The 144,179-nt window shown below is 40.6% G+C and overlaps 3 protein-coding genes across 3 annotated transcripts; all 3 read right to left on the bottom strand.

Moving 5' to 3' along the window:
• Window positions 1-8,179: 8,179 nt before the first annotated feature.
• On the bottom strand, window positions 8,180-54,299 carry IPO8 (importin 8; the record flags this gene model as incomplete). The annotated part of the gene is made up of 25 exons (XM_082009686.1): window positions 8,180-8,277; window positions 8,981-9,097; window positions 9,774-10,007; window positions 11,456-11,661; window positions 18,686-18,906; window positions 20,373-20,468; window positions 21,503-21,600; window positions 22,094-22,219; window positions 22,896-22,962; window positions 24,764-24,889; window positions 25,331-25,491; window positions 26,121-26,286; window positions 26,970-27,059; window positions 29,005-29,121; window positions 30,341-30,417; window positions 31,964-32,063; window positions 32,889-33,023; window positions 37,216-37,300; window positions 37,882-37,976; window positions 38,776-38,865; window positions 39,914-40,070; window positions 40,982-41,140; window positions 43,524-43,680; window positions 45,643-45,724; window positions 54,216-54,299. 25 exons carry the CDS (start codon window positions 54,297-54,299, stop codon window positions 8,180-8,182), a joined length of 3,144 nt encoding a protein of 1,047 aa, XP_081865812.1.
• An 8,711-nt stretch (window positions 54,300-63,010) lies between these two features.
• Window positions 63,011-101,698, bottom strand: CAPRIN2 (caprin family member 2; the record flags this gene model as incomplete). Its single annotated transcript, XM_082014010.1, is given in 23 exon segments — window positions 63,011-63,579; window positions 65,044-65,110; window positions 65,871-65,971; window positions 67,163-67,348; window positions 69,579-69,762; window positions 72,704-72,856; window positions 73,486-73,596; window positions 75,329-75,439; window positions 76,073-76,128; window positions 76,852-76,939; window positions 77,141-77,272; window positions 81,104-81,121; window positions 81,123-81,214; window positions 81,217-81,223; window positions 81,544-81,585; window positions 82,480-83,325; window positions 84,700-84,743; window positions 85,252-85,416; window positions 87,372-87,454; window positions 92,733-92,971; window positions 95,143-95,229; window positions 99,474-99,536; window positions 101,513-101,698. Coding segments are annotated over 23 exon segments (3,615 nt in total). The 5' UTR covers window positions 101,684-101,698.
• Window positions 101,699-130,179: 28,481 nt separating this feature from the next.
• SINHCAF (SIN3-HDAC complex associated factor) lies at window positions 130,180-137,668 on the bottom strand. Its single transcript, XM_082014049.1, has 5 exons — window positions 136,872-137,668; window positions 134,700-134,799; window positions 133,592-133,718; window positions 132,036-132,186; window positions 130,180-131,147 (listed from the first exon to the last, which is right to left on the bottom strand). The coding sequence occupies exons 1-5, from the start codon at window positions 136,997-136,999 to the stop codon at window positions 130,985-130,987; spliced, it is 669 nt and encodes a 222-aa protein (XP_081870175.1). The 5' UTR covers window positions 137,000-137,668; the 3' UTR covers window positions 130,180-130,984.
• Window positions 137,669-144,179: the final 6,511 nt, after the last annotated feature.

The raw sequence follows: 144,179 nt of genomic DNA, 5'->3' as shown, positions 1-144,179 counted from the left end.
AGAGCACAGCCACAACGGCTACCGAGGGCCAAGCGTCAGCCCCACAGTGGCGGCCAAATCCCTACACAAAAGCCATTTCCCTTCATTATCGCACTTTATGCAACCACCCGTCGAGGCAGTCAGGTGCAAGGCAAGTTGTCTTGTCTTCTGCTAAAAAGGACAGTATGATTATTTATATCTAATAGAGTAGGGAAACTTTGAAGCTGTTTAAGGCACCCTTATTTGTTGCAGTTGCATACTCTGCTCTACAAGATGCTGAGAGATAGAAGGCCAATATCTTTAATAATAAAGCAAGTATCCATTATTCATATACTGACATGACCTTTCCAGACTCTCTCTTTATATGTTACTCTGAATCTCATTTATATCACTGTGGAGAGTTTTCCTCATGTGCACACAAAGCCATGTAGCTTGAGATCTGCCAGAAAAAACGTAAATTCATTAGGAAACTGCATGGGAGTGGTTGAAGTTCCAGTGATTTCATCAAACAGGTAATTAATAATTTTAATTATTCATTTAACATACCTGATACAAAGAGAAAGCAAACACTGGTCATCTTTCACCCTTGCTGGGGACCAACCAAAACAAATTACCATTCTAAGAGATTTGGAGTTAGAATTCAGCTTAAGAATGTGATCCTAGCTAAAAGAAGAATCAATGCTCTGAGGGCAGAAGGAGGCATAGGAGCCATATATTTACTTTGGTAATAAATACACTCCTCAGAGCCTGTTAAAAGTGACAATCGCAAGCCACAACTTCACAACCCATCCAGGATGTTTGTTAATACCTGCAGAGGCTATAAGGTTCCCAGCACCCTGATACATGGTATAGATACCACAAGTCACCTGGAGTTCTGCTCCTACCTCATCAGGTTCACTTCAAAACCTCAAGAGGAATTAGCAATCAGGATGTCATTCATCACCTAGCAGAGAACCACTTTTCTACAGGAGAGCTTGTCATACCAAGCAACCCACACAAGATACAATTCAACAATGTCACTGCTAGACGGATTAAAATTGCAGCTCAGTAGAGGAACTCACTGTTACTAAGTAATTTCACAAATTAAGTATGTTCTGGCAGAGCTTCCCTGGAAGGTATTAGTAGTGATCCAAACACCAGGACCTAGAAGATTTCTTGAGCAAAATTCTGGTTCCACTAGAGCCAATGGAAAAACTCCCAACCACAGCTACAGAGACAGAATTTTAATTTCTCATGCCAGCTGCTAGGGCTTTGGGCAAACTACACTAACTCAACCTCCTCAGTTATAAAAAAATGGGCCACTAACCGCTGCTCTTGGAGATACCGTGGAGGATTCACAGAAGTGCCCTGTAGAGGAAAGGGCAAGCATTATCAAACAGGGAGGTTTCGCAAACAGGCTACTGCAGCAACTCACCATCAGGGAAATACTCCACTGATACAAATGCCCAGCTTGCATTTTGAGCAGGATTAATCTCGTGTCCTGTGAAGGCTTGGTAAAACTATCTTCTGTATGAATTCCATGCACAGAAGACTGGCCCAAGCTCTGGTGCAATCCCTTCTCTCAGGACTGCAAGATGACTATCTTCACTATTTTGATATTTTGTGAATTGTATTTGTATGATCCGTAATGATCTTATCTACATAAAATGTCACTTATGTTCTTTTGCAGGCAAACCATGCGTGTGAATAGTTGCCTTCACAAGTCTGAGATTAGCAAACACACACTGCTACACAAATGCACATATTAACTCTGGGTAACGCACACATTTGTTTAAAATTAATTCTGGGGTGTTCTTGCAAATAAGTTTTACGGCTGTAGGAAGAGAGGCTATAAAATGAGACTGGGCTCTTTGGTAGGTGGCATGTTACATTTTTTTAAGAAATATTATTCCTCCCATATAAATGCACAACAGATGTAACATTTGACCTAAGCAGTAAGATTTATTACTATTTTTAAAGCAAATTCAGCATAGCTTAAGAGAACACTGTACAGAATTCTTTAAGCTAAGAAGAGGTTCTTCTTGTCATGGATGCATGTTTTGCATTTGTCAATTCTTGCCCTCAAAGCCAACCCACAGTTTAGTATCCCAGGCTTCTTAGAAAGGTGATGAACCTGCAATTCAATTTGCTAATGTAGCCCATAGTGGTCTCCCTCTAGTCACTGCAGGCATGGGCTCATATCTTTCCTTTTAATACCAAAAGAAATCTGCATGGCCTCTTCGGTCTCTTTTTGAGCCCAAAACCATTGCAGGTGATTTATGTTACGTGTACTACCAACAGCACATGCAATCAAAAGCAATTTCCACACACTGTTTGGCAATAAAAAAAAAAATTACAGCTGTGATCAAAGAACAGTCTTGCTTGTATTGTCTTATATTCATTTCTTTACCTCATGCACTTTTGTATAAATATTTATTGTTTTATATTTTCTTCAGAGGCCATAGTTCTTCTGTTTTCTAAAAATAACCTGCTTATGCATAGTCTTCTCTTTTCAAAGCACTGTTCTTCTTCCTTTTGTTAAGTTCATTTCCAAGATCTCTGTGTGTGGAAAGTAGTGAAAGAGGGATATGTGCAAGTTTACTAACAAACGTGTTGAAAACATCTAAAAATGAGGAACAATTCTTGGATTAACACCTTCAATGGTAAACAGTCCCGTGAAAAATCCATAGGCTTCCATGTCATGTAATTTTGTATTTTGCATACGGGCAAGAAACCTGAAAATTAAAACATACCTGAACATAACATTAAAATCTGATTTCAAGAAAATACCCGGTTTTGTTGCTCAACAGCTTCAACTGTCAAGTAATTTTTGAGTTTCACTTCATCTAGTATAATCCTGGATGGTCCAGCAGGCAGCACCTGACCAACACTCTCCATTCGCCTCAGGTGAATCCTGGAGCTGATGCTGTTGCATTCACATTGGAGAAATCAATGCATCTGAAAGTTCATCTCCTACCCCACCATGCACATAGCCAAGCACTTAAAATTGTGAACCTCTATACAGCCTGTGAAGAGAACTGTTGCATTAATATACCACTTTCACCTCCTTTTTCCGATACAGACAGTTACCAGCTTGTAATGAAAATTGCTTTCATTGAGTTGAAAGCATTGCATCAAATTTGGGGCTGCTCAGAAAGTCAAGTACATTCTCTTCCTCGAGAAAGGCATGGGACAAAGTTCTTGGATACTACTCTAGAAGATCCAGGCAAAATCAGGAACACTGCAAATGTGAGATCATATCAAACACATCATCTCAATTTAAACGGATGCTTTCCCAATTCATCACAATTACATATGCCTGCAGATTCTCTTTGAACTGCTGTCCCCAAAACTCCGTAGTTGAGGAGTGGTTCATCAGTTAGCTCCCTAGACATGGTGCACTTTAGGTAGCCCTTTGGTAGGAGGTATGCTGACAATCTTTAAGAAAGGCTGTAATCCCACTGAGCGTCTCTTGGTGATTGCACATCAGCCAGGACAAGAGGCTCCCAGACATTTTAAAGGGATGCATCTGTTCTCTGCCAGAGTAAAATCACACTAAGTCTTTACCTCTCCTTAATTGCTGTCAGATTCAGGGTACCGATATCCACACAGACATTGCATATTCTATTTTAAAAGTATTGGAGTGTATTCGCAGTGAGTATTGGGATTAGATCCACAGGCCAGGGAAGCTTCTATCTGTCTAGTGCACAAGTAGTGCTTTAGTTCTCTTTTGGTTTACACTGGTTTTGTTTGGTTCCTTCTACAAAAGAAATAGTGGAAAGAGGTGTCAAAGCAAGTGACTTGGCCTGTTCATATATCCTCTTTAAGATATGGCTTTACGCTAAGACTGGTATCTGGAATAGTGTCTGGCTTCCTTTAACACATTGGGAACATCCATCTCTACCATATCCCACCTGTTTGGGGTAAGATTTGACATCCAGGAGAAGAGAGTGCTATGTTCACTCACAACGTCAAGAAATTGTTAGCCATACCTTGCTGTATGCTTTGCTGTGATGAGGGAAATACGATTCTCTGTCCACCTGCAAAGACACAAAGTCCCTTGGACTTGAAGAATGCCCTCAACCAAAGGTAGAGATCCTTGAGGAATTGACTACCAAACTGTCAAACATTATCAAAAGATTGACCAGGGCATATCTTAGAATGGGGAGTGGGCACTCCACTACATAGTGCATTTTTTGCCTTTGAGTAAATTTCAGTAAAAGGTGTGCGGATTTCAAAGTACCCTTATTAAGAAGTAAATCACAAAAAGGGTCCTGTCAAACCACAGGCATATGTGATGGATTTTTGTATCATCTGCGTAAATCAAACGAGACTTTGTTTTATTGATACAAATGCAATGGAAGGTCACATTTCTTCAAGAACAACAGGATTTAAAAAATTTTGTTTAATACCTTTTCAGATATTTTTAATATCTGGTATTTCAGATATTTTTAATATCTTGTATTTCAGATATTTTTAATATCTTGTATTTCAGATATTTTTAATATCTCCTGAAATATCTGATAACATAGTAGTTGGCAAAGGGAAGGAAAGGAGGGAAGAAAAAAGGCTGAAAAGTATTCTGGAAACAGAAGACAGTTAATCATTCGTGTTGTCTACAATTCCTTTGGCTCACAAAAGTCTCAAGATAGACTCTTGCTTTACAGTTTAAAAAAAAAAAAAAAATCCTCTACTGTCCTACCTTCCCTCCTCTACAATGTATGATGGAATCCAGAGTCACAAACTGCCCGGACTTCACAGGCAAAAGGCATGTCCTAAAGCAGCTCATTTCATGTCTCCCATGCAGCCTTTCCCCCTAAAGTAAAGAATCTCACAATATCATTTTCTGTAACATTCTCTACATATTTTGACTTACACTCCCAAAGCACATTCATTTCAATCAACTGCGCACATGTGGGTTTTTGGGGGTTTGTTGGGTTTGGGGTTTTTTTTTAGCTTTTTCTTCAGCTTGATATTCTGCATGCTTTCTGAAGTTGGCCATTTTGAGTCAAGATTTTGCTTTATGAAAGCAAACCAAGTATTTCAACTTCGAAAGAGAGCGAGCAAAAAGCAGCACCCAAAACATGGTGATTCTTATTTTCCTTTTAGAGTGACAAAATGGCATATGCAATTCAATACTGAAGATCAGTTAATTTTAGCTGAAAAAGCAGTTTATCATGCAAGTTAACCTTTGCTATGATTGTAACCTATACAACGTTAATTTCCTAGGTAAAGCCCCCATGGTGCTCATCTGAGGCACCTTCACACTTTGGGAACACTGGCATGGGGCAACATAGGTGATGAGTTATCAGCCTTTGTTTTATTTTACAATACATTCATGATTCTCTGTACTTCCAATGACAAATACATCATGCTTGGTTGGCCAATGATGGTATCTGATATTCCATGATTATCTTGGCTTCAAAGTGAGACAGTAATGCACATTTGTGTTACTCTGCCTTTAATGTAGTACAAAGCTGGACACAGCTCAGAAAGAAATCTCTAAAATCCATTACCTATTTATGATCATGTACAAATGGATATTTATCATGTTAAAAGAGAACCATATGTTAAAGTGGAGGCTAGAGCCCAATAAATCTTTTAGGATGAAACTCCTTTTCAAAAAAAGGAATAAAATAATTAACATTTGCTTTTGTCAGTAGAAACATTTGCTCATGAATCTCCCGGGAAGGGAAGGGCATTTAACCTTTTTACATGCCAACCCCTCAGACATCTCTGACCCCACTGCCAAACAGACAACAAAGACTCCTGACTCTGCGCTGCTGATTAAACCCCTTGTAAGAAACATCTGGATGAAGTTTTCTTGGCAGTTGATTTGAAAATTGTACAAGAAGCAGAACTAGGGAGCAGCTATAGTTCAGCTGAGTGACACAAAGATGATGTTATGCAAAAGCAGATTTTTCCTTGAATGCATTAACTCCTAAATATTAGCTTGTGACTGTGCGAGCAACCTCATTAGCAGAAGGAAAATAAATCCCTCTTTACTCTGAATGCCAGTGTAGAGAAGGAAAATGGACTTTGAAAGAAACCCAACTCGACAATCTCATTTTTTTAAAATAAAATAATAAAGGGCTTAAACAGTTTACCTGCCTAAAACTTAATTTAGAGTGTCAGATAAGTGTCGTCTGTGTCCTTAACTTCCAAAAACCGTTTCTAAATTTGTGAAGGTTTTCAAAACTTCTATGGTTTCTGACAAAATCACCAACAAACTGGATGTAATGCCTTCCTACTTTCTCAGTCAATACACATCCAGGCATAAACTAGCAAACGTGACCTATGATTTTCATGGCCTGATGTTCAAAATAAAGGATGTCTTGGCCCTCTGCTGCTTGAACTTCAAGAGACTGTCCAAGGCAGCTCAATGTATTGTTCACTTTCGGGAATACAGACCCTGGAATTCTCACAGTTTTCCATATGTACAACAGACCTAAAAGTACAAAAACCTAAAAGAAATTTTCACTGTTTCTATTAAGTGAGTAGTAGCAGCGAAAAACCTACATGAACCAGGCCAACTTTACTCTGCAGCTGCTGTGGGGGGAAAAAAAAGAGCAGCAAACAGCACCAGACAGAATTTGACACAAAGGTGCAGGAAAAAGCAAAGCAGTGGGAAATCTTCTGCCCCACAGCTGCCAGACTGAGAAAATTCCAGGGGATGGGGCAAGGAACAGGCAGAGACACTCTGACCTTTTCCAGAAGACAAGGCATAGAGCACTTCAGATATATCAGACTGAGTTATAATTACTCTGACATATAAAAAATGAAAGCTTCAGCACAGTGCAGGGCCAGCAATCTGTAATTTGCTACAGTCGTCGAAAATTTGAGGGGGTATGGAAAGAGCTTTGACTTTTCAGCTGGGGTACTGCTCTGAAGAAATACATTATCAGTATGTGCTTATAATTGCTTGATAAATATTTTTATGTCATAAAGAAATTAACACATAGAGACAAAATCTGGTCTAAACATTTTATCTCCAATCCAAACTTCACATTCTAAAGCACCCCTACTTATTTTGGCTACACCACTGTGAACCCAAATAGATCTAAAAGAGGGGCACCTATTCAAATTAGTACTGCTATCAGTTTCTCACTAAATGAAAATATTCACAAACACCTTGTCGTATGTGTCTCAATTTATGAGAAACCAGTCTTTGAAATTTAGGAAAAAATCCAGCAAATAATGACATTTCAGCATGGGACAAGAACAGCCAAATGGAATGCAGACCAGAAATTCAATCACGGAAGTTTAAGAGTAAGAAGAAATAAGTTTGGAGCTGTTTTTCTTCTATCAAGATAAACAAAATATTGTAAATATTTTGTACCATGTTATTCAGTGCTACCACTGGAATGGTAATGAATAAAAACAGAAAAGAGGTTTATAGAATCCCAAGTAAAATCCAATATTCATCAAAAACAGTGGAAATAAAAAGTTGTCACGTAGAACATCTACATGTGAGGGCCACACCACTTGTCCAGGCAGGAGGTAATATCAATGTAGATTTAGGGTAGCCACCTGCCATGTGTGCCACCATAACTCAAGTGAGTTGATTTCATGGCTGAGAGAAATAATTTAAGACTACTATATCAAGGGAAAATCTGCAGTTTTGAGACCTTTTGACATAACCAGTGTATGCTTTGCAATTCCAACAGACACCTCCCTCTACACATTTGGTCTGCACCAAATAGGGAAGATGAGATAATATTCTGAATCCAGCAATGTGTATGCAACCAACAAACAATTAAACCGAGTAGTAAAAATCAGATGACAGGAAAACATGGAACCAAGGCTTACAGTGTATCAAGAAATGTCCTTACACTTAAAAAATTATAATGCACTCCAAAATCCATTTGTTCAGGCAATCCATGTACAACAGAAGGCACTGTTATCCATATGGATCTATCAACTCTGCACAGCAAAAACCTGAGAAGTGCAACTCAACTAGATGCAGCCTGGCCCCTCCCAGTCATTCAGGTTCCGTGAGGACAAATGTTTCCTTTCAGTCCATCAAATTATAAAAACACCACAAGAATTTGTACATTACAGTAGCTGGTTAGAAAGAGCATTCTGGTGGGGGAAGCACACTGCTATTTTCCAGAAAACCTTCAGCAGCATTAAATTACCCTCCCCTATCACTCAGAAGTCATGATGATTTCAAGAAAATGTAATGATGAGACCCTTCCCATTGACCTTTGTAGTTGATCCTTCAGTTGCCACCGGGAGTACTTCCAGCAAAGTTAAATGGTGTGATCAGTCCTTTGTTGTCAAATGTGTAGCCACTTTGCTGTTCTATTGTCTTAGTCTCTAGAATTCAAAGAAGGGAAAGGCTATGAAAAATAGTCTATAGAGAACTCTTTTGCCAGAGACAATGCAGCTCAGCTAAGAATGCAAAGTTGTAGAAAAAACTCTTGGTCGAGTCAAAATTTCATTCCCTAAATGAAGTGACGGTAATAAATTACACTCAGATTTTCTCTAAATGCATAAATGCACACACCTCTACAACAGAGCTGAGAAATTAATCCCCCACAGTATCAGTCTATGTTACACTATTCTACATGCTTTTTGATTAAATCTGAATTTATTTTCCATGATGCAAGCTTTCTAAACATCTAAAACCTTACATTGACTGTGAAGGCAATGTTAGTGGTTAAAAAGTTACATAACTGTTAAGCACATAATAATCCATGGTAATCTTCATCAAATGCCTGGCTGACAGCTAGATATTGCCTTCATTTGCTCTTCATTTCACATGTGAGATTGTGCAAAACTAGTTCGTACCCTATTCAAAGAGCAGCACATGTCAATGAGAAGGAAATTCATTATAAGCAACAGTAATGTCTGTGAATAACATACACTTCCAGGCAAGGGATAATATAAGCACAATATCCTACTCACACTTCTCAGGAAAAGTTAATTAGCACAGATATTTATTCTCTCTGTTGTTACAGATTAGATGCAGTTCCAATATCCCTGCAATAGATAAAATGGCCCCAGAGGAGTGACTCACCTGCAGCATTTCGCCGGTGTTCTGCTAATGTATAAATTTCCTGCAGCTGTTTCTTCTGATCCTCACTCAGTGGTGCTGTCAGCGAGTGGTACCAGGCTGCATCTCGGCTCTGCACCGCTGTCAGAAAAGGAATGAATAAAAAGTGATTATCAGGTTACATTGCAAGTTAATTTCCTAAGAACAAAATAAACCACACAGAATCCCTGGTTGGTTTTAGAACAGCATTTGCACTGCAAAACAGGTTCGGTATTCCTGTCAGTTTTTTTAGCACAGAATCCCCACTGTAGTAGAGGCAATCCATTTTGGAGAACTTAATTACATCCTCTGCTTTCTGAAACAGAAAGTTAACCATGTGGCCATTATTCATGGACAATGATGAAGTGAATCTTTTAATTCGAAACCTGTATCTTCGATAAAGCAACAGGATTAGTCAAACAGCAAAGGGAGCAAATAATTTCTCTGTTATGATTTTAACATCTAGAAAGTGACAAATATTTCTATATATAGGAGTCCCTCTAGTGACCGAGTCCCACTTATTCAAGCTGTGATGGAAAAGTTCTGAAAGAGAACATGAAGAGAATCTCTGGCTGTATTTGGTACCATTTGTTTTTTGCAGTACTTGTAAACAAACAAACAAAAATCTTAGGAATAACACTAGAAAGCAAGATCACATTTTCCAGTTTTAATAATCTAAATTATTACTCAAAGAAAAAGGTTTTTCTCAGTGATGACCATAAGCATCTCTCAACTATTTCATCACCTTCTATCATTCTGCCAACTAGCAAACACATACCTAAAAGTGCTTGTGTAAAAAACTGGTATTCATCAACACCATTTTCAAGGTCAAGAGGTGTGCTGAACCCTTCAAGAGCAGTCTCTTCCAATGCATCTTCATCCCAGTCATCATCATCATCATCTTCATCCTCTTCCTCTCCACCTCCACCACCACCCCCTCCTCCTCCACCAGGGTTCTCTTGCATCACCTGGCTCACTTCATTTGTCTCCTCCTCATCACTCGGTATCTCTTCTGCAAAACCATTGATGCATTTTGTAAAACAAAGTTTAAAAATTATAAGGAAACAATGACATATGAATGAAGAACAATTAATAAATCTAGGTTTTGGCTAGAAAGTGGACCCTCTGTTTATACCCTTCCCCCAAAATCTTAGAACTAGAAAAATGAAGCTGTTAAATGTTTCCTACATTCAAGATCAGTTGTTTCAAAGCAAACCTGGGGAATGTGAAACTGCCATCTTTCTTCTTCTTTCATTTATGCTGTCATTATGTAATTATGGGATCCAAAAATTCTGAGGAAATGTGTCTTTGCCAAAGTGTTCCATCACTGTGCTTTTTAAATTACGAACAAATAGAGACTTACACAGACTTCACAAATTGACACAGAACAAAGAGAAAACCAGATGTAGACCAAATGTTTGCCTGCTATTCTTCACAGTGCTCCTTTATTTGAACAAACTTAAAATAGCATCTTTCGCTTACTTTACCTTCCATTCCACTTATGAAACAACTATTACATCCTGAAGTAAATGCAACTCCAACACGCAATTCTCAATGCTGCTATTTCTTACTTAAGGAAAAACATTCCTGACTTATAATCAAGATTAAAAAAATTCCCCTCCAATTCCAAACCTTCAGCCCTTCCTGTGTTAACAGTTTAGAAGGAATAAAGATGACTATATCTGCAACAAGCAGAGGGATTGAATCACAGAACAGAGATTTGAAAATTACTGTGCTGTTTCCATACTGTATTCCTATGCATTGAAAAGAATTCTGTAATTCTATTACAGAACAAATGTGTGAAATTTGAGTGTATCTGTTTACATCCAATCTAATTTTCAGACCTCAAACCATTTATCTCTTGTTGCAACTCAAATCAGTCACACATATCTTCCTGCAATGCTGTGTAAAATTCACACCCCGCAATTCCCTCCAAAAGGTATTCTTTGATGTTTTTTCTCTTCTGGCAGACACAGCAATAAGAGGTGTCTGCTCCAGGGACCTCAGTTGTCTCAAACCTCACTTTACAAATCACTTTCCATTTGGACACAGACAACTTGCTAGGATTTCCTTCAAAGTTCACCAGAACAGGTGTTTCAAATAGTTGGCTACTAGGAAGAGCTCCTCTCCAGAATCAAGAATATAACCAGTGAAGTCCTGGCAAACTCCTGCTGCCTGTGTGAGAAGATGGGGCACAACACAACCCAGAAGAGTGGACTCGCAAGTTTTATGGTTACTCTTAAACTAACACTGCCCTTTCACAAAGTGTTAGCTGTTATACATTGAAATATTTTGATTATATTTTGGGAGGAAAAATCAATTCCTAAGATGATCTTTCAAGCACCCAGTAAGCCTAGCTATTTTCAGCAGACTAATGAGTCTTAAAAATGAACTGCAATTTCTTACCCCCTTTAAATTAAATCCAGACAAAATCCACAATGTGAAAAGGGGAGATTTTACCATTATCTTCTGCAACGTGTTTTTCATCTTTAGCATGATCCTCATGTTCTGTGAGTTCTCGTGAGGCGCAAACTTGTTTTAAGCCCAGGAAGAGGAGGAGGATTGAAGGAACAATCTGGGCAGCCACAGCATCCACTGCAGGTGGTCGGTTCTGCAATTCCATTAGGATGCTCAGGCCTATTATACACATCTTTCTGTCATGGAGTCTGAAACAACACACACATGTTAAACCAAAAACAGATTTTCACTGCAAGGATATGTAGAGAGCATTCAAGTCCTGGTGCTTGACATGGCAGAAGACAATGTCACAGAGACTATGTTCAAAGCTCCTAAACACATTATTTCCTTTGTTCTGAATGCAAGTTCCCCAGTGGGAATTATTTGTCCAATAACAATTAAATACCTTTCAAGCACTGGTCAAATTCCTGCAACAACTGTTTCTGATTACTAAATGCAAAGTTTGTAATGCTAAATAAATACTGTTTAATAATTATGTAGAATATCTTGTCTTTAATAAAGCATTTGATACAGATTATCATCATTAAATAGGATGGAAAATTAATTTGCCTTGGCTTCAACAGCAATACTGTTGCAGGGATTGAAATCAGCAAGAAGACTTTTAGTGAAGAGTAATGATATGCAGGAATGCACTGAATTGCTGGGTGCATTTATAGAGTGCCACAGGACTAGCCGTATTTAAACATGTATTAAGAGTCCATCAGAGTGGCTGTATTATACATCCAATTTCCGACACCACCTTGAGCCACATTGCTAATTCCAGTGAAAGAAAGGAAATAATTCCACCGTATCAAGAGTAACTGGCAGTATACTCAAACAGGGAACTTGCAAATGAGTAGACCTCCAGTAAACCAAACAAACTATAGATAACTGAAGGGAAAGAAAATAATGAAATTAGTAGGAGAAAGTTTTTTATGTGACCATAGCCCGGAAACTAGGTAAGAGCCTATGCTCTTAAAAATAAGAATTTATTTTCACTTTCAGAAATAGAAGTTATTTGCAAACGAGAAAGGGGAACATTCTTTAACTGCCTCTGCAGATACTCTCTGGTTCTTGTGTACTAGAAACACCAGTAGTATTCAACTCTTCTCTTAACATTGTTATTTTGCTTTTAAGGGCTTGAGAGGAGCTTGTTTTGTTTGAACTATTAAATTTGATGCTGACAGCTTCTGTGCAAGCCTTCTGCAGAACAAGTAGTTCCAGCAAGAAGTTGCAGCAAAACCTAGAGAAACCAAGCAAACCTCCAGAGCTGTCAGAAAATGGCCATCCTCCAAACTATCGGTAGATACTTCCGTTGCTGAATCAGTTTTACTTTGTAATGAAGAGGATAAAAGTTGAGAGAGAAGAAACTAGTAAGATATGCACCACAGACTACAATAAAGCTTACAGAAGAACAGCCAGCTCAATCCACGACTTCAAAAATTGCTATAGAAATACCATTTTTAAAGTGTTTACAATTTCATTACCAAAGACCCATATAACATGCTACTGAACTATAATATTCTTTAAGTAATACAAGTGATCATGTATTACAGCTTTATGAACTTTACATGTGTTTAAACAAGGCTGGGAACCTCGAGGGATTTCATTACACCTCCCACATTGTTAGTCCTGTTAGGGCTCAGCGAAGTGATTCCATTCTCAGAGTAGTTGACAACAACAATAAATTATATATGATCATGCATAACACTATGATCACAGAAGACCTTCCAAAAAAAAGAAAGTCAGCTGGCATATCAAATGACATGCTTCATCATGTTGGGTTTGGCTGCTCCATTACACATGTTGAAAAATGTACCAAAATGCAAGTAGGCGAAGAGCGTCCTTCTATCACCGCTAACTATACTTTCTTTTCAGAAGGAACAGGGCACAGAAGAGGGCATACAGATCAACCAAAGAAACTGAGTCAGAGGAAACAGGGTCAGCTTTCATGGAAAAAAAATTAAACCACTTCTGTCACTTTATCTGTGAGGAAACAGGCTCATCGCCATTTGCTTTCATGCCAACACTATGAAGACCAAAATCCAAGCTAAAGATGATGCTACTTATGAATGAAGCATAGCTTTTCTGGGACACTTGTCCTTATTGCAAGTACAAAAGGAAAGAACTTTCTCTACCTCCTCCCTCTGCCAGCACCTTCATCCAAGTTTGACCAACGCTCTGTAATTTATCCACAAGACTTCTATCCAGCATCTTGACACTGGGAAGCCATGAAATTTCTTCAGGCCCCAAATGTACAACGAAGGAATTTCAGTGTACATGCGTCAGTCGTTAATGACACGTGGCACTACCTTTTGTAACACATCTGAAAAAGCTACTGTTACACAATGCCAACTGCAAAATGCAACACAGTATAATGTAAAAAGATCTTACTAATGAGTGGCTTAACTTCATACTAAATTATCTTTTCTGGACAGCAAACGAAAGTGCAAGAATCAAGCATTACTGTTTAAAAGGGAGTCATCATTAGGAAGCAGCCCAAATGGCCAAAGAAATACAGCATATTTGTCATGCTCCATTTTCAAGCTTCTAAACAGAGAAGCTCTAAGAATGAACACATGTCTTCAGAATATGCATGTTATTAGAAGGGCCAGCAGGACAGCAGAAATGCAGGCATCAAGCCATCTTTAGAGAACCTGAGCCAGGACTCTTGTTTCTTCCACCTGCCAGTAGAGACAAACAGCAGGATAAGCATCTGCCTTACCTGAAGTTCAGCATTCTGCTACGCCCCAGCTGTATCAAGTACACACAGGACTGAACAAGCAAAACAGAGTTTGATGTCATTCACGTATTTTTGTAATGGCAAAGAATGGTTTCAGGACCATTCCTTTGCTATCAAAAGGCTCATTATTTCAGCACCCTTCCATCTGCACAGGGGAGCCTGGATACAATTCTCCTTAGTGCTCTGAGATCCGTACTTACTTGCTCGGCAGCACACAATAGTCCTCCCTAATAATCAGGGTCTCTGCTTGCTCCCTCAGTGGTATATCAAGCCCGGAGTGCTAAACATGCAACACATGACAGTGCAATGCACAACTCCTAGGCAAGTCTGTTTTTAACAAGCTCTCTGTGGTCTTCATAATCTGCAGTACCTTTTCTTGCTAATACACTTCTTTTCAATACAGGACAAAAAGATCTAAGAATCTTTTGTATTTTAAACCAAGCTGAAAGGATTTCAAAGGGAAATCACTAAGCCTTTCCTTTACTGGTTTGCTGTACTCCTTTATGTGAGGACCAAGTTGCTTTCTATTACATCCGTCCAGTTACTGGACGAACTGCAAATAATTAGCCATTGCCTTCCAGTTGCAAAGTTGGAACCAACCCTGTTTTCCTGTATAAGATTGGGATTTTATATACAACTCTGAGAAAACTAGGATTTCTAACTATTTAAACTCCTATCAAATAAATCCCCCTATTCAGCTTCTAAAACTAAAAAATCACTTATTTAGGGCTCTTTTGAGCAAGTTAGATTTTCCTTTCATCCCAGTTTCTACAGAAGAATTTTTAGTATAAGAGTAAGCATTAAGTCACGCAGAAGTCTCACCCAAATTTCAGGCTGTCAGGTACAAAGGTGGAAAGCAGTAAGGAACAAATGTTTTTACAAATGGTTTTTCAATCCCTTTCTCTTATCCAATTTTAAGTTACTGTAGAAAATATTTTGAAATAAATACAATAAACTGTGGTACATGGGCCCACATCCACACACGTGTAACATCCATAATGACATACTGGATTTATGCACAGTTTTACAATGAGTTCTGAGTTCTCCTTGCCTGGATCATTTTTAACATTCCCAATTTCTAATCAGTTCTAAATAGTTTCCATATTTTTAATAACATGGAAGAACAGTTACTTCCCATAGCTGCTCTTCCCCCACCTAAGATGTATTATTCTCATGGATTCCACCTCATGCGTTCACAAGAGCTGCGCAAGAAATACTGCATTCTTTTGGCAAACACCATTGGCTCCAGCCTGAGAGCATGCAGACACGCACAACCCGACTGCTGGCAGAGCAGGATCTATAGGTACTAGACTTCACAGGACCAGAATGACACAGGGGTGTCATTGTGATTATGGGGACAAATAATTGGGACATTGGGATTTATGTGGACAAAGCATCTTGAAGAGCCACTGTTACCAGTAAGTCACAGATTTTCTGCATGATGGACAAAGAAATAGCAGTAAAATTCACCTGGTCTTTCACACCTGGAGGTGAATCTACTTTGATCTTCTCCAGTTTCTCTAGGATCTGTGACTCTTCCAACTGATTTGACTTTAAGCCTAAAACTGCCTCTTGCTGGAAAGCAATCTAACTGTAAAGCACTAAATGATGGCTGGTGAGAAAAAGGACTATACAAATCAGGGTGCCCAGTGCTGTCTTCACTGATGAAGACATGAAGTCTGCAGAGGTGGACCCAAGGAAGTGTTTCAAGAAAGCCAGATTTTGTTTGGATTTCTGTCTTCTCCTGTTCAGTTAGGCCTCTGAATATCTGGCTGCTGTTCAGATTGTGACCCTTACTACCCTTACTAAAACAAATGGTCTTATAAAAGCAGTGCTGTCCGGAGGGAAAAAGAGGAAGTCCCTTACATCACACCACAGTGCCTGACAAGCAGTACTATACCTGGAAGCCATATACTGAGGAGACAGCACAGAAGGAAGAGATTTTTTAGATTTAAGCAATATTACAGATATTTATTTCACTGCTGGTAGCAGCAGATCAAAGAGATACATTTTAATCTCCTGCTACTGCTGTTCAAGTGCAAAGTCTAAGCAGAATCTAGCATGACAATCTCTGTGTTTAATTTTCATAGGCTTTGTCAACTTTTGTCTCAACTCTAAAGAATTTAGTTGAACAGTAGTTGCAGTAGCTGATGTTTTTTGAAAAGCAACACAAAAGAACTGAAAGTTAAGCTGTAGCTTGAGGTTGGAGCCTAGTCACACCTTGCAGCACCTTCCCCTCTGGATCTGACTGGTTTCTCACTGAATGCTCTAGGATGAACTGTTTAAGGCTAGAAATATCTTTCATTTTTTATTTCTTTTAAAATAATTTATTTCTTTTAAAAAAGGAATTACAAGTTTACCACCTATAGGGAATTTCTTCTTTCATACTGTCTCTCTAAGCATTCAGCATTTGATATGCAGTAGAAAAAATGACAGCACAAAGAGCTGAATCCCAAGAACCTTGCTTCAGCCATACAAAAAATCGGTATACGGAAATCCTAAAAAGTCTTGCTCTTTTGTAAAGTTGACAGATATAAAAATAATGCAGTAATTAACAATAATATTACCACAAGATGTGGGAGAGGCAGACTTAAAGATGCCCTTTTTCAGCCACTGGCACTCCAAAAGAAATGAGGAACATTGGGTCCTTTATGCTTTCTTTGTCACCAACTCAAGTAATCCCTCTAATTGAGATGTGTATTTATGTTAAGATACAATACGTACTACAGACATTTTGTATACACAGCAGGTAGAAGTCGTCAGAATGCTTGTGACAATATGAACTGTCCAGTTTTGATATAATGAATAAGAGATTTTTTCCCCCACTTTTTATCTGTTTAATTTAGTACTTCCAATTTTTTTTTTCTTTAAGAAGAGACTGCTGTGGTAATACCTTCAAATACAGACACGAATGGGGAATCAGCACAAAGCCTGTATACACCAAAGCAGGCAATTTCTCTTGTATCTCCATCTGGTTTTCACTCTAGTAAAACAGACAGTATTTATGTGCAGACATGAAATGAGGTAGTTTATGCTGCAGTTCTACAAACTACTGTGCTTTCATCCTCATCCCACTAAATTGTGGGCAAAGGAAAACAATTTTTACGGTGTACGTTTGGTATGTGTTTTAAAAATACTACAAAAGGACATGCTGAGAGCAAAACTCACATACAAGATTTAGTCATTGATTGACTGGGAGTCATTATTTTATTACAGTTATGAAAGGTAACGCAGTGCTATAGTACACCACACAGTTCTGAATTCAAGATGGACACTGAAGCAGTAATGCAGCTACACCAAGATGCCATATAATTCTGTTTCAGAAGTATTAACTTCAATAAGAATTGGTGTGGACAAAAGCTATTTGGATGACTGGGGAGTGGAGAAACCATCTTACAAGAAGTCCCTCTAAAGACCTGTTTAGAATTGGAAAGACAAGACTGCATCAATAGATAACAAGTAGGAAAAGAATGAAAACCTATAACAAGGTATGCATCTATGGGTCAGGAGCTTGCCTGTCTCGGCCCGTGCTCATTCATGGCATGACTCCTAACACGCCGACACTTCACTTAGTCTGTTGGCATAGACTATGCACAGAGAGGACGCGTTCTAAGCCTATCCATACACCGGCTGTCAGCTGTCAGCCTCCAATGACAAAACGTAACTCATAAAAGGAAGGTGAGAGGTAGCTGTTAACTACATCTTGACTGTCCGCTTTGCCCTTAGGCGGATTTGAATCTCACAGTCAGATGCCACATCTCAGCTGAAAGGCAAGCACTAACTGTCGAGCACCGGACTTCACATCCACCCAGCACCAAGTGCATGCTTAGCTGTGTGATGACAGGCTTTGTCCACCTCCGTTTACTTTACAAATGTTCAGCTTCTGCCCAAGTTGCACCCTAGTGCAGTGTACACACATGTTCAAGGGAGGTTGGAACGAAGTTTAAGTTCAGGAGTATGCTCAACAGTTAGTACATCAATGCCATAATGATAAATACACAAAGCTAATCATGAACAACTCACAGTTAAAAAAACTTTATAAAGCAGTTAAAACCACTTTATAAATATAGAATAGAAAATATGTATGCACTGTGTTTCAGGAAAAAAGTTAACATCTCGCTGAAATCCTGCTGGTCAGCTCTGAATATTACTCTCAATGCATGCTGGACCATCTCTTGGAGAAGCAGACAGTTTGTCATTAAAGAACTTAAAAGAATTCTGAAATATGATATGTATCGTACCCTTGCATCCTCACAACACACAAAATTCAGCATGTAACTCAACAGACCTGGAAAAGTTACATGGACATAGGTCACCTTTACTGGCATCACAGCAAGATGTGGTGATTAGACCTGACATGGATTACTGTTATTTAGACTAATCAAGGAATGAGAACTCTTTCCTCAACATGACTAGGGATACAAACAGAAGTGAACAAAAAAAATCAAAACCATGGACTTCTTTTAAAAGAAAAAACCCACAATACTCACCCAAGAAAACAGTCTGTGTCATTCATCCACTGGTTTATGAACTGTGCAGTGATGGGCTCAGGATTGTGTGGAAATCTGATGTTCTCTAAGGTGTGTAGAAGTAGGTCAGGATTGTAGTAGAGTGCAGCTATGGCAACCTGAAGACACATGGTACGAAGCTCGCTTGTTTTAACTCCTCTCGTTAACCGCTCCAGAACAGCCTCCACAAAGAGTGGAATACACTGGGCACATAAAAACAAAGGAGAAAAAAACAAACAACCAACAATCAGGCATTATACATGTTGCAAGATGATACCAAAGTTTAAAGTACTTTTATCAGAATTGATCTCCAGAGTTAACTAAAGTACAGGTATAACCTAGGAAAGCATTCTATTCACGTCCTAGTATAAAACCATTTTAAGCCTCTGATTACATGCTTATAAATCTTCCCCAAAACAGTTATTCTCTGAGCTAAAAATTGCCAATGTTACTCTCAGCACAGAGGAGAATATTTGGGGCCATTTGGTGGAATTTGTTCTAGCATGTCTAAAAGGTTTAGAAAAGAACTCAAAGACATTTTCATCTTTGAATACTCAACAATTTCAAAACCAACAGGCATTAAAAATGAAATTACCTAAATATTCAAGAAAAAGAAAAGCAGTTTTTCCTAATGAATGTAAAGTGATGTTAAATTTCTTATAGAAGTTTGAAATGAGACTTATTCAGATAAAAGCAAGTATGCACACATTTTTACACAATGAAATAAACATCTACATATATTTCAATGTGCAGGTTTATGCTTTATAGTAATTTGGGAAGCACAATGAATGTTTTAGTTCATGAGTATCAGTTCAGTGTGCAACCATTTTAATTCAGAGTTGTGGAGCTCAGCTAAGCCTTCCACCACATACTTCTTTCAGTGCAAATGTATATAATTCACTTTAATCCCTTCCAGATTTCTTTTATAAATAAAATCTTTCACGGAACATTTTTCTCTTCAGTTACTTCAGATTTACATTACTAAACTTATATTGGTTTCAGTAAAATTAACTGAAAATTTATCACTGAAGTCCATGAATGGCACTGTGGCAACATCAAACATGGTATGTTAAAATTATTTAGGCTGAAGCATTATCTAAAACATAAAACCAGAATTTCGCCCTTAATATGAAAAAGGCTACTATCTAAAAGTGTGTTCTAATAAACTTTGGAAATTTGTGATTATATTTTTCCCAGCAATCACAATCCAGCCACGCTAAAAAGTCTTCATTTCCAAATGCACTGAGCAATTCAAAATATTGAAAAGAACCAAGTCTGTATTGCTTGGAGTAACAGCTTCAGTAGTTGGATATGTATAGCTAACCTTTCAGCCACAGTAGTTTTAACAATGTGTGTTTTGCATCAAAAGGGAAATCCTATTAGGAGAAAGCGAAAAAAGACAATCCTGCACATCATATGATATCCTTACTGTTCAGTCTGTATTTATTTTCCAGTCATGCCCCTTAATCTATAAAAAAAAAAACAAACACCAAAAACCAAACCCCCAACCTTAAAAACTCTCCAGAGCTCATTTACTTATTTCTGTACTTCTCCCCATTCCTACACTTCACATTTCCCTGAAATTCTCTAATTCCAACTGCTTTTCTCAGGAATCTTATACATATCATTGGAAACCAGTAGAAGAAAAAGCCTGTTCAACATGTATCACCTGGTCAATACCCCGTCCTTTGCATTGAAGAACAATTACTTCTAGGAGTTTGGCTGCATGGCACTCTGCATCTTCTCCTGCATCTCCTGTTAAAACCTAACAACCAGAATGACAATTCAGTTTATCAGTATTAACGACTGACAACTTTGAAAGCAAGTGCTCCTGTACCTGCATGCATCAAAAACCTCTACATGGCATACACATATCTATTCATGCTGTATTTTGTGAGGATTTAGGACACACAAAAAAATCACCTCTACAGGACATAAACAAGGATAAGTGGCTGAAGATTAATTAAAAAAATTAGAAGAAATTGCTACAGTTCTTTATGAATGTTAGTATTCTTTATATGGCATTGCTTTCCCTTTTTTAAAGGAAAAGTTACTTAAAAGAATAGTTGATGTTTTCCGCATTCTGTTTCCGTTTTTTTACTTCAATTCTAATAGACACTGGCAGATTAACAGCAATGTGAGTCCTATCTCTAGACTAGTTTCCGATTAAAAAGAAGATGTATGCAATCTCTCTGTGTATATGCGCATATATGTGAAACCAACTGCTGCTTCTCAGTACATTTCAACTTTATCGTCAGTGTCAATCAAACCTGACAAAGAAGCAGAATTCTCAAACACATTTAATCTCTGTAAGTTTCTTAACAATAAGCAGGTAGCTAGATGCTTAACACTCTATAATGCCCAAAATCAGAGAAAGGCTGCAGAGTGATCTCATACTTTATTATACATGAGAGAATCAACATAAAAGAGAAACATTATAAATGTAGGAAGAACTTCAAATGAGTTTGTACCTTAGCTGACAACCAGAGAATCCAATTGCAAGATGCACAACCCAAGGAAATCAGGCTTCAGTAATTCCTCTACTTACCAAAATAGCTGTTCATAGAAGAGAGTCAAGATGAACAGCAACTTTCTCCCACACAGATTTGTGCATATAATTTTTAAAAAAGCCTGTCACTTAAAAAGTGTGAAGGTGCTATGTATGCTAGGAACTGAGCTGAGGCCAAATTTCAGTTTGTTCTGAAATGACTAGCCACCACCTGACATGTTCAGGTCACTCCACTAATCTGATTGTTATGTACCAGTGTTAAGCGCAACAGTAAGAATCAGAAGCCTTACCTTTTTACACATAGCATAAATGATTTCTAAATGCTTTGGGTTAGACAGTAAAGTATCAGTGTCAATGGTCACATAATTATGCAAGAGAGGCATCATATCTGCAGAACAGGAACAGCAAAAGAGAAAAAAATTACAAACTAATCCATGCAAGTGCTAACTTGTGAGGCTGCAGTCCTGTAACAGGATTCACTAGCTCAGATTCTTGGATATGGTTTGAAATTCAAACTCTGCAAAAGTCTATTCCAGCAGAATTCTTCATAAAGTGCACCACACAGGGTGCATTCTCAGAAGAGGAAATAGAACAGGACTACATTTTAATTAATTAATTTGTAGTTTCACATTAACTTTGTATATTTCAGCTTTCTTTGAGTTCAGGACCTCTTGCAACAACTGATCACACTGACAGATTTGAACATACTTCTAATTAAATATGCTACTGTTACACTCCCACATTAAACAGACGGTCAGGGCATGACTCAAATACATGATCATTTTAAACCAAGACACTAAATGGAAGCGACCCTTATTAAGGTGGTTTTAGAGATGAATTCCCAAGCAGTGGAAACATCAACAGAATAGATATGATCATACCCGCAAAGTACTCAAAGCAATCCTGCTGGAAAACCTCGTATAGAACACCTAAAAGCTGCCACATCTGAGGTGAAATCATCTGGCATGTCAAGCTGTAGGCCAAGGAGAGAATTTCTTCATAAAACTCTGGAAAGGAGAAACAATTTGAAGTAGAGTGCTTTAAAAAATGAATTTAGCTTTCAAATACCTTGAAATCTGAAACCAAGCCCCAAGTCATGTAACAACTAGAAGACAGCAATTAGTAACTAAATCAGTATGTAGAAAAATAATACAAATTGGAAAAGACTCTTTTAGACAGGCCTTATGTTTGCTATAGTTTTTCATTATAAATACAGACCAGAAAAATGTATTACCAGCACATCAAAGACATTGCTTCTAAATGACTTACTGAAAAATTTTTTTTTTCCTCAACCTTTGTTTTTTCTTAAAGGCCTTATCACAAAACTGTATAGCTCTTTACTGCAAGGTATTGATAAAGCAGTAATTTAATTGCAGACCATGTCCATAAACTACTAATGGAATTGTAGATGCTGTCCTTTAACATAGCTGGTTAGAACTACAATCAGAACCGCATCTTCTGCTTTTCAGTCTGACCTCCAAAACACAATAACCAGCCTGACTAATGTACAAGAGTAGATGAGGAGAAACCGTAACTGAAAATAAACGTCTTTTTTCTTTAAAGAAGCAGACACACACAAAAAGATTAAGTTCCGCTCAGGAAGATAGTATTGTTTGAAATAATTAAAGAATTTTGTATGTAAAATCATGTATTTTTTTTCTAAAAATTATCTCTAAAACATACCTATAACATGTTTCTGCAACACGAGGCCAATGATCTGTAAACAAATGCTCTCGAGCTGTTGAGTTATCTGAAATAAAAACATAAAGCAGGTTTTTTAAAAAAGTTAGAAACAGAGTGATTTAATCAATGTATTTGACTAATTCAGTTTGAGCAGTTCTTCAAAGCAAAAAGGCTTTTATCACTTTTTAAATACTGCATTAAGGATCACAGTATCATGAAATAAGGTCTCAGTGATGTATGTACTCAAATTTTCAGTAAACTGTGTCGCTCTAAAACTTGCCTCTTACAGCAGTTTTCTTTATTAAGAAAAAAATATTATGTTATGGTTATTCTACAGATCCTATTCAAAAACTGTGTTTGTCATCCTGTCTGGACATAAAGTAACACTGTACCCAAAGTGTTTGAGATAAAGCCTCTGTCCAAAATCTTTGAAGTAGAATGGGTTAAAAGGAAGAATGGAAGAGATAGATGCTTTTCCCTGAGGTCTACGGAGAGCTTCCCAAAGTAGCCTCAGCAAGGGGAAAACACACAGAAATTGGGAGCATAGAACTGTGTTGAAGTCAGGATTCAGTCTTGCCATGTTTTACAGACAGACCACATTTATGAATTAAACTAAATTACAAGGAGAACAATATGGCCACATTGTAAGTCCAATTAAAACAAGCAAATACAAACATTTCATGTTATTACCACAGGTCATTCATTACAGACATAATCTTGCAGGATGTCAGGCTTTCTCGGCTTGTTCTAACCAAAGGATTAAGTATGTGACAACAGATTCATCCACTTACCTTCACTTGACTCAGAAATGATCATCCCCTAAACTCTCTCCATACTTAATGGTGAAAAGGAAAGGGATTTCTAAGGAATTTTCAGCCTCATATATCATTTCTGTATCATTTATATCACTTCTAAAATGATTTAAGATCCTGAGATGAAGAGCATTCTGAACAGTATTTTAGTTTGTGCTTCACACAACAAAAAAACAAGCTGCTAAGTTCATACCAAAAATATCCCAACCCCAGAGGTCTTCCTAGGCTAAAACCTGAAGATGCCCTTCAGAGTATTATTCCTGATGCTCAGCTTAGCTACCAGATTTCATTTTAGCTTTCAAAAGATGCAAGGGATTCTTGTAAAGGAATGAAAGATGTCTTAAAATCCAAAGGAACACAATGGTCGTACAAGAAAATAATTACTATTTAATGTAAAATTAAAATTATAAGCTTCATAAAAAGATTTCACACTTGCAATGAAACATTCTCATTGTAAAATAAGGAAGCAAAACAATCTCGGACAAAGCACTTTTATGCCAACTGAGCTTGAAGTTACTGACTGACTTTGCCTCTCTGGTCAGTCACTATACTCCTTCCTACCTCAGTCAGCCCAGGTGGCATGAGCAAAGAATCTCCTTCCCCCCTGAGTATGTGAAATGTAGACTTACATTGCACCACAACTGGGAGACCAATTCCTAGGAATTCTATCCAGTAAATTGCTGGGCAAACAACAAAATATGAGCCACCATTGTAAAAAAATGAGCCTTATGCAAAATATTTCACCCTAAAATCTATTTTAATAGTCTGTAATACAATTATCTGATGAAGTCTTTACCAGAATAAAGGCTAAGGATTTTACACTCAGGATATAAATTCTTCTCGAAGTTGAGAGCTAAACAATTAAGAAATCACAAAAATAAACTGGGCTTTAAATTCAAATTTGTCAGAGAGCAGTTGGTACTGATCACCATCCTACTATAGTAAATGCACATTCATGTCAACTTAAGTGATGTAACATACATAGAAGTGCTTGTTGCCATGAACGAAAGGCACGAGTGAACAGCACGAGAAAAGACGTATAAAAGAAAATCTCACCTCCTTGTGATCTTCCACAACTGTCAGGATAGTGTCAATTGTGTGCAAGATGCCCATGGCCATAACTGTTTTGTCCTCTACTTCCTCATATTCCTCACTCTGAAGTACTTTACCAAATATTTCAGCCTACAAAAATAACCAATCAACTTGACATTCAAGAACAAACTCACATTTCTAATTTGTCATGCAAAACCAAGACAGCTAACGCAAGAGCAGCAATGCCTTCTCTGTAAGAGCTGTCAGCGTTGAAAAATATGTTCCTTTCTTTTGAAAGGGGAATATAGAAAATTAAAAACTCCTCTTTTTTTTGAGAAGTCTGGCTATGTTAAGTCATTTGAAATGTTAAATAGTTAGAGCTTGGCTCATTAAAACCAGTGACAAAATTCAGTATCTTTGAAAACCTGTAGATGTTAAAGATGCCTCATACAGAAAAAAAAGATATTGTGAATACTATAGGAGGACCTTTATAAAGATTACTTTAAAGAGTGTGCACTTCAAAGTTCATTAATGTTTACCAAACTAGGCATGTGCTTCTGACTGGACTGTTATCTTACTCTTGTCTCTTACCAGGTGTTGAGTCATGTCAACGGCGATGGTAGCTACTTCCTGACTGTATTCACAGATCATCTTCTGGATTACATTAGTAAGATCATCATTTTCCGTCTCTCTAACAATGTGCAATAGTTCTTGCATAACTGGCCTTACATAAGGCTTCACATATTCCTTGGCTAAAAAAGCACAATTGACAGTAAGTAAAATCAACTATCCATAAACACAAATACACAGTACCTCACAGCTACTAGGTAGCTGACTACTCTTGAGCAAAATAATTTTTTAAGGTTTAATTTGCTAAAAAAAAAAAACAAACCCAAACAACTAGAACTAAACAAAAAATCTACCAAAGGCACTTTTAGAGTCTATAACTGGTGGACTAACAAAGTAAATAAATTGTACATTTACAGTATTCAATACTGAAACGTCATCTACAACAAAAATCCACTGTTTTGGTGGAATACATGCCCTCACACATAGGCAGCATTCGTTCTTAAACATACACAGTATTTCACTTCACTAAGAAAAACAAAGACAGGTGTTATTTACTTTATTAAAAGAACTATGTTGATTCTAACTTCTTTTATGCAGAGACCTGCCATAAAAACTTTAAAAGTCAGAATTCTGGGATGTATACAGTAACTAATGAGCAAGTGAAGATGTCTAAATATGATGAAATGTTCTGAAATCTATGTCTTTAAATGGTAGAAATGTTTAGATAAATGTGCTCCTCAGCTCTACCAAAAAAAAACCCCAAAACAACAAAACAATCACTGTATAAAACTGATGAACCACTGTAGCATACCTTGCTCTTGGTTGCTTATTAACGTCTGAAGAGCTATGGCTGCTTCTACTTTGACAGGCATTTCCTTATCATCAATCAGGCTCTTCTTTGCTAACTCCACTGCATTCCTTAAGTTTAGCTCATTGTGAAATTTCAAAGCACTGAATGAATGAAGTACCCAACAGGACTGCGTGACAAAAAGAAAAGCAAGTTAGGGACTACTGCAATTTTTAGTATTTTTAACGGATTCAAAACCAATGCTATCTATCTATCTTTTTGCATGCACTGCTTCTTTTTCCACGTAATTAGGGTGTATTCGTACAGTAAATGTAACACAGTTTTTGCACTTAAGCAGTTCTTTATTTTCCTTTCCCAAATTCCAATAAATTCAGTATGCACATAATTGGAATTCATAGTTTTGGTCCTTCTGGGGGAAAAAAATTCAGAACAGAAATTAAAGAAAATTCACTGTTTGTTTATGACCGATATGGGCATTTGGGAATTTTCTTCAAGCTACACTCAAGCTGACATTATCTAGTCTGGAAAGTCTACCTATTCTTCACAGCAGTCCAGCCACTCTAGTTATTGAGATCTGCTAGTGAAAAATGGTCACAACTGGGACACAACCACTGCTCAAATTCTCCAGTCTGGTCAAAGAGGTAAACAATAATACAACATAGACCTTCCATCAATTCATTAACTGACAAATCATTTCTTAAACCAAAATGATGAAAAATTACTGTACAGGGTAGTTACCCGAAATTTTACTACGTACTTGCTTTATTTCTTTCACTGACATTCAGAATGAAGTCAAACTCCAAAGGAAAGAATCACAGCAAATACTGAAGTTGATATAACCGGTGAACTTACTCTAGCTCTGAGGTACCCCAGGTTAGACATGAACAATGGAAACACATGATTCTGTAACATCAGCTCCATTTGATCCTTGAAGACACTCTTCTGTTGGTGTAAATAAAAATTAATTTTGGAGACTATTCATTTTACATACTTCATTCTAGCAAGTAATCCATTTCAACTATCAACCATGGGAAATACAATGATTTGTCTATGTAATAACGGTATCCTCTCACAAAGAGATCTGGTTCTCACACCTTAAACTGGACTAGCCTCATAAGCACAGCAAGTTCAAAGTCAGATAAGTGAAAGAACTATACATATAATATTCAACTCTACATTACTTACTACAATACTGTAAACTGGAATTTTAATTTTCTTTAAGGCAATTGATTCCAGCCAATTTTTCTTAAAAATTAATTAGGATCAATAACCTAGTACCTCCATTCTTGCTACAAAGGAGTACACACATAGCTGAAGAAAATATTAGTATGAAATAGATCTGAGTTTCAAACAATCTTCTGTTACTATAAGCATCAAAACTAATTATTTTAGACACTGCAACAAGAACTCACATCTTTTTTAATGTTTATTAATGGACTAAGATAATACCTTTGTGACAGAAATCTCCTTGGCTGGAGAAGGGTATTCAATGATAATGATCCCTCATTATTCCAACCCTGGCAAATCCCAAGATATTCACAGGAAGCCAGGTGGCTAAGGCAGGGTCATTGTGTCTATGAGCTCCCTATGTCTCAGTCAGTTTGCTAGCCAGAAAGCATTTACAAATTGAGTATTTTATGCAGAAACAGTTAATGGAATTTTTCAATCTGCCAAATCCCAAACACAAGAAATTCAGAGTTCAGAAAAGCCTGCAGTGTTTGGGGAATATTACTCTTTTATAAAGTATATTATAACCTCATGTTCCAAGACTGAAAATTTCAAATAGGGGCAGTACACTGGAATAAATCTTTTTTTTTTTTTTCCCCCTCAGGACAGAGATAAACGGGTTTAGAAGCCCCCAGTCAATGTGAAAGGCTCCTCACAACACAAACAATGTCTTCCTCTTTCACTGTTATACTCCAGCATGAGGGAGGACATTTACAATCCAACATAATCTACAAAAACTCTGCAAAAGTTACAGGTTGTTTCAGGATTTCAGATCAGATCATGGATTGGTATGTTGGAAAAAAAAAATGGTAAATGTAGGTAAGATGTTGCTTGTAACATGAAGACATATCCTGCACAGATAGAGAACTCGCATAAAATAAAGTAAATTACTGTTAAAAGGAAGCCTCCAGCACAAGGCCACCATTCTCATGCTAAAAGTGGTAACTTTTTGGCAGTTACTTTTGCCACGGAGAGAGGGCATACTTTGGACTCCACTGTCTACAAAAGCATAAGGGAAACTGTAACCAGTATTACATTAGAGAGCAACAATGTGGATTAAATGTGTATTCAAATTCCAGAAAAATACCCAAGATTCTGAAGATACTGTCTATAAAAAAATGGAGGAAGGCTAGAAACTCTGTGCTCTTTCCAAAACTCCCAACTGGCTGATGAAATAAGACTTAGAGCCACACATTGCAGGGTAAGAAAGCTGGAAAGCTAGACAAAACATTCCTGCAACATGTTAAGTAAACATTTTTCTGGAACCAGAAGCAGCCCACGACAGTGCAGGCTGTTGGGGGTTTTGCTAAAGAATCATAGGCAATGTTATTGATGGAATACATGTTTGCTATTTTAACACCCTGCCACTTCACTAGTAAAGCAGGAAAGGACCAAGGGACTGCTCTGTAGCAAACAAATAGAGCTTTGGAGAAACTTGAGAAGAAAAATCTGCGTATAAAATGGGAATATAAAAAACAGGAAAGAATGTTAATATTTTTAAAGAAACAAATCCTCAGATTCTTATTGTACAGTGCAATCTCTCACAGACTTTATAAATATGACTAAGGGCTAGCCATACTTTATAAGCTAAGATCTTTTTATTGGAAAAGGCAGTTGATAATAGGAATTACAAACCTTTTTCAGTTCTTTACCCACTTACCTTCAGTAAAATATCTGCTAGGGACCCTATAACATGCAAAGCTCCATCTTTTTTCCTCGGATCAATGTTTGGCTCTGTCAGAATCTGGTAGCAATATGCCATCATTTTTGGTAATACCTATGCAAGACAAAACACACAATCTCCTTTTGTCAAATTATTTATAAAAAATTCAGATGACATTTTAAAGTAGAAGTTCTATCTTGGCCAAAGCAACTGTGAGGTACTATGTGTAGCATCTTTCCATAGCTAATACTTAGAAGGTTCCTTTTTCAACTTTTCAGCCAAACTTGTCAGGATTTAATTTATCTCCTTGAAATTTCACATTAGCAATGGTAAATAAGGTATTTTTCTTGTTGTCTTGAGGCAAATCAAAAAAGGTGATCAAAAGGCAAGAGGCTCAATCAGCACCTCACTCATTTTTTTTCCCCTTAACTTCTCTTCTGACTTGTCTCACACGTATATAGATACATGTGTGTGTGTATGCATATGTATGAACATATCTTCAAAAAGAGCTTGGACTAAAACTTCAAAAACTTATTTTAATCTATTGATTTTGGCAGTAACTTCTGAACTTGACTGGACTTAGAAAGGCTTCTTGGCAAAACTAATTGTTTAATGTCATTTCCTCACCCACTATGTGCTTTTCAGATAATTATGACATTTTGACGGTCTCAGTACTAATTATGAAAATGAGAAGGTCAGTGGGCAAGGACTTTTTTGACAATAAAGAAGTAGAAATGTCATAGGCTATTCCACCTGATGTAAAGACTATGCTCTTCTCTGAAAATTCCTCTGGAAACAGAGCTCCATGTTTACTGGATGTTAAACTGGTACCCAGAAAAAAGTTTGCAGTTTTAGCAAACTGACATATGCTTTCCAGAGCTAGAAAGATCTACAGAAAAGTTATGTCCTCATTTAAAAAGCAGCTGTATGAAATTGGTTTCATTCTTGCTAATTTCATTTCTGTCAACAGGATTTTAAATAGCATCAGTGAAAATTAATAAGGATCAGGTTCACTTTTCCCCCGCTACAGTTTGGGAATCTCAGAACAGCCGTGACAGAGGCTGTTTGTAATCTTAGGAAAATACCAGTACATCTATTCCAACTCAGTTCGTATCCGGCAGGTTAATTTTAAAGCTGCAAGAGGAATCCACTAATTTATTTATTTATACATACACACATATTTTAATTCTTCCAAAATTGATAGCACTCATCCAGGAAAGCTTTTTGACCATGTATTAGCAAGTAGATTTTTCAAGACTAGCTTTCTGTAGCGTCTTCAAATTTAAGGGAAAATGACATTATTAAAGAAACTTCAAATCATTAAAAACCATACCTCTTTTCTCTTCTTTGCAGCAGTATAAAGGAGATTCTGTGCTGCTGTTGTAGTGGATGCATAATCCTCAAATACATCTAACATATTAAGAAAAAAAAAGCAAAAAAGAACTATGTCCTTTTCTGAGTGACATAATATTAACTTTTTCATAAACAACCTTGTTTGTGGGGTATCACAAAATCAGGGTGAATATATAACTTCAAAACTATTGACATGGTTGTCTTCATGGTTAAAGAGTCAGACCCCAGCTTAAGTCACATAGCTTATGAAAACGTTTACTTCTTGCCTTCCAAATCTACTGACCACGCATCATTCCCTTTATTAGCAATGTGTTCTTTATTCATTAATTCTTTTGAGACCATGTATTTAAAGGATGAAAAATCGTGGCTTTTTTTTAATTAAAACCACTATAGGAAGAAAACAATACATTCCAGTACCATCTGTATACCATATGTACAAAATTTTGGCTTGCTTTTATTAAAACCTCATGGGAAACTTTGTCTGTAAAAACTACTTGGATCTGGAGTAGCTTTAAATCTGCTGAAAGTTGAAGCTTTTTAGCTTCATTCATTACAAGTAAACCTCCTTTAATCATATTGAAAATATAATTTATATCTTGGGAAAAAAATCTGTGCTGCCAAACATATTCTAATCCAAACATCCCTAAACCAATTGAATTAAGTGAAAAGATCTAAAAAGGTAATCTTAAAATGTGGGTAAAATTACACATTAACTTTTCCTGAGAACTTTAAGATAAAACATGATTAAGAAATACTACCAGGCTACTGGAATTCTCATTCCAAGCCCAACTGCATCTCACTAAACTTCAATTTAATGTACTTTCATGCTTTTTTTTCCTACCTTCCACAATACAATTTAAATCTGTATTTAAGTGTCTCAGCTACATATAAAAATAGGATTCACTACTTACACAGAAAGAACTGAATTCATATACCAAAAATCAGCAGCATATTTGTAGCCCAGTGAAAAACACTATATTGTGATTAATTTTTTGCAGAGCAACTCTCCAAGTTTTTTAAATTATTCTATTAACATTTAAATTCTGTTTTCACACACGCTAATCACAAATCAACTAGTTAAAAAATTCCCAAATGGTCCTATGTGATATTCCCAAGATTTTACACTGCATTTTTTGAAAGAATACATATATCTAATTATCTTACAATTTAGTAATAATAATTGGCAAAAAAATGCTGAAACTGTTAACAATTTTCAAAAGGGAAAGAACAAGTCAGGCCTCTTCTGGTCAAAGCGAGAGCTGCAAGAACTTGCAGGCAGCTGGCGCATCTGAAGTTCAGGATTCTGAAACTGGCATTAAAAAGTGAGTAAGCCAGATTATTTGGGCTGCATTGAGCACATGTGAAATAGAAAAAAAGTTAAGAGAATCATTTAATTTAAAACTAACAACCAAATGGCCAAAACTCACTTGATCTGCTGCCTTCTTTTAACTACAGATTGGTGAGATTTAAGAAAGAAAAATTTTCTTCTTCCTATTGTTCAGGACACTGGTGAAGACAGAGATGTTGCAGCGGCCATGCTGTTAATTGGGACTATAGGGTACAGTTATGATGAAAGCAGAAAATGCTAAACACAAACATTTACCAAATTTCATGCGGATATATTCATATGGATCTTCTTGCCAGAGCTCTTCATCCTCATCTTTGTAGCACATTAGAGAGAATATCACTTCTTCTGTTATACTCTAATATTAGAGAAGTCAAATACACATAAGTACACATAAAATTAAATTCCAGTACAGCTTCTCTCCACTATGCACTAATTTACTAGACCTACTTTTCTGAAGAGTAAAATTCTTTTAACCAATGCTTTTTTATTTTGGCTAACAGAAACAAACTTACAATATACATACTTTCCTTTTGCAACAGTAACAGACAGCAGTAACTGTATAATAATACAGTACAGTGCACAAAATATACTTCAGGGCATAGTCTATAAACAGCAGAATATCACATTCTGCAGAAGGATCTCACCAATGCAACACAACATGAGAATGGATTTGAGAGTCCTTCCTCTTAACACTCATGGCATTAACTACCTACAAGAGAGGAGCTTATGAAATGAAAAAATAAAAGCATGAAAATCACTTCTCACTTGTTCTGAGTTCATTTATAAAACATGTCCTTAAAACACAGTTCAGCTCCTCACAGTTCATGTTTTCTTTGCCCACCATCTTTGCACTACAATCAATTATGAATTTCCAAATCTATAGACAATTCTGAACACTAGCAACTAGTAAAAGCCAGAACATTACAACTTTACAGCAGACTTCAAAAATAAAAACAAAGAACTTACGGAACTGAATCTTTAATTGGGTTAACAATATCTGCAATAAAAGGCAGTCATAATACTGAAAAAAACCACTACATTAATGTAGAAATGCTGTTGTTTTGCCCAGATCAATTGCTGTGTGAAAGATTCATGAAACTTTCTTTAAAACTGCGAAATTGGTAGGGTTTTTTTGATCACTCTCATGACATGCAGTGTTTACTGGGTTTTATGCACTGACCTGTATGTGTGGCTTCATTTGCTTCCATGTTACAGAGTGAATAACACCTTGGTTCAGATAATTTAACGTTTGCTGAAGAACACGTGGTGCAACATAGTCTTTTTGCCTGTATTGGTCTAAGATTCTTAAGAGAACCTAAAGAAATGACAGATTACTATTTTTAAATGAAGATTGAAAAGTCTCTCTCATGCACAGACATGCAGCGTACTTCTTCAGTGAATGTACATGGACAGATTAATCAGTTTTACAGCAGAGGTTCTAGTGCTAGTAATCACTGTAATGTCTTTGATCCAAAAATCAGAAATAATTTAAATATCAATGATCTAATCCTGCAAGCCTTTATGTACATGTTTACCTTTACTACTAGCCCCACCATGCGACCACTTGTTGTAAACCAAAGATATACTTCAATATTCACAGGCTAACAGTTTACACAGGCCTCAGCAAAATTTGGAATAGATAAGGAAAAGGCACAGTTAGATTTTCAAACTGGTCGGCTTCTAAATCCGTGTTCATTTTTTAAGGACAGACCCCTAAAGAAGACAAATGACTTTAGAAGAACAGTGATAAGAATACTAAGCTAGAAAAGATAAATAGGTTAGCACCTAAATCTGTGAATCGGAAGAGGTGTAAAACCCTTAACTTCTATTACCTACTGTAACCATTAGACAGTATCACAAACTCTATCACACGATGTTTCCTTAAGATAAAGGCTTGCTCTACTAAGAAAAACCTACAGTACAAAGCCAGTAATCTGCACTAATGGCAGATGAACTATTAAGTGTTAATAAGTGTCAAGAATTGGCATGTACATGAATAACAATAAAAATCAAGGGCAATGCACAACAAAATATTGAGTCATATATTTGCAGAAGGACAATCTGCTTCATAATTCTTCACACCACTATAATAAATCTTATTTTGAACATAACTCCTTCCTTAGGAGTACTAAGTCTGATCTTAACTCTTTTATATGATATGCTCCTTGGGCAAGAATTGTCTATATCTCATATAGACTCTAGCACGATGTCAGCACTTAACAACTGATAAATAAGTAATGAAGGCTTAGTGATGTACTATTCACAATAGAATTCTTACTAACTCTGCAAGGCAATGTGACAAATCAGAATTTAAAAGCCAGAAATGGAAGAAATGTGCAGACTGTCCAGTCCATTTATCTTGAAAGCTAAACTGCTCCCTCTGCTACATAGCCCAACTTCTTAACAGACAAACTTTGTAAGTATTTCAAATGACAGTGGCCCATGGGAGTCAATTTTTCCACTCAGAAGTTAACTGTTGCAAGGAGTTCAGAATAAACTGTTTCCCCTTTCTTTAATGCTTACAGCCTTAACACAACCACTCCCCTCTTTAGTTCTTAATATTTACATATTTACACGTCATTTATATGCTGATGGATAAAATCACAGAATCACAGAATCACAGAATTGTTAAGGTTGGAAAAGACCTTTAACATCATCAGGTCCAACCATCAACCCAACACCACCATGCCCACTAAACCCTGAAGTGCTACGTCCACACATTTTTTGAATACTTCCAGGGATGGTGACTCCACCACCATCCTGGGCAGCCTGTTCCAAGGTTTGACCACCCTCCCAGTAAAGAAATGTTTCCTAATATCTGTGTAAACCTCCCCTGGCACAACTTGAGGCCATTTCCTCTTGTTCTATCCCTAGTTACTTGGGAGAAGAGACCAACACCCACCTCATAACCCCCTTTCAGGTAGTTGTAGAGAGTGATAAGGCCTCAGCCTCCTCTTCTCTAGGCTGAACAACCCGTTCCTTCAGCCACTCCTCATAAGACTTGGGGTCTAGACCCCTCACCAGCTTCGCTGCCCTTCTCTGGACATGCTCCAGCAACTCAATGTCCTTCTTGTAGTGAGGGGCCCAAAACTGAACACAGGATTCAAGGTGTGGCCTCACCAGTGCCGAGTACAGGGGCACGATCACTTCCCTACTCCTGCTGGCCACACTATTTCTGATACAGGCCAGGATGCTGTTGGCCTTCTTGGCCACCTGGGCACACTGCCGGCTCATGTTTAGCAGCTGTCAACCAGCATGTACAGGTACTTTTCCACCGGGCAGCTTTCCAGCCACTCTTCCCCAGGTCTGTAGCGTTGCATGGGGTTGTTGTGACCAAAGTGCAGGACCTGGCACTTGGCCTTGTTCAACCTCATACAATTGACCTCTGCCCATCGATCCAGCCTGTCCAGATCCCTCTGCACAACCCTCCTGCCCTTGAGCAGATCAACGCTCCCGCCCAACTTGGTGTCATCTGCAAACTTACTGAGGAGCCACTCGATCCCCTCATCCAGGTCATCAATAAAGATATTGAACAAGACCAGGCCCAAAATTGAGCCCTGGGGAACACCGCATGCAACCGGCCACTAACTGGATTAACTCCATTCCCCACAGCTCTCTGGTCTCAGCTGTTCAGCCAGTTTTTTACCCAGCAAAGGGTACACTTGTCTAAGATACAAGTTGCCAGTTTCTCCAGGAGAATGCTGTGGGAGACACTGTCAAAGGCTTTACTAAAGTCCAGGTAGACAACATGCACAGCCTTTCCCTCATACACTAGGCAGGTCGCCTGGTCATAAAAGGAGATCAGGTTGGTCAAGCAGGACCTGCTTTTCATGAACCCGTGCTGGCTGGGCCTGATCCCTTGGTTGTCCTGCACATGCCCTGTGAGCACCCTCAAGATGAACCTCTCCATAATCTTCCCCAGTACCAAGATCAGGCTGACAGGCCTGTAGTTCCCAGGATCCTCCTTCCGGCCCTTCTTGTAGATGGGTGTCACATTGGCAAGCCTCCAGTCGTCTGTTAACAGGACCTCTCCTGTTAACCAGGACTGCTGATAAATGATGGAGAGTGGCTTGGCAAGCTCCTCCGCCAGCTCTCTCAGTACTCTTGGGTGGATCCCATCAGGCCCCATAGACTTGTGGGTGTCCAGGTGGCTTAGCAGGTTGTTAACTGCTTCCTCCTGGATTATGGGAGGTTTATTCTGCTCTCCATCCCTGTCTTCCAGCTCAGGGAGCTGAATACCCTGAGATTAGCTGGTCTGGGTATCCATGACTAAAAAACTACTTTGTTGTCAAACTGGATAGAGAAAAGTAATTTTGTTTTGCATGCAATCCTGGTATGGAAATCTAGTTTAAATTTGACTTGAAGTGACAACAGCCTGGCACCCTGCATCAAAGACACTGGAAATTTAAACTGTAAGAAGCCTGCAGATGCCATGTCAGGGATATTTCATCTGGCAGTGCGCTGAGAAGCCACATAGCCTGGAAATACACATTGTCCAAATACTTGTCACTTGAAAAACAGTGTTCCCAGATGTTTTTTAAAGTTTACAGGCCAAAGGGAATCAGGAGCCCAGAATCACAAGCAGGACAGCGTACTACATTCACCTGGCTTCTTAGAGGTTTGTTTGGAATATGTAACCCTGGAGACCCAAGAGCTTTAGCTGAGCCAAAAGCCTGGGATCTACTGCTCTCAGTCATCTAGTATATGGCATGCTGAATGACAAATAGGATGAGATGTGCAAAAAACCATCCGAGCCTGGGAGTCAGCACTCTTAGGGCTTCCAGGCACCCAATTGCTATAGCCATTCCACCACACCAGGGAGCTGCTGGAAGCCCACATTCCCAGGGGCCCACAGTTGAGCTAGCAGAAAAACACAGAAAACTCTGATGAGAACTGCCTCTCTTCTATGCAACTTTTTCAGAACTGAACTGTCTCCACAACACCATGTTAATCACAAATAATTAGCATTCCACAACAAAAATAATTTCCTTGCAAACTGTGAATTTATGCTATATTTTCATAAAATATGCTTTCCAGGTATAAAATAACTTTATTGCTGTTCTCCAGATACTTCCTAATCTGCTTGTATCTTCCTGAAATAAAACAGCATTGTTGGATTACTTGGCCTAAGTTGTTTGCAGCAAAAACATTTACTAAAGACTGGCCTGAAAATGCACCCTTCTATGACATGAGGTCTCTGCATAAACAGTTTTTTCTCTCAGCTATATCTAGAATGTTTATACATGGTGATAATACTGTTTTATCAGCACTTGCCTTTTCTGAGAGCGTTCTTGCAGGGTTTTTTTGAACTGCTGAAAATTTGTGTTATTATACCTCAGTTGCATATGGCACCAAGTTCTAGAGAACTTCTCAATCACTAAAAGTAAAACCTGCCTCACTGTTCATTTTTATTTAATGAATGAACTTCAATATGAGCACACTGTTGAAAACCAATACATCTGTTCAGCCAAAATGATCTCATTCAGAAACTAATGCACTGCACTTACCTGTTGTATGCCCACAGCGTAAGTTTTTAAAAAAAACTCTGAGAATTCAAAGTATTCTTTAGTTACATTTCCAGGACTTCCATACCTTTAAAAAGAAGAGAACACAGATATTTACATTGTGAGAAGTTTACTGTGTCAGGAAAACACAGTACTTTCTAAAACACAAAGGACCCTGAGTAGTCTCTATCCCCAAAGGAATCCTTTCCCACAGGTTCCTTCTAAGCCATTATTTGCCATATAATGCCCCACTTCCCTTTCCTTTTCTTAGATTCTTGTAAGATACAATACTATAGTCAAATAAATACAGCCACCTTTTTGTCACAAGCTCTGTAACTTCCATGTTTATGATTTCTTTTCAAATCTTCCCTTGGCTATATATTTGAGAATATAAGCATTTGTAGCTGGATGTAGTAAAAAAATAAAACAAAACAAAAAATGTACTTTCCCTGTGGGGCTACTTTCTTGCCATCTTTGAGAGTCAAATCATTTCACTAAGAGCTCAGACCAGTGGCTGTGCCAGTGCGAGGCAGAGGACAGCAGCAGGAACACCTCTTCAGTGACCACTAGCTGTTAAATCAACTAAACTGTCTTGTCTAATTGCACCTCAAGTAATGCTACAGATTTGTAACCTCAGCTTAGTTTGTAATCAGTTTGTTAGTTTGTTACCGTTCAAAAAGACGAGCTACAATATGCAATGCCCACTTCTTGCATTTCCACCATACCAGCTCTGGTCTATCATCTTCATCAATTTGCAAAGTCTCCTATAAACAAATACATTTATTTTAAATTAGCTGTGTGTATTGTTGAGAGAAATTATGCTTTAAACATTCCTTGCTGAGTAAACAAATACAAATACACAGCATCAACTAAAGCTTTGGTTCTGTTAACAGTTATATAACATTCACGAACTTTACAAAAATCTTTATTAGTCAATATAACTGCATATGTGCAATATCTGCGTAATGTCTGTACTTTAATTTTCAAAATTATGCAAGTTTGAAAAACCAAAACTCATCTATACTTGAATACTTCACAGTGGTGTGCACTTAAAATTAAGCATGGCACTACCTCCTCCAAATAAATGCACCCTAACCATATCCTGATGCAAAAGCCATTAAAATAATGTTAAGGTTGCGAAATAAATTTCTAAAAAAATTTAGGAAATGCGAGTTAATGTTGTACACACACAAACAAGAATTTAATTTCTATTTTTATTTTGTTCTTCAAGAAATATGAAGGACAGATGAAAGAAAAAGAGTAACAGAGACAAATAATGGGTTTTGTGATGAGCTTTTGATTCTCATTTGAGAGAAACTGCCTAAAATACTTGGAAACTTCCAAAATATCCCAGGTTGGAGTTTACATAGTGTCACTACCTCAGACAATGAAATTCTGACAGCTTACATGATCTTCCTGTGTTTCTGTCAGAAACACCACTAATTCCAAGGGTAATAATCTTAAATAGATGACATCTTAAGAACACTTAGAATATCTTCACAGCGACTGTTCCTCAAATGCCAACACACAAGTATCAGAGGTCTTTACAAAACTAAAACTTACAGGAGGTACATTTCTGTCAATGATAGTACGGAAAATCTCCATCCACTGAGTCATAGTCTGGTTATTCACCAGCTGGAGCGGCAATGCATACTGAAACAAGAAAAAACTCCACTGTAATAAAATACTAATTCTCTCTGAAAAAGATAAATGTTTCTACATTAGTTACATTTCCAGGAAGATAAGGTTTTAAGTAAAATTAAAACTAATTAGGTTAGATATCAATACTATTCTAATTGCATCCTTCTTGGTACAATTTACAGAGGAATTTCTGAGCAAACACTATTTGAGGGAAGTTCCTTGGTCTGAGGACTTGCTAATTCTTTTTGTTTTTTCCTCTTCACAATAGCCCAGCTAACTTTCATGGACCACAGCAGTGTCTGTATTACAGGACTTGGGGAAACCAATAGCATTTTAGTAAGCAAGTGAAATGTACTCCTAATTACTACCTAGTTACTATCTAGCAAATCTTCTCTAAAAAATCAAAAGCAAAGTGGGAATATTCAGGCAAGCTATTGAAAAGTAAAATACGATCTCAGGATCTTTTTAATCTTCCCCTCATCTAATAAAAAACTATTTTTCCTTTTTAACTCTCAGTAAGAATTTTCAGACTTATGTAGGATCTTGTTCTGTCTCTCGTTCTCTAAGAGTACTTCCTCAACAAACTCATCCCTGTAAAAGCCAAACTCATCTCTGTTAAATGCATGTGCCTCAATAAGTAATTTCTGCCAAATCTTCAGAAGATAATAAGAAACACCACCTACTGAAGCGCACTATTTGACAGTAATACTACTATCTGCACTACTGCCACTTTCAGAGGCTAAGCAGCACAGTCTAGATACTCATATAGTTTGAATCAGGTTATATGTGACTTTATAAAAATAGGAATATTTCTCCAGCAAGCTTACAGACAGGATGTGCAGAGGTACCTAGGCTCATTAAAAATTTAATCTGGGGGATCATGTGGCCAGTTTTTAAGTTTAAAAAAAAATAAATCATATTTTTATAAAAGTTATTTATTGTGTATGATTTTTCCTATCCAAATCTGTATTTTTATTCAATGACACCCCTGAGTGCACTGAAGGGGGTTGTTGTGCCCACCAAAGTAAAAGTTTTGGGTTTCCTGTACCCAGATGCCAACCTGAACAAGAGCATAGAAGATTTTTAAGATTTGTTTCTGAAGCAGTACAGAGTAATGGGAGTTATCAGGCAGAAGCTGGATCATCTGCTGCTGAATCCGAGGCAAAAATATTTGCATTGCTGCTATGAGAGGATCTCGCTCCTCTGCTTTTTTATATCTGCAAAGGAAACAAAAATGTTGGTCCAGAATCTACACACTGGAGATTCTAATGCCTATTCCCCACCAGCAATTTAATATCCAGCACTCATTCATTCGCCCTCCTCTAGCCCCCATCTCAACAATTTGTGCAAATTCTCTAACCTATAAATAGAGAAGTGAAAAACAGCAAAAGTTACCTTATATAAATGCAGCTACTGGGAGGAAGAACTAATGTTCTTTACTACTGAATTGTCAGCTCACAGGAGCAGGAACTTGAATTTCTCTGACAGTCGTACCAATGTCAAACCCAAGTTGGGTGCTGAACAAATAGGAGTGAACAGCCATTGAAAGGGAGAGACAATTCCTTTGTTTTGACAAGATTCTCTCTGTCTCCCTTTACATTTCTTTTGTGCAGTTTATACGTATGTTTTTAACAACAGATACTTAAAAAAAAGACTGAAAGAGCTCACTACACTTCCCCTAATTTACACTTTGTGGAGGATGGTACAGGTAAGAATACACAATAGGAATATATAACAATGACAGTACTGTATGCATGACATAGAAGTAGAAAATAATTTGCATTCATATATCCAGCATTTGGGGAATCTTCAAACAAAAGAAGTTATAAACATTTAAGAAATTTTTCACAGATGGGTTAAATCAGATCAAAAATACAAAGCCTCAAGAAAAACTGTTGCTAAATTCGTACAGATTATTGCTGGCATCTCCGCTTTCAATTCACTGATGATATAAAGACAATGAATAGTTTTAATTTATTTGCAGGAAAGGAAGCATATGACAATTATTAATTCCCATTTTCTATCTGAATTCCTTGTAGAACTGACAGTGCTCTTAAGAACATCATTCTTGGTAATCAGCTGAGACTAAAACTACTGATTTGTCATCTACTGATGGACACCAACTTACTCATAAGTCTTCACCAGCTGATAGAGGCACAGGAGGCTCCCAAGCCAACTCGCACTGTTCTGAGACTGCAGGTAGTAGCCTATCTTGTCTACCACAGCTGTCCAGTGGCCAGGAAAGTCATGTTTAATGATAGCACGGAGGCACATTGTCAGCTGGGCTCTATGTCAGGAGGGAAAAAGAAATACATTATAAGTAAGTAAGGTCATAGCATAGTGTTTAATATTAAAGGATAGATCCCAAATCTTGGTTTATTGGCCACAATATACATATTATATCATAAGTATCATACATATTTTGCAAGCACTGAAAGAGTTCTGAGAAGTGGCAGAGGAAAAGCAATTAAAAAAAATCGCAGGGGATTTAACTTTAAGGAAGAAACTAATTTCAGAACATTTTAGCTACTTTTCTCCCTTCCTTCTCCCTCTCCACACCCATCACGCAATATTTGAAAAAAATTAATTGCTCATGAAGCCAGCTAGCTTTGTACTTTGAAAATGAATGTTTATACTTCTACATGCTTATGAGCCTGAAAGCAACCACAAAAACAAAAATTTGTACATTTTTATTAAACAATATTGGCTTATGTTATGATCCAAGCCAAGGGTTCCTCATGAAATTACAGGTTTCCCAGGATCTTCTAGAACAGCACTTCTCAACCTCTAAAGCACATGGCAGAGTCAATCAGGTAAAAGCATCTTACCATTCCTCTCCCTCCACACACTTTTAGATGCCATTCACAATGGTGATGCAAGACAGGATTGTTAATTGACTAAAGTGAGCTGTGATTAAAAAAGCTGAGAGGCACTCAACTAGAAGCTGTAAATAAATACTCTTGGCTCTGCTAAGGAATGAGAAAAAAAATTCTGCAGAAAATATTGGTTCTTCTATGTTTAGTTTTCCTTGGGTATCCTCTTGCAGTCCATTACATAAGGAGCTACTATTACAAAGCAGTTCGATAAGAAGCCCCTCCACCTACTGATCCTTTTAGCTTTGCACAAACTTACCTCCCTCCTCAAGCCTTTGGAGTTTGTGCTTGTTGCTGATTTGGTTCCTCCTCCCCCCTTACTCTCACAGGCAAACAGTGAAAGATATCAGTATTACAGCATCAGACTAGTTCCAGTAAAGTTTCTTTGACTTTTTTTAACCTCTCACAAATCTACAAGTCTAGTCAGTGTTTAGAAACCCTCTACCGTATTCCAGATGATTGTCCTGAGGTTTTCAACAATCCTTTTGGATGTGGATTGTCATTGTAATGTCACGACATTTTGAATATCAAGTTATGAAATGATGCCCTAACTAGTTTGCAAAAAACTACTCAAACTTCCATTATTTTGTGTTCTTTTGTATAAACTTAGCCTTAGTATTTATGATGTGATGACATGGGAAACTACATACATGCCTTATTACATTATCACAGACACAACAGAAGCTTCCTTACCTTGTAGCAAAACCTTGGCAAGGAGCACCTACCTCTTGTGAGTGCAGATACTACTCATCTGTGTCAGAGCGTGTTAGAAAAGCTGAACTGGAAACGATGATTTAGTTCATTTTCTTGTCTCAGTACAGGACCATTTATACCCTAGGCATTCCTGACAGCTGTTTGTCTAATCTATTCATAAAGACCTCCAGTGACAGCAATGCTACAGCAGTCTAACGCATTCCAGTGTTTCTTTTTTTTTTTTTTAAGGTGTTTTCTCTAATCCCAATGTCAACCTGTAGTCAATCACTCCTCTTCCAGATATGACTACTGACAAAAAAAGACACTGTGCACACCCAGCTGGTGGAAAGGAGGAGGAGAGAAAAGGAAGATTTTCTTCTGTTTTTCGAAGATTAACATCTCTAGACTACAGCCTAATCCCATCCTATCAGCCTCACTTTAATTAGGGTGGTGAACAATCATAGATTGTAGTATGTCTGTGAATCTTAACTGTTCTTCCAGCAAAAAGAGAATAGCATTTCTTCATTCTTTCAACATCTTAAAACCAAGAATGCTAATACACATTTAAATACTGAGATTACATATAAACTGCAAAAACAATTGAGAACAGGGCTACCAGAAAAAAGAAAACAGATCTTGGGCCATATTTCTCTGAACGGTTAATTCTTCTTCACTTAATTCACTTAATTAGTTAATTCACTTCAGGATACGGTTTAGTGGGCATGGTGGTGTTGGGTTGATGGTTGGAGTTGATGATCTTAAAGGTCTTTTCCAACCTTAATGATTCTGTGATTCTGTATTGCAGGTATCCCTCTATACTGTCTGCCCTGAATCAGCCAAATAGACAGGCTGTCACTACCGCAAGTGTTGTAAGATACTTCAAACAAAACCATGAGTATAAATCACGTCATAGAGCTCTTAGCTGGGTTACTATGTTTCTGAAAAACAAGTGCACATAAATATGTTAAAATTGATTATTATTGCATTTTCAAAACAAGTACTTGCGTCATCTCCCAGGAAATTGAGATTCTCACATTTAGTACATCCGAAACGGTAGGTCTGAAAACTCAAGCTACAGAAATATCTCTACGCAATGTAAAGTACCTCACTAAGTCAGGAGAACGAATTATTCCTTCCACAATGTTATCACGAATCTGTTGACGATCATTTTCATGAATGTTGAATGGAAATACTGCTTCTCCAGGAGGTGGTTCACGGTCTGGCCAGTACTGTGTCACCATGTTCTTCAGGTAAATGGCAGCTAAGTATAAACATTGGGAAAATGATAATTTAATTCTAACACATCACCACATTACTCTGTACTCAACCTGTAATATAGTTGAAAGTAGAACAAAGAGTTGAAAAGATGACTGAAAACCATTGCATGAGTTCTTAACAATTTTAGGCCCTAAGCACAGTTGAGTCAGAAAACCATTTCTTTAATGACTCCACACAAGATCAGGCTCCAGTGCCTGGTCATAAACAGAACAAGATAACATTTCAGTTAGCTTCTATCGGGGTACATTCTTTATTACAGCAGTCTTCCATAGGGACATAATATACCACCATTCTAAACAAGCAAACAAAAATCTACTTAGCTGCATTTTTAGTCATCATCCCTAAAACAACTACTCAACCTCAGTAAGTGAAGTTTTGGAAGGTTCATGTAAACAAATCATTGCACATGCAGATGGGACACACTGCTTGGGGAAATGCCCAGTATGCAACTGGCATGTGGCCTACCTTCTATTCAGACAGAAATGTTTGTTGTGAATTCCCTAAGCTTTATCTCACTATGAGGATTTCCCATAATCCCTTAGAATTGTTCATTTCTGTCTCACATGAAAAACCAGGACAAATAAAGTTAATCTTCAACTGAAAATAAAGCAGCATTTATGCCTCAGTACTAAAATGCCTGTAGGCATTCTTTAGGAAACATAGGAAATATGGTGTAAGACATAAAAGGAATGTTCTTAATAAACTCTTATCCCTGTACTATTTTGGCTGATTATTAGCTAGGGTTTTAAAGTACAAATAAGATATCCTTGGGTACAATCATTTTTTTTGGTGATGACAAATTACAAAGTATGAAAACATGTAGTTTGTAAAATATTTTATAGGAGCAAGTGGAAAAATAGTTCTTTGTCTATGATGTGCCAGAATATTCAGGCAAGAAACAGGCCCAGAAAGACCAGCCCAAGACTTTACTTTACTTTGTCCATAGATCTTGTTATTATACAAATTATTGGCTTTTAAAAAATTCCCAGGGAAATCTGTTGACTTACAAATGTAATTTAAATGTGTTTTTCTATTTTACAGCCCTACTCTGTGAAAAATGAAAAAATTAGACAAACATTTTAAAAAGTATGTTCTACATGCTTGTTTTTTTCCCTGAATTAACTGAAATGAGAGATTAATTTATTAAAATGACCTTATTGAGTGTAGATTAAGCATCAAATTTTACTACAGAATGGTTTAACAATGCCATTCAAAGCTGGATTATCTTTGAAAAAATAAACGCCAGCATGACAAACAGCATATGTCAGCATGCCTCAACGCACTCAGGGGATTAATAGGATCTGTAAAAAAAAACACAACAGTGCTTCTATGGGAAATGCTGTTCCATAGAATAAAAACAGAGCTGTGAACGAAACAGTATTCACCAATTTTTTGAAAAAGCTGAATATTTTCTGTATCTGTCAAAAATATTGTACAGGAGTAGTTAAGATAGATTATGAGAAGTTATACTCTGATCTTACACAAATGTAAACCCTGAAGTTAACTGCATCACCATACCGGAACTCACACACACAGCTGGGCAATCTTTCTAGACATGCTCAGACTATAAATTTATTCACATGAAATCCACTTTTCTTTAAATTCCCACTTGTCTTAGCATCACTACTTCTTCATCAACAGGAGGAAGAATACCTAAGGCTCCGTGGGTACTCAGTTTTGAGCAGAAATCATTCTCTTTTCATATCAGCATCACAGCAATCCAGTAGTGATTGTTAGAAACACAGGGAAGCCAAAGGAGGACTCTACCCTATACCCATGGCTTTATCTGACCATCATGTAGGAACGAAACGGCAAAGATCAATCCTTATTTCCACATTCAGAACAAACGTGAACTTACTTACATTGCAACAGCTCAATACTCTGTTGAAATAACTACCAGACTGAGTTTCTACTGAAAGAAAATGAAGCAAGGAATTTATCTCACCTGCTTGACGCACTGGAAATTCAACTTGATCTGATACTATGATTTGCAGTAGACTTGGAGCAAAATTGATGATCTTATAGGACTGGAATACATATAAAACACAGTTAGCAAATCACTATGTTTAAAGACAACTGTATTACCAAAAGCTGAATAAGAAATACAAACTAAGGATTTTGTAGTGTTCTTTGACTCTCCTCAAGTATGAAAGGTTTTCGCACCTGGATTTACCCAGATCTGCAGCAATCCAAATAATTACTTGTAAAAGCTGAGCATACAATGGCACATGGGTGGAATAAGTAATGTGACAAGGCTCTCTATTAGAGATTAGTGATAATGAATATTTAAATAATTCTGAGAATGCATAATGAGAAGCACTTCAGATCTGTCTTTGAATTATTTAACTTAGTCTCGTAAGTCAAATGGATATTGACATGCTTCATCAATACATATCATTTATTTGCAAAATAGATTGTGCTATAATAGCAAAACTGAGTTTTGAAGAGAGTAAGAAAACCATTTAAAATTATTTTCAAGTGTAAACAGCATCTGCATTAGCCATATATTATAAAGCTATCTTTTAACAATCTAGATGTATAGTGCATCTTAACTGAGGATGTATAGTGCATCTTAACAGAGAAATAAAAACTGGGGAAACACAGTGGAATAACTATTTTTAATTAAAATCAAACACAGATAACATTTCAAAACCCACAGCCTTCCTGGGAACTTTTCAAACACTACATCAGCCATGCAGCTGAAGAATTTCAAAGAGAAAATAATGTTCACTGAACTTCTGAGCAAAGCATGCCCGGTTTAAAAGATGTGAAAATCTGATAGCATTATACTGCTGTCATTCAACAGGGGTCCTACAACGTGAAGAATCATTGACTCAGCATGGTGCAGTTACTGCTAAGCCTTGGCAACACCAGTAGTTACTAGTACGTCAAATCTTTCATCACTTAGATCCATGTGCTTTGTGTTCAAAGAGAGATGTTTCTTGGGGCTAGATGGCAGAAGCTTTCTTTATTTCACTTTTTATAGTATTTCTTTCCAACTAGATTATGCCTGGCAGTTCTGTGGCTGTTTCCAGAGCTGTGCTCTAAGTAAAAGTATACTACGTCCTCCCATAAACTTTGCCTCATTCAAAAGCTGTGAAATAACAGCAGGTTACTCTTCATGTACCCAGTTCCTTGATCTAACATTTCTATAACGAGGTAAAATTACATTGCTTTCATGATGCCTAAGTGTAACAGCTGCATCACAACACTATTATTCAATAATTTTAGCAAATCACTTAACTTTCTGGCCCTCATTTTAGTCATTATAATGATAGTGTAATTCTAACCTACTCTATGCTCAGAGACTCATTTGATGTTTATAGAGTAGTCTGAGATCTCAGATAAAAGCAGTAATGGCAAATCAAAAGTATACTGTCTTGCAATTCCCTTCTCTATAAACTTTAATTATCCATAAGCGATGTTCAAAATAAAGTAAAAGCTGTTAACAGACAGCACAGGAACTCCATTTATCTACAGACACGCTGAAATACCAGCTTTCAACGTCAACTGGTTGAAGCATACTGGATTCCAAAGGTCAGCTTTTAATTGCATATACTGGAGTCCAGAGCTTGTACTTCAGTTGCTACCAGACCGAATCTGTACAACGTTGGTGGGTTCTGACCCACAGGGCTGTGGTAGGCTGCAGCAGCCTCCAGCACTCAACACCCAACTCCCAAGGAGGTACAGAAAGCACAAGGGAACCCAGCAGCACAAAAAACCAAAAAGTGCATGAACTCTAATTGTCCTTTTTCTTCTAAACAGTGCCAATATGCTACCTACCCTCAGCCCCAATCTACACACGGATTTTACCACTATAAACACATTAAGAGCACAACCATTTTTGAGGTTGCTTTCTTGTTGTTTTTCTGCAATATTCCTACCAGTATCACATTTAGGGTGGACACAGTGATAACAGTATAAATTATTTCCCTTTCTCTCTGCAAACAGCTTTTACTGAATCTACATTAAAGTCACTACTACTCCAGGAAGCTTTATTAGTACCATTTGTGCTGGCGCACAACCGCTATCCCTGAAGTTTTGCCAGGATATATACAAATACGGTTACTTGGCCTGAACAGCAAATCCTCTCAGCAAGTGCCTGGACTGACAAAAGACATGTTACGCAGAAGGTATGCACAGCGTCTCAGAGGAGGCCCCATCCCTACCAGCAAACTGCTAGGAGGGTTTCTTTACACTTTACATACTAACACCCCTAAAGAGATCACAAGGACACAGTATAAAATTCCCACTAAATCCTTCTATTCTATGCTATGGTCATTACCATAATTCACATTTTTACACAGCTTCGTTTTCTACTCATTATCAGAAACATGAATACTGTAGAGATAGAGAGATTGTGTGCCCATTTTAGAAACAAGACACCCGGTTCTGTTCTATTTGCGAAGCTCAAATACCATCCTGCTCATTTGCGCAGCAACAAACCCGGTCAGGAAAACTACACGCCGCTTGCAATTTTTTGAACAGAGGACTTTTCAAAAAGCTGCATGCAGCAACATTTTTCCTATACCAGCACATTCTTGTTGGTTTAGTTGTCATGCTAATTGTGATCTTGGGATGTATCCTTTCCCTGCCTTGCTCAGGAAACCATACAACAGGCTCCTGGGCACCAGCAAGTAAAGCTGTACGTATCAAGCAAGGAGGTGCAGAGCAATTGCCAGGTGTGCACTGTGTAAATGGAAAGAGACAAGGAAGAGACCTCGGAGCTGGATGACTTCAGCAAGACAGTTATTTGTATCGTTAAAGCCGCACCTGAACTTTTACTGAGGGAGAGCAGGAATATCGTCAGTCCCACAGAAGGAATGGAAAGCTAGCTGCTGATTTTGAAGAGCCGTGCCCAGGAGCCGCAGGGAGGCACCAGATGGCTGAAAAAGACCTTCAGCTCAACTCCCGTACAACACAGCACGCTGCTTTGTACAGTTTGTGAATAATTACATTGCCTTGAATTCATGTTGTTGTGATTTGGTAAAACTTTCTATGAAGGTGTTGATCAATGGGGGCATATGTTTACTTTGAAGGAGAAAGTGCAAGTTTTTGAAAAATGAGCTTTCACTGAGTACTTACAAAGAATGATTATTTTAAAGCTGTGTAAAACACATACTGACTGCTTTTGCATGAATCACAGGTCAGAGCATTTATGCTAAAAAGACCCCAAAACGTCACTTAATTTTCATTGGGATTAAGAGGATGGGACACAGCATTGTGCAAGGCTAGCGGCTAAACTGTGAGAGGCATACAGCACTGGTAAGATACAACTGGGTAAATTTACAGCGATGACCAAGGAGATGCATATGTCCCCACAATCTCATTCCACCTTTGTCCACTCTCTCAGGATCTGTGCACTGCAGACATGTAGCTTTCTGCACTCTGTCCTTTCACCTTTGGCCTCACATGCATTCTTCCCCATCTCAGCATCACAGCTCCACTCTTCAAAAGCTCAGAGAACATATCATTTTTGCCTACTTCCTCTTCCATTTGATTAGGCATAGAACAGATGATACCCAAGAAAGCCTCAGATGGGCCACTGAAAAACATTAAGATGAACACTATCACCTGTAAAGGACTAGAACACGAGGAGAGATAAGCAGGAAAAATATACAAAAATTTCCCCAAATGGATCCTACTGAAGCAAATAAATACTTTTCACATCTAATATTGAGATTTGTCTCCCAGTTTACCATGCATTATATACTACTAATCTCATTTCAGTAAGCATTATTCTTGTGTCTTGTTTGCTGTTGTATTTAAAGCCCACAGCAAGCAACTGCTCCCAGGTCTCGTTTGTCAGTGACCATCCTACTGCACTGATGGCAACCACAGTGGCTGAGTGCAGAACAGCACTGGACGGAACTTCTTCCCCTGCAGAACGGTGGGATGATCTAGGACAATGGATATGGAAGACTGGAGCCTTCTCTCAGGTTCATTCTGAATGTGAAGCCAAGACCATCCTTCTCTGCCAGCGATAAACATCTCTTTCTCTGTATCTCTGAATCCAAGTATGACACAAAAAAATTGCTGAAAAATCAAGATGCTACATCTTTCTTTGCAAAGACAAACACAGAAAAGAAATTTGTACCTTGAATACATATGCAATAAACTATTCACAAAGATTATTTTAAGGCTTATGTACATTGGACTTGAATGCTCAATTATCAGGTTTACTAAGCTTTATTTTCTCTTTGCTGTGCACTGAAAATGTGTTACTTAGAAATTCCATCGGTATTTGTCACACTCGGGAATATTTTTGCAGTTGTTAATAGTACTTTCTTCTTGTTTTTTATACTGTCAGTCACAGACAGTTGTTAAAAACAAAATAGACCTTCAGCTGACACTTTCTTCTTTCCCTGTCTACATGCAAAGGTATTGTGTGGGGAGGGCTTTCATACACAGTGAAAATCGGCATGTGTAAGAACCTACCTGAGCTTCGCTTCTTTGTAGGTTCTGCTGTCAAATTTATCCAGTCTCAAACAAACCCCACTTTTCACAGACCTTCTGCAAGTCAAATTCCTCATGCAAGTCAACTTCCTCATCAAATCAGTCTTCAATACAAGTACCTGAGATTCCTTCCTCTAGATAACATGAGGTGCTCATTGTTACTTTCAGAGTGGCCTTAAGATCCCTCTCTACTATGGCAGCCAGCTCAACAAAATGTGGAAGATATGGAAGGAAGCCCAACTTTATTCTGGACTCTTCTGCTTTTGTGCAATCTTCTCACACTTCTCCCAGCACTGCTGCTCAGTTCCCATCAAAGCCAAATTCTGCAACTCCTTCTCAATATTTAAACAAACAGCTGGGTTTCTGCAATTGTGTTCTTATTTTCCGCTTTGTTACAGGCTAAAGAAACGTATTGCAGCAGGTTAAGCCAATTAAGATTAATGCACAAAAATTGCATGGTAATCCTATCTGAACTGGAATCACGAGATCACTTTTTATGTTCACCTAATCAGACAGTACATTCCACAACACTCCGAGAACTGGCACATGAAAGCAGTATTTAGTCATTAAAAAAAACTCCAAAACAGCAAAAGTCCCTGAAGTCCATGAGACAGACCTAAAAACAGTAACAGCCTAGAATAGATATCAAAGAAGGGTGCACAGAAATTTAGTATCTTTTTTGGTGAGATAATTGACTGGTCTAAAAAGTACAGTGTAATTGATAAATACACTCATGAAGTGCACCCGATTATGATGTGACAGAGCTGAAGAAAAAAATGGGGAAGATGAAAGAAAAAGAGGGGGATGGAAAGATGCGTACACTTCAAAAATCAAGAGGTTAGAAGGGAAATGACAGCAGTTACATGATAGAGATTACTGACCTGGCCAGAAATTACTGCTCTAGTTTATCAAGAATCACATTTCAGACAAATCCCACACTTAGAGTTATGTTCAGGTCACCAACAGAAGTGAAGTTTGTCAATGACTCAGAAGTAGCATGTATCATCCAAGGAGAAAGATCAGAAAAACCCTACAAAGAACGGAATGATCTTTAGAACTGCACCAACAAAAATGGAGTGGGGTAATAGGACAAAGTACATGGTCATGCACTCAAGGATAATAGGAATTTGTCCTAAAAGCTTGAGGTTTCTTAGTGAGGAAGAACCAGAGGATAAAAGGACTTTAGTATATTAAGTGGAAGAAATATGTAGGCGTTGGACACGAAATAGATAATTGTAGTTTTAGGATGTATCAAGTAAGGTATTAGTGGCACTGAGTGTGAGACTTTCTGGAATGCTGCAAACAGAAATGACCAGATTGCACAAGAAATATTAATTCAAAGGGAAACAAGTACAGAGAAGAGCTGTGCTCTCCTATTACTAGATTTCATAAATTCAATTTTATGATAAGGCAAAGGAAATACAGCCTGTTGAGGCTAGGAAAACAAGCCGGTAGGGATCAGCCTTTAACAAGTATGTCAGAGCAAGTACCAACAAACCTACTCTAGTTAAGAAGTAAGGTTGGCACAAATGGATATAAGTGGACCGTAAATTAATTTAGGATGTAAACCAACACTTGTTCCTAGCTGCGGAAGGAACCAAATTCACAAACAGCCTTCCAATTGATATAATAAGGGGGGGGGGGGGGAAATCTTGATTCCATTTCTTAATGCAGTTAGGTGATCATCCAGAAGGTAGACAGCAACTTCACTGATTTAGCTCTATCTTTACACAGGTGCAGGAACTTACAGAAGAGAAAGAGGCATTTTCAAACATGCTGGGACTTTTTACAAGTAGGCAAGCTTTCATTCATTTTAACTCCATTCCCTATGCTCTACACTGTAAGCAAATTATGGAGTCAGGACTATTATATTGATCTAAAGGACTTTCTGTATTGGTACAAGCGATGAGGTGCCTACAGAGAGGTGCTATATTGGTGGACTAGCAGGATTTATGCTCTCTGGGAAGCTCTTGTCACTACCTGGATTCAAACTTGAAAGCAAATGCACACTGCAGACGGGCTAACACAGAAGAAGCTTTACCTCAATACCCGTTAGTGTGTATCAGAAGCAGCATCACTTCAACTAGTGCATGGAATAAAGGTGATCCCTGTTCTGTTTGGCCATGTGTGGTATTACCACTTCAAGCACTTATTGTTGGAGGGTTTTCTGTTTGGTTGGTGGATTGGTTCCTTTGCTAAAACAGCATCTGGATTCCAGTACTTGCAGGAACACAGTTACATGTCAACACTATCATTAGATACATGGGAGTCTTACACGTTACGTCACTTTGAAGTCTTGCTTCAAAAGCACTGGAAGGCCTCAAGATGTCAAAGGCCTACGTTAAGTGACATTCCTCAGGAGCACTTTTGTTCCACTCATCCAAAGAGTTATGTCAAACCCATGTCAGTCAGATACATTCATTTAGTAGCAGGAAGCCTACACAATAATAGGTATGTCTTAATTTCAAGATTCATTCTTTATAATACTTAGAAAAGAGAAAAAGTGTCAGCTATTTTAAATAAATCTCAACCTGTTCTTGATAAATATACTTGCACTCTTGAATCTAAACCCTGTGTCCTTCATGAGAATTACATTATTCATCACTTGAACTTAAAAGATTTTACAGACCTCAATGTTAAAATACTTTCAAAACTCTTCCTGAGCTTCACAGTACTTATTGGTGATGTTAAAATGACAGTGTTAGGAGCAGGATGCAGAAATGCTGACAGCTGCCTCTCTGTTCTGAGCCTGACAAACATGCAGCAGCTTATTATTTTAATTTTGATTCCTGTGAACAGGTTGCTGGCAAATATTTGTAATTTCCCTCTCAGTGCTTAATAGCAGGGATAAAAATAGGCACTGATGAATTTTCAAAGTAACTATGACAAATAAAGAAAAAAGTTTTGCATTTTCATCTAGCTATCCACAAGAGCATTCTCAATGCCCAACACTTAATCCACTGATTTACTAAAGGAACTTGCCAACTGCTAAAGCAAGGATTAGCCATAGCTAATTCTGAAGGAGTTTTAAGTTGCCTAAATATAAAATTAAGCCAGAGCAGCAATCCTGAAGTAGCAGTAATTTCTGACAGCCAATTCTCGTTGACCGTTTTGTTAACACACAAACATGGTCAAAAAAATCCAAGTCCTCTGATAGAGTTGATCAAGTATTCCATCGAAGTAGAGAGGTTAAAGCTGTAGTAATGTTGTGCAAGGGAACTTTCTCTTTTATCCAGTGTCCAAATCGAGACTGTGGTCACAGTTTTGATTCAGTGCATGCTGCCACTACATTAACCGTGGGATGCTGTGATAAATACTACCCACAAAAATGTAACGTGCCTTTCTCCCAGGTTTTACTTGGCATACTGCTGAACGGGACAAAAGGAATCCCCGAGAGTCACTGATACCTATCGTCCCCAAGAGGGAAGAGACCGGTCTGAGCAGCGCGGAGCTCCACGGCATTCCTTCCAGCACCCAACACAGACCGTGCGCGCCCAGGCCCCGCCGAGGGTTAGATTGCCGCACTTCGGTACGCCGCGCTCCCAGGGTCACAAAATTAAGGACAGCGCTGAGTGAGGGCAGCCATCCCGCCCAGCCGCCGGCGGCCGGGCACCTACGGCACGGGCCAGGGCCCGCGCTCCTCGCCCGCCTCTCGCAGCGGCAGACCCCGCACCGGGGGTCCCGGCAGCCGGCCCGGGGCGGCCCTGCCTCCCCCTGCCAGGCCGCCCCCGCCCGGCCCTGCGGCCGAGCGCCCGCTGACAGCCGGCGCGGAAGGGCCCGCTCCGGCCGGGGATGCCGCCGCCGCCCCCCGCCCCACTTTCCGCTGCAGCCCGCGCGGGGAGAGGGCGGCGGCGCGGACCCCCACGTCCCCAGCCCCTCGCTGCCGGGCAGAGCGGGCGGCCCCGCCGCGGACGAGGGGGCGCACCCCGACACCCCTGCAGCGCCCCCCGCCCCTGCCGGCGGGGTCGGGCGACCCCGTGCCGCGCGGCGGCCGGGGTGAGGCGCGGCGGGGGCGGGGCAGGCCGCCGGCGGGTCCCGGCCGGGGCTGGCCGCCTCCCTCACCTGATTGAGCTCGTTCTCGGCGGCGATGCGCAGCTTGGGGTCTATGGTGCCCTTCAGAGCCTGGATGATCCTGTTGGGATCCATCTTCCCCTTGCCTCGCCGGCAGGCAGCGCTTCCCCGGGGGCAGGAGGAGGAAGAGGAGCCGCCGCTAGCGCCGCCGCCCCCCCGTGCCACAATCACAGGCTCGTGTCCCCCACCCCCCCCGTCCCCTCTCCAGAGCCATTCACCGGTTTGCGACAGCTGGGTATCGGGAAACGGGCACTGCTTTACGGCCGCAGCGCCTCCTTCTGGCTTCGTGCCCAGGTAGGCGAGAGGTGGTCGCCATCTTGTTGTACGGACAAAAGTCAGCTGGGATAAGTCGCGTTGGGTGGCGGCCATGTCGCGGTACGGAACGCAGGCTGTGGAGCGCGCCGTGCCCCTCTCGCCGAGGGGGAGAGCGGCCGGGGAGGCCGCTGTGCGCACGGTGTATGTGCGGCTGCTGGCTCCTCTCGTGCAGGCTCTGCATTTAGGGACGCACCTGCCCGTTCTTCATCCCTGGAGACAACCACAGGAGTCCCAGCTGGTAGCAAACGCTCGCTGTCATGGCGATGGAGAGGGCTGCAGACGCCACGGCAGCGAGCGGACGGCTGGGCCGGGGGTGGCTGGGGCCCCGCACTTCAGCCTGTGCACAGCTGCCGCTACCGCAGTTGTGTTGAGGCACCTGCAGCCATCGCTGCTTGGTGGCCTCTTTGGTCCCTCACAGCAGGTGACAGCACTGGCTAAGGCATGCCCATCCCACAGACATGTGGGTGCACAACCCGCAGGATGCTTCCAGACCCTCTGTGCCATCTCTTCGCCAGCACATACTTGAACTGCACTTAAAAAAAATCCTAGTTTTCCTTACAAATAGTTTACTTCTTTTCCTAGTAGTTTTCCAGCTCGAGTACCAGACTTGATTGTTCTGTATGTACTGTCACGTGAGTTGCTTGCACAAACACCAAGACTGAATGGCAGCAAGGTCAATTCCATGGTGGTAAACCGACATTAGGTACCTGGATAACCAGGTGAATAAGGTATGTGCTACTGCACAAGACAGGCTCGCAACATGCAGGAAGAAAGAAATTTTCCGGAAGGCACTTCCTAAAATGTGCAGTTGGGGGACACATCACAATTCCTACCATGCTTCTGATACTTATCTTCCTCATTATGTAGATTAGTAGACCCTGAAAATGGTTTGTTTATCTTAATGGTGTTTGTTTGCTTGTGAAAGTCGGTGGAATGTGCTTACCACTCAGGCTTGTCAGGAACATAAAACACTTCTAACTGCAACCGTTCATCCACACTGTGATTTGCCGCCTCTGTCTTCTATTTCTCCCCATAAATCCTAGAACACACAGGTGAACCAAAGGAAGATTTAAACATCCGTGCAGGTATAAGATGACTATCAAAGGTGCAGTTCACAGACCAACAGCATGCCAGAAAAACCTCATGACTAATATGATGTTAATGAGCCAAATCCTTTAGTTACTTCTGCAGGTGATGTTTACATGACATTTACAAACCAGAGACATGTTATTAACTGGTGGAAAGAACAGAAGGACGATTTGCTGTGTTCTGGAAGAGTCAAACACAGGGGCGATTACAAGATCATATAGATGCCTTAAGAACACAATTGGACAGTGTGTTATTTGTTCATTGTAATCACAGTATAAAATGTCATTTCTCATTAAGGCTTCTCAATTAAGAAAACAGCAGTACTTCCCTCAACTTATATATTACCCGACCTATACCGAAGAGTAGTATTCTTAACAATGGTGAATGCACAGGATTGCCATTTATGGCAGGGACACACTTCTCTAACCAAGGGGGCTGTATGGTAGTGCTTGCCACAACATCTTTACTGCCACTAAATAAGTTGCTAAGTTGCTTACAAGGAAAATGTTAAGGCATCTAATACTGTAATCATTAATAAAAAAAAAAACCACCAACTTTCCCATAATCAGTTTGCTTAGAATAAAAGAAGAATCTAGCTGTAAACAGGAATTACACCTACCTAGAATTCAGAGATTGTGGTTTTCTTTACTTTTTGAAGTAGTACAGATTATTATCGCTCAAGAACTGTCTTTCTGTTCTCCAGTAATGCAGCTTTACAGCATCTAGCAAGAAATTGTAGGTACTTTTGTTCACCTTTTCATTTCTTCTTAGAAGCAAGGAAGAGTACGTTCAGTAATCATAGAATATATCAAACAAAACCCAATGTGAGTGTAAAAAGTATATATTGTTAACGCTGGTAATTCTTTGTCATTTTGCCATTTTGGTTAGGGCAGTAAATAAGACTAGCCCAGTGAAAAATGCCCATTTTAAAGATCTTGAATCATGTATAATACTAAAAAAAAACACTTTAAAGGATTTTAGTGTTACACCTTTGCTTCCTTTTCCCAAATTAGCATGTTATGGACAGTTTAAAAGCAGTTCTGGTTTATTTGGTTTCTGTGTATTCATCTGAGGTAGGAAAACTTAAAAGTTACGAAATTTATTCATTGAAGAACTTTAGTCTGGTGGAGCTAGTGATGTAAAGCTTATCAATAAAGAACAAAATATGCTTAAAGGCTATTTTAACACTGTCAAATGTTTTGCAGAATTTTATTGCACTTGCCACTTGTATTTAAAATAGCACTTTTAACACACAATATTCACTACAAAAAAAGTGGAAAAGATTTTACACCAAGGATTTTGCTTTTAAGACACGCTTTTTGTGCACACAGCCATGAACAAGGCCATGCCATCAAGTCTCTAAATCAAGTAACATCTAGTTCAGTAACACTTATTTCCTTTGTAATATGTCAGCAGTGATCTAGTTGTGAATAGTATTGTTGCAAGCATTTTAGTCTACCTGTGCGCTGGGTTTGATGTTTGCCTGATATTTCTTTCTGTAAAACATGAACCTCCACAGATACCAGTCACTATGTTATTCCAAAAATAGGTTTAGTCATTAATTGAAATATTTTTATGTAACTTCAAAAACTTCAAGATGAAAGTAAGTTCTTATAAACAAGAACTCATATACCTTTTTGTTAGAGCAAAGATTCTGTTAATAATTTGGCCTTCATCTACTTCAAAATAATGGATCTGGAACTGAAGTAGATTTGATTTTTTTTTTTAATCTGTTTTGCTACTCTGCAAAATTAAGGAATCTGAGGTAAGAAATTCTGAGATTTTCTTGTCAGCTGTCTAACACTGCTGCTGAGAGAAGACCCAATGTGAAAAGGACAAAGGATATACAAAGAAACTAAAACCAAGTAAATGAAGTCCCAGTTGCACCAGCATGCAACTAGAGAAAAAAAGGATGAGAATAAAAGGGATGTGGGGAAGATAAGGGAGAGCAAAGTTTTGAGGGGTTTTTTTTTGGTTTTTTGTTTTTTTTTTAGCTCCAAAACTCTCCAGGTGCACTGTAATAAGAGTTTTATGAAGGACTTAGAACAAGCAACCATATTTTGAAACTCAGTAGCTGAAACCAAGGATTTCTAAAGCAAGGTAAGTTTGACCTCAACAAAAAGCAGACCAAGTTCCTGACAGAGTTGCTATCAAGATACCTTGATTAAGTTCAAGAACTTTGGGCAGTGGAGAAAAACTAGAAAAGCCTTACATATTGCAGGTTACTTAGAATTAGTCCTTTGACTTTTGGTTGTTTTGAAATGCAGGTAGCATTTTAGCTGAATGCTATGTGTAACACACTTTCTGCTGGCATAGAACAGCTGTTATCATGCCAACCACTTGAAAAGCATCTGGTTATAAGTTGTAAAGAAGAGATACTCATGGAAAAGTATAAGAAAGAAGACAACAATCCATTGTGTGATGTGCTACAAGCTAAAAGTAATACACTGTTTTCAATACAGGGTTTGCTTCATTGTAGTTAAACTAATGAGAAAGTGATTGGATCTGTACTTAGCTTAAAGCCTTCATTCCCAGTCAACCACAATCCTTACCCATCTAAGACCCAAACAGTCCAAAAGCTGTATGAACTAGTACTCATCAGCCAAATTAGTACTTCACAGTATTTTTTTCCAAGTACAGCACCACTAGAAATGTTCAGTCAGCAGATAGCAAATTTGTAAGCCTTTTCATTCTTAATACAATTGTTTATAGTTGGGAGACAAGACACAAAGTTAAGTTGATCAGAGACTCGCGAACAAGTGCGTAAGTAGAGTTAATTCATTTTTATCTGGTTATGGTACAGTACCTCTCCAATTAGAAGACACAACAGACTTATCCTCCACAAGACTCCCAAACTTCATTTTCTCAAAAGACATGTATAGATTTAATAAAGAGCTAGCACAGATGATGTGCAGCAGCTAAACGTATGCCAGGCTTCCAGATACAAGACTGATCAGAGTTAAAATTCCGAAGCAGTCTCCCACTGACTGTTTTGTCGCAGCAGCTGTAGATAATTTACAGCAGTTAGGGAGGAAAAGGTAAGTAAACAGAACAGTGCAACAGAACAGTGGCATTCTCTGCACCCCCACCGTAGTCTGTAGGATGGAGGTTTCCTTAGCTGCAGGAAGTTAGCCATGACCATTCTGGTAGATCATTCGTGGTCTCCTCTCACTTCTACACCCTGGAAAAAACACAAAAGTCACAAGTCCATTAGTATTTTGAAAACATGAAGAAACCCTTTGTCATGGTTGAACCCCATGAGTAGGCAGCTCAGTACCACACAGCCGCTCGCTCACTCCCTCCCTCCCGGTGGGACAGGGAAGAGGATCCTAAGGGCAAAAGTGAAAAAAACTCATGGGTTGAGATAAGGACAGCTTAACAGCTAAAGCGAAAGCGGCATGCTGAAGCAAAGCAAAATAAGGAATTCATTCACCACTCCCCATGGGCCGGCAGGTGTTCAGCTGTTTTCAGGGAAGCAGGGCTCCATCACATGTAACAGTGACTTAGGAAGATAAACACCATAACCCTGAACGTCCCCCCGCTTCCTCCAGCTCGTATTGCTGAGCACAGCACCGTATGGTCTGGGGTATCCCTTTGATCCGATGTGTCAGCGGTCCTGGCTGTGTCCCCTCCCGGCTTCCTGGGCATCCCCAGCCTCCTCACTGGCACAGCAGCGTGAGGAACAGAGAAAGCCTTGACACAGTGTAAGCACTGCTCAGTCATAAGCTACAACATCCCTGTTTTGGTCACAAATCCAAAACATAGCACCATAGCAGCTACTCTGACAAAAATTAACACTATTCAAGCCAAGACCACTGCACCCTCCTGTTTCAGGGTAGTTCCAGTATTTCACTGAACTGGGAGAAGGAAACATGGAAATTCTCTCACTCCAAATGAAAACCTTGTCTTCAGTCCTTAGCCTTATAGTTTATCTTCATCAGGCTGCAGAGAATTAGGGTGGTACCTGATTTGCATAGCAAAGACAGCAATAGGAAGTTAACAGAACTATGATGCCCCTTTGTATGTTTTAATTAGACCTGATTATCAGCCTTATATATTTGTAAGGCAACAGTGCAACAGTTCAAGCAACTTCATGTAACAACTATGGAGCAAAAAAGTATTGGCAGACAGTATTTACATAAAGTCAATACCAGTGATACCTCAAGTATTTTCAAGTTGTGAAATTCACCTGTTAAATGCTTCACCCAAGAAGCAGCATATATATCTAGGTCTCCAGTTTGGGCATACTGAGGTAGACTAAAACTGTGACAGTTGGTAAATAATGCACTGAAATACTCTGAAGTACTTTGAGCAGCTTTCAAAACAAGTATTAATCTAGAAGCAGAAAGAATGAGGATTGAGGTATCAATATCCTAGTGTTTGTCATTATGGGAAATCATATGAAGTCATATTTCTAGACATTTTGAAGATTAGAATAGCAATTTCCTACCAGCAGATTTTGGCCAGCTATTAGTGTGGAAAGCAGGTGTTTCGCTTGGTCTTTTGCAGTATTTTTTTTTTAAAGTAGCCTTAATAGTGATTGTTCAGTACTAACCTTCTGAGGCACATCTAGTCTGAGAACTTTGACAGTACCTGTTCAAGTATACTTATATTCCTTTTTGTAACAGAGGTTAGAGCTGTGTTCACAGCTGCAACTAGACACACAATAGAAACCAAGAGTTCTAGCTAAGGAGGTACCACATGAGAATGCTACAGGATAAAATTGATCACATGTTCAGTTACTGTATGGAAGAGAATTGTCCGAGTTGTAGGCTTTTTTCAAAAATACCACATATCAGGGGAAAGCCAGGCATTTTATTTTAAAGCAGCTGGTACTGTAGAGATGATTCCAATTCAGGCTGATAAAGTTTACAAAAGTATGAAGCCTTTTAAAAAGCCATCCATTATATGATTTACAGTCAAGTTTACTATCAAGGAATGGTATAATGATTAGAATTCATATTTCATCATATCTTCACACTTCTTGCTGTGACAGTGTGTACTCCTTTAGTTAGGAATTTAAAAATCCATCTTATGTATACAGAAACCCAGTTCTGAAATTGAGATGCTTATCTTAGGCATCTGAAATATACACAAGTTAGAGATACATAAGAGCTTTGCTAGATCTGCCAGTAAGAAGCAAGATAAGCCTTAAACAAATAGGTCCACCAACTAGTTGCCCAGACTTGATTGAACTGGAGCATTAGAAAGCAACATTTGCTTCACATATTCACAGTAATCACATGTTTGGGATTGCCAAAGGCTGAGCTTATTAGCAAAGCTTAGAAGTACTGGTAACTTGTTCTTTAAACATATGAAATCCATCATACAAGTACATATAATAAAACCAAATAGGATAAGCTGCACACTAAATGAAAACATCTGTGTTAAGGCAGCCTGAAGTGCCAGCGATACCCTGCTATATGCACAATAGGGCTCACTTATTTACTAGTCCTTAGGTAGACAGCCTTTTTTAGCCATGTCTTAAAAAAAATCCAGAGCTATAGGTCTGTTAGAAAAAGCAATGAAGTCTGCCTGTCCACAGCTACATAGCTATTACAAGCTAAAAGTTATCCTAGCACTTGGGCTTATCTACCATATTCCTACAGTAACATACAAGGAGAGTTAAACAGTCTAGGAAAAAAGTGTTAAACTCCTGCCACTTATACTCTATTGAGTGTTCTAGAAATAATTCTGACTTCAGCCAATAAAGAGGCTTAGCATGTTTAAAAATACAAAATACAGGCTTAGTATTCAACGGTTAAGGCTTGACATTTTCATCTGTAGTAGCAAAAACTAGGTTCCCTAAAGCTTTATCCTACCTAAATATTTCATCACAAAACTTGCCAGAAGGAATTAAACCAAGATTTGAAGTATGATCACACTCAGAAAATCTATATGAAAAAAGAAATCTAAGCTTGGAACAAAACCAAGATCTTTACAGCAGTAACTTCATGAAGTCATGCCGGACAACTTACTTCAGCATCTGCATGGTAGCAGGGGAGAACTGTTTAAAGTTGGAATTTGTGAAACCAGTTACCAAGAAACAGCAGCTTTATATCAGGTCTGAAGTACATTCCATTTAGGTTTTTACTTTCATTTAAATAAGCAGATAGCTGAACTGCTTTCACTTTGCATAGTTCTAGTTCACCCCTAGATACATCAGTCAGGCTTTTGCACTAGCTACCTTGAAGATAAAGTACTTCATACCTGCCAAAACAAACTACTGAAGCTTTTAAAAGTAGAGAGACAGTGATCTACAGTCCCCTTACTAGTTCATACTTCCATTTTAAACACTGAAATGCTTTACAGTATTTGACATGCTGCAGCTTAGACAAGGACATACATCATGGCTCTTCAGATCTCCAGCCACAAGAGATTGCTGAAGACTAGTCACACAGCCCTTTAGCTGTAAGAAAAGAACTTCATAAATGCTTCCAAGCATTTGGATTCAGGTTTGATTTAAAAATGGAAGCAGCAGGCTTCAACTACAAATACCAAGTTCCTCAGCAGTTCTCTGAAAAGAGGGGATAACTTGCATTACAAGCTGATTCAAGTCTCATGGGGCAGTGAAGCTGTACATGTTTGTGCTTCACAAAGGTCAATTTTAACTTTAAAATATTTTGCAGCTGATTAACAAAGTGTGAGCCAGTCCTTCAGTGACTGTTTCGAAGTTCAAGAATTTCAACTACATCACTACTGAAGGACAGGTGATGGGACAAAGCTATGCATTTAAAATAAACAGTCCTAATGAGTATGTAGCATTTCACTTCTCAGTTCTTGACCTATCAGTTAAAAAGGAAGCAGGTACATAACTAAATCTTGAATTCATTTTGATTAAGGGAACACTCTTGAGAATGACATCAAGCAAGAACTAAATAAACAAGTAATTGCATTTAAACTGTACAGTTTACCCCAAATTATTGAAACTTGAAGTCCAGTTCTGTGTAATAGCATGCATGTACATGCCACATCAGGAATAAGGTCAGTTTGACATATTTTAAAAATAAAGACCACCAGCAAGATTAATACTAAAATGCATATTAACTTGTTTTATTGAGGCACAACAAGGCATTGTCAATAGCCCATACTTGAGGCAATCAATAGTGTAGTAAGCTGGACATTAATACAGTTTAGGGTAAGTGCAAACAATATACATTCACAGCTTTACTAGCAAGGCTACATCACAACTGATAAAGTGCCAAATTAGTGCTGATTCAGTACCCCAACTCCATGATTTCACCTTGCACAACAGGACCATCATTTCCCCCAATAATGGAACCACATAATCTTCTACAAAGTCAGTAGTAAGTGCAAAGCTAGTCCCACCCCCCTCCACCAAGGTGTTCGGAGCAGCTCTTTTGTAAACATCGCACTGGATTTTAGTCCTGATAAAGGAGGTATCCCGAAAAGGTGGAGTATTTCCAGCTACTTCCATAGATGGCTCCCCGATGCAGACGCAACCAGATCTGATCTCCCTGGAACAGCTGCAGGACTGCATGGTTACTAGCTGTTTCATGATCAGGAGCCCCATCATTTGCATATGCTGACACTAGGACCTCTTCATTCTTCATGAGATTCACATACAGGGGAACATTTACAGCCAGTTTCAGCATGTGGAAGATGAAGACATATGTGCCATTCACTGGACAATTGAATCTACCAAGCTGGATATCAAAAGTTTCTCCAAGGTTGTTCAGCAACAGATCAAACACAATTGGCTGGTCTAGAGTTCCAGGGGCCAAGTTAGATGTTCTAGCAGCAGAGAAGGCAACTCTCATCTGCTGTGGGAGGGGGTAGACGTGCACTGGTAGTATGGTGGCAGCCTGGCTTGTCACTGGCATATCAACAGGGGTGATGCTGCGGGAGTCTCCCTGCCCAGAGTCCCCACTGTTAAAGGTTTCGTTGTCTCGTTCTGGACTGCTCACCTGAGAGGAATCACTCCACCCTGCTGTTAAAGATCATTAGCAATGATAAGTAAGTATTGTAACAGAAGGATACCCTTAAACCTGTGGGTATAACCTTAAGTAGCAAGTGTACAGGCTTTGCAACAGATTTGTTTCTCAGCTACAGAAGTTGTCAAAGGTCCCCAGTGAGAACAGAACTTTGAAGCTGGCTTACATTCACCACACTTGCAGCATTCAGCAAGATTGATCATAATTTAACTATGAACAATGACTTCTCACTTTTTAGAATTGGGCAGCCTACAATGGTTTTAGCTTTAGTATTTGCCACAGACATATATTACCATGAAAGCATGTGCTAACTTGCTAGTTGAGATAAAATGTAATTTCTAAAAAAATGCCAAAATTATTGAAAGCCAAGTAGTCATTTAGTCACCTTCAAGGCCTGAAATTCCACTTCAAGCTACCTCAATACTGTTCTTCTGGAGTTGCATCCTTCATAGGTCACATCAACTTAGGATGCTAGAATATTCTAAGTCTGAAAAACTAGAATGGCTTAAGCGTTCTGCACCCTACTCGCAAGTGAAGTGGTTCCTTTTCAAATATCCAAATTAAAAAGTTCTAGAACATTAATAGAGCTGATAAATTTAAAGCAGTCATGCTCAAGTTGCAAGCTACCATTATTTCCACTGGAAAGGAACACCTTAAGATATCCATAAAACTAAGGAAAGTTGCTACAACAACTTAATGCTAATAAGTATTTTTGTCAACTGCTACCTCACCACAATCTCACTTCTTTTAATACTGTCCTGAAGTATGTTCTGAGTCCTCCCATCTCAGACTGAGATGACCTGCTTTCTCATAAAAGTTTCCATGATATGTCATAAATTTCCCTTTGCTCTTCAAAGTAGTGATCTATAGTTACTATTCATCTCACTTTTCACCTATAGCACTGTAAGTCCAGCTTTTCCAGCACATAGAAAAGGATTAAATCATCTTGTTTACAACTCTTCAAAATGCATACTGTTCATACTTGGATTGAAAAAGCTAGTCTTGTGTATTTCCTTAGGTTCTGTACTCCAGCATGGAAATACAAATTAAAGTTGTATTCCCAAAACTTTTCATAGAAAAGGTTATTTTACAACATTTCTGGGATCTGATAGCTTACCCAGGATCAGAGACCATGCAATTAAGAGAACAACCTAAGTGCAACATCAGAACCACCCTGTGTTTCCCTAGTCAGTTCATTTGTGAAGAAAGTTCAGTAAGGTGCCATTGTGTCAGAACTTTGACATGTAAAGACACAGAATTGAGAGGCAACATTAAATCTGCTGCTATGCAATGCCGGCTGTTTAACCTTTCATCTACCTTGGTTAATTTATACCAAGCTTGATCTGTTTGATCCATGATAGTACACTATTTTTCCTCACTGTTCACAGTAACACTCCACTTCAGCATCTGCTATGCTGAAGTACATACATGTACCACTGAGAACCTGATGTTAGCCTTACCTCTTGAATTTGCTCGAGGACCACTAGTTATCCCACCTCGTTTATAGCACTGCTGGTAGTTAACGTCCTAAAAAGAACCTAAGTATTAGTAAGATTGCTATAAGCAAATCTGAGAACAAATGGGACTACCAATATATAGTATTTTTTAATTTGCACAATTAATTCAAGCTTTAGAATAGACAATGGAGTTCAGAATTAACATCTAGATAAATAGCCTTCTTTAGGGAAAATTAGCTCAAATTTCATACAAGCTATTGTAAAAGCAATTTCAACACCAGTTCTAGCAAGTTAACTGAATGTATAGTTCAGAAGCTAAGTTCAAGTATTACCTTAAATCTCAGGTCTGTTACAAGTCTGAATCTGTACATAAGAATGTATTTTATTTCAAAGCTGAAAACCTTCCTCTCACCAGGAACCTTTGGATTCTTACATATTGTTTTTGTGGGTTTTTTTGCCTAACCACATTCCCAGTAACCCATTTAAGAGTTCATTACTTTATACTACGGGGGCATTGAGGGCTAACTTTAAAATCCATAGTAAAAATGGAACTCATTATGCTATATCTTATTTGCCATCTGTTTGCATTTTAGAGATTCCTTTCAGACTAAAATCAACCTGTCATACAGAGAGGTTATCTGTCTGAACTGACTTCCTATTTCAACTGCTGTCTACTGTTCCAAAAAAGGGTTTAATCTAGGAAACAAAACTAAGTTCTAGCTTGTAAAGAATAGTGCACCTGTTAGGATAATGAAAAGCTACAGCATTAGAAGACTTATCTCCCATACAGTGCTCAAAAGAAGGCTACTGGAAACAAAGTCAATGCTTACCCTCTGAGAATATGGCATTCCAGCATAATCTCTACCAGGGAATTGCAGCTGGCCATAGTTGCCATTAGTTATTGAAGGTGAGCCTCTGTAAGCATCAAAACCTGTTTAAATATTGAATAATCAATCTTATTATTCATGGTTTGGCTTACAAGTCCAGAATACAACTAGCACTCCCTTTTGGCAATCATGTGTATTGTATTATGAATTACAGGCCTATTCCTTATGTCAGTCATTTCATTAGCTACACTAACTACACAATATATGTATCAAAATTACATGTTTATAAATATTAACATCAGACCTGTTTGAAACAATTGCCTGTTTGATACTAATGGGACTTTACAGAACAGCCAAAAAACTTGCTAGATGCAGAAATAGAATTTAGCCGAATTAAGAAATGCTTTCTTTTGCTATTACAGACGCTTAGCTATGACTGTTATACCTTTAAGTACTGTAATAGTGTAATAGCTAAAGGTGTTAAATAGCTACCAACACTTAACTGCTGCAAAGTTAGAACTACGTAACTCATTTTCTTGCACATGTTCCTACAAGGTATTGAGCAGTCTCAGCCCAGTAACCGAAACAACTTCTATCACAGACTAAGTGCCCTTCTACTTCAAAGTCAAATAGGCCACAACTATCAACAACCTTAGGTTGGTATCTGATGAGAATCATCTGAAACTTTCCATAGTACTTCAGCCAGCAGCAGAATAGCAACTGATCTACAGAAACCAATCAATCATTCTCTTGAAACTCTTCAGTTTGTTATTAATCCAGAAGGGCTCTCCACTACTGGGAACCTCTCTCCCCATCCCAGTTTCTGCTGGGAACATTAAAGCCAGCAGTGTTAAGCAAAAAGTATCTTGTTTTGGGCAAATATGGCAAGTGACATCTGAATAGAAAATAGCTGCCCAGAGTGTTAGCAAGATGGATGCCAAGAGAAAGAATAAAGGGGGTAAAAGGTTCAGAAGGATAAATAAAATAGCAAGTAGAAAAGTCTATACAATTAAGTAATTTTATAACTTATTAGTTAAAGTTTGTTTTCATCATTCAAAAGGCTATGAAATTGCTCTGCCAGTTCACCTGACACCCACATACAAGGGCTACAGATAAGAGTCAGAATGAACTTGCTTAAATTCTACAAAGGAAGACCCCATTCTCTGCACATTACTCAGTCTTGTTTTAAAAAGTTTCACATATAGAACCTAAATTTAATACCACATTGTCTTAATCTTCTAGTGTTAACTACATTAGATTTTTTTATTTTAAGGTGGTAGTAAATACAGTCATACCTTTGTATGCACCAGGTGAACGATATGAATTAGCCAGTGACCTTCCACCTCTAGCAGATCCTCTGACAGACCCACGACTGTTAAGGTAAGGCTGAGGCGGCCTGGGAATAACATTGGTCTGTGCTGGATAAAAGGCAAGGCTACCATTGCTAACAGGAACAGCTCCATCAGGTTGATAATTCACTGCTTAAAACAGAAGGCACAGATGAATTCAAAGCTTTTAACTGTAATAAGTTACTACACCTAGAAGCAAGGGCAGCATTAGGAAGTTCAAAGATTGATTAAGCTGCTCTGAATATTCTGTTCTTCTGCCCCTTCATTACTGCAAATAAGTGGGGATCTTCCCCTTTGTTCTGTAGAGTGTAATGCTTGTTAAAATATACTGTAGAGAGCCCAGGCTGTCAGTGTAGGCCTCTAATGCATTCAACAATATTCAGTTTGCATAGCTCAGAACAAGCTTGCTAGCAGCATCAAGAAAATAACCAAGCTAGAATAAAATCTAACACCCAATTAAGAATTTTCACTTAGAACCAACACTGTTCTACTAGCAAGACCTCAGTGGTCTATCTGATGAACTAGGTCACATCCTTCAAATTATGAGAAACTCAAGGCTTATCTAGATAGCAATAAGACACCTGTGAAAAGCTAGATATTTGGGTTCAGTCTCTTCAACAGACATTCTTACCACATGTTATTATGCTGTTCAACCCCAAGCAACAGGTTTAGCAGTAATCAACAATGCTTTTCACTCACAGGGTGGTTGAGTTGGTTTTAAACACAGACCTTGCAACCATGAATGTTTCTGCAGGACCATGCTTTACCTCAATACAAAAAGCGTAAAACTCTGATCCAGAGTGACAATCTAAACCCCTTTCTGAAGTCTGTGCAGAGCCACTGCACAAGATTAGTAAAAAAAACATGACATTCCATCAAAAAAACTGTATATAAGGCTGATCACCTACAGTCTCAGTGATGAGAAGCAACATTCAAGCTACATATACACTGTCCTGACTGCTATACTTCTATTGTTCTTTGGAGCTCACAATCTTCATGTGTCTCACTGACTTCACAGTATCAGTCTATCTCTAGTATAATTCCTAAGAAGAGACCTCTCTGGCAGAAACAGTGATTAAGTGACCTTGAGTCACTTGATTAGGTATAGTCTTATAAATCCAGATTCCTAACTGTCAGCTTCCTTTCATTCTAGAATCCATTTCAGGCAAATTTAGGGGCTAGTTTCATTTCCAATTCTTAGTGTCAGCTATATAAATTCACCTGGTACAGTATCTGAATGTCAAGCAGGTAAGTTTTGTGTTGAATAAGGCAGCTCAAGACCCCACTTATCAGAAGTTTAGAATTCTTCAGGTCAGACAGACTTAACCAGCTAATAAAGTCAGCCTTCATAAGGAGTCAGAGCTACATAAACAGAAGTAAAAAGTGGATTATCTTCTGCTGCAGAGTAGGCTGTCATCAGCTTGCACCTGTTTCAGGCTAGAAGCACATGCATGAACAGTTCCTGCAGCTCAGCTGATTCTGAATACATCACTAAATTACAATAACCTGTGACTGAGGCCTCCTAGTTAGGAAACTAGCCTTCCTAGGTAACAAAGACTAAATTTAGGGCCTAATTAGGAACAACATGGATCTCTGCTACAGAAAGCTAGGATTTCAACATCAAGATACAGCTGGAGTGATAAGTAGGGGTGGCAGACATGACCTGTCAGTAACATCTAGAATGCTTACCTCTACAACAAGCTGTAATACACACCTGAAGATTTTGGTAAGCACTAGTACAGTCAAGATCAGCCATGTATTTTACATTAATTATATTGTGAGCTAAAAGTTCAAAGACAAGACACCAGCCCATTCTTAAAACAAGAAAATTCTAAATCCTAAATAGTTCTCAAATGACATTTAGCCTTGTGCCAGTAGCGCAAAATACTTATCACTTTGGGTAATCCACCTCAGCAGTAAAAGCTCATCCCACCTTTCTTATTAAGCATTCAGCAACTCCCAGCACTACAGCCAACACTAGTGTTTATTACCAGAAACTAAATTAATGGTTCCAAATAAGGATATTTCATCACTGCTTCAATTCCAAGCAAACACTTGTTTGATTGACAAGCAGCACTGTATACTTGTATTTCCAGCACATAGGTGACACTGTCTGTGCAACTAGCATAGAAACTAGTTTGAAGCAGCCTTTCATCCTGCTAGCAGTTTTGAAATTAATTTTACATACCATACCATCAACTAGATTAGAGCTCATGTAACCCTAATATGCAACAGTGGTTAAGAATTCACTGAGTTAGAAGAACCTGAATATAGTCACAGCACACATTAATGAAATAAAATACTACTACAACCTGAAGAACTTTAAAGACTACTTGAAACTGAGACAAGTACAAGCTCTCACCTGAAGATAAAGATTCTTGTGAAAGAGAGGTTTGTTCTGCAACATGAGAAGATTGCAGCTGGCTTTGAGGGGGAGTCTGTGTACTTGCTGTAGAGAAACTCTGGTTATAGCCTGCCGGATATGAAGAATCCTCTTTAATTTCCTGGTCTTTACGTGGAGGCAGTGGTGCATTCACTTTAAATACCTACAACATATTAAGACAAACACTTTACACTACCAGCTAAAGTCTCTGCCTAATGCCACTACCCTGCTATGCTGTGGTTTAAATCCATACATGTAGATCAGTTCCTAGAACACCAACTGTTTCTTAGAATCAAGGACATTGTATTTCAACCCATCTTCTTCCATCTCAGTAAGCTTCTAGAACCTACTCCTATTTATGTAGCTTGACTAGCTACCATGTTTGATCAAAAGAACAGCTACCATGCAGTAAGCTATTTTGCTTCTATGGGAAGTCAGCTGTTGGATTGACTTTACCACCTGTCCTAAAGCTTTTGACCTGAAGCTGTGACAGCCTATACAGAGATGAAATAGTCATGTCTGGGAAGAATTGGGGTCTTTATACACATCTTGGAACCTGGTGCAACATTATTATCCACTCAGATACATTCTGTATTAGACAGCCTTCTTGAGCCTCAACTTTCCTATTCTTGTTTTAAGTTCCCTCAGAATAAACATGTAACTTGAGTAACAGAGTCTTGTAATTCAAATTTTAATGTGACAGCCTGGGCAGTAGGGTCATGTATGCATATTACAGTTCATTAAATCTAATCAACCAGTTCAGTCACTAATGTCTGTATTGCTTTATAACCAATAACCCAAAATTACCAGAACTGATGCTGTCAAGTGACAACTAGTATCAAGATCAAACAGGACAGAAGTCTATTTTGAGTAAAAGGATCTAAATTTCATATAAAAAGCCATCAGCAGCACTGATACTGAGTCTAGAAGTGCATCTAACCATTTTGCAAGACTATTAACTGTCTGAAGGCAAACCAGGGCAAGACTAACTACAGCTAGATGCAAGGAATAGCTTCACAGCATGACAGTTCTTGTCATTTGCAAAAGCCTCTATAATTAAAGTGGCAAATGAATACTTTTTCCAGGGTTGAGAAACCAAGTACTGCCTCTAAGAGGGAGCCAGCACAGAAACCCCTCATGATACTGAAGTGTTGAGTATAAATCTTGAACCATTATAAAATAACACAATTTTTTTTTACTTTACCAGGTGAAGTGATCCAAAGCAATCCTCCTTCTAAAAGAAATTTGAGAAAGCTGTGCAGTCAGGCTGTCAATACCCATACCCTAGAGTATTTGTAGCAAGCGGTCTACTTTTTCTTAGTGAGGGTTACAGGTGGCATTCTAATAAGAGAACTTGAGCTACAGGTAGGATCTGCCTTCAAGCTTCCATAAGCACAACAGCAGCAATAGGGTCTTCGGATATCTCTGAGGACATGTAATCAGATGCTTCCTTTACTGTCACTGTATTACTACGGTCTGGCAAGGAACCATCTGACTCCTGGATATCTACTGAAATCCAATGGCTGTGTTTTTCTGGCAGCAATGAAAAATCTAAGCAAGGTAGGGAAGAAAACCCTGCACCATGAAGTTAAAGACTGCCATTGCTACAAGAAGAATTAGCATCCTAGCAATTTAGTGACAGATGTTTGCCAGTTTGGCCCAGAAATCCCGAGAGAGAAATTCTGAACATTTAAAATCTGAAAACACCACAGCATTAATTCAAGTGAACTTTCATTGGTAGCATTTTGATCAAAAGCACTCTGAAAACAGACACTAGGTTCAGATATAATCAGGATGACTGAGACCAAGACTCTATATCATGACAGATGTTTATCTTATAGACCACGTTCCCAAAAATACTCTGGAATACTTGATCATAGCATGCTGCTATTTTTCCACTTTCATAAAAATCACCACCTAGCCACTTAGCATAAATCAAATAGATGAAGCTTAGAAAGAACCACCTCCCTACCACCACTTGCCTTATTTATAATGTATATCAAAATTCTATACCTCTGAGGAAGGTTGTACTTGAACCTCTGCTACAATTACAGAAAACCAAAGGAGAAAATCATAGTGATTTATTACAGACCGCACCAGGATGTCATAGATGTTTTAGTGGTAAATTCCTGTGCTTTGAAAGGCTATGAGCTACCTTCTTCCACCAAATCCTAGTACATATGACTCAATACTGAAAGATGCAGATTGTCCAGCAAGTTGTGGAACTGCACTGGTACATCTGTTCAAATGGAGAACGCTTTTGGAGAATCTCAATGATCTCTAAGCTTGCTTTTGAGCAAGAACATTAAATGAAGGTTTCTAGCATCTTCTGAAGAAGGTATCAGGAGTAGGTAGGTCCAAGTACAGGGAAGGGAACATTAACAACTAAATGGAGACCCTTCCTCCAAGTGCCTCTAAGCTTGCACTGCAGATTACTAGACAGTAGCAATCTTAGTAACGCTAGAGAATGTTAGTAATGATGTATGGCCTGAAAAAGTAGTATCTGTTTGCAAGAAACACCACTTATAGTCTGTGTGGACTATTCCCTAGACCTCTATATGGACTAATTGTTAGCAAGATAAAGAATGGTGTAGCTCATTATCCTATCAATGACAACTCTTCCATGATTCCAGTAGACTGAGTTCTACCCCACTAAAGCAAGCAGTTTAAAAAGCAGCAAGACAGGTTCCGGCTTCAGAAAGCTTAGTCCTAACAGCTATATACTTCAGGATTCCCTCTCTCCTCTGCAGTCTTTATTTGAAATCCATGCATAATAATAGTTTAATTACAGCCAATTTACCTTGGGGCACAGCTGTAAATCTGTTGATTTCAGGTCTGAATTCTCTTAGTTCCTTGAGGCTATTAAGACATCCCAGTATTACATTTTAGGACTATACAGAGCAAAACCAGGATCTATGTTCTTAGATGAACTGTTTTAAGTTCTGATGGCATTGGAGGAGAGTTCTAGTCTATGTTTTTAAGATTAACACATCTAAATGATTTATCAAGTTCTGTACTACATCCAGGGGAGCCAGTTCCCCAGTATTAGGACTAAGTTACTAGCATTATTGCAATTCTTCTGTGGCCTCAAGTTGCATACTTACAGTCTGCATAGCCTGAAAGGGAGCTGCTGTTATTGTGACAGAACTGCTACTTGCTGGAGGAGACTGAAAGCTTTGCGCTGGTGGTACTGGTGACATAGAGGTGCTTGAAGTAGGCAATGGTGACTGTGACTCACTTGGGAGAGGAATAGTTGCCTGAGGGAAGAACAAATGTAATGAAAGGTCACTTGATAGTTATCAGGCAGTAACAGAAGCAGCTAATTTGTTCTAAAGCCTAGACTGACAAAAGTCAGCAGTTTCTACAGGATGACATTTGGACATAGTAGAGCTACAAAATAGCTTTTGCTTACAATTTCAAATCTTGCTGTGCATTCTCAGCAAACAGTACTTCTATTGCAGTCCCTGCTGATTCAGTGAAATGTGCGCCTATGAGCTACTATACATACCAATCGTAATAATTTTACTATAGAGACACTAGGTGTTTTTTCCCACCACTAAGGAAACATAGAATGCCTTCTGTTCTGTTTATTGGAAAATGATTCTCTGGCTGATATTAAAAGCAACTTTTCCAAAGGAACTCAGGAAGTTTAGGAGGGTTAATTTTTTTACCCTCCCAACTTAATCAATTATGTTTCAGATTAGAAACAACACTGAATTGTCCAGACAAAGTATTAAGCAGCATTAAGTCATTTTGTGGTCTGCACAGATGAGAAGCGTTGGTTTAGAATACCAATATTTATAGGAATCAGTAGTCAAAAGGAATGTAAGGGTCTAGACACATTTCAGCAAATATATTTACCTTACCTGTATTTGGGAGTGCTCACCTGGGCAATTTCAATCTTTTTAGGTATCAGTGGCTCAGAAATACGTGAACTTGTCTGATACAGTGACTGGGAAGCGTATTTCTCAGTCTCTTGAGAAATCGATGCTGATGCCTAGAAGAAGCCATACATGCACCTGCTATTACAAGTACTGCAGAAAGCACAAAGTTCTGGTAGAGCAGACTCTGGTAGAGAAATACCAGTGCATAAGTTGAAACAAGTAGATTTTGAAAGACCAAGACAAACATTAAGTCCAAAGTAAATGTTCTAAATAGTCTTCTTAACCAAAAGCTTCAAGTAATTAGCTTTAGAGATTCAGACTTAGATTACCCTCTTACCCAAGAAGTTGTGTAACTAGCCCTGCAAAGTCATATAAGTAAGAACTGTAGATTGCTTCAAGCAGTTATTTACAGTGAAGTCTGACACACACCTGTCTGAGTTAAATGGAATATGTCTGATGCTCAACTTCTGGTAAGCTCTGTCAAACAAGGCTTCTGAGACAAACTCTGGCTTGCCTTTGCAAAGTCTGCATGTTGTATAATTAGCTCACACTTGTAACACTAAGTTTAAGAGTTGCTTATACTTAGATACAGAGTCTAGGGCTAGAGACCACCAGTCCCATTCTCACCACGTATACCATCACACATGCATCAGAACTGCACTTGCATACCAGAAGAGTGCACTGTCACCATGGAGTGTACTCCCTGGTTGTGTGGGCACCAAAGCAAGCTTACCTACTGCTTCCCATGAGAAGCAGGGCTGGAAGAGACAGACACTTCAAGCCAAAGGGACTAGAAATATGCTGGGTGCAAGCAACCCTAATTCTAAACAGTAAGTTTGCAAAAAAACTCAGAACATTCTACTAAATCAGATGTTCTACATTATAGCACAGCACAAGTCTTCTGGATGCATATTAAACAGCAAAATTATGTAAACCTTGTCAGCACAAGTCTTATGACACTCTTGACACTTGACTGTGTCAAGAACCAGGACAGAACTGCCAATTCAAGTGGCAGCTAGACTAACTATAATATCCCTGTCATGACTGTTACATTCAACTACACAGTATATTAAGGAATAGACAGCATATTAAGGAATAGAGTAAATGTTACATCCATAGTATACTGATAGCATGTACATCAGCAAAAAAAATAAAAGCCATGACCATTTCCCCATTATAATCTACAGACAGTGGATTAGAGAGTCCAACAGGTAAGGCCCAGCTACATTTCTTAATGCAGCAACACCTTAGCAAGAGATCCTTAAGAACACGATCTGCATGAACTGAAACGCTATTTTCAGCTCCAAACAATATTTGAATGCTAGCTGATTTAGCTACACATAAATACTGTTAAGAAAGCAAGGCTTGAGCTCTTGGCTGAACATCAGGAAGTCAGAGTCCCAATATTTCTTCAGTGAGTACCTGAGAGAACATATCTCTGTCTTCAGCTTACACAGAAGTTTGCTATTTCATGACAATATCCATCCCAGTTTATGCATCTTCTATGTTTATTAGAGGGAGTATTTTACATTGTAACCAAAGCAAATATGCTGCTCATACATTCCCACAAGAATAAGCACCACACTTCCTAGCTTGCATTTTTCATCCCACACCCTTTCCATCTCAAGGGTCAGACTGTTCACTTTGCATTCATGTTGTATTAGGAAGACTTTTCCAGTCATGTTTAAGTATTTCAGAATGTAGGCTATACTATTGCGGTTACTTGCATTCTGTCCCTGTGTGCAGTTCAGGAATATATATTCAGGAGAGGCCCCACCACACCTTTCTGTTAGGGCTGGCTATCACGCAGATCTTCAAATGCCAGTGAACCCCAGAATATATTACCTGTGGCGTCTGTGGTGTCACCAAGTCTTCAGTTTCAGAGCCAGAAAGAGTCTGATCAGCAGATGCTAGGGAAGTATTTGAACCATGCAGTGTCATGGATGAAGAAGCAGCCTTGCGAGAAGAGAAAACTGAGATAAGTTTTTGGATTATCTTAAGTGTTTGGCCCCACTGAAACTCACACTCTGGGCATTTCCAAGTAAACCTCAGAACAAGGCAGGAACTGAAGTGCTTTGATCAGTTAGTCAAAAAGTTTCCTAGGAATGCTTGTCAGTGGCAAGGAAACCTATTTAAAAGCCAAAGTAGCAAGACATACAAGTGCAATAAGGAAATTTAAGGTTCCCTTAACTATGGCTGCCAAAGCTTGAAACACTATGATGTCTTTGAGATCCTCACTTATGCCAAAGACATGCACTACTCAGGGAAGAAGCAGCATGTTCTCCTGCACACAACTATTAGTGATGACTTGAATCTATGGGTTGAATATTCAAATTATTTCAGCACATTTTCAATGTACTATTTCCCAAAATTTCAAACATTTGTTGCTGCTTTTCAAGCAGAAGAGCAGCCAACTTTGTCAGCATTTCAGTCATCCTAGACTTGCAAGCTATGAAGTTAGTAGTTTTGTAACAAAAGTTCATATGACAAGAAAAACAATTAAAGTACTAAGTCTATTCTAGTGAATAACCTCTATATCATTCCTTTGCTACAGCTCTGCCTCTCAGGGCAGTCCTAACTTCAACTTACTTTAATGGGCTGTTGAAGAAAATCACTCTGACTTGGCAGTTTCTGTTCTTTTGAAGCTGTAAATAAAAGAATGTTTTAAGCAACATTTACTTCTAAATTTACACACTACATATAGTTTCAGTGTGCAGTTCTACTTTTTGAAAGCATTTGGTGTATGAAGACGCATACACTATTTTTAGTGTATGCACTGCAAATATTTAGACTTAGCATTAGTAAACTACACCCAGTTGAAAACTTCAGGTTTTTTGTAAAAGAGGAGAGGTATTTAATGACAACAATATTTCTACCACAGTAGATACACCCACTTTCCAGATTTAAAAAAGCAGTTAAATATTTAATAAACTGGGTAACTGTGTTTTACAGCACATTAGACAGCCAAACAGTTTCTTAACAAGTCCCATTGTAGAAAGCTCTAGTTTAAGTGTAGCTAGATAACTGCTCTTTTTCTTCAGCTCATTCACAGCATTTGTCTATGTATATACCACATCTAGACAAGTTTGTTACACAGCTACAACATGGCAATTCTGCAGCTGTGTTCAGATGCACATGCCAGTTGGCAATTATACAAGTGTTCCATTTCCAGGCAATTGCACCAACTTAAGCAATCTCCAGCAACAAATAAGTAGGTAAGTGGCTCAAGCTACCTTTTTTTTTTTAAATCAGATATTCTTTATAATTAGACAAGCTGTCTTCACCACACCTACTGATCTACAGCCCAAGCAAACCCTGTTAGTGTTTGCAAAAGCTTACATACAATTTACACTTACAGTATTACCTACCTACAGGACTACTTGCTGGAGTAACTGAAGGTGGTTGGGATGAACCAATGGCACTTGGTGAAGCTTTATCAAAATCCAGAATGGACTCCTTTTTAAAAAAAGATTATCAGTTAGGAGAAAAAATTAAACTCTAGATACAAAGGAAACATTCTCATTTGACAAATTGCTGTTAACTAATTAAGAGCTAGATTCATTCACTCAGGGCAAACACACATTGTCAGCACTGTCTTCCATAACCCAGTAGGAACTGAAGCTTTGTGCTACAACAGCTGAGAAAAAACAAACATACTTGCATGAAGTTGTAAGTCCCTTGTATCTGAGTCATCAGATCCTGAAGTTTTTCCCTTCTCAATACCGGATCTTTTGGAAGAGTTGAAGTAGAGCAAAATTCTGCAGCTGGCTGATGTACAGGTTTAGGCACCTAAGAAAAGATATTACATCTAATACTGAAAGCAAGACAAGGTGCCTTATCCAATATACTGCCATAGCAATCTTTAGGCATCAGACACCATGGGCCAAGGAATTCTGTGCTGTCATTGATATTTCCTGAATCAAGCTTTCACTTTGCTAAAAAAAAAAAATCAGCTTACTGTTGCCACAGCTAGTTAAGCCACAGAATTAATTCACTTTGCTCAGTTTATTACAGTCAAATGAAGAGAAGACAGTAAGTTGCCTGCATTTAGTGCAAAATCAGGCACCTCCATCTAAGGAAATCCACATATTCAAAGAGAAGGCCAGAACAAACTTAAAAATCAAAGCTGCATCACTCGAAGTTTAAAACATACTTCCCAGTACAGCCCATATCAGTAACTACAGATCTTTTATTAGGATAGCATTTGCAGACATTCTGAAGAAACTACACCTAAGAGATACACTGTAAGCAGGTTACTCAGGATTACACCAAGTGCTTCCACTAAAAAAGCCAGATACTCTCAATGTACCAGTCCTGCAGAAAGTATTACATTCAACTTTTCTAAGTTTGGCATGAAAAACACACCTCTGCTCCCACATGGAACCCTAACTTTGTAGCTAAATAAGGACTTTTGCAGGGCCTTATTACTCCTTGATTGTCTCCAGTGGTCCCTTCACAGTTCATCCCAACTGCTTCTCGCCTCACTTTAAAGAGGAAGAAGTTTTATCAGAGAATACACAAGTCTAGGTATCAGAAAAATCATTATAGTAAACTCCTTAAATAGCAGAAGCCCTGTTATTTACAGAGTGACAATAATATTAGACTGTGTACATAGTCTAATATCTTGAAAACAGCTTGGGCAAGAGGTAGGCCTGTTATAAGTATTTTAACACCATGATTTTTAGTGATTCTTTGAAGTTTTGCTGTTCTTATGTTTGGCTTATGCAGCTAGAGGGAGGCAAATCTGAAGACATTAACTAGTTGCATTATTTCAACTGGCCCAAATATTAAGATACACAGGAATATGTGAAAGCCTTTACTTTCCTACAGTATAAACATTCATCTTTCTAATACGAGGTTATACTTCAATACACTGTATAGCAGTAGAGTTGAGTATTTGTATGAAGTCATTAGAAGACTATATGGCAGAAGTGTATGTGTCATGACATTTAATTGTCACACTAAACTCAGAACAAATTGATGAAATGCTCTTTGTCCAGTTTTAGGACAAGCCCAAAAACACTCTTGCATTTCCTCTTCAGTTATCTGAAACTAATCACTAGCATTTGCAGAAATTCCAACAGCATGCACAGGGAAGAAGCTTGCAGTGTTTAGCGAGCTTCACGAAGCATAATCCATGTACATGCAGCACATCATTAACTCTAGAGGACTCAATTTCCAATACCTGTATGGCCCACGTGACAGCTACTTGTTGAGCTCTGAGAAGCTTTATTCTAGAGCTAGAAGAGTGCAGCTTTGTACTACTCTATCTTAATCAGAATTTCTGATGCACAAGCACTACCTTTAACTGACTATGCACGTTTATATTGCTGAATAGTTTCCAATCATGAATAGGAAGTAAAACTATTAAGGATCTCAGTGCAGGACAAAAGATACAGTTGAATAAAGTTATATCTCAGCAAGTTATAGATTAAGTTACTTGGAATCTGAATCTTCCTGTCCATCACTTTATAAGCCCTCACAAGCAGGGTTAATCTTAAAACGCTGTCATGGTAAATCCATCACAGGTAAAACTGATTAATGCTTTTATTACCTCTTCCTCTTCACTACAGTTTGCTAACATACAAATATACTACCAAACTAGTTCTGTATTTTAGCAAATGGATAACAAGCTTTTTACCTTTAAGCCACCTAACCAGGTCAAGTCTGGTAGTGTCTGAAGCTATTGTCCACTAGCTACATGAGGTAGACTTGTACATTAAACACACAAGTAAAGACAGCCTTAAGAGCACAGAAGCAGAAAAGACTGCAGTGTTTCACTTGTGGTTGCAAAGATAATACAATCTTCTGTATGTTTTTACAACTTGTTAAGTCTTTATCTCCTTTCCCAGCTCATACTGTGCATTATGCTGGTAGCATTCTTTACTTCAACTAGAAGAACAAGCATAGAGGGTTACATATATGATATTAGGGCTTTAATCCAGGATTGAAACACTGAGACTCTCCACTCAGTAGAAGTAATTTTCTACTTGTTGCATATATTAAAATACACCAGCCAGAAGTAGCTATAGTGAAGTTACCTCATTGATTTGCTGTTTTGCTGGTTCTTAGGTGTTCAAAACTAGAATATTTACATGCAGTACAGAGCATACATGAAAATGCATCAGAAAGATAAAGTATGTCAGGTTTTACACCTTTGTAAAAGAGATGCTTTGAAAAAGAGCAGGTACTTAACATCCTTAAGATGGTTTTAAACCAAGTTTTCTTTCTAGCCTACAGTTAGATGTTTCTTCTGGAAGTCATTACAAGGTGGTAGCAGATTCCAAGTTTAGTAACCTATTAGGCCAGTACTTACACATGCTGAGATCACTTAACACTAGTGGTTCAAGCAACATTCAGGTTAGTTTTACACATCACCAATAGGTTTAGGGTCTAATTTGTCATAAATATTTCTGAAACCCAACTTCAACACTACTTACACATTCAGCAAAAACTGTTTTGATACATATCTAGAGAACTGACTAAAAATGGAGTTGAACAACATAGAATTTGTTGTAGGACCTGTTAAACCATATTAAACCAACCAATGTAAAGGCACATCGACCACTCTGGAATTCTACTAGTCAAGGTGCCAATATAATAGGTACTTTTCTTAAAGCTTAGGGTTTTTAAGAGACTGAAGGTCTACTTACACATAGCGCTAACATACATTTTAACCACTTCATGTACTAGTAAATCTCCATCCTGTGATACAGGACCTCAATTCCTCTAAGTTTGTTAGCTGTGGAGTACTAAATGAGACCTAAGCTGTACTCACAGTGATCACCAGCTGTGCCATGTAGATACACAATTAACATTTGCTTTCTACTCAGAGCAGCATGCACAGCAGGTATGAATTAAATGGCACTGGATGACAGCAAAATCCAAACTGTTTTCTTTTCATATAGCAGGCCACAAATTCAGCTCTAACTGAAGTCCACAGGTTGCATGAACATTTAAATAGAGTAACAGTTTAACAGGCTTGCCATATCAGCTCACCCTTAGGCCCAACTTCTCAGGTATTGCACCTTATAGTGCCTTAAGTTAAATAAGCATATTTTAAGAGCTCAAAACCTAGCAGTTTATTAAAAAAAATGCCTCAGAACCCTAACAGTTATTTCAGGGAGTAAAGAAAGGTTAATTTCAGCTCCAGAAAGCAGTCACATAAGCCTTTTATCTACCATGCCCAGATCCTTGCAGAAGGTCATTTATAGGTTCTCCCTGGGAGTGAAAATCAATCCAGCTATAGCACTGCATTGCCTCTTCTTTCTTCATATAATGAAACTTCTCTTGCCTTTGCTTATCCAAAAAGTTTAAGATACAATTAATTGTTCTTTACATGTACCTCAAATCAAATTAAGAAATATTTCTTTTTTAAAAAGTGGTTATGGAAGCTAGCTAGGTTGACAGTACACTATTTTTTACTCATTCAATATACTTTTGATATCAGGATTTGTCAATAGCTACTAGGCAAAAATATAGCCAGATCATGTTTCTCTATGGTCTACTATATAAATCTATGTTTTAACACTAAAAATATGCTTTGTTTACTTAATTCAGTAATCTAGCTTAATCTAACTTCCAACATTGAATTTAGTTTAATTTAGCTGACTTGTACACCTGCATATTACTATGAAAAATGCATAGGCAGTTTGCAAGTTTCTCCAAGTGACTGGAGACCCTCCTTTTTCCTTACCGCATCAAAGTTCTGCCCACGACTTAAGCCATTCACTTTCCATCCTATACAAAAATGAGCCCCATCTCATTAGAGAGCATCTTGCATTTAAGCTTTGAGTTAATCTGACACCAGAAATTCCAAGGCATCTTAAAGTGCTTGAGACTATTTCAATATGATATCATAGTTTCAGTTACAGTAATACTGTGCACCCAACTATGCATAACATCTACTTGTGCTCAGAGCCATTTAGCATGAGGCAACCAGGTTGTTACCTGTACCACCACCACCAGTGGACAAGATTCTACTCAGCTTGAGTGTAAAGATGAATCAAGTTGAGACACCTTAATCCCATTTTTGTTACCCAGTGCTGCATGTTACCTACTCGTTTAATTTCATGTTCAACCTTCTGTTTGCGGTCCCGCCTCTAGGCACAAAAACATCCATTTCAGTTATGCCAATTTACTGACAAGATTTAAGCTTAATTATTTGCCATCAGTAATATGGAATGAATTGATTTCTGCTTTCTTGCAGAAACAAGGTAGTAGTGCTAACATTGTGTACAAGAGAATTGTTCAATTCCCTGTAGTTTCTTCCTGAAGTCTAACTCCAAAGTAAACACTGCTCTTAATGATGTAACTGAACTCTGCTTTGCCTACCATCCTACCTATTTTCACAGTATCAGAATTGTTACTACCCAAGCACAGGTGAGAAAGAAGGCAATATAACCAGAGGCTAGCAGCCTGCTCTGCAGTAAGCCCTTCAATAACTTTCATTTTACATTTCTAAAACAAACTATGCTATTGTTAGACTCTCCAGGACAGCAGTATGGCTTATGCATTCATCTGGAAATACATATTTAAGCCCCTGTACAGTTGGTATTGCTTGATCTAGATGTTAGATCTCTCTTGAATCAGCAGCTATTTTAATCAAAAGCCTAAAAAAATTACTGAAGTGCTATTTGCATGCAGCCACAGACTAAGTATTTGATCCCTGGATGAGTCATACCTGCTTTGTACTGATAACAGTGGACAGAGCCAATAGCTGGGGATGAACAAAGTTAATTCTTCTGTCTTATGCATAAAGCAGTTATTCAAGGCTCAAACACAGCAATACTGTGTTGATGTAAAAAGCAAAGCAGGCCATCTTGCTATTCATATATAAAGTTTAATTGCTAGAATTATTTCCCCCAAGAATGAAATAGGAGTCTAAATATAGGCCTACAGAATGCACCATATAAAGCCTCTGCTAATAGGTAGCTTTAGTCCAATACACTAGTGTGAAAAGCTTATGACAGGTAATACTACATATGCCAACTCACTTCTTTGGGTTCCATATCAAACTTCTTTGGCCCCATCTGCTCCTTTGGCCCAACACTTGCAGCTCCCCAGGACTTCGGAGGGTTCTGTAACTGCTGTGATGACACTTGCTGCTGCCTGTCAGCTTTCTCCCAAGCCTCTCGAGTCTCCTGCTTCTTTTGTTCTGGCTCCTCCCTAATATGTGCAGCCCAAGCCTTCACAGGCTCCTGCTTCTTTTGCTCTGCCTCTTCCCTAACAGGCATTTCCCATGATTTCACAGGCTCTGGCTTCTTTTGTTCTGGTTGCTCCCTAGTTTGGGTTACCCAAGGTTTTGGAGATTCCTGCTTTTGTTCTGGTTCTTCCTTAACTTTGGTTACCCAAGTTTTTGGGGTATCCTGCTTTTTCTGTTCCTGCTCTTCCCTAACTTTGGCTACCCATGGCTTAGGTGATTCCTGTTTCTTCTGGTCATGTTCTTCCCTAACCTTTGCTACCCAAGGTTTGGGGGACTCCTGCTCCTCTCTGACACGTGCTACCCAGGCCTTCGGAGCTTCTTGCTTCTTCTGTTCTTCCTCCTCAACACGGGTCTCCCAGGGCTTTGTAGACTCACGCTTCTGTTCCTCCTCTTTAACACGAGCTTCCCAAGGCTTTGGAGAATCTGGTCTTTTTGGTTCTTGCTGTCTAAAACGAGCTTCCCAAGGCTTTAAGGTCTCTTGTTTCTGCTTCTGTTCCTGCTCTTCAATATCAACAAGCATTTCCCAGGACTTTGGAGGTTCTTGCTTTCTAGCACACTCAGCTTCCCAAGATTTGGGCTCTTCTGGCTTCTTCTTGACAGAGTATTCTGCTTCAGGCAAATAACGCCTGTTGAGAAACTATATAGACCAGAGAAACTTAATGGCTCCCAAGAAAACATTTTGCTACTACAGTTCAGGTCAGTTAAGTTAGGTCACCCAGCTGCTGAAAATTTCTGACTAAAAGCAGAGCCTAGACAGTTTAAGCACTAGCCATAGAAACTATGTGAACAGCCATGTCTTTATCCAACAACACCAAGACTAGCTTTACTTAGCATGCCACAAAGAAGCATGAAACTGTCCTGAACAGCACAAGTGAAAAATATTTGTGCTGAGCAAATCTATTACCCTTATCCTCAATGCTAACTGACGTTCCCAGGCAATGACAATAAAGCTCAATTGTGATTTTTATAAAGGTAGCTCTCTGAAGCATCTAAAATGCTGTGGTACTATATTAGTAGACATTCTGCTAAACACAGCAGCACCATTTCCCCCAAAATCTTTGGCCCAGTAATCAAGTATTACCCTCATTCTTAATGGAGTTTTAATACCAAAAAGTCAGCAGATTCTCAGATTTAGTACCACTGGACTTCAAACTCCAGGCTGTGTTTACTGTCAGTAAGTCTGAGTTCAATGATGATGTCCTGAAGTTTTTCTGCATTACTACTTTATCATAAACAGTAAGTAAATATATGAAGTGAAGAATGTACAAGGCTCACTGGCTGAGATTTTTTCTGACAAGTCACCAGAAAAGCTTTAGTCAGGTAACGGCATTACCAGTAGGTTACAAAAAACTTGTTCTAGAGTACACCCCCTAGCGGGATACCTGGGAAATAGGGATTCCGCATTTTAAGAACCAGTATTCCCACTTCCAAAAGGACACTCCTCCCCACTTTTTGAACTAAGTCTAATATATTTTATGCTACTGCCAGTTGAAGCTTGAGTACTTAACTCAGGAGTCTGAAGGGCTGTTGAAACAGGTCTACACACCCCTATGCATACAAGTCTGTCTTGGGATCCCCACTTTCCTTGCAAATCAGAGCAAGACCTACATCATCCTCAACCCCACCAGTATCAAGTCTCCTGCAATAAGCTTAGCTTTTAGAGACAGCTTTAATAGGTGTGTATTTTCTCTATCCTGCAGTACACAAAAGATCAGTATGTTTCTGCTCTGAAGGCTGATGCTTTGGTTTATTCAGGAAAGTGCCAGAGCATTAGAGTACTACACTGCTTCGTATAATCCTGCCCCATTTATCCCTAAATACCCCAGAGAAGCCATAAATTTGGGGATAGAAATAGAAATGCAACCAAGTCTTTAATGCTTCCTACATAAAGCAACACCAAAGTTGCTATTCAGACTCCCTTTTTAAGTTTTAAAAAAGGCTGCAGAAGTGCAGATTTATTTCTGATAAATCACAATACTAAAGGAAAGCATTTAGCAGTGGAGTATCTTACCTCCTGTGGCCGTATTTCAGACTTCATAAGCTCCATAAGGGATTCTAGAGAAAGAATGTTAATTTGTTTCAACTGATGAAATGCAGAAAAGCAGACCAAACAGTAGCAAGTCTTTAATTCTATTTAAATAGTAGTGCCAATTGCTAAAGCAGATATTCTGAAAGCTCAGCTTGCCATTCAACATGCTATTTCTAGACAAGCTTTTATTTTCTGATTTGGTTTTACATTTGCAGAAGTTTAGAGTTAGGAAGACACATTTTTTTAGTATCCATAATTTACTTATTATAATATGTAACATTCCCTACACCAGACAATTCTCACTTCAACATGGTGACTTGCTCAGAAGGCAAAGACATCCTGTTACTATGAATTAGGTTTTTTCTACAACATTATCCAGAATAGGGCTGCAAGCCTTGCAGGTTCCATTTTAGTTACTACATTGCAAGTAAGTTATAGCACAAGATTAGATTTAGCATCAAGCTATACACAGCCAATGCTCAGTTCAAGCTTCTCAACATTATGCTACAGAAATTGAACCCTGTAATATTCCACCTGGTTCTTTGACAGATTCTCCTTTTGACATCTGCCTTGTTCTCTCAGATTTTCTATTTACTTCTTCTTCCAATTCTTTCACTGGCACAGTGGTACGAGGAGTTGGAATACTTTCAAAGTAGCCGGAGTCTAGAAGTTTGGATAACAGGTCCTTCATGTGTTTGTCTAAAGAATAAAAATCCATTAAGTTAAGACATGAAAATTTCAGGTTAAGGAGTATTCAGATTACAGATCCAGATTCCTTACTTCCTCCCTTTGTATAAATGGCAGCTTCTCCAAGTTCACACATCTTACTGAGTTAGAGCAGTAAAATGTTTTAGTAAAGGAAAAGTATTAAACTGTTTTGTATATTACAGATGAAACATCCTTGCAATCCAGACATAACACTGCAGCTTGTGTTTAAATGCACACAAGGTAATCACTGAGCCACCTGGTCTCCCACATGCTTAGAAAGGGATTTGTTTGCCATTATAAACTAGCCAGCATTGATACTAAAAGCATGTTGTGCAGACTTTAGCATAGGTAAAGCTAAACAAAGTCACTACAGAACTGCCCTACAACACCCTCTTCCCAGTGGTAGGATGGCAAGTCTTAGAGGAAAAGTTAAGAACTGCAAAAACAAGTAGGAGGAAGAAAGCAAGAGATTGTTCCAGACTGAACTTAATCCTCTGAAGTTTGAGAAAAGTCCATTGACATGGTTGAAGGAAAACTTAACTAACTACTCTTTCCAATGAGCATTGTCCAGTTCCCTTTATGCAAAAGGGATAGCAGCTTAAAGTAGAAATACCTCAGAAGCAGCAGTGATAATGAAAATTGTTTCAGAGGAGCTAGAGGCACAGCAGCCTTGAGAACAGGAAGAATATCCAGTGAAAGATCACTCCTACCAGTGACAACCATATAAACAAGAACAGTAGGTAGAATCTAATACATAAAAAATTGCCTTCCAAGGTGCCTTCCAAGGCAATGAATGCTAATAAGTAGTCATAACAGGTTTATCTGAAGTTTAGCTTCCACATAAAAGGATGGAAGATTGACACTAAAGGGACAGAGATACTGACAAAAATAGTCACAGAAGTTTAGATGCTAGCCAAAAAGCTACAAAACTTTGGAGTCCAAGATAACCAAGCAACTATCACTTCATCTCAACAGATACAAGCTGGTAACTTTAGTCTTGTAGCTCTACAAGACCAGCTTGAACTTTCTCTAAGACTATATAAGGAGTTAAGACTTAGTTGTCACTTCAACTCTCTGTGGAAATTAGATAGGGTATATTAGTGCTCATCTAACAGTTTCAACAACATTGTCAATGACAAATGAAAGATTACTGCCACACAGCTATTACAGGACTGGAGTAAATGGGACAAGCAAGGTCTGTTTGCAATAGGAAAGATACAACCCAAGTAAGGGCATCTTCACAAGCAAGTTCTAAATAGGGATATAGAATGTTTATGTTAGCTTACAACCAGGATTTCTGAAACTAAAAGCCACAGATGGAAGAAAACATGTAGAGTCTCACAGATTTTGGTGTGCTTGAAAAATGAGGACATTTGCAACAGGTCAAAGCAAGACTGCACTGTGGATTAGAGATCACAGCAAGTTCCATTAATTACTATCTTTCTTCAGTGTGGTATCTGCACAATGAGTATGAGCCTGGAATTTCTACAAGAGAATCTTCAATGCTGTGGAACCTTCAGCATGGGGCCACTGAAGCTTTGTTAATATGCATCAGTATACTCAACTAAGCATTTAATGGCTGGGAACAGTGTTCCAATCTTAATTCATTTGCATGTAACTATCCAAAAAGCTTCCCATCGCTAGCTCTGTAAGGTATTCATGCATCAGCTTTTGAATTTCTACCATCATTGCTCCTCAAAAAGGAGTGAGGACACTGGCAGAAGAACATGCTTTCTTTTTCCAGGGAAAGATGTATTGTATTGCTATTGATCTGCACTTAGAAAACAGAACTTAAACCAAACAGCAGTTCATCCTTGGATAACTGAGTTACAGCACTTGAAAGTGCTTAATTTAGTAATCTTCCATGTATATTAATTTGTTTTAAGATGTTTAAATAGCACACAAATTTCAGATCTCCAAGTTATTCCTCTAGACAAGACACTCACATGTTGTTCCAACCACAGGTTTCTCACTTCCTTCTAGAAGGTCCCAGAAGTAGAGAGATGATTGTTCCATCTGGTCTTCAACACTAAAACAAGTGACAGTTTTACCAGGTAGAATCACAGTCAAGATAGTGTTGTAGTACCCCAACACCCCTATTTAAGACAGTGACTAATGTTTAGCCTTCCAAATTAAGGCTGTATACATAGAGTGAACCCTAAGCCCATTATCCACTACTGAAAGTGATTCATCTCTATCTGTTTGTACATGATTTTAATCTAGCAAATGTAAATTCTTTTGAAGGTAATTAAGACAGATTAGAGAGTCTAGCATTATCCCACAAGACCATATGGCTGGACTTCATTCCAAGACACGAATCCAACACAGAAACAATTGCTACTTAATCACCTTGTTTATTGGATGGCCATGTGCAGCAGCAAACAGCAACATCTCCTGCCACTCTGCTACTTACTGAGAAACTTTGACATAGGCCCATGATCCACCCCACCATCCCCAGGCAACAGATTTTCAAGCGCATCATGATGAAATTTAGTGTCCCAAAGGAAAGGATTATGCTTCTTGTGGAAGTGTAATACACTGAGAATTATAAGCTAGAAATAAAGTTGTTTCACTGGGATGAGAAACTCCTATTGTGTGGCTCTTTATAAGTAGCTGTTCTTTAGAAGTTTTAAGAACAAAGATTAAGCAAGTTTAGCCTATACAAGTGATTACAAATTTTAGTAATTATTTCCATATTCAAACATGACCAAGTTCTTCTCCACAAAATATTTCAACTTATCACCTAATAACTGCTTTGTCCATACTTAAATACAATTCTTAATACACTATCTTAAAAACAGACAGGCTGTCCTGCTAAACATTATAAGTCATCATAATAAAAAGCATGATGCCAAACTACTACTGGCATACATTACACCTGTTGACAAACTGTTACCTTAAGATGTCTGACATTTAGTGAAAAGGTACCAAAAGCTTCAGCCACATTTTTAAAATTACTTTGAAGCAAATAGCAAGAGAGCCTCAGGACTATCTTACATTCCTTTGGAATGAAGCAGCACATCTGGACAATCATGTAAATAGAAATGGAACCATTCTCCTGTGTTTACTGCACTTTTTTCTCCATTTCATGAACATTGCTCATTTCACAATCAGTGGGACCTCAGGGAAGCAGCACACCACTAGTCTCCTTGCTTACAGTGGTATTGGACTGTCTCCTCTCAACCCCATAGGGACATAAGACAGCAGGGCCTGTATGTAACTTGCACAACCAAAGTTGTAATTACTGCAGCTTCCTTTTAATGCTCATCTGTTATATTTCTAGTCTGACTAAAGCAAGTGTACTGAATAGAATTTTAATTACAGAGTCACAGAATAGTTTGGCTTAGAAGGGACCTTTAAAAGGTCTAGTCCAACCCCCCTGCAGTGACCAAGGACCTCTTCAACTAGATCAGGTTGCTCAGAGCCCTGTCCAGCCTGACCTTGAACGTTTCCAGGGATGGGGCATCTACCACCTCTCTGAGCAACCTGTGCCAATGTTTCACCACCCTCATTCTGAAAAATTTCTTCCTTACATCTAGTTGGAAATCTACCCTCTTAGTTCAAAACCATCACCCCTTGTCCTATTGCTACAGGCCCTGCTAAAAAGTCTGTCCCCATCTTTCTTATAGGCCCCCTTTAAGTACTGGAAGGCTGCAATAAGGTCTCCCTGGAGCCTTCTCTTCTCCAGGCTGAACAACCCCAAATCTCTCAGCCCTTCCTCACAGGAGAGGTGTTCCATCCCTCTGATCATTTTGGTGGCCCTCCTCTGGCCCAACTCCAACAGGTCCATGTCCTTCCTGTGCTGAGAGCTCCAGAGCTGGACACAGGACTCCAGGTGGGGTCTCACCAGAGTAGAGGGGCAGAATCACCTCCCTTGATCTGCTGGCCACATTGCTTTGGATGCAGCCCAGAATACAGTTGGCCTTCTGGGCTGCAAGTGCACATTGCCAGCTCATGTCCAGCTTTTCATCTGCCAGTACCCCCAAGTCCTCATTGTGCAGGACCCTGCACTTGGCCTTGTTAAACTTCACGAGGTTCACACAGGCTCATTCCTCAAGTTTGTCTAGGTCCCTCAGGTCTCAACTGCACCACTCAGCTTAGTGTCATCTGCAAACTGATGATGCAAAACTTGATGTGCAAACTGCACATCTGCAACTGATGCAAAACCCTCAGCAGAGGGTACACTTGATACCACTACATCATTAAGATATTAAACAGTACTAGTTCCAGTACAGATGCCTGAGGGACACCACTTGTTAGTGACCTTCACCTGGACATTGAGCCATTGACCACTACTCTCTGGATGCAACCATCCAACCAATTCCTCATTCACCAAACAGTCCACCCATCAAATCCATAAACAGGGGAGATAGAAAGATGTTGCAGGGGACTCTGTCAAAGGCCTTACAGAAGTCCTGATAGATGATATCCATAGCTCTTCCCTTGTCCACTGATATGGTTACTCCATCCTAGAAGGCCACTAGGGTGGTCAGGCAAGACTTGCCCTTGATGAAGCCATGCTGACTGTCTCGAATCACCTCCCTGTCCATTTGCCTTAACATAGCTTCTAGGAGATCTGTTCCATGATCTCCCCAGGCAGAGAGGTGAGGCTGAAAGGTCAGTAGTTCCCAGGGTCCTGCTTGCTACCCTTGTTAAAAACAGGTGCAATATTTTCCTTTTTCCAGCCACCAGGGACTTCACCAACTGCCATGACTTTTCAAATATCATGAAGAGCAGCTTGGCAACTACATCAGCCAATACCCTCAGGACTCTGGGATGTATCTCATCAGGTCCCATAGACTTGTGCATATTCAGGTCCCTGAGGCAGTCTTGAACCTGATCTCTTACAGTGGGAGGTATTTTACTCCTCAAGTCCCTGTCTTGCAGTCCATCCACTTGATGTGTGGGAAGAGAGATTGACAGTGAAGATTGAGGCAAAGAAGTCGAGTACCTCAATCTCTTCCTCATCTGTTATTAGCAGTCTTGCTTGTTGGGGGGTATGCTTTCTTTGACCTTCCTTTTCTAGCTGACATACCTGTAGAAGCCCTTCTTATTCTTTGCACCCCTCGCCAAATTCAGCTCCAGCTGTGCCTTGGCCTTCCTGACCCCATCCCTACAAAACCAGGCAGTGCCCCTATACTCCTCCCAGGATATGCCTGGGGATCAAGAGGTTTTGAACTCTATGGAAAGCATCCTTAAAGATCTGCCAGCTCTATTCTGCTCCCTCGTCCCTGAGGGCAGTTTCACAGGGGGTCCCTACTGACCAACTCCTTGAAGAGCTGGAAGTTTGCTTTCCTAAAATTCAGGGTCCTGACTCTTCGCCTGACCCATACCCCTCAGGACTGTGAACTCCACCACCATGTGATCACTACAATCCAGGCTACCTCCAATCTTGATGTCACCAATTAGCTCATTCCATTGGTGACCAACAGGTCCAGTATCACATTCCCTGTGACAAGGCTGTCTATTACCTGGCTTAAGAAGTTATCCTCAATGCATTCCAGGAGTCTCCTGGATTGCCTATAGCTCACCATGCTACTTTTCCAGTAGATATCAGGTTGAAGTCCCCCAGCAAGACAAGAACCTGCAAATGTGATGCCTCCTGTGGCTGGAGTAAGAAGGCTTCATCAATAGGCTCCCCTTGATGAGGTGGCCTGTAGTAGACATTAACCACCAACCTTTGTTGCCTCGGTCTCCAAGTCTTACCCATAAGCTTTCAACCTGCTCATGACTATTCCTTAGAGACAACTCTTCACACTATCCATTTCTAGACATAGAGGGCAACACCTTGACCCCTCCTTCCTCACCTGTACCTTCTGAACAGCCTGTAAGCCATTGATAGCCACACTCTAGTCATGGGATTCATCCCACCAAGTTTCAGTAATGGCACGTAGGTCAGCCTTCTAGCAGCATGGCAGCTTCCAACTTCTGTTTGTTGCGCATGCTGCGTGTATTGGTGTAGAGATACTTCAGCTGGGCTGTCAGCCATGTCACCTTCTTAGAGGAACACACCTTAATTCCTTTGAGGTATTTCACTGGTGTTTCCCTCTTGGCTCCTATTACCTCAGAAGCCCCTGTCTCATCTCCATAAGCCTTCAAGCATGCTGCAGTGTAGCCAGCATGTCTGAGCAAGAGGCTGAGGGCCCTTGCTAGTATCCAATCCCTCTAACATTGGCATGTCATCCCACAGCTTGTCATGGGCAGGCCTGATACTATCTCCCTCCCCCTTCAAGTCTAATTAAAGCTCTGTCAATGAGCCCAGCTAGCTTGTGAGCTAAGACTCTTCCCCCTTTGAGAAAGGCAAATCCCATCTGATACCAGCAAGCCTGGTGCCATGTATGCCATCCCATTATCAAAAAACCCCAAACTGTGGTGGCAACACCAGTCATGGAGCCATGTATTAGTGGACTAGGCCCATCTGTTTCTTCCAATGTTGCTGCTCACAACTGGAAAGAGGGGAAAAATAACCTGTGCACCAGATTCCCTTACCAACCATCCCAAGGCCCTTGAAGTGTCTCTTGATCACCCTTGAAAGAGCAGTAATAGGCAATTGTCCGAGGGCTGTACCAGGCTAGGAAGTTTCCTAGTGATGTCCTTAACCTGGGCCCCAGGGAGGCAGCAGACTTCCCCTAAAGGAGGGTTTGGCTGGCATATTAGACCCTCTGTTCCCCTCGGAGGGGAGTCACCTACAAGTATAACCCATCTTTTCTTCCTCATGGAGGTGGTTGTGATACAGGGCATAGGCCTTTCTGACCTTGGCAACAACTCTAGTGTAGGTGGACCATCATCCATATCATCCAGTGACTGGCATTCCACATCCAGAGCCTCATACCTGTTGTACAGAGGCACCTGCAAAGGCAAGGTGCACAAGGAGGCAGTTCACCTGCCACCCCCCCAAGCATGGACTTACCTCCATTCACTCCTTTCCTTTAAGCTACTGTCTTCAGCCTGGTAGGGGAAGGATACAGGACCCCTTGATCTTGGATTTTTCTCTGGTGGCTGCACCTGCTTCTGTCTCCAGGAGGAGAGAACATGGATCCACCAGTCTCTCTAACCCCCTGATGCTCCTTAACCTTTCTACTTTCTCTCCATAGCTCTGCCACCAGGCTGCACAGATCATCCACCTGGTCACACCTCACACAGCTGTTCTCACTACTGCCATCTGTTACCAGTGAAAGGCTCTGGCACTCTGTAGCCTGAGACCTGACTATCCCAAAACACAGTATTTCAAGACATGGCAGTGTCAAGCAGAGGACATTTACTGTAACAAGTGAAGCATACTAATTAGACAAAAATCTTGAACTTACCTCAAGTTCTCATTTCTTTCTGGACATGTCAGTTTTGCAAATCTTATGAGGTAGTCTAGTTCTTTAGAAGGCAAGTATATTGCACCATTCACACCACCTTTGAAATCTTTCTGAACATGCTCTTGAGTGAAGTTCTGCAGCACATACTGGACCTGAAGTATTGTACGCAGTTTTTTCTTTTCTGCTTCAAGCTTCAATAGACTCTCTCTTCGCTGAGCCTTCCTCTGTGCTTTCAGCAGCTATTTCAAAACATGAATTCAACAGTTAAACACAACAGTTTAGTAACAGAATTCTAGGATAAAATATATCAAGTTCTAGTGTTGGTCATCCTACATTAATCAAAATATTAATTTTTGTTAAATAACAGAGTCTCCTAATTCTCCCTTCAGAGACCCAAGATCTTTCAAAGCTCCTCCTCTGGAAGAACTCCCCGTTTATCCACTAATTCTCTAGACATCTAGCTTTTAGTCAAACTGGATACTGGTAGCTTCACTTGTGATATGCCTTTATGATCTTTAGATCCTGATTATACCTGCTAGTTGCTTTATTCTAAGAGCTTTCACAGCTGAATATAAAGAATTGGTACCAATGCACAAATCCAGGTCTAGATGACCTTTAACATTTATCACATGAAGTTAGTGATGCAGAAGTTGTCTCAAGTTTCTCCTAATGAGACAACTGCCTCCTCACTTTTGAATACTCCAATTTAAATGATACAGCAGAATCCTACAGTTACTCTTATTTCTGTTGGCAGAAGACTGAAGCACTCATTAAATAGGCAACCACAAGTCACAGAACATACACAGCCCCCATGCATTTGAGGAAAAATTTCTCATAATGTACTAATAGAATTATGCAGAAGCTATCCAAGTAACTGCAGAATTTAAAATGCCTCAACATGAGGTATCTTAAGTTTCTTTGCAATATCTATGAAAACTTAAGTTTTCTAGAACACACTGTAAAGGATATAAGGATGTTATTGCCAGAATGGCCCCTAGTGTTCCAGTAACGGGTATTGGCTGTAGAATCCATACTGGTAGAAGTAAAGCCAAAAAAACCAAAGTGGGTTAGCCTTTAAGTATAGTATAAGTTCAAGAACAAACAGACTGGTAGAAGTTAACACTGGATTACTAAAAACACCTACATAAAGAAATACTCAGTCACAACCCTTCATTTCTGATACCTTATGGGCAGCTACACAGGGGAAAGCAACACGAAGCAATCCAAGTTTCACGTTCAGTACAGTCGTTTCTATGTTCAACATGCAATGACTGAGGGAACCCAAAGCAGCAACACTGCTGAAAAGGCTCTTAAACGTCTGCTCACACAGTGCTCCAAGAAATTTACTGCACTATCTGGAACGACTATATAAGAAACACCTCTCTAGCAAAATTGTTTGGGTCTCGGTCAACACCAAGACAAGCCATTTTACCAGTCCTTCAGCATTCTGTAAGAGGCAGAGAAATAATGCCAGAGCAATGACTAATCATGTTTAGCATCCCCAGCATTACCTTGGATCAGATCTTTTCATAAGGATAGTGTTCGCTTGAGCCAAGAGACCAGTTTCTCTGAAGAGAAAACACATGCTTACATAATAATGGATGTAGTGCTTTAAACCCTGAATAAGGGCCTAAAAGCACTAGAACTATGACTTGCCATAATTAGAGACAACTACAGAATAATAAGTTGCAAACTCCACATGCTTCAGTAACATTTTACTGAGAGCTGTACCTCTCACCAAAACCAAAGTGATTTAACCACAGCACTTTCCATCACTGGAAACATCAAAATATTCCATTTGGAAGGGATCTTGGGATGTCATCTAGCCCAACTCCAGAACAAGGGCTACACTGAATCAAGACCACATTGTTCAGAGCTCTGTGCACTCAGGTCTTGAAAAGATCCAAGGACAGATTTCACTACTTCTCTAGGCAGCCTGCTCTAGTGCTCAATTATCCTAGAATGACCATTTTCCTCCTGTCTGGTTGGAACCTACTATTTCCATTTATGATCATTCTTTCTCCTACCACATCTCTAAGCAAAAAAGCCTGGCTCCATCTCTCCTGTGATGAAAGCTACCAGCAAGATGGTTAAAGGTTTCAAACCAAACTAAACCAGAGTAATCTCAAACACACCTCAGTTCCAATGACCCAATTTACTTAAGCACAAGTTCTTACAGGGGTACACAGTAAATAACTATATTGTGGAGATCAGTGGTACACAAAACTGTCAACATTTACTCTGCTCTACTCACTACTCCAGACACTAAGCACATCATTTCCCCCCCAGTTCCAAGATAGAAGCCTCCTAGTATTCTGCATATTGGCATATAAGTGTAACCATTAGAAGAGCAGCACAAACTTTGCTTGTGCACTTCGTGACAATATAGGAAAGAGCATTTTATACTTACATCTTGACTAAGTCCTGAAAAAGTCTTCTGAAGCTCCTTAGCGAATTCCAAGTTGTGTACTACTTCATCGTATTTCTCTACTGCCTCCTACAAAGGAATAGATAAAAATGTATTTTTCATGCTTAAGACTACTGGTTGCATCTCAATCCCCTTGTACTTAAATTCTCATCGAGAACTAGTCATTTAGTGTGTACTTCTCTGAAATCGTAACTTTTTTTAAAGATACTGTGTCTGCAACTGGTACTTTTAAATTTAGTCATGAATATAATTCATCCATGATTGTCTGAGATGCAGTACAATGCCAGCTCACACCACTGCACAGATATCCCACAAGTTTGTCTTGTATTAAGCTTTCCAGGCAACATCTTGTGCAATAATTGGTATACTAATGTTAAAACAGGAAAGCCAGTTATTTTGCTTTTCCTTTTGTTCTCATAGGTCTCAGAGGTAAACAGCTACTTAAAATCAGATGCTGATATGAAAGGCTGGAAGGAATACAGGAGATAAATAAATTCAGTACAGGTATTTTACCCTGATGCTTAGCTGAATGCTTTTACAGATAATTTGTACAAACTTCAGAAAAAAATACAGAAAGGCAAGTTACACTTTCAGAAAAGTCTTTCAAATTTATTTTCCACCAATAAACCAGTATCTTCATTAATGGCTTTAACCAGTATTTTACTAGCCAGTCTTCAAAAGACTAAAGTTGACTACTACATTTTGATATACCCTATTTTTTTATTAATTCTTCCCTACTAAGTAGCGACTTCATTTTTAGAAGTCTCCTTGACAGCTCTGAAGATAGCCAAAAGGTATAGTTCAAACATGCTGCTCATATCCTCATACCATAGGGCATGCCTAGAAAGTAACAAGTTCAGTTTGATTTCTGTTGTTCACATGTGCTTTACATTCAATTTGGTTTATACTTACGACACTGTATCAGACATTTTTGTAGAACAGGCTCATCAGTCTAATATAAAGCTCTTTCAGGGCAGTGTTAGTGTTGCTAAATGTTTCATCACTGCAGTGACAAAAGCTTAATCTACTGTCCCGATAAGATTTGGGACATGTGCAAATTCCCTGTGTTCCTAAGCAACTGGAAAACAAGTTACACATTCATTTGTTGAATCAGTTTGATTGTTCAGATACTTGTATTCACTTATTTGTAGTATATCAGACATTACTAGGCCTAAATGGTACTCATCACAAAGCGCATGAGTTACTATAAAGCACTCACCTGGTAGTTTAAGTTGTCCTCACACAATTTATCAAGCAACTCTTAAGAACTAATTAGCAAGTTCACTTAGAAGTCATTCTCCCACATGCTAAGATCTTAACGACCACACATTTGACATTTGAGGAAGGCTCTCAACAGCAACAACTTGCTAGATAGTGTGGTAATTGTGCCTTTAACCATGCAAATCCCAGAGTAAAACTCCCTGCGTGAAAACAGGTAGAACAGTTACCACTGCTCTGATGACAAGCTATAACTCAGCCTGCAGGAAAGCAATAGCTTTCTTTTGTCACACCTGTTATTAACATTCATTAACACCACATTGGAGTAGCAGTACCAAGGAAAGTCTGCTCAGTTTGCATAACAGCACAACATTGCCAGTGAGAGCATTTAGCTTGCTGGAAGCTCCTCATTTTTGAAACAAATGTTTCCTAAAGTAAGCCTAGCACACACTGTAGCTCTAGCAGGCATGCACCGTAAGTAATTACAGTTTAATCCAAACTGCTTGCAAAACAAGTTTATCACCAGATTTGCACTTCTCCCTCTGTGTGAGAAACAATGAAAAATATAGATGACACCAGGTCCCAATATTTGTACACGCATCGTAAATTTGCATCCAAAAGGTAGGAATGCAGTATTTGTGTACCTTAAACACTGAAACAGGGGTCTTCGACTAGATTAAATACCAAGTTGGTATGTGCTTCTACAACAGTCATCAGTTGTTCATCTGACTACCCCTGGTCAGTTCACTAGCAAGACTGAATCTAATTCTCCATTTTAAAAGCCTAAGATATCCCAGAAACTGTGATAAAAATACTAATACTTAAAAGTTAAGCTCAGCTGGGAATACTGAAAGCCAGTAAGCAAGTTAATTGCCACTTTCCAAAGTTAGTGCTGCTGGGTGCATTTGCCAGAAAAACATATTCAGAATCCTTCACCTCTTTAGTTCCCCATGTCCTAATTTCACTTTCACCTAATAGCTTTTCACAGTCCAGTGTGTATACTATAGATAGTCAAATTTAGAAGTAGCTTCAAAACATGTTCAAGACTAATCAAACTTACACAGAATACTGTTCAATAGTCTGTTAGTGACAGAAAACAGATTGTATCCAACATCTATGATCTAAACACAAAAGGTTCTTGCCCACCTGATCCCAAATTGACTTTAGAGGAACTAAAAGGTCATCATCCCACTTCAAACCATCAGATTTAATTCATTTACTTCTGCATGTGAGATGGCAAGAGACTACAGATTTCATAGTTAAGTGCTAAACGATCAGTCACTCCTATAGGTCTACCCTACTTTTAAGTAGCAAGTTATCGTTTCCCCCTTTTATCCCATTTATGTCTAATTCTCATTTACAAATGATTCAGAGTAAGGAAATAGTATTTGTGTTCTCATACTGCTGCACGGTGATAAAGCTAAGGGTCAATTAAGTATTTTTCCAACTGGTTCATTAGCAGGATCAGCACAATCACTGAAGTGTCAGTGCCCTTTATCACACAATTGCTCTTCAGCCTATGTGTGAAGTACATTTTAAAAAGTTGACTCCTAGATGACTAGAGCAGTAAACCCTTTGGATTATGTGACATTGCTACTCAGACACACGTAAGCAACAGCTTTCATGTTCTAGAAACTTGGCTTCATGTTACAGAAACTTGGACATTCTAATCCAAGACAGGAAAAAGCCAGAACCACTGTTTCATCATCTGGCAAGTTTAAGCTCACTCCACAAAGTAAATCCCCTTTGTTCAGTAGTGATCTTGCATCCTGGCATTCCTAACTCTAGCAACCTTAGATACCAAACAGACATATTGTTCTAACAGTATTTGAGACTATTGGCAACTCTCAGACATCTAATGGCAGCACTAGAAGGACAGGAGAGTATTCCTAAGTCAGTGGAAAATAGCTATATTGTTCTATTAGGGAAGCCTTCAGATCCCATCCAAGTTAAACCAGCATCTTCATTTGTACCAACATCGTCTGTGTCAGTTACACCTTAACAGCCACTTGTAACAGCACTCTGCAGCCAACAGGCAACTGCAAGTAACACCTGTTAATGAAGGCATGAGGATTAATTAGCTAACCCAAAACTCTTGATGTTTGGGTTCTAACACCGCAACGCCATGTAGATAAGCTGCATACAGACACCTCATCAAGAAATAAAGATGCAGGAGCACTGAAACTGAAAGTCTTCAGAGCAAACATAAACAAGGACCTTCTAGTACACAAGGACTTGGGGGTACTGGCAGATGAAAAGCTGGACACAAGCCAGCAATGTGCGCTCACAGCCCAGAAGGCCAACCGTATCCTGGGCTGCATCCAAAGAAGCATGGTCAAGGGAGGTGATTCTACCCTTCTGCTCTGCTCTGGTGAGACCCCACCTGGAATCCTGTGTCCAGCTCTGGAGCCCTCAGCACAAGAAAGAAATGGACCTGCTGGAGTTGGGCCAGAGGAGGGCCACCAAAATGATCAGAGGGATGGAACACCTCTCCTATGAGGAAAGGCTGATTTGGGGTTGTTCAGCCCGGAGAAGAAAAGGCTCCAGGAAGACCTTATTGCGGCCTTCCAGTACTTAAAGGGGGCCTATAAGAAAGATGGGGATAGACTTTTTAGCAGGGCCTGTGGCAATAGGACAGGGGCTAATGATTTTAAACTAAAAGAGGGTAGATTTTGACTAGATCTAAGGAAGAAATTTTTCACAGTGAGGCTGGTAAAACACTGGAAGAGGTTGCCCAGAGTGGTGGTAGATGTTCCATTCCTGAAAGCATTCAAGGTCAGGTTGGGCAGGGCTCTGAGCAACCTGATCTAGTTGAAGAGGTCCCTGGTCACTGCAGGGGGATGGGACTAGATGACCTTTAGAGGTTCCTTCCAACCCAAACTATTCTATGAAGGTTAAAGTAGGATACTTAAAGCTCATGGGCTCACTATTCAGCTTAATTATCAATAATTTGTCTATTTGATTTTGAAAAATATCATTGCAAGCCTGCAGGCATTACTTCCATAAAACTTCACCACCACCTCCCTCAGCAACCTACCCCTTCTGACATATTTGAAGGTTTTGAGGCCATCCACTCCTCCATAAAGCAAACTTACCAACTGGTCTTGATTGAGGGCTTCTCCCTTCTTCAGGCGATCTTTGTAGTCTTCTAGTTTGAGCTGTAGGCAAACCCAAAGTAAAATTTTTATATTTTTATCTAATATGGAAGATGGGGTATGAGTGAAGTTACATATTCTGTCTGTAGTTTAAGTCATCTGCATACTGCAACAGAATAGGAATTTTACTACTTCCTCTCATTTTCAGGAGAAAGGAACATAGAAAGTTTTGCTACAACTTTGATTTGACAATCTCAGTCTCCAGGACTGCCTGCTTCCCTTTCCTACCTTTGATCTTTCATTTCTTACTTGGTACCTTAGTTTCATTTAAGAAATAATAATGCATTGATCCTAGATCTGTAAAGGGCTCCAAACACACCCAGTGATCTTAAATTAGGCTTTTTTAGCTTTTCCAAGTCAATGCTGGAATTTAATTATCCTTGAATAATCTTACTTAATTTTCCAGAGTATGTCTTTCAAAATCTGGCTTCATTTTTTTCATCAAGATTTTATAGCACTATTTCCTAAGGATGTGGACTAATGTCTTTAAGGAAGAAAAAAAAATGTATTTCTAAAATATTGATACAGTCTTTAAAAGCTGATGCAAACTATACAAAAAAACCTAAACCACTAGGTATTACAAGCTTCATTATACACACAGGGAAAAGAAAGGGGAGTTCACTGCCATGAAGTTGAATACTATTTCATTTGTACATCTACCCACATAGGGTAGTATGTATCTATAGGAGTCTAGGACTAGGAATACTTTCTACTCATTTTAGTAAGTCACACTTTCATTTGCTGGTGAGGCCATATTGTCATTCCTGTGAAAATTCAAAGATACTTTAGAAATTCACAATAAGCTTCCTTGGACAGAATTAGAATACAACACAAAGGTTGGTTAATCACACAAAGAAAACATGCTTATCTGACATTATTCAAAATTACAGCATGATGCATGAAATGAGACAGCAGTAATACTGCATCTCCTGCAGGAGGATCAAGTCCCCTAGCCACATGGCCCGAAGTCTGATCTACTCCCTCTCCTCACCCTAAGATACAATGCATAAAGCTTTTCAGACATTTAAAGAAACACAATTCATACAATTGCTTCACCTGTAATCCTGATCCAGTACTGAAAGCAACAGCACCATTATTTCTTTCATATCACAGAATATAGTATTTTCCCCAATTAAAAATCATGCGCATAGCCTTCAGTCACCTGCCAATCAACTGAAGAGTCTTAAAATGCAAAAGCCTGAGCAGCTATAGCCACAATATTTTAGGTGTGCCATCTTAGTTCTTAATCTTATTAACACTATTCTGTCCCCTCCCACCCCAGAAAAGCACAGTTCAAAGCAAAAGAGCAGGTTTTGGAGGCTTTCTGTATAAAAGCTTTCAATTGAATGACATTTGCCCACATTTGAAACACAGAAGTCAAAGATTTATGCAAAGTGAAGGGCAATACATATTTAATATAATTTGACATTTCCATGAGTCAGAGGAAACACCGTTCCTAGTTTCCAATTTTACATACACCTCTACATCCTAATATTAGATGCATGTAATTGATAGAAGAAATATTAAGATTTCTGCAAGACTATAAGCCATCTCCAAATCAGTTCCAAGCTAGTTCTTAACTAATTCAGTCTATTAGATAAGCATCCCCAGTTTTGATCACCAATCAATTACTTTTGCTAACTATTGGACATGCACTGTAAAGCCAGCAGCTGAGAGCAGGTTTATAGTTGGCTGCATTCCTGATTCTCTGGAACAATAATGTTATGCTCACAAAAATGTCAAATGCAAGTAGCCCATTTCAGAACAGTAAGAGTAAAGAATGCCATTCTTCACTATACAGGTGTTATAAATAACAAAAAAACACTAGCAAATCCACATTTAGGTCCTTCCACAGGTTATTTAAAAAAAAAATTCCATGATTACTCTCAATATACACATGCAACCATATTCCAGCTATTATAAAACAGGCTTTATGATTAGCAATTTAAAATGTGCCATACCAAAGAAGAACCAGTTACCTTCTTTTTCTCAATGTTCCTGATCTTGTGTTTGAGGCAGATAAGCCCATTATCAATGTAAGTCTCATACGCCTGGGAAGGAGAGGCTGCCGAGTTCAGCGCAGACTGCAAGGGGCTGGAGGGAGGTTGGTTCTCCCCAGACGGGTTCACCTGCTGCTTGGCCGCCTTCATGCTCTTACGTTCGCCCTCCTCTGACCAGCCTGAAGGTGATGATGGGCAACGGAAAGGGGCTTGGGAAAGCTGCACCATTGAAATGGATGGAGCTGCAAAGAAACTAATTTTATTTAGCTCTTTCTCAACACCCCTCGATTTTTTTTAAAGTTACGTCTTTTCTTATCACACATTCAGAACACATAGCCACAAAACTAAGCCTCACTAAGAATTTATCACAACACTCTTCTCCCTCCCCCTTTCAAAATATCTGTAGCAGGAATTTCAAAGCAAGGCAAACTTTGTTATTGTTCAAGTCTCCCCACCCATCCAGACACCAAAAATCCTTTACACAGGCAGAATTAGACAGCACAGGGGATGATTCCAGAAACCCAATATAGTGTCCATATAAAACTAGGCGGGTTTCCTGCACACATCACCCACAAGGGAAAAAACTGCAAGCAAGCAATTGCAAATCACGCCGCCAGCCTCACATCCAGGCTGCAGCCTGAGTGAAGATTTAGAGGTGGCATGCCTAAGGTACAGCCCCTCTCCTTCTCACCCCCATTAAAAGTTTTACCCCTTCATGACCTTTGCAACAATCCAGCCAAGAATTTAAACTAAAAATATTTCAGTTGAAAAAGACCAGAAGTAATTTCTTAAATTTGCTTAATAAAGCAAGTAGCAGACTCAGTTACAACAGCATCATCCTTCGTGAGGAACTGGTCTCTGCCTACACCCACCCAAAAGATGTGCTTGTGCCATGGCAAGACACCAGCTTTGATGGGAGGGGCTGGGCTTTAACCTTGAACAGAGAATTTCTGTATAAGAGATGCTCCTCCACCCTCATATTCAGCTACTTACACCTGCTCCTGGAAAGCAATGACACCACATTTCTGCCTCCCTGCCCGCCAGGGAGGCCTGCAGCCCATGACCCCGGCAGCCACCAGCCGCCCACGGCGAGGGAAGGTGAGGGGCCGGGGAGGAGAAAACCTGTATTTTCCCGGGGCGCCCGCTCGGCCCCCGCCACCGCCCCGCCAGCGGACAGTGAGATGCCTCCACACCCCACTGTCTCCGAGGCCCACCGAGGGGGGAGCCCGGGGTCAGCCCCTCGTCACGCCTTTGCCAGGGACAGCGAGGAAGCACCTCGCGGTGGGGAGGGGGGGGCGGGGGGGCCGCTGGCCCCTCGACCCGCAAGCCTCGCCGCTGTCGCCTGAGCATGGCGGAGGAGGGAGAAGAGAGCAGCGGCAGACTCCTTCCTGCCGGCGTCGCCGCCGGGGGATTCACCTCCTGCTTTCCACCCGCCGCCGCTCCCGCTGCGTGGGCCGCAGCCGGCCCCGCACCGCCTCGCTCCCGCCTCCCCGCTCACCTCGGTGCCCGCACACGCTCAGGCCCGCCCCACCGCCCGCCCCCCGCCTAATATAGCGCCCGCGGGAGGGCGGGGCGGGGCGGGGGCGGGACCCGCCGCGGAGGTCACCGCCCGCCTCCCAATCGCCGGCGCCGCCTCACCTGCCCGTCTGCCTTCCCGCTCTGCGCCGCTGCGCCTCACGTGACGTGAGGAGGGGTGGGGACCGTTACTCAGAGTGGAGGGCCGTTACCCGTCAGCGCGTGCGAAGGGGTGGGGCGTCTCCCTGTGAAGGTCAGGGTGCCGCACCCGTGGGCCCCCTGTGGATAGGGGGCAGCCTCTCGGTTCAGGGGGTGAGGCGTCAGACTCCCGGGCAAGACCTGGGAGCTTTGTGTGGACAAAGGACACGGGTGACAGCCCTGGTGGGCGGTGGGGAACAGGGTGTCCTGGGAGAGTATGGCCTGCCGCCAGCGATATGGAGAAGGGATGTATGGCGTGACACCACCCCGTGCCTTGCCCTGTCCATAAGGGAGAGGTCGCACAGGTCCCCAGTGAAGCTGTGATCCGCTGTCTAGTAGTGTGTATCACAATGGCCTCTTAAAACAGTTGGCCCAGGACAGGCTGGCTGCTCCAGGCAGCTCTGAGAAAAGGGTCTCATCAGCCCAGTGCAAGGGGATCCCCACTTTTCACCTATTCCCAACACGGGGCCCAGCCACACCCTCTCACTAGCGTGGGTTGGGTGGCCATGGGACAGTAAGAAATGCTGGTCTGTGCCTGTTTAAACCAGCGGAAGGGTTCCTCCAGGCCAGTACAGAGCCCCTTGAGACTTACAGGACTGTGGGTCATCCTATGTAACAAAAGGTGCGCATGTCCTCTATAAATGCAACCCAATCATGTTAACACTTGATAGCTAGTAATGGCATTTAAGTCCATTGATCAAAATAAAATAATCACAAACGAGTTTTTGTTAACCTCTAACAATGCCGTCAGCACCACACAAAGTATCAAAGGTTGGAAGACTGGAGAAAACAGACCTTCCAAAGATCAAAGGACTAAGCTGCAATTATGTTTTCTGTGTTTCTCTTTTTGTGGATATTACCTCAAAAATCAATAAATAATGTAGCAAGTTTGGAAGGACTCTGAAAGTTGTGAAAGTTATGAAAATAGAGACATTTTGAGAGACAAAAATGAGCCAGTAAGGAAGGATTGTGAAGAGACGTTTTAAAAAACACAAAAGGTGCTCATGTAGCACACAGGATAGACGAAAGAACTGGAGAGCATGGGTTCTACAAAAGAAAGATTGCATTTAAAAGTAAAACTAAGCAAATGATAAGTGATTCAAACAATGAGGAGAATTCGCAGAGTATCGCAGAATCAGATTCCGCCATATGGAACCACCTGTAGCATCCACAATCTTGCCACTTCTCCTGGTTTAATCACAAGTCTCAAAATACTTTATTTTGCTTAAAGCCCTTGCTCCTAGAATAAAGTCATTTTGTGAGGCTAGTTTTCCTAACTGAGAAGAAATGCTAATGAATAAGACACAGCTTGTGTCCAGGATCCACAACGTACGGTGGAAGTCCTTCTAGTAGATTTCTGTTCTTTGCGTGGTTTTGTTCAAAGCTAGCACTGATGATCCTTGCAAAGTAATTATAAAATGAATGACCAATTAATGCATATATTAATAATTCATCATAATTAATGTGCAGATGCCTGGGACTAGTCTATAAATCATAATTACAGGTGGCAATCTACTTTATAGTGCACTTTCACAATTAGGAAATTGTATAAAAGAGGAAAAAATTGAAAGGAAGATTCATACAAGCCAAATCCATATTTAAAATCAAAGGATATCTGAACTTCATTTTAAAACAAATACAGAATAATTATTTGAGACTGATGGTGTATACATTTACAGTATATGTGTGCAGTCTCTAGAGTATTTTAAAGAGCGTTACTAATGTGGCACGGTCAAGCATACCAAAGTTAGGAAATGCCAGGATTAAGAACAGCCTAAATTAATTATTTTAATGCCATTTTGCAGATCCATTGTGAGATCATCTTTAAGTATCTGGTCATAGCTTATGACAGTCTAGCTGCACATCGATCACAGCCACAACGTCCTAGACTCTCTGTATTCCTAACCCAGGGGTTTTGTGCGCTTTACTCCAGGATCCAAAGGGGATTGAACTCTAATGACTGAAGAAAAACATGCTGTTCATTTTTTCATGTTTGACTGATTCTGCTTATCCCCTCCAACTGGGACCGCCCTCATTTTTTCCCAGTCCCAGCGGTTTATCCCAGTCTCATTTTTCTTGCATTCCTATTTCCACTCCTGAACTCCAGGCTTGGTCTTTCTGCCCAGATCTGCATGCTGTCTGCATCACAGGCTCCTCTGAGCAGCAGTATCTCCTTTGCACGCAATTCCAACCCTTTGCCCAACCACTTCCAGTTTTCCACACCTGACTCTCCATCCAGCCTACCAAAACCCTTCCTAATCCCAGTGGCATCCCAGTGGCATCCCAGCGGCAGCCTTCCTCTCTCCAGCTACAGTGGGCCAACCGCCAGCTGGCTGTGGTAAAGACTGAGACCAGGTTCCCACTTTCCTTCCCTGACATCCCTTTTATTACTGTATCATGAAAGAACAGAAAGTAAATGGATATGTAGAATAAGATCAGCTGCTTGTTAACTTTAGGAAAGACGCACAGTAAATGTGCTGCAAAGATTATACCTTGATGTGATGGACTAGAGAAGCCTGCTTCAGTCATGGAACATCTCTAAGAAAGGAAGGCTGAAGAATTTCTGGAACCAGCAACAGATGAAAAAATTAGATTCCACAAAGGAGCATAAATAAGTCAGAATTGCACCCAATTTATTGGAAGAACCAGGAGGATCTTAGGAAATATGTTGCTGTGAGGCTATGCTGCAAGGAGTTTTTTATATACACCCCATGGCTATCTGTCTGCTGTTTAGAAGTCAAAGCCAAGGAGTCTGGTGACCGGGTGCTTCACTCAGTGTCCAGCATTGCATTACACAAGCTGCTGCACATCACAATGACTTCTAACTTTTGCAAATGTTTCTTAAAGATACAATTCTCCCTTTACACTCCAGTGCCTTATTTTCTGTGTTTTCTTCACAGGATCCTAGCTTGAGTTTCCTTGTATAGAAACTTTTTCTCCTTCCTTTTCACCCCTATGTTCAATCCTGCCTGGCAAACAGTTCACATTCCTGCTGTTCTTGTGCAACCAGTGCTAGGCACCCTTTCCAATTCCCAGGTGGTTTTAATGTCCTCACTCAGTCCTCACCTCGCCAGAGTTCTTGGTTCTATTGACTCCTTTCCATTCCGCTCATTTTGATTCCCTGCCTCCACTTTCTGCATTTCATCAGACATTTTATTCTTCCATAATTTTCAAGGGAAAGAGGAAAGGGAGCCATGCAAGTAAGAAGAAACAGTTACTGTGACTGGGATCAGCCATTACAAGCTTAGTCAAATTTCACCTATGTAGCTCCAGGCCAAACAGAGTAAGTTTAATTAAAGCCCACTTTAACACCTGTAAGATCTGCAAGGGAACGGAGTTATGCTCCCTGGCAGAAGCATCTTTGGAGAGTTTACAAGTTCAACTGAAAGAGTTCTCTGTGCAGTATGTGCCAACTGCCTGCATATAAGCATACTGCACAAAAGCCACTCCTTGACAGCAAAGTTGAAATTCCTGTTCCCAGGCTTCAGGTTTCTGGAATTTCAGTGGAAGTGCAGAAGGGACCCTGTGAACTGCTTGTTTTTTCAGTCCCATTCTCGAAAATGGCTAACCCAGTGGGTTTCAACTCAGGCTGAGGCAGACACCTGGAATGGAAGAGTTCATCTGGAACTGAAGAAGCTGTTAGAGCAAAAGCAAATTTTTAAAAAGTAAAATAGGGAAGTGCTGGGCAATCTTAGTAATAAGAGAGACCAGCTGAGGAGAAAGACGTTGTGGCCCAAGCAGTACAAGCAGCAGCACCTGCGCTGAGGATCTTATCAAACCTTAGCTGCAAAAGGGGAAACATGCCAGAGCAGGCATTCATATAGGATTTCTTTTGTGTGTGTGTGTGAGTGAAAATTTCAAAAGAAATTAACTAATTTCCAAGGGTGAGATTAAAGGGAATGTTTGCCCATAAATGCTTTGCAATAGCCTGGCACATGAAAGTGGATTTGTTATTTGTGTCAGAAGCATTTCTTTCATTGACCCTGTGAAAAAAGTTTGCCTGCTCGTAAGTCTTGGAAGTTGCAACTGACACCTATGCTTGTTAGGTTTTCTGGCAGCTAAACTCTCTCCAGAGTTTATGTGCAGAGAACATGCAGACTGTGAGGACTGCCCTCATTTTTAGGATGGGAATTATACTCCTATGTTTTCTGTGTTTCTGCTACTGAGCACATGGCCAAGAAGATGCTTAACTCAGCTGCGGCGGAGATAAAAGGGAGGAAGATAATATATGGGAGAGAAGGGTAGTGTGAGTGATAGACTATTGGGGAAACCTTGAGAATACGAGGTTAAAATATTAGAAAGCTTGTAAAACTAGGCACTGAAAAGTTAGAAAATAGTAGAAGTAAATTTTCCTTTAAAACCCGTATTAATTCAGTTCATTTTATGTCTGTTTGTTTTGATAATTTAACACATTTAGAGTGTTATTTTCTCCATGGAACCCCTCCCTTCCCCCTCTTTTGTTCTGTGCCTGGCATGGATGTGGCCTTAGAACAAAACTGGATTGTGCATTAAAACAGTTGATGAGTTCCGGACTCATACCTAGCTTTTGCAGGATTTAGAAGACTTACAGTGAATGAGCAAAATAAGTGCAGGAAAAGATGTTCTTATGGATAACGCAAGTGAACCCTGACCTTTAAGCTAAATTTATCCCTATCTCTGCTACAAACTTCTGAAGAACTTTACATGGACATGATCTTAATTTTCTAGATGGTTTAGGATCTGCTTGTAGATATAGAGCATTCACAGCTGCAAGTAACATAAACAAGGGGGATGCTTTGAGTGTAATATAATAGTAATATAATATAAATAATGAAAATAGTCCTTTGCATACAAAGTATTCTGCAGAATGAGGCATTAAGTGTCTCAAATTATGCACGAAAAGTTAGTAGCATCTGTGACAATTTCTTGGCATCTTAACTTTTACCTGTAGAAAAGGGGGATAATCCCACCTCCACCATTCACAGGAATGCTGATAAAAAGCTGTCTAGTGTATCTCCCCATTCAAAACCAATGCTATTTCCAGAACAGACCTTTATTGTTTAGTTTTGGTAGTCTGTGCAAAAATGTTTTCTTTTCCTAAACGTAAAGGAGAATTCTGTGCTGGAAGAGTTTATTACAAATAGGAACTGTAGAACTGCACGTGCTCACCGTTCTGCACAGGGATTAACTACACGATACTGTGGACCACGTGTGCTGCCTTCATCTGCTCCTGTGGCAGACCCCAGATAGTCCAGTGCTGCTTTGCTTCCCAAGAAGTAGCTATAAATTGCTCAGTGACCCTGTCCTTCAAACGCAGCACTGAAGAGCCCTTCGATGCTGCAGGCCTCCATTAAAATATTATTCTGTTATGTTGTATTTCTCTGTTAGACCACTTTTTTGCTATGGTTTTCATCTCCATTAAAGTAGCTTCCCAATTGTTTGTTTGTTTTTCTAAAACCTTTCTCAAACATCTGGGGTCCTTCTTTTCCAGATTTCTGAGTTCTTATGCAAACACATTTTCTTCTCACAGAATTTGATTTGCTTCCTTCTCCAGTGACTTAGCTGCAGGATCCTTAATCACTAATGGCTCCAGACTCTGTGTAGCAGAGGATCTCCTGGCATCTCACAAGCATGGATCTCTGGCTGGCTGTACCCTTATGGCCATGGTGCATGGCTCAAAAATGTTTAAGTCAAATATAACAGCCTGACTTGGCTGTTTTCTTTATCCAGTAGGTCATCTTAGGTATGGTTCAGATAGTACTGATTTGGACAGCTTAGAAGCGTTCACGCCTTTCATCCTATGACCAATAACCCTAACTCCTCCAGAGAAGCAAATGGATTTTTGTTATTCCCAGGGAAATACTAATGACAGATTTATTTCCTTCTTATTGCCACCTAAACACCATTGATCTCAGGCTTTTCAGGTGGACCTGTAGAAAATATTTGCACTTGTGTTTCCCTTTGAATCTTACTATGTCCCAGCTGCATTATAGGACCCGATTAAACTTAATTTTAAAGTCTGATTTCAGACCATCACAGACTATCTCTGCAATCTGGTACCTTTCTCTGCATCATTACCCAATATGTTGTGAGGAGGGAAAGAAATAGGCTCCACTTTCTGATGACTTCTCATTGGAAAGAAAGGATGAGTGGCAGACAAATTGACATTCCTGAAATCTGTCTGTGACCTGAACTCTGTGGCTTCACTTTTTTTCTTCTGCAAGTTCTGAGCAATTTCATATGCAAAATGTTATGCACTTGTATGTAATTTAATAGAAAGAGGGGCAGAATTTGGCAACTTCACAAAGTCGTATTATAAGATTCAGTCGGAAAGAAAAACAGCACACAAATGGTTAGGGAACGAAGCTTGAAGACTGTAGAGATTTGTAGTATCAGTGAGCTTATTTCATTAACCTGTGTTCTTGCAAAAATTTAAAATTTACCTTAAATAATATGGTATTTATGTGGGGAAGATGATAACAGAAGTTTAAAATGCACAGTAAATAGAAATTATAGGAAAAAGTCATAAAGCAGAGACTGAAAACAGCCCCCTGACAATTTTAATAAATTGGAGAGGTGTTTTCTAAAAATGTACATGCATATGCTTAATTTTATGTTGCCTGTGTTCTTAAAAAATAAAACAATACTGATCACATGAATGCAAATAAACACAAGTTTAAGTATACCGGGCCTCTGTTGCTTGAAAACCTCCAATGATTCTTTGTAGAATCCAAAGTATGAAAAACAATTTTGTATTCTAAAATTAATTTTAATTAATAGAAATCTTATCTTTCTATTGCAACCGCGATTTTCTTAAAACTCACCAGCAAATATATTGCTCATAAATTTATCAATATATTTTAAAAACAGCAGTTGATTTTTATAAGAAATAGGATTCCTGTTGACAATTTATAGCAGGGCTGAAACCACCCCAACAATTTCATAAAACTCTTAGATAGCTAGCAGGATGCAGTTTTCTGGGGATCCTGGCAACTTAGGTCTTAATATTTTTTATGCTATTAAAATGAATTAAATATTGGACATTGTTTTAATCACCTGCCTCACCTAACTCCCATTTTCATATACTCTCAATATTTGTTACGAACAGTAGTTCAAACACTCCCTCTTAAAATGTCTGCATAGAAACTAATCTGGTTTTCTCTTACCTTATTAATTTCTGCCACAAGAAGCAAGCTTTCACTTGGAATGATTTGATTAAGTACTTTGCACTTTTATGTTGGCTGTGATATGAGTGCAGCCATTCCCACAAGTGTCGGAACATGGCAGCCCAGAGCCACAGGGAGTATAAACTGCAGTTGAGCCTGCAAATTATTTTTTTGTTCAGGACCCTAATTAAACATGTGCATAAGTGCATGCTTAACTTTGACCATTTGACTAATCCCACTGACTTCATTAAGACAACATACTCTACAAATTTCATTTTTATTAAAAATTCATATTGGAAAGAATGGGGGTTTTTTGCATTTGCTGTTTTTCCTGCTCACAAGAATTGTGGTCTTAATAGGATGTCTTCATCTTCTTAAAATCTAGCAGTAAGTGCTTCCTTGAGATAGAAATCTTGACAGCTTTCCAGCTCAGTATTTGTATGCTAATGGAAAAGTGACATGAAAGAACTTCACTTAAAGTGTTTATGGATAATTGTTTACTCTCTGTATTATTCATATAATTCAGACACATATGTATTATTATGTTTTAAAAGTTATGAATACTGCTCAATTCAGAGATCCTGTTTAAAAAAAAAAAAGGAATACAAACTAGTTTGTTTCCTAGTGTTTCTGCAGCACTTCAAACATGCAGAAATGTAGTTACAAAAAAAGCAATGAATCATGTTGTCAAAAGCATACTGCTGTTATGCCTCCTAGAGCTAATGGAATATGAGGAACATTTTCTGGTAAAAAAATACCAGAACTGGCTCTGAAGTTCGCCAGAATATAGGAGAATATATTCAATTTTCCTGCATTTCAACTGACTGTAGACTAGCACTATTGAAGACAAAAACCCATGAGATAGTAAGCTTTCAGCCTCCAGTCAAGTTAATGGCAGGAGAGTGTTTTCAGATCCTCAGAAAAGCAGATCAGTATTATACTCATGCACCACTACCACTGCTGATAAGAAAACAAAGAGCCAGAGGTGAGCCTGGAAGAGGGACAGAGATTTAGTGACCATCCTACAGCTTGGAATGAAAACTATAGAAACCACAACAAAGCACAACCTTGAAATCTTCTCTTACAGTAAGGCTGAAAGGCAGCACGAACAGATGTGGTTATCTTCATGTTTCAGTAATAAATAAATATGCATTCATTTCACATTCTAAAATGACCTAGATTGACTCAAAAGTCAACAGCATGATACATAGGATTGATAACACAAATTGAAAAAAAATTTCCCTTTTGAATGCCGCCCTGTCTTACACGCCTAGGTTATGGCCACATTGTCCTTGCCACCAGCACGTCAACAAAAGCACAAAATCCTGGGCCACGCTGGATGCCTGTATCGTAGCCACACTTCCCAGGCCTCAGAGTCCTTCGGAACAAACTTGAGTTATGCAGTGTTACACAGAGGGGTGTGAGCTGATGAACGCTCACCTGTTTTGCACTTGGGTTTCCTTCCCGAGATGGCCAGTTGCATGCACCGGGGCAGAGGCTGGGCACACCCCAGCGCGGGCTGTGTGACTGGTGTGTGGATCAGATCTCACATGCAGAAGCAGGAGCCAGTCTGGCTCAACGCCCTTCAAGCCCCCCAGGGTAGGTAGGACTCCTGGTAGACCTAGACCAAGCAGACAACTCTGTAGCTAAAAGCCTCTGCTTCCAGAAATGCTGAGCCACCCATAGCTCCCTCTGACATCCGTGGTAACCAGAAATGCTCAGCCACTCTGAAAAAAAACCCAAAAGCCCCTGGGCCTGTAAATATTTGTTCACAGGTTTATCTTTAAGTACATAAGTAAGCCTGCAAGACAGCATCCGACCTTCATTGAAGCCATTGGAAGTACTGCCATGGGCTTCTCGGAGCTCTGTATTTTGCCCCTCACTCCCACTGGGCTTCTCGTGTATTGAGATCAGGCCTAAATTTGACTTACATGCTCACAAAAAACCCACCATGAATATTTGGATATATTTTATGACAGAGATTTTAAATTAAAAGCCTCCACATTCCCCCTCACCTTGCCATAACACCTACCCATGCTGCTGCTCTTAGTTTCACAGGGCCAAAGGTTTACTAGTTTCAGCTTTGCGTTTTAGTTTGCTCCTGTTTGCTGTTCTTTTCCATTGCCATTACCAGAAGAGGAACATGGGGGGGGGGGGGGGGGGGGGCATTCACGTTTGGTACATTTGGTACATTGAGAAGAGACGGGGTTATTTCTGAGTAGATGTATTTTTTATGATGACTATGTTGCCAGTCCAGCAAAGGACACCCCTAAGTGCACAAGAAATTCAATTGACTCCGAGTTAATTTTAAACACCTTTTTTGTGAATTTTTAGTTTCTTTAGACTTTTTTAAAGTACACAAGTTAGCTAATAAGTGGCTTGTTCGGCTCATGTTAATTGCCGTTCCAGCAAATACTGTAAGTGCAGCGTTCCACGCACGGAGCTCCGTTAATTTTATCCAGCACCTTTTATGGGAATCTCATGGTTGTCAGGAAGTTTCCCACCCTGGGAGAGAACATTTGTGGTGATGGGTAGCATCCTGATGAGGGAGGGAAGTTAAATGATGTTTTTTAATCATCTGTTGATTAGTTTAATCTTGTTTCCTTTTCTATTCATCCTCCAAATATTCCACTGTCCTTAGGGGGTAACACCTGTGTCCAACATTTTTTCATTGACGCGTCTTCTTTTTAATAGCCTCAGGCTACCTGCTTTCCTTCTTCATCAGACAATTACACAATATGAAGTGTGTAGCATGCAGATGAAGTGTTGCGAAGGAAAGGATGTCTTGAACTCATTATTTGGAGAGATATGTAACAACGAACTATTTGTGATGCTGTTGGAATAACATATGAAATAAATTAAGTGGAACTGACTTTGCCATTTTGCATATGATAATGAAGAGTTTAAAAGCAGTGTCTTAAAAAATTACGAAGTTGATTGAAGTTATTATACATTTATTTTCTACCTCATACGTTAATAACAGAGTTGTGACAGTGATTTCTAAATAGATAATAGAGAAGAGTGAACTAACACACATGCTTTAAAACAATGACTTGAAAATTTCCTACTTTGTTGCATAGTCATGAGGCCCGTTACTTGCACATTTTAATTTCCTTTGAATACTTTTAGCCCAGTGAATGATTATAATTATTAAATGAAAGTACTGAAGATGGCATCATTTTTTATTTTTATTGCTATTTAGATACTAAGGCAGGTAGAAGTGATGATGAATGTGTGAGTTTTTTTAAAGCCAAACATTTTATTTATTCTGTTGGGCATAAGTTTTCAACTAATGTGAAAATTTAAATTATTTTACAGCTTACAACAGATGACTGAAAGACAGTCTTAAAAACAGAAACCTCATTTTCCCTTGTGTTGTGTTGCCTACAACAACCAATGTATTTAAAAGGGCTATAGCTGAAAGTATGCAGTAGTGGTCAGCTAATATCCACAATTAATTTGTATGGTTTTTTTGTTGTTTGGCTTTTTTTAATTAAAAAAAAAAAACTTTTAGAAAACCTGAAATAAAAAACAAATTTTGAAATTTTTTATTCTGAAATTCCAAGGTAGAAGTTCCAAGGGTTCCAGAGGATCCCAAGTACTGGATAATCCTTTACTATTTAATCTAACACTACTGCCAATAGCCCTTATTGACAAGCCATTTTACTTATGTTGATTTAAGACATTTCCATTAAAATTTTAAAGCTCTGTGCTAGACAGCTGTAATTCTACAGGGCATGTGGCCTGATCCATCCCCCATACGGTACACACGGGGTCTGTGATGTGTTTCCAGAATCAAGTCCTAAATTTGGATTAAATTTTAAAAGTCCTAAATTTTAGCTTTGAAGTTACTTGTCGTAGCAAGCAAAACACTGGAAAAAATGGAGCTGAAATGACAGTACAGCATCAGTTCTGTGCTTACCTAACCAGAACTGGGATGGGACCTTCTGTGTGCGCTGCCATCGCTGGGTTTCCCTTCCCACAGCCCTCTCCCTCAAGTAGCCTCACCTCCGGCAGACAAACCATGACAAACAACTTGTAATGTAAATAATGTAAATAAGCTTGTAATGACTTCCTAGACAGTAACATCTCAAACAATTAATCTTTTCACCAATGCACATGCATCTAAGCCCTAACAAAGTTCTAAAAGTAAAAATACATAGAATGTACAACCCACTGAGTACCTGCTTTCTGTGTTTCGGTGGGCTTTGTTTGCATGTACGTTATGGCAGTGGTTAAGACAAACTGAAAGAACTCATTCTTGTAACACAACAAGAATACCCTTTCAGTGGGAAATGCGGTATTTTTGTAACTCTGTTGTATTTTTATGTATATTATCCTTGCCCTTAAATAACTCATGCTTTCAGACATAGATGCAATGGAGGGCAAAGGAACTAATGGGGAAAGAGAAAGACAGTTTGAAGTTGGGGGGAGCAGCTTTAAAGTTAGCAAGGGCCCTGGGTAAACTGCCCATCCTGCACACATATGCATATAACTTACACTATTGCTGCATTGCAATAGTGGGTCCTGAGCACACAAATACTGATTTACTATCTGTAAATTTTACATGGACATTTACAGCCGTTTTAAAGGGCATTTGTGCTGTCAGTACAGGGTATTGTGAGCTGAGTGTAAACAGGAATCAGATTCTTGGTCTTTCTTAACTTTTCAAATAGCTACTCATCTTCAAAGACTATAAAAGGAGAGAAAAATGTGAAACAGAAAGAAGCAATTTTCACTTTGTTACAGTTTAGACAAGAGCAGAGGTAACAGCATAATTTTTGAACTCTCTTCTCACTAGGTTTGGCCAGTAACTTGGCAGTAACTGGCCAAACCATTCTAAACAAGGAGGCAGGCAATAATTTACACAGTTTAAAATCCCATCTCCATTCTCATTACAGAATATAGAGCTGGGAGGAGTGTCCTGGGTCATGGAGTGGATTCCCCTGCAGCCACAGGCAGCCAGAAAGCATAATCCCTCATATAAACAACTGGCCTTTTATTTTGGCCAACTCATAAGTTCATAATCTCCAAGTTAGAAAAATAAGAGAAATTTACCTCATAGTTCACAGCTTGCAGATCTAATTCAAGCAATGTAGGAAACAATAAAGAACTAATGTGAAAGGGAGAGACTTGATTTTTGTATTAGAAAATCCAATCTAACTACATACGAGACTGCCAGAATCATCTTCCAAACTCCACGGCAGAAATTTCACCTCCATAGCTTCTCCCCTGCCCCTCAAAGCCTACAAAAGTCTGAATTACACTTTCCTGGATGGATATTAAATAATTCCTACTCAATTTTAGTCTCTTTTCGGTTTTCCCTGCAGGTCAAAAGGGGTCTGAGGCATCTACATAGGTCACTGCAGATGGAGATTTTGCTCAAGGGAGGACATGTGGGAAGCCAGCTACCTCCGTGCTGTTGCTCCAGCGGATCTCTGCTCAGCTGCGTGCCTTCTCCGCAGCTCCACGCTGTCACTGCGCAGCCGTCTGCAGCTCACAAGCTTCCCATGTAAGCCTCGGAGCCGTACATCGTGTTGTACAGAGCACTATTCACGTAGGCACAAACAATAGCTGAGGGTTAGCTTGTATAAACGATGAGAGGTGATGCAGAGAGGATGGGCTCTTCACTCACCCGCCTTCAAAAGAGGAGAAAGTGCCTGCCTAGCAAACAGCCTGTCTCACATGGAAAGCTGGTAATACAGATGGGGCGAAGCTCCTGCTTCCTGTCTGCTGACAGAGGCCTTCCAGAAGCAAGAGAGACAACAGATGGCTACTGTATGCTAACACCACTGAAAATCTGTTCAGGTCCCGGTATTTCTCAGCTTTCCTTTTATTCCACACTCCCATGTATTTCTGTATTCTCCCAGACCTTTCCTAAAAGGCGCATTCCTCACCTGCAGCAGGAACCTGCATCATGCTAGTGCCACTGCTTACATTTAGAAAAACCACCTTTTCCTTCACTTAGAAAACTTCCTCTTTTCTGTTTCTTCCTTAAGAGCCACATTTGCTCAGTCTTCCTGTATTGAAATCTACTTGGATGCCGTCTGTTCCCATTTTCCATTTGATCTTTGTCTTAAACATTCAACTCGTATCGTGACTCCCGTCTACTCCCAAAGGTGCAGAGTCAGCAACAAAAACATTAGGATTAGTTATCACTCAGACTTCAAAAGCGTGTCCAACAGGCTAGACAGAAATGACAGCAACATTAAAAGAGACAAAGTGTGTGGGGGGGGGAGAGAGAGAAGCGGCGAGGGGTGGGGGGTGAGACTAAGAAGGTGATGTTGCTTAGGGGAGCTAGTATATAACATGATTAGATTTTACTCAGTTTTTCTTTCTTAGGGTACCTTGACCTCTGTTCATGGCTGTTTTAAAATTTCTAGAAGCTCTGTAACTTCTGAAGATTAAAAATAACAGAAAAAGGAGCAAAGGGGTTCCCATATTCCTGTTTTATCTGCTGCCCCTTCAGGACATAGAATAGCATGTTAACTGCAGTAGTCTCTATGCCACAGCAGCTTCAGGAACAACTGCCCATCTTGTTTCCTCCCCTGGCATTTCTGCCCCTATGGCTGCTCCAGCAGGAGCCAGTGGACTGGCTGCGTGGCACTCGGGGCACGTGCGGCACTGCTGTGCGCCAGGCACACCGAAGCATGCACCCATATAGCACGCTCCCGTGGGTATACCCACCCCATCACACCGATGCACCTGCTATCTCCATAGCGGCCATCTTGTCCAGCGCTACCTTGCAACCCCTGCCGAGTCCCCCCCAGCATGGTTCTTTGGCACAGAGTCCCTGGACCCTCAGGGGTGTGAAGGGATCAGACCGTGGGGATTTTGATAAATCAGACATGAAAAGGAGGCTGCATTCATCGTTAATTATTTACATAGATCTAATTAGCTCCTCGTGAACTTGCCCTGTGCCACCGTTACAAGGCGGTGGCCTTTCCGTAAAGGATTCTGGCCGTGGTTTGCTCTCTGATTCCTCACAAGGTGGCCTCGCCACAAAAGCAGTCCTTGCAAGGAGACATTAATGACTGACCTCTGAGGCCTCCCCTGGATTTGATCCACTGCGTTTTTCCAATTAGTAAGGTTTCTCAAGCACGTGGAAGACCTCCTCATAGTAGATGAAAACTCTGCTTCACTACCAAACTGCTGTGGGATGATGCCATGGGCTAATTAAGGCAATGTTAACAAGTAGCAGCAGCACATGGCTATGAAAACTCATTGCAGTGAAACAAAAGTTGTTGATCCTAGTTATGTCGTGTCTGAGAATCAGCTGTAAAATTTACAGCCATTTAATTTGCATCTGTTTCAGATGAAAGAACAGGAGTTTTTGACTCAATTGAAATGGCCTGCACGCTTGAGCAGGATTTGGCCCTTGATACTTAGTGGATTCTGCAAGCAATAGATGCCCTGCATGCTTCCCGCATGACCCCCACTTTCCCTTCTTGAAGATAAAAATCACAGAAGGCATACCACTGGCTTAGGGGCAATGAAGAATGCCAGTGCCTTTTGATCTACCAGCAAAGTCCACCTACTGATTTATGACCTGATGCGTCCCCTCCCTAAAGCAGAGTTGAAAAAAGACTGTAGGTGGGTGTAAGATCTGTTTCTCTCACTGTTACAGAAGGAGGGAAAGAGGTCATGGTCCCTGGTCAGCTCCCTTTCAGGCAGAAGGGCAGCCCAAAGATCATCTCTTAGAGACAAATACCAAGGGTCAAACTATGTCAGATCAGGCAGAGTCAACCAGGGAGCAATTACTTCCTGGGTGTCAGAAGCCGGAACGTTCTTGAGATGCATTGCTGATCACTAGGTCATCATGCTGTTTCACAGTTCATATACTTGGGAACATACCTGGCAGGAGGGAAACACATCTAGCATCTCCAGCCCAGCTTCTGAGAAAATTGCCCGCCACGTGTACCAGCTTGCAGCGGCGCTGGGACCGTGGCCTGTTTTGCTGTGGAGGATGGCCAAGTGGAGCGCTGCTCTCACAGCCTTGCAGGGCCGCATGCTGAGAACGAAGGCACCAGGGGCCAGTATTACCGTGAGCACAGCTACGGCTCTCACATCACGACACAGCGCTCTGGCAGCGGTGAGAAAAGACAGATATGAGCATCGCCCGCTGAGCTTCTTTCCCTGCTAAATGACCCTACTAGCAGTAATTCCTCTGCACCTCTTACAGTCTCCAACTACTTTTAGTGGGGCAGATCTTCAACTGGTGCCACCTGGCTTGGATGAGACACTAATTTACTCTGGCTGACAACCAAGCCCATCACTTCTGTATTTTGAATCTGTATCATATTCCAGGGCTAGATGGTTTGCTGGTTGCCTGCTGGGGGAGCACATTTACTACCATGTGTACGGTTTGGGAGGAGTGCAGCCCCTGTGGTGCATCCATCTCTGCACTCTGGAAGCGTTAGAGGAGAGTGTGTTAAACTCTGCTTTGCTTCAGGGTGAATTACTGTTTTGAGTTTTTCTCTAAGAATTATTTTCTAGCAATAAAGAATCTACCCCTGGGAATAGTAAGGGTGCTTTGTATCACCTTGGCAGTGTAAGGTTCCTCAAGATCAACGCATAGGTAACATACACTCTAAATTCTGTAAACTAGCCTAGAACAGCTGAAAGTTCAGGTACCTCCACAGAGTTACTTAACCAGAGTCTGTCTTTTTTCTCTCTCTTCCTTTTTGTCATATGCTAGTAAACTCTTAGGACTAAAACCTGGCTGGTTTTGCCCATCAGGCTTGAATAAATCCATAGTTTTAAATACTGGCAATATAAACCTCTGCACGTTAGCAATTACCCACGTTACCTTTCAATTCAGCAGAAGCACATTTGGGATGTGATTCCTCTGACTGGTTTTAGATCACAGGATAATTCAGGTTGGAAGAGATCTCAGGTGGTCTCTAGTCCAGGGTCAGATATGAGGTCAGATCAGGTTATTCAAAGCTTTGTCCAATCTTGTCTTGAAAATCTCCAGAGGTGGAGACTGCCTAGCTGTCCTTACGGTGAAACAGTTTTATCTCATTCCCAGCTTGTTTCAGTTTATGCCTCTTGGTTTTTATCCTCCCATCACACACTACTGGGAAGATCCTGGCTCCAACTTCTTGCTAACCTTGGGAAGGCTGCTGTTAGGTCTCCCCTAACCCTTGTCTTCTCCAGGCTTAAGAAGTCTAGTTTCCTCAGCTTTCCTCACAAGGAAAGTGCTCATGCCCCTTGACCATTTTGTTACCCCTCTGCCGAATTTGCTCCAGTTTATTCATGGTTTTCTCACATTGAGGGGGTTCAAAACTGCACACTGTATTCAAGTATCCATACAGAGACCCTTGTGTGGTGGGTTGCCCTTGGCTGGACACCAGGTACCCACCAGAGCTGCTCTATCAGTCCCCTCCTTGGCTGGACAGGGGAGAGAAAACGTAACAAAAAGCTCATGGGTCAAGATAAGGACAGGGAGAGATCAGTCAGCAATTCTGTCGCAGGCAAGACAGACTCAGCTTGGGGAAATTACTTTAATTTATTGCCAATCAAATCAGAGTAGGGTAACGAGAACTAAACCCAAATCTTAAAATGCCTTCCCCCCACCACTCCCTTCTTCCTGGGCTCAGCTTCACTCCTGAATTCTCTACCTCCTTCCCGCAAGTGGCACGGAGGGATGGGGAATGGGGGTTGCGGTGAGTTCATCACACGTTGTCTCTGATGGTACTTCCTCCTCAGGTGAGGACTCCTCACACTCTTCCTCTTCTTCAGCATGGGGTCCCTCCCACAGGAGACAGTTCTCCACAAACATCTCCAATATGAGTCCTTCCCACAGGCTGCAGTTCTTCATGAACTGCTCCAGCCTGGGTCCCTCCCACAGGGTGCCGTCCTTCAGGAACAGACTGCTCCAGCGTGGGTGCCCCCATGAGGTCACAAGTCGTGCCAGCAAACCTGCTCCAGCCTGGGCTCCTCTCTCCACGGGTCCGCAGGTCCTGCCAGGAGCCTGCTCCAGCACAGGCTTCCCACAGGGCCACAGCCTCCTTTGGGCATCCACCTGCTCCAGCGTGGGGTCCTTACCAGGCTGCAGGTGGGTATCTGCTCCACTGTAGAGCCCCATGGGCTGCAGCGGGACAGCCTGCCTCACCATGGTCTTCACCACAGGCTGCAGGGGAATCTCTGCTCTGGTGCCTGGAGCACCTCCTCCCCCTCCTTCTGCACTGACCTGGGTGTCTGCAGAGCTGTTCCTCTCACATATTCTCACTCTTCTCTCCAGCTGCAATTGCTGTGTGCTGGTTTTTCCCCCCCTTCTTCACTCTGTTATCCCAGGCGCGCTACCACCGTCGCTGATGGGCTTGGCCTTGGCCAGCGGTGGGTCTGTCTTGGAGCTGGCTGGCACTGGCTCCATTGGACAAAGGAGAAGCACCTAGCAGCTTCTCACAGAAGCCACCCTGTAGCCCTCCTGCTACCAAAACCTTGCCACACAAACCTAAAACACCTTGTGACCACAGGCAGAGGTCCTGTGTGCTGCCTCTGGGCAGGACTGCCCGGGCCCAGGGTGAGAGCTGCCCTTCCTGCCCCACCTGAAGCTGCCAGTCTCAGGGCTGGTGCCTGGCCCAAAGAAAACCAGCTCAGAGCTCAGTTCCTCAGGATCAGAGCCCCAGGAGAAGAGATGGCAAAGAGGGGACTGGGACATGGGATCAGTGTTGCTTGTAATTTTTTTAAAGGATCCTTTTTTATTTAGACAACATCCCATAACCATCTTTCCAACCTCCCTGCAATGGAGCATCATCTCTTTTAAACCTGTTCCCTGTGCTATTTCTTAAACCCTTGTGGTGCCCGAGGAATGTACCTCGGAGCAGGGAAAACTGCAACTATGGCTTTTTATGTCCTCTTCCAATATCTAGGTTTTCAAATTACTTTACATCCAACAGATTTACTTCATTTGTCATTAAAAAAAAGGTAAATGCTGTCCAGCTTAATAAGAGTGGCATTTCTGTTCAAAAATTATTCCTTTCTGTTTGAAGAGGCCATTTTGGAAATGAACATCACTGGGAGGTTTTCAGTTTCTCACAAGTGACTGTGAGTCCAGAAGGAAGGTTGTGGTGTTTGTATCATGTCATTCAAGCCAGTTTTGTGGTTGGATCCAAGGGACAGTTAGAAAATAAAGAGTTATTTGTGATTTTTCAATACAGCTTCATTTTTTGAGAACCATTTTCAAAAGACCACAGAAAGAACTAAAAGCGATGTATATAAATGTCTGTCCATCAGACCACTGAAGGGATTTTAAAAGAGACCTGATCCTGGAGAGGGACATTGGGGTGGCCTCTGTTTGGGGACCTTGTGCACATTCAAAGCGACCCGTCTGGTGCTGCTCAGTTGTTTAAAAATGATACCTGTGATTTTCCCAGGGACTTGCTAGAGCTTCCCAAGGCAATGATCTCTTTGTAGTTTTCAAACTGGACTCTCCATGGCCTGGGCACTCCCTTGCTGGTCCTCAGATTGGGCCTTTCCTATTCTTCCATGAGGTGGGACCCTGAGAGCATACTGAAATGAGCACAGAGGGGGTCCTCTAGCCAACTCCACCAGTTTAGGCTCTTTCAAAGTATTTTTTGCTGAGGGAGCAGGTTTTCAGGATGGCCCCGATTGATGCCATAGAGAGGTTTTTCGAAATGTACCTGAGGGGTGGATTTCTGAATATCCTCAAAATGTTCCCAAGATTTTTGGAGTATTCGCTAGAAGTGCCTCCTTTAGATAACAGTGTCTAAACTGAGACGGCTATAAATGAAGTATAGCGTTTCAAGGAAACATGCATGTTGCAGAGCTCTGCCTTTAGACAAATTAATTTCATCCTCAGTTCCTTTGCAGTGCAACTAAACTTGCTCATCATAATCCTGGTTCTCTTGGGATATGGCAAACACTTCACAACATGAGCTTTTGAGGGAGGCAAATAGAAAAATTTGCCAGGAATGTCACAGGTAGCTGTGACCATGTGTGCAAACCCCAGCTTGGCAATGGATTTTCACCTAGCTGCAAACATTATCCTATTTTTTGTTAGTGAACTTTTTGTTCCATGGCTGCTAAAGGACTTTCTTGTGCTAGCCCCGTACAGCTGTTTGTCCCATCTTCATCCCCTTCCCCTACTACAAAGGCCTTCCTGTCATCTTCAAAACAAGAAGCTGGGCTTCTGATGGGTCCTCAGCACCCATCAGGATTAGACCTGCTTTAAGGCACAAAAAAATTAAGGTACCAAATCAAATATACTAGTTGTTCATTTGCATTTAATTTGGAAACCTATAGAGCATGCACATTATAAATAATTTCACTCAACCACTCTCTCCTTTAAAGTGCAGAGACTGTAAAAAAAGCAAATTCAAATTAGAATATGTAGGAGGAATTTTAGGACTTTGCTTTAACTGGAAATTTGATTGACTGAAGTGCTGATACTCTCAAACTTTAAGTGCCTGGTGTCAGCAAGGAGGTAAACTTTATGGCTGAGTTTTACAATCTGAAAGTAAGAGTTTACGTGAAAACATGCGAAAGGTCCTTAATGCAAGTGTTGTTACCAGGCACTGCTATAATACTACTAATGCTTCTGTGTCCTTACTTTTGACCTCCCTCCCAGTTAGATGTAAAGGTGCCAGGGGAGAAGGTTTGCTACAGTACAGGAATTTTGGATGATGACTCTCAAAAATAATGAATTTTTTATTATTTTATAATAGTGCCTCTGGTCCCTCTGATTTAAAAAAAAATACATAAAAGTCCATGTATTTCCATCTTTTATCTACCATCTCATATGCATTAAAAGCTAGATTGTAGTTAGGGGACAAAGACTGCTACAGCAGCACCAGCCTCTTCAACAGCTTACCTCTGGGCAGGTGACAATTGGGGAGCTGTGTCCAGGGGAAGGAAGAGGTTGCCTGACTTGTGCCCTCTAAAGCGTAACAACCTATCAAGGCTGCCAGCCCAAGAGCAATCAGGCAGATAGATGACTGTGGGAACAAAAATGGAAGGAGAATTTAGATCCAAAGGAGAGGAAGTCCTTGTGCTTAGCAGGGCAGGGAGGGCCTGGGGAATGGTGCTTGGAGAGTTTCAGCTGGTTTGCTTTTTCTTGGTTCCTAAGTGGTCATTTAAAGGACAACAAGCGATACCCAAGCAAAGGGTCTGCAAAGGTGTAAAGTCTGGAATTTTACTCTCCCTTTCCACAATGGAGAAATAACCTATCATTTAACACGCCTTCCTTCAGGAAGGCATTTAATGATAGGCATCTCCATTTCCATACAAAATGCTGATGCCCTCACCTTAAAGTGTTTTTAAGCCTGTCTCATTTTGCCTTGAGCTTCCCTCTAGAAGTGGCAGGCAACTCTGGGAAGGTGGCAGGGAGAGATGGAGAGAGGGTGAGGAGAAGCGGCTCCATATCCGTCACACAGGCCAGCTGAAGGCATCCATAGAGAATATCCAGCCACTTCCTTCCCTGCCACACAAGCTTTTCACAATCTTTTCAACAGACTGGGAGCACTGCTTTTTGCTTTACCCACTCACTGTGTTCTAGTTTTTAAGATGTAGGAGAGGGATGAAGGACAGAGACAAGGCCAGGCCAGCAGGAGCATGTTTGAGAAGGCAGGGTGGCTCTCTGACCTGCTTACCGCTACTCCAAACACCTACACGTCGATTAGTCAGAGGATACAACACTGAGTCCAACTCAACAGTCAGCATCTTGTGGTGTCCAAAATCATGCTGGCTAACTGGAATCAGCCCTTGATCTGTGCTGAGCTCTATCTAGGCTCATAATGTGTTCTGCTCCCTCTTCACCTCTCCTCAAGAGCCCTGGAGCCACAATGATGCTTACAATAAAACCCACATAAGGAAAAACTGACCGTCATTAAAACAGAATACAAACAAACAAATAATTAAACTAGAACCTGAACAGTTGCTTTATTCTACTGATGCTAGGTAGAATCTCTGAGGCAACAAAGAAGCATCTTCCATAGCCCTGAAGCTGCTGTCAGAGCTTCTTAAGAGCTGTCACAGGTGTATGTGTAACTGTCACGATATTACCTCCGGCCACAGTGCAGCCTTTCTGAGCCAGGCTGGTGCTCATGGTTATACAGGTGCTCTGAAACTCCCTGTGGCCAGAGAGGCTCAAATGCTGTCTCTTACTTGGTCTCTTGCCCTCGCTCCTTGTGTCTCCAGAGCTCTGTCTGGCTGCCACTCCTCAGAAACGGGCCCCACATCCAGTACTGCCCCCAAATTCCCCTCGGTTTAAACACACCAAGCGGCTATTCTTCACAGGCAAGAGATTACTGAGACAGATTAAACGCTTTGCTGAGGCATGCTGATCCAAGCAAAATAAGAGCTGCCTGTACCTACATGATGTTCTGCCTCTGTTTCCCCATTTCTCTTCTTTGGGGTTTGGCCCAGGGCCATTCCAGGATGCTCTCTCGCATCCTTTTCTTAACCTGGTCAGCAAGGAAGAGCTACAAATAGCCAAGCTCAGCTTTCTGCAGCTTCCAGCCCCATCGGGCAGCTGATTTGCCTGGCTGGTACGATTTGTCAGCCGGTTACGAGCCCAGCCGTTAGGTCTTCCTAGGTAAACACGTTTTTTTTCTTATTTCTTTGTCCACTAACTCATCACTGAGATGGAAAGCCGTTAAAGACCCAGCCTTGTGTGCTCCTGCCACAGCAGAAAGCAGCAGTGGCTCCTGCCTCCTTGCACGAGCGAGGAAGAGGAGGAGGAGGATTATGCTCGTTTTTTTGCGGCTTGGGAGCAGAGCTGGCAGGCTGTGTAGGTGCAGTACGGACAGCCGGATACTCTTGGGTGACTCAGCTTTTGCCAGCGCCCGACGAGCAAAGGGGCCATGACAGAGCGAGGGCAATTAGAAGCTCGCTCCCCTGGGTTGAGCGGCGTACTCCCGCAAGACGCCGTGACTGCCAGCCGGGAAAGGACACCGCGTGCGAAATCCCCACCGGCGCGGTTGTGCCTTACAGCAGAGGCCCGTCTGCCAACGGCCGCAACCGCCCCTTTCCGCCCCTCACCGAACACCCCAACGGCCCCTGGGCGGGCAGCGGCGGGGCCAGCGCCACCTCGCGGCAGCCAGGAGGGGCCGGGCCGGGCCTCGCCCCGCCGGCGCCGCGGCCCCTGGCGGAGGGAGCCGCTGCCCCGCGCCCGGACCCTCATGGCGGCGGGCCCCTCACAAGCGAAGGATCCAGCGGCTGCGAAGCCCCGCAGCCCCCTCGCCAGCGGCGGGTACCGGGGGCCGCTTTACCACCCCAGCAGCTCGTTTTCCCAGCTGGGGCGCACCTTGGACTCACCCAGTCTAATAAGAGCTCCCAGCAGTCGCCTACTTGGTGTAGCAAGGCCCGGCTGAGGCGGCTGCTGGGCACGGGGGGTGTACGGTCTCAACAGAACCTACAGCGGAGTGAAAGTTTGCAGCACTGCCGGCTTTGCCAGAAGAAAATTGTTTGCGGCATGAAAAGGACATAACAGCAGTAGCAAGCTGCGAGCTCCTTTCTCCTCAGGGGTCAGCTGTTTGGAAGCCTGCGCTCGCAGCAATGCCTCCTGGGGTACTGAGGCTTTTCAACCTCCTCGTAGGCATCGACATTTTCCCTGGTACCACCAGGCCACGTTGTAGAAGTCAGCAATAAAAGCCACCTGCACACCTCTTTGCAGCCCCCAAAGCACCCGATGCCCACACCTCTTTCTAAGAAGTCTCACCTGTGACAAGCGCATCTCCCAGTCTGTTTCCAGCTCTCCCAGTGCTGTGTTTGGCTTCAGCAGAGACCTGGGGCCAGGTTCTCACTGAGGCTGAGACCGCATCTGTGGTGAAGAAAAGTCTACAGCCAATGGTGAGGGCCAGGGCTAAGCAGGATCATGAATGGTCCTTTCCCGTGCCCGGAACTGAAGGCTTAGGACACCTGGTCAGCCTGTCCCTTTCCAGTCAGTCTTATGCTGGGCAGGAGGCTAGAGCAAAGCAGATGTCATGTTCTCCTTTAGCGATAACCTCTCTCGGGTACATTAGAAAATATCCTCCAAGTAACTCTCACTAATAAATATAAAACAAAACTTGAATTCTTTATGATACATGGCATGAAAGCTAGTGCCACATTCCCTTCAAATATATTCAGGATTTGGAAGTACACAAGTGTTTTGTGTACCATTTTTTCTCCCAGAGTATGTCACTCCCTCTTCTCTGTAGGCCCATAACCATGTAACTTAACCTGTTCTGCACCAAGAGAATTCAAAGCCATTGCAGGTCAACTCAAACATGGACTTTCCAACAGAAATACCAACTGTAACCTCTTCTCCAAACAAGACGGGGTTGGCTGAAAAAGCTAGATTTGCTACATGATGCTTATCACAACCAAACAGATACCTCAACAGCTTTACAAACCTCTACCCTGCAAGGGAGCACAGGTTTTGGTTTACTGTAGACTGTTTGTATGGAGGAAGCCAGCAGCATTTCCCTGGTGCCACTTCCACTGTCTGAAAAGGGACCTGGACATGTGCTCCCTTTCCCCCTTGTGGCCAGATTCCCATGGGAAGGAAATGGAAAACGAGCCAAAAAGGATCCATGTTTCTGTTGTTGGCAATCACAGGACCAGGTCTGCAGAATACACGGCAGGCTGCTCTTATCCCTCATCTGGACAACCTAAAAATGGTTATTGTAGCACATAAGGGCATTTAGAAGGAGCTTCCCTTTTTCTTAAATCATATTGAAACTAAATTTTTACACGACTTCAGAAGAGTTGTAACTGTGTAGTCACTGGGGCTGTGTGGCACCTGGTCATCTGCTCAGAAAGCAGGTTATAGGCTCAGTGTTGTAGAAGTCACAGAGAAAGAAACTTCCACATTATACAAATCAAAAACTACTCTTCATGCAACACCATATAAAAACAAACAGAATCTGCCATCGCATGCTTCAGCAGTGGGACTGGGCACTCAGCTCAGGCTTTGCAAAATGATGGATCTGCTCCCTGTCCATTGGTGATCTCCAGCAAAATACCTTTTTGTCACATGCCTTGTTTTTCTCAACTTTTGAGTATAATATGATCCTCTGTAAAGCATCTTTTTATAAAGATTGCTTGCACTGTAAGGTAGTTTAGCAGATATCACACTTGTCATTGACGATGGCTGATTCAGGTAAAGCACAGGAGGGCTTTACCCAGGGTTTTGCCTCCTGGTTTCATTTCACATTGCTCTGAAGATGGCAAGTCCTGCCTCTCCAATGTTCCCATAGGAGCTTCCTCCTCAACAGCTGGAGCCCTCCATTAGGTTTCCTGTCCCACGAAAGCAAGCCCTCTGTCCATCAACACTGATGTTCTCAGCACCCAGAAGTTACTCAGACAATACCTCTAGTCACCAGCATGCAGCAGCAGTGTAAAAGAGGGAAGGAAAAAGAATTAATTATTTGAAAAAGGGTGGGAGTTGCAAAGAGTGGGATACATACCAAGTTTACCTGCTTCTCCTCAGTGACTTTACATAGAGCTTTTCCTTTTAGGTGAATTGAATCATGCCCTAGGTTGTTTAGGCATCTGCAGCAGATGAAGTATGTACAAGACAGATGCTATTGTAGTAAAATCATGTGGTCTTGCAGCCTATGTAGAGCTTGCACTGAAATGATTTCTACATGAATCTCTGGATATCATTGTGCTCCATTTATAAGAAAATAGCCAGCATATCAGTAGGAATAAATCAGTGTCTCCACTAAAGTCCAAAATACACTCTTGCAACAAGCCATCACACTTAAGGTTGCAATGTTTTCCCCATTACCAGGGAATAGCCTCATCTTCTAAGCTCAATTACTCACTGCCATCTCCTGCCAGAGACCTGATCCTACCAGTCTGCTGGAGCTTATCCGGCGGACTACACCTGTTGTGTTAAGAAGCACTCCAGGCTCCAACTTCAGTAGAGGAGCACTAGTCTCTTCCACCAACTCCACTGGATCTGGAAAGGGATGTTTCCACACGCTGTCTAGCGCCAACCCTTTAATGCTGCGGCTTCAGTCAGCCCATGCTGAGTGCCGGTGAGCTAGACAGAGAGCAATCCCCTCGGGAACACCAAATGTCAGCATCACCCATTCCCAGTGAAGGAATGCGCCTGACACTGCAGTGCCAACAGAAAGTTCAGTGATTCTGCCCCGAGACTGCTGTCTATCATAATAAATACCATCTCCCTCCCTTGCTCTGCTCTTCTTTCCAAATTAAATAGGAAGAGAATTATCTCACACACACACACACACACACCCCCACCCCAAACCCCCACCTTGAAGCATTGTTCAAATAGAAACATGGGTTGCCTGGGCTGGCTCAAACACTAAATCTCATTAACAAAACAGAGCTGAAATAAACAGAGAAGAAGTTGTTTATTTTCTAAATAAGTCTAAATTTATTCATTACCCTAGTAAAAAAAGTTTGGATTACAAGTGTCCGAACAGTATAAAAGTACAAAACAGGTTCCATAGATTTCTAATACATTAATACAAAGTGCATGACTACATACAGTTCATTTTGCATTACTACCGGGAATGGAAGAGGTGGGAGGGAGTAGGGGAAGCAGTTGGCGGTTGAAATCTAGCAATAAATAAATAAATACAGAAGAGATGATCCGTATCAAAGCACATCCTACCACCAATACTGCAGCCTTAGGTGTACAGAATTACTGATGCTGAAAACAAATTCAAATGAAAGCAGGTGTCTGCAAAAACAGCTAGGACTTGCTCAAGCCCTTATCAGACCTGACCAAGCTAGTTAAGCTGTTATACAAGGAAGTATCCATTATACCTGTGGTTGGACTCTGTGATCTTAAAGGTCTTTTCCAACCTAAATGATTCTATTTGGTTGCAGATGAAAGCAAGGTAGGCAGCTTTGTCCGCCCTTCAGAATCTTAGAGAATTTAGGAAGAGCAAAATAAGACCAATGAAAGCTCTAAGCTGTAAGGCTGTGATAAATCAAAGCCCTGTTTCCCCTGATGTTCCTTCTCTCCAGAGGTTGGCTTACCCAACGGGAGGGGGGGGGGGTGGGGGGAAAGAAAAAGCTTTGAGGGTAGAGGCTCCTCTTAAAACCTGCATGTTTCCCTACCTATATTTTCATTTGCTAAGCATTCCCATTTCAGCAGTGAAATTACATGGAAATCCAGTCCTAAACCCTACCCACCATAGTATTATGCCAATGACTCTCACAAAAGGAAAGCTTGTAGCAATCCACTGTAGAATATCCCAAAAGAGTAATAGTAAGAATAATACCCCCTCCCCCCAAAAACAGAAAGAAAAAAAAGCAGAATTCCCCATTTACACAAGTTAAACCTTCATAAAAGGAAAAAGAAGCAATTGGGAGCCAAAACTGCAGCACACGTCCAGGAAGCTGCTTCCACCCTACAGGCAAAGTGGAGTTTGAAGGAGTGTCACAATGGTTTGCACAGGAGTTTGTCTGGGAATCCATGTAAGAAATACTATCTTTTGATCACGTATGCAAACAGAGCTGCCTCGATTCAGTACAGCACCATTCTTAACAGAACTTTTCATACTCAGTATTCACAAAAGCATTGATCTGGTGGTTGTTTAAACAAACAAACAAACAAAAAAACACAAAACCCCAACACAGAGAAGCACTGCAGAGGAAGGGTTACAGAACAGCAATCGTGAACCCAGACCCCAGGCTGCAATCAGATTATGTGCCTGGACCAGAGCTTAGCGAGGGGTTTGGTCCTGTGTCAGGTCCAAAACCAGCAGGAAGTCTGGTCTGTGGTCACATTTCAGCTGCACTGGGCCAACAGATAGCAGTTACTCAGTTTTGGCCATCATCTACACCTAACTTGGGCATCAAGATGTTTTCTTGGTCCACCTCTAATCACCAGTCAGTTACTACATGAAGCCCAGGGTATCTGCTGCTGGGTTAAAAAAATAGTAGCCTCCTGTTTCACAATGTTCAATTCTTAGGTAAATCTTTCTCCTTAGCTAAGGAGGAGAGCTCTCCCGCCCCTTCTGAAGAGCACTTTATGTTGGGGGCCTTCTTGGATAACTACAACTTGTAGTAGAGATGTCTGAAGTTTACCAGTCTGTGTCACATAGGAGGGATGAAATATTTGTCTGTGTTACGTCAGTAGTATAGGGTGAGATCTCCACACCTTTAAAAAAAAAATATATATTTATATAACTAGAAAGGTGACTTATAACATTTCTATGTATTAGTTCATCTTATTGACTAAGAATGAAGTATTTTCTTGGGGATTTAAGGGAGGTTACCAACCAACTTAAAAAAAAAAAAAGCCTTACAACCACTGCTTCTTTCGATACAGAAACATGAACTACATATACCTTAATATACAAAACCCCATCCTCATATTCACTTGTGAAGCGAGGATGGGGAAGGGGGGAAGATTAGACCACCTTGCAGCAGCATTCAGCTTTGCTAAGTGTTCCATAGCATCTTAAATATTATGTACAGTCTTTCTGAAAGGATACAAACTGGCTTCAGAGTTTGTGGAATTGTAGCAGTAAAACCCAAAACAGTTCTAGGGAATAGTCTTTTGGCAGCATAGCAGGTGTCCAAAGTGAACGGTCACTTTTCTAGTATTTTTCCAGAGAATAAGAGGATCTGTATAACCTTCTGCAGCTATCCAGGGAAGTCACCACTCCTCTTGGGTGGAGATTGCTGGAGATTGTGGTCCTTCTTGTTCTGGCTTTTCAGTGGCAGACTTTTTATTGCTACAGCAAGGTTTGAAGAGATGAGTGTCTATGAGGACTTCCCCAAAGCGCCCTTTGTAAATAATTCCACAACAGACCTTTTGCCTGGAGGAAATGGCAGGGAGAGAAACAGATAGTTTATGTGTTTTGAATAGACAGAATTTACAGAAATGCAAACAATCAGTTTGACCCAAGACACTGCTTTTTGGAGCCTCCAGCTCAGAGGACAGGAGGGAAAAGACTGCTCAGAAAGAGAAGACAAGTCAATCCACAACACTGCTTTGGGGTTGAAAGAGAGATAAAAAGAAGAAAAAAGGAAACAAAAAACAAAAAAAAACCCACCCCATGTCTATACAAAACTAGTCTCCTATTTTGCCTCCCAGAGAAGTTTCAGATATGCAACTATCTGGCCTGAACTAACCTTGACTAGGATGCACTTGCAAACACTATTTGAGAGGAGGCAGCAAAGTCGCAATAATTTCAACAGAGCAATTAGCTAAACAAGGGAATACTGTGTCACAACAGACAATAAAAGATAACAAGCTCGTCAGCTCCCAGAAAATTTTGTGGTTTTCCTCCTACTCCAGATTTTTTTTTTTTTTAATGACTACCATCACAGGTCACCATCACAGGTCAACCAAATCAAATGCTATGTTTTGCTGGCAAGCCGAGTGCAGCGTTGTACTTGGTAACATAGCACGTCTACAGAGCACAGTTTTAAGACAAGAGAACGACACTCAGGAATATTATCTGTTACTTCCAAAAACGTAAAAATATTTTCCAGCAACTGTATTAGTATTTAGAGGAAGGAGATAGGGGAAAACATCTTAAACACATGGCATTTCTTTCCAAAGACAGACAGATGTTGTATAATACTCCGTGACTTAAAACAAATTAAGTTCAGCAGCAGCAAATTCCTGAAGAAGCAGAATCTAACACTGTATGCGAAGTGAACTATTATCTGCACAGAGTGTGTGTTCTGTTGCTTTTTACCTTTTCCAATACGTGAGATCTAAAAAGGAAAAAACTGGTGTTCTGCTTGACCCAGCACTCATCTCTGTGTCAGAGCCATCGTCAGACTGGTTACTGTAACAGGGCGACTGAGCTGGGGAAGCACTCGAAGTGGTGCTGTGGGCATCAGAATCTGCAGGGGAAAGAATAAATGTGAGAATCGGGACATGCATCCGATGACTTACCCTCTTCCTGACTTGTAAAAAGGTCGCATGTGGATTGGAATGAGAGAGACAGACTTTTTTTAATTCACAAGAAAAACCTAACAACGACAACACATTTTTCACTTGCCCCTGCTGACTTCAATAGAGACTATCTGTCAGCATTTGGGAAACAGACCTTGGAACTGGAGGGGGTCCTTGTACACAAGGGACTGGAAAGAGGTTCAGGATCAGGCTTCAGTTCCTGGCTTTCAAACATAGCCCGTGCAGGCCATGCTTTGGACAAGATCCTAGCCTCAACTCTGGAATCACTGGAAGATCCTCGAAGACGATGCGGATCTGTGCCTCAGACCTAGTACTTTCTATCTCACTGTAAATCCCCTTTCTTATGCATCCAATTAAAGTCTTGCAAAGCAATTCTCATTAGTGCAGTGGGTTAGGCATTACTGAGCTTCTGCTGGATTGAGACTATGAACTATGGACTCAGTGCAGACGCACACCTTAACAGAAGCTTTACTAGCCTACCTGTTGGTTACCATCTCTAGCACCTCAGTACACAATTAGATTAACTATAGTCTGTTGAATGAGGAGATACAAGCTCTTTGGGTCAGTGCCTTTAATGATTCTTTGGCAAGCTTTTCCTTCAGGACAGGTAGGATAATTCAAAGAGAGAGAAGACCAAGTCAGCAACAGTTAAGAAGCTGGAAGGTTTGCTTTAGAGGAAAAGCTAAAGTACTGACATATATTTTGAGCATAACTGGCAGATGGCTGTGTTGAAAAACTATGATCCAAATCTCTTTGAAGATTTTAAGTGCTAGTGGAAAGAAATCACTGAGACCAGCAGAGGAAGGAGTAAGGAAACTATACAGAGGAAACATGGTAGGAATTTAAGGGGGTGGGGAGGAAGGAAATCTAGGCTCAACAGAAAGCCTGCGTTGAAAACACGTATGGAAGAAAAAGACTGACAGCGATACCAACAGAACAGTGCTGCTTGGGAAAAGAGAGCTGAAAATGGCCACAGCGCATTACTGAGGGCAGGGGGAAACCTCTTCCAACTTCAGTTTCAGCGAGGGTCTCGCCCAAGAAGTTCTTTCTAAAGACATGTCATCTAAGCATGGGACACAAGCTGCCTACACTTTCAAGCCAGGCTCCCCACTCCCCCACCTCTGTCTCGCAGCCCACCCTGCACACAAGCTCTTCCTCCTCACTCAACCCCCTTCCCAAGACCTCGGAGGATGAGAAGTTGTGAAAACAGGGAGCGCCCAAATGTGTGAGCATGCAATTGAATCTAGATGGTGATTCAGCCTGGCCAGTTAACAGGAAGCTATGTTAGCGGAGGCCAAAGTTTATTGCCAAAATCTCTTTGGATCCACTTACTGTGCCGCTTGAATTCCTTTTGCAGTTTGCTGATTTGATTGCTCTTTATTCTGCTCCCAGACAGAGTTTTCATTTTCTTTGGTTTCAATGTTGTTTTAAGACTGGGTCCAGCCCTGGCATCTACCACCTAGAACACAGAAAATGCATGCATAATACTTCTGCATCATGCCCAGATACTGCCCTAGTCCAGGTACTAATCTGTACTGACTTAGCTGAAGGTGTTCAAGGCCAACTGTGTTAAACCAAGGCAGTTCTGTGCACCAACACTCTTACATTTCATTTAAATCTAGTTTGTAAGAGGCTGAGTGTGTAGGAAAATGCAAACTTGTTTAAAAAGCACATTCAGTTCAACTTTTGCTTTCTTCCTATTTTTGACAAATTCAGTTTAGTAGACAACAGTTAAATGTTTAAGACAATACAGGTTCAGTTAAGAGTGTCTGCCAAGCATTTGCCCTGGAGTTTTTCTTAAAAAATCATCAGTTTAACTTCTGAATAAAGCTAGTAGTAGTAATAACCATAGTTCTGGCTCCCATTACCATCAAGGCTTCCTGCGTAAAGATTATAACATACACAAAGAATCCTGATCATCGTCCCTGCCCTAGGCCCAAACTGAATTAGATGTATCAAAACAGAATATATGAGTAGGAATAGCTGCGAGATATTAGTCATTGTAATTATCTGACTAAACGACATTGATTTATGTGTTGCTTGAGCAAGTCACCTTGCTTGTTCAAACTATTCAAAAAAAAAAAAAAAAAAGAAGAGACACCAATTTTGGATAAAGGCCAAATCTGAAACGTTTTGAGTGTCATAAGAGACTTTTGGACAAAGTTATGAGCTTGTGAAAACAAGGAATTACAAGGTAAGTTAGTCTGTGACTCCATCCTGGGCTCGCCTAACCACCATTTGCATGTACGCCAAAAGAAGAGAGGCAAGAGCCATGTAACAGAAAATACTCCAGGAAGGATTTAGAGATGCTGAGGGTGGGAAGGGAAAGTGTGGGGGAAATAGCAAACCCCAAATCTTTGCCAGCACCTCCTCTCTCTAGCAGGATGGGCTAAGGCAGAGATGAGTTAGTTTTGGGGTGGAGGAGAAATAAATGACTAACATGATTCCAGTTTTTTTTGGATCCTGCTGGCAATTTTTTCCATCTTTTCACCAAAAGGACACAGGCATTGCAAATATCTCCTGAGCGGGCCTCATGAAGCCTGGTAAAAACAAAAGCAAAAATCACTTGACAACAGTTAATAAAAGCACCCCCCCACTCGATAACAGCAAGAAACATAAAAATTGACGGAAAAGAAGGGTTCTCAAGTTCTGTTTGTCAGGCATTTACAATTCATCTGGCGTGCTCAAACATTGACATTTAAAGACCAGGTCTCACTTTCAGAAAGCACTCTTCCACATAGAAAAAGGTGTTGTTCTCAGTGCCCCTCTGGAGGCAGATTACAACAGTTCCATCACCTTCAGTTGGCTGTACTGTGTAGTTTGTTTTTTTTAAAAAAACAAACAACAAAACCCCAAACAAACAACCCAAACACAACACACAGTTCCAGTGGGTTGGTTGGTTTGATTGGAGAATGTATTCATATTCCTTGAATGTACATTTGGGAACAGACTTCAGAGATCCCACAAAAGCTTATTCAGCGCGTAACTTTCTCACAGAGCTTCAGGGATGAGTAACAACCGCCACTTAACACACTCCTGCATAAGCACAGGATAAAGTTTCAGAAACAGCATTCACTGGAATGACAGCAATACTTGCTCCCTTTAACGAGCTTTCTTCAGAAATCATCTCTACTGCTAATCCACGCAAAAAGAAACATAAAGGGGATACACTGTAGAATTTTTCAGCTATGTAAAGGGGAAGACTGAAGCATTTATAGATGAACGGAGCAGGCTCAGCTAAGCCATTATTTGCTCAGTGTTAAGACTGCATTTTTACCTTGGCAAACATATTTCAGATAGCACAAGACCAAAGGCCCTGGCATACTGCAAGATTCTTTACTGTAGTTAACAAAACAAAACAAGAGATTGCAACGGGCATTCTCACAGTCTTTCCACTGCCAAGGACAGTAGCCAAGAAATATGATGAGGAAAAGTGTCAGCACCAGATTTATGTACAAAAATCCATGGTAAATACAAAGCACTCTAAAGCTTTGGGTTTGTCCTTTTGACACCTGAAAGGAGTGTTTCTAGAAAAAGGGGAGGAGAGGGAAATATTTCTAAAGATTGCAAAGATTTACACATATGAAGTTAAGCACTTGAGACAAGAGCAGCAATACATATAGTTTTTAATATGATGCATGAAATTTCCACTCAGGCCTAAGGTTTTGATGACAGGTAATCCAACGAGACTGGAAAGAAAAAGCAGAAAATATCTATTGACAACAGACTTCTTTCCAGGGGAAATAATTTCATGGAAAACTACAGCATAAACTGGAGAGATTCTTATTGCCTCTGAAAAGAAATTCAAAATAAACAAAACAAAAAATAGTTACAAGCTATCACAGAAGAATTTCCTTTGCTGACAATTCATGGACACAAATTTAGATAGAATTTCAAAGTTCTTGGGAAGTATTTCAAAAAAGTTACAAGATCCCAGCAGCTGGTACAAGAAATCATGTGTATTTATAGTTTTGCTTACCAATGCTTTCAAGTAATATTATGTGCAACATTACCTAACTGGGAAGCTAATTACTAGATGCTCACTTTCCATCAGAATGGGTCTCCCATAGGAAGTTTCAATAACATCTTGATATGCCCTATTTGAAGAAAGGCACCAGTACCTGAAAGAAGGTACTGTGCATAAACCCCGCAGGAACTGCTAAATATTTACCCATCAAGTTTTGTTTAACGTTCTTGAATCTTCAGAGCCACAGAAAACCTCCACCCACCTGTGCTGTTTACCATCCCGCGTGGGAAGTTACACCTCTAAGGAACACGTGCGAAACGCACGGTTTGAGAGGGCTCCAAGCCCCCGCACGTGCCGCGAGGTGGGAGAGGCACAAGCCTGACCCTTCGCTGCTACGAGCTACAGCAGCTCGCCACTGGCAGCAACAGCAGACGGACAACCAAGCGGTCCCGTACGCAGCGGCAGAGGATCCAGCCCCTCCTGGCCTGGCCAGGAAGGTTGTGAGGAAGCTGAAGCCAGCCTTCCACCCACCTCCGCTAACCTTATCTTTCAGTCTCTCAGAGCAAGAGGGACAGCACGTCAGGTTCATGGCCCCGAGAGCAACACCATGACTGACCACAATGTTGACTAAAGAAAGAATCTTACCCAAAACAATTCTGGAAATCCTTTTCATAACGTTTGCTGTCAGTGAAACGAGAACTGGAAGACTTAGCTCTGCAAATACAGCAGCCCTCTATACTCCGATACATCTTCGGTTTGTGAAAGCCAAACATTTTTCCTCCCAGCTGTAGCCTGTGAAAACAAACAGGAACTGGTGTTACTTATCACTGTTTGATACTGAAAGGAAAACCTGGGCAATTCACCGGGCAAATCAAAAGTAAATTACAATTCAGGATGGGAAACTGATAGATTAGGCCATAGCTCTATCCTGCATTGCCCCAGAGGAGCAGAAGCACCTAGAATGCACTTTCTTATTTAAAAAAAAAAAAAAAAATTAACAACACCTGGAATATTAAGCAATACCCATCAGGACACATGACAAGCTCATTTACTGCACAATTCTACTCTAAGGGCACATCTACAACAGCACAACCCAGAGGTGTGAGTGCAGCTGACTTGGCTAATGAAAGTGCAGCTGACTTGGCTAATGAAAGCCAAGCTAATGAATGCCACACAGCATGTGGCAAAACAGGCTGCAGGACAGGCTGTGTGATCCTGCCCCAGCCCCTGGATAAGTAGTTGGCAGCTGAACCCTGGGTCACTGGAACTACCTCATCATCGTCACTGGTGTTTCTTGGAAACATCCCTGCCAAACTTTGTTGAAAGTGAGTAGGAGTCATTTTAAATGAGCTGCAGTCATACCTCTAGGCTGTAGGGAAGACATACCTGAAAAGCCACTCTAAAAACAGCCGGGTGGAGTCCCTCAATAGGGCCATGTCTGCACCGCGGGACCCGGGAGCACTTCTTGGCTCTCAGGCCTGGGTGAGCATCCCAGCCACGTCCCAGCTCCGTGTCAGCACAGGCTCAGCACTCACCCTCCCCGCCCTGCTTCCCTGGGAAGGAAACCCAGCTAGAAAAGGGCCGGGGAGCAGGACCCGGGGGCGCATTTCAGCCTGCGCCTACCGCACATCCCAGCCACCACCAACGACGCCAGAGCAAAAGGTAGCCCATTTACAGGGAAGTTGTTTCTTCTTAACCACCAGCTCTGCAAGCTCAGCACGCACTCCGAAAGGCAAAAGCCACACTGCTCTTGCAGGTCTGCCTATCCTTTGCGGTACGGCTGGGCTGGGATTTAGCTCTCGGAGCCGGTAACGTACCGTGGAGGTCATTTCCAGGCAGAAACCTTTAAAGTTAGTTACAAGTCGATTTACCGCAGTCACCATGACAAACACCCCTTCAACACATGATGTCCCCCCCACCAAATCAAGTTGTGTCCTGGCACTGGTCACTCCCCAGTGCAGACTGGTGTTAGGCACAGTCTGACACGGCATGAGAAGCTGTCAGAGCAAAACAGAGCTCCCACGGCACTTCAAAAAACCAAACCAACAACTGAGCAAAGCCGGTGCTTTCCTGGCGCTGTGCATGGACAGACAGCAAGTCCTCACAGGTCGCACAGCATTGGTCTTGTAACACAGGTGGGGACCGTTCCAAGAGGTTCTCTTTTAAACAGACCATGGTGCAAGGTTTGCCTCAACCCTCTGCTGCAGGGAGCAAGCAGCCACCTCTGCTGCTTCGTATCACACGCTGAGGGAAGGGACAGGCCACTGGCTGCAGAAAGCTCCACAAGAGCAGGTTTCCCACTGCTGAGAACTTCTGCCTTTAAAAAAATTAGAATTAGAGCCATGAAAATAACACAAGACTTCCCCTCTTCCCTTAACAAAAGGCCAAGTTGTTATATTCTTGTAGAAGCTAACAGAAAACTACCTCTCCTCCCCACAAACTCTACTGAATGACCCAGTAGCTCAGGCAGGACTTTTAGGAGAGCAACATCTCCATCACTTTGTGGGCAAGTCTGGTGAGAGGGAATTCTCTCAGTCACGTTCCTCTCAGTCCTGAGGGACTGCCAAGTCCCAGCAACCCAACTTGGGTTACTGGTGAATGTATGTGGCACAGGGATCTGTCCCCAGACCTTCCACCTGCAGGAAGGTAAGGGACATAATTCTAATATCCTCCAGAGGGACCAAGAAAATTAACCTGAAACCTTAAGTCTATAGCACCTAGACTTGCTTTATCATTACACCAATAAAATAATTTGAAAAGAATCTCTGGATGAGGTCGAAAGTATGCTTTCACAAAACGACCATACCGAGCATCGTGCTTACCTTGCTGACGGACAGAGATTACGTGTGAGGGGAAAAAGATCCCATGCATTTTTGCAGGACCACAACAAACGCTAGTGTACCACCCAGGTCTAGTCACAGTCCTCCACACAGAGGTAAAAATAAATCCTCCCCACCCCAGAGGGGAAGATCAGAACAAGGCAGCAATGCAAAAATAAACGCACAAGGTTCCCAGGCTCCCGGAACAACAGAAAAGTGAAAGTTTTATCTAACATTGTTAGTTAATACCCATATCTAGCTGAAAGTGTACATGTTTACATTTCAGTCTAGCATATTATATACAAGACCACTTGGTGCCCACTTGGGTTGTGTCTCCTTGCAATAACTACTGCACAAACATGTAGAAAGACAAGTAAACTCTCCAAAAAGCTCGTCTTGACCAAACCCCTTGCAGAGCCTGTTGACAGCAAGGGACTTGTTAAGAGAGAGATGGAGGGGATAGGTCTTTCCTTCCCTCCTGTCCCAATTCACGCTGTTTGCCACAGGCTTGAAGTGCTGTATTCCTTTCTTCTTCACGCACATCTACAGCACAAGCAGCTCATCACAAGGAGCTGGGTTCTCGCAAGGATGATTTGTGCAAATATCCAGCAAAGTCACCCTGAACGTTGCCAGGCTGCTTAGGAGGCTCATTGCTCCCTGTGTTAGCACAGCATTGGCCTGAAGGCCAGGAGCAGCTGTAGTAAGTCAAAGTAAGTATCCAACTAGTGACCTGCTGAATGGGTTTGCTGAGGGATGCCTAGACTCAGAACTACTCTCTGCTTCTGCTTTAGGTGTGTTTTCAGGTACACTTAGCAAATGAACTTGAACGCAAAGCCAAACTGGGTTAGTATCCCTGGGCTGTCAAGACAAATAAACAACGGAGTGTTCTAGGCAAAACACTCGCAGTATGTATTTTGTTTCTTAGCATCCGATGTGCTCCTTCAGGAGACAGTCTCTTGAGGATGCTGTGTTTAACAAGCCTCTGGAGATCCAACACCATGCTCACACCTGGGAATTTCCAACTACCAAACAGCAATTTTAGATTTTGGTTGACTACCCCAGCATTAAGTCCATGGTCTGATGTTTTTCTTTAGAAAGTCAAAGACTAACTGCAGACACAAAACTTAAGCAGCAAGAACATCTTGGCTGTTACAGAGCAAGACACAGAACTGATCTCAACAATCTGATTTACTTTCTAACCTGGTTTCTCCCAAAAATCCAGATGCTGACGAGATGATCTCTGTCACCCGCTGCTATTTATAACACAGTAGAACAAGACGCGTATTTTACAATTTATGTTCTGGCAAAGGCTGGCATCAGACACACATATTCTGAAAGTACCTTGTTTTGCATCATTGCTGCCATTCTCACAGGAGCAGCCTTTCAACACCATCTTTCAATAGAAGGGAAGCTAGTGCCATCTGTTTCCCACTTGATGAATGGTCAGCAACAGTATTACCATATATCACGCCTGAATGGGGAAGAGCTAGTAACAAAACCACAAGTAAAACAGATTTCTCTGACAACTGCATCGAAGTGCAGTTATAAATGGAAGGCGTCAGTCCAGTTACACATTTAATCCTAAACAGTTGCCATTTGACCATTATACACTAAATATTCTGTCAGCTGGAGAGCTTAATGGCTAACGTAGAAGCATTTGAGTCTAGAAGTGCTTATCAGCACTACTAAACTTAAAGCTCTCCGTCTCAGCTACCGTTCTAAACCATAACTGTGTGTCTAGTGCTGGAGTTGACACTACGTTTCTATAGACTTAAGTGTACTTATGAAGTACACATGACTGTTCCCTTTAAAAAGTTTAGCTTGAAAGCTCTGCAATTTGGATCTCAAAGTAGAACCAGGGAGTTAAGATTGACAGCTACCGTAACACCCACATCTTAGCTGTGGAAGTTTAATCGTGTGAAATTTGGGACAGATAAAAAGATGGCAAGCAGGAATGAAGCAACTTCCACAGAAGTTAAAAAGCATTACACAAGACAATTCTGCCAAATTTAAGCATGATCTTAATGTTATTTAAACATGTTACGATTTGCCAAATTTAAGCATGTTGTTAAAATATATGACGCCTTTTAAATCAGCAGTTGCACAGAGGTGAAAGGGACAGCTCACCAGCAAAGAATCCGAAATCCTAGTGGAGTGTATTTGTGATTCTGTAGAAATGGAGATTTACCTGTACTAGTAGGGGAGCAGTACGCCCCCAAGTCAGGCGAGAAGCAGTCCTCCTCCTCTTCCTCCCTGGTCTCCCTGCAAAAGGTGAAGTTGCTATTCCCCCAAGTTCTGCTTTAGCAACTTGAATGGACTCAAAAGACTGCAGGAAAAAAGCTCTGTCCACCCCTCTGCCCTCTCACTTTTGGAAAAGCAGCATCAAAAATAGAGATTTGGCTTGAAAAAAAATTTTGAGGTTTTTTTTTTGCAGACAACAGTAAAGTAGCCGAGAAATAAGAAACACACACCCTGCTTATTACATTTGTGAAGGGCGAAGGGCTGGTATAAAGCAGCATGCATCACCCGTGTGTGAAAATGGTTTTGTGCTTTCGTTACCTGTTGGGACTAGAATTTGGTGCTTAGTTTTCTTTGCAAAATTTAATTTGATGATCTAAATTAAAAGGAGGTATTGCTTCAGATGCTCATTAAGTTTTCAAGCTAGGGAAGAACTTCTGAACTCTTTTAGATTTTAAAATAAGAAAAGCTGAGCCACTTTCATTTGCCTTTCCAGATTCCTTCTGCATTCTTTCTGATCACCCAAGAAGAATGAAAACCTTTTATAATAGAAAGGAAGGAATTCCTAGAAGGCAGGCATGTCTCCCTTTGTAACACAATTATCAGGCCAGTCGGAAGGAACATGCTCACCTGCAAAGCTGAAAGAGAAACATTCCCTGGGGTTATGGGAGAGCAGAGGGATGCCAGTCCAGCTACTCAATACCTTCCCCTCTTCCCATCTCCTCACTCTGATCCTGGAGCATTCACCCTTTGTGCAACCCAAAACTGCCATTACATGGTCAGAGAGGAGGAGAACCCCTGCAAATAATTTTATTTCCCCTTCTGTGTACAAAACAGCCTTGGCACAGCCTCCCTGAAGTCGAGCTACAGAAAAATACGATCTAGCCTACATATGTTGATGCAGCTGGTTCCTGTCAGTAAAAATCTCACAATGTTCATCTCTACAACATTTCACTGGAACTAAGAAACAGAGCCAAAATGGTACATTTTTTTTCTTTTAAAGGGAAAGAAACAAGTGCCTTAATATAGAAAGAATATACGTGCTCTGGCTTTTACATCTGCAAGTGCATACACCCAGGCACATGCACACGCATGAAAAATGCTTCCAGAGCTGTCTACGGCGCCAGAAGCAGAGTTGCTTGTCTTGCTAATAAATTCTTGGGCCTGTCCCTCTGCTGAAATAAACTGCAGTACCTCTACTGAAAGTCAGCTGTAGGACAGAGAATCATACATCAACGGAGGAGCTGATCTATATCAGAGACTTAATGTAAACATACCTCCCCCCGGAGTTTACATGCTGCAAAAAGAAACGTTGGAATAGAAGCTAAAATTGGACCCCCAAAAAACATATTCTAGCATGCCCAAAGCCAGAATTCTCCAAAGAAGTAACAGATCAAGCTAATTGGAATCATCTGAAAATGCAACTTCAGTATTTGCAAAAACATGTTTGCACTGTCATCTGTCCTTGCAGCTCAAAACAGAGTGACTAATTTCCAACTCCATGACCTTAGAATTGTACGTACTGTACACTCTTCTGGTCACCTATATCCTCAGATTTTCCTTCCATTTCCCTTCCTCTCTCCACCCAAACCAAGGCTACTTGGAGGAAAGCTGTATTTGGCCACTAACAGCCCAGGCACATCTGAACGAAATGGCATCCTGTGGAGTTTTCACTCGATGAGCCGAGCAAAACCAGTAAAAGGTTAAAACTACATCTTCAGGAATCTTTCCGCTGCCAAGATAAGTAACTCACGCTTTTGCTGGTAGTCATCTGCAGCTACCGTTGTGCACTCAGTGCTGCAGTGAAATCTCAGCACACCAGATGCAACTGGCAGCAACTACCAAAAATGTATCAAAAATCAAACTGGACATTTCTTTCCCATGTTTGAGCCTCCACAGCATCCTGGCTGGGTCACACACAAGCTGTTCTGAGTGAAGCTTTCAGAAGTAGTCAAGTCACAAAGGAGCCTACTTACCTGCTGATCTTCAGTGGGAAATAAATACCTAACCCAGTTAGCCAAGAGAAGTGAAAGGCTAAGCCACTTGGGTGTTCCTCTAAGCTACCATGCGGTTAGTGCTCCAGAAGGGACAGGCCAAAGCATGAAAACAGTAATCAGTAAGATCTGCAGGGGGGGGAGGAAATCCCAAACCTGTCCCACCTGCAGATATTCCATCTTGAAAAGAGGACTTTCCTCCTCCCCCCCTTCTATTTGCATAACACCATGCTCAGCCTGCAAGGAAAACCTGGGATGTTCTCAAGCAAGTGCTGAAGTTCAGTCTGCGATGCTTATCTCTGTACAGTCACTGCAGCTGTTATGATGCTGTTTGCAACCACCTGTTACTGAAAAAGCATCACAGTCACTTGAGATCATGAGACACTGAACAGTTTTGGTTTGGGGTTGTTTGTTTAAAGAAGGTAACATACCTGATGGGGACTCCAACAGAAGTAGTAGTATTTATTTGGCAGAATAGCTGAAGTGACTTCACTAAAAAGGACACATTTCCTTGTGCTTAAGTAATATTACTGGTCATTTCACTTGGACTTTGGACTGAGCACGTTCTACAGAAATGCAAAGGATTGAGTCATGAAATGGAGTCCCACCCATGCACTATGCTTAACCACTCAGTTTTCAAGCCCCAGCTCACTGGCTTCTTCTTTCTGTTAAAAAGCAAGTGCTACAAGGGATACCAGCCCGAAGGAGAAGTTGGTTGTCATGCAGGACTGTGCGTGCAATTGGTCTCGTTATGAGAGGTACAAAGCATCAGGTGTTAAGAATCGATGCAAAGCAGAGTTTGGTGACACAGGAAGAGCTGTTCAACATGAGTAAGACAACAAACCGTCACAGTTTTCATGTTCTTTACTGTCAACCTGGGTGAATTTATCAGCTCTTTTAAC

Source organism: Phaethon aethereus (genome assembly GCF_964289735.1).
Source record: "Phaethon aethereus genome assembly, chromosome: 1".
In the NCBI taxonomy this organism is placed as follows: domain Eukaryota; kingdom Metazoa; phylum Chordata; class Aves; order Phaethontiformes; family Phaethontidae; genus Phaethon; species Phaethon aethereus.
The sequence above is the reverse complement of the archived record's forward strand: the minus strand, read 5'-3'. Positions and strand labels throughout refer to the sequence as shown.

Coding starts and splice junctions, on each gene's coding strand:
- SINHCAF (XM_082014049.1), bottom strand. CDS start 136,999: ATGTTTGGCTTTCACAAACCGAAGATGTATCGGAGTATAGAGGGCTGC. Junction 134,800..136,871: donor GATTTCCAGAATTGTTTTGG/GTAAGATTCTTT, acceptor TGTTTTTACCAG/GCTTCATGAGGCCCGCTCAG. Junction 131,148..132,035: donor GATCTCACGTATTGGAAAAG/GTAAAAAGCAAC, acceptor CATTTCCTCCAG/GCAAAAGGTCTGTTGTGGAA.